At 42.7% G+C, this 122,757-nt stretch overlaps 3 protein-coding genes and 1 long non-coding RNA gene across 8 annotated transcripts in view; 1 reads left to right on the forward strand and 3 right to left on the reverse strand.

The window, feature by feature from the left end:
• akt3a (v-akt murine thymoma viral oncogene homolog 3a) overlaps positions 1–34,152 on the reverse strand; it is a 133,780-nt gene extending 99,628 nt beyond the window's left edge. Inside the window, exons 1-2 of the mRNA XM_064950288.1 lie at positions 33,953–34,152; positions 16,889–17,153 (exon numbers count right to left, since the gene is read on the reverse strand). Coding sequence (XP_064806360.1) covers positions 16,889–16,934 — 46 coding nt within the window. The 5' untranslated portion in view covers positions 16,935–17,153; positions 33,953–34,152. The remainder of the gene's footprint in view (positions 1–16,888; positions 17,154–33,952) is intronic.
• A 31,530-nt stretch (positions 34,153–65,682) lies between these two features.
• LOC135523539 (uncharacterized) lies at positions 65,683–68,861 on the reverse strand. The gene is made up of 3 exons (XR_010452836.1): positions 68,371–68,861; positions 66,536–66,582; positions 65,683–66,227 (listed from the first exon to the last, which is right to left on the reverse strand). It is a non-coding gene; the product is annotated as an uncharacterized LOC135523539 (long non-coding RNA).
• On the forward strand, positions 68,859–78,847 carry zbtb18 (zinc finger and BTB domain containing 18). 5 transcript variants are annotated; one of them, XM_064950292.1, is made up of 2 exons: positions 68,859–68,941; positions 73,047–78,847. In XM_064950292.1, exon 2 carries the CDS (start codon positions 73,061–73,063, stop codon positions 74,705–74,707), a length of 1,647 nt encoding a protein of 548 aa, XP_064806364.1. In that variant the 5' UTR covers positions 68,859–68,941; positions 73,047–73,060; the 3' UTR covers positions 74,708–78,847. The 5 variants fall into 5 exon arrangements, with proteins under 5 accessions (XP_064806364.1, XP_064806363.1, XP_064806366.1 ...); XM_064950291.1 differs by lacking the exon at positions 68,859–68,941 and adding an exon at positions 70,817–71,010; XM_064950294.1 differs by lacking the exon at positions 68,859–68,941 and adding an exon at positions 71,049–71,834.
• A 10,284-nt stretch (positions 78,848–89,131) lies between these two features.
• Positions 89,132–119,289, reverse strand: adss2 (adenylosuccinate synthase 2). The gene is made up of 13 exons (XM_064950295.1): positions 119,032–119,289; positions 99,681–99,783; positions 98,794–98,862; positions 98,624–98,674; positions 96,877–96,943; positions 95,390–95,497; positions 95,201–95,282; positions 94,951–95,077; positions 94,076–94,230; positions 93,495–93,619; positions 92,431–92,528; positions 92,071–92,220; positions 89,132–91,919 (listed from the first exon to the last, which is right to left on the reverse strand). Exons 1-13 carry the CDS (start codon positions 119,227–119,229, stop codon positions 91,867–91,869), a joined length of 1,386 nt encoding a protein of 461 aa, XP_064806367.1. The 5' UTR covers positions 119,230–119,289; the 3' UTR covers positions 89,132–91,866.
• Positions 119,290–122,757: the final 3,468 nt, after the last annotated feature.

The raw sequence follows: 122,757 nt of genomic DNA on the forward strand, positions 1-122,757 counted from the left end.
GTAATAACATGAAACATTTCCTGGGATAATAATGTAAGAAATAACACATAAAAAAAAACTAAATAATGCAAAGTTTCCTAAGAGCTAGAAGCACAGCAGCCCTGTCTGTCGGGCCCTTTTTTTAAGCCGCCTCCAATGTTGTTTTAGAGAATTTGGCAATACGTCCAACCGGCCTCACAACCGCAGACCATATGTAACTAGGGATATTACAGTGACCATATTACCACAAAACACCGGTGGTCACGAGTCATGAAGGCAGTCAAGTTCCACGTGATCAATTAGGGTTCTCCAAGCTCTGACGCTGCTGTTGGTCATTAGTAGCCTACCAAATGTGCTAACTGCCTGGTACTCAGCATTCTATTGTCCCTCTAACCACTCTGACATCAATGCAAACGTAATCGAAAATGTCATGAAACACTTCATGAGAGCCCATAAACTCATGTTGGGCAACATTTCTATAGGCTAGGCAATTGCGTGAGAAAACAATGGTGGCCTCTATTAAAAAGAGAAGGATCCCATCAGCTTTCTATGAGCTAGGCCTACAATATTTATTTCTCAACTTTCCTAAAATTAAGCACATTGCTTCTCTTTACAACAGGAGTAAAGCCTATCTGGCTGGCATTGAAAAATTTATCATGGAAAAAGCATCCTCCATTCGCTATTTACGTGCATAGATGACCTGTATTTTTTCCCATAAACCTGTTGAGACAGGTGCCTGATAATGGTCCATTCTAAATCAAAACAAATTTCGCACATATACTAAATAGTACATGTAAAGACAAGATTAAATAAAGAATAGTCTGATGGGTGACAATATTAGCCTATCGCTTGTGAATTATATATTATCACTGAATGATGCCCAGCGTAAGGAAAGAAACGATGCCTTTTTTGAGACTTTTTCAAATCATAGTTGCACACCTCATGTAGTCTAGCCCATAGGCCTATATGTTTTGATAAGGTTTGTATCACAACTAACGTTCTGATCTGGTGCGTCAGACTCATTGCGTAAATTAGGGTTTTTGATGCTAGTGGTTGTATTAATTTGGGATCTATCGCATTCCACAACTGTCCCAGATTATGTTTGAAATATTTATTTCTTGCACACAATAGGTCAACTTTTATACTATGGGGATAGTAGATTAATGTTGGCTAGTGCTTTTGCTGTTCATTAGGCCTACTCATCTTGTTGGCTGACGAAAAGTAAATGTGGACGGTTCTTCCAATATCTTCAATATGCACCTCAGAATTGGATAAGGATGCGTGCAGTTGCGTCCCCAATGTGTCGGTCTCCACTTGTAGCCTGTGAGAAAGACCCGATCACGTGATGGAGAGCCATATGAGTGAGAGGTGCTTTGGAGCACACAGCACTCAGGGAGAAGTGAATTATAATTATTACATTCAGCCCAAGCGCACAACAGCCACTGGCAGCAAAAGACATGGATTTTTTTTAAGGGGCATTATGGCCACACAAAGGGGATGACGCCAGAAAGTTTGAGGCATTATCAAGTGCTTGTCAAATTGTGAATGAGAGGCTGATGAAGTGTGTAAAGCCTGCACAAAAAAACAGTGCTCACGCCTTTCATGCAACTTTTTTCAAATCATTGTTAGAGTCGTATCATGCAGAATTAGAATGTATTAAAAAATCAAAACATATAGCCCAAAATTTGTAGAACAACTAAAGTTACATTAATAACTCTAAATTAAGCGTATAGAAGGACCTGTTTCTTTGTTAACCATTCAACACAGAATAGCAGTGTGTGCTCACTCCCTCAAATCGTTAGGAGAAAACATCCTATTTTATTCAGCTTTGTTCAATTGTATTCTTCATACCATAAAATGACATCAAATAATGCAGGGGAATTGCAAGCAAATCTTGTCTGGTAAATGAACTAGCGTAGCCAACAGCCAGATGAGGACCTAACCTAAGGACAACTCAAGAGTATGCTATTCTGTTCTTCTGAAATAGACTCCATTTACTTCATATCATGCTTCTTTAGACCGGTCTAAATTCTGGATTTATTGTGAAGGTGTAGGCTATATTACATTATTATTAGACTTTTGAAAATGTAGATGTTCCAAAGGTCTGCGTCAGTGGCTTGAGATGCTGAATGTGTTTATGTTAATTAACGGTAAATTACAGTGAGAGCGGCAGTTATTTGCTTGGCAATCACTGGCTGACGAAACTCCATGAACGCCACAGCCCTACGTGTAAACACGCCAGCCCAGGACCTCAACATCCGGCTTCTTAACCTGCGGGATCGTCTGAGACCAGCCACCTGGATAGTACTTCTGTCTATAATAAAGCCCTTTTTCTGGGGGAAAACTCAATCTGATTGGCTGGGCCTGGCTCCCCAGTGGGTGGACCTATGCCCTCCCAGGCCCACCTATGGCTGTGCCCCTGCCCAGTCATATGAAATCCATAGATTTGGGCCTAATGCATTTATTTCAATTGACTGATTAATTTATATGAACTTCAACACAGTAAAATAATTGAAATTGTTGCATGTTGTGTTTATATTTTTGTTCAGTATATAGATCCCAACCAACTGCTCCTCACAGAACAGCGTGCACACGTCTGACTCTTCCATACTAATGCCGGAGTGGGACACTTTCCCATGAAAGATTCATTGAACACTTAATGAAAAGTGAGCGTATAGTTTGGATGTTCCACTGCTGAAGGCAAACGCGTCATCACCACGACAGATCAGTATCTGTTGCCTAAACTGATAGTTCAGGTCAGCAGATACGGCATGCGTGTGTGGCATCAACCATGAAGACTTCTGGTATGGTATCCCAATGTTCCTAATGGCTCACAGCTGATTACATATTTATGAGCATGGCCACTATATCCTCGGATGAAAAACAAAGGAGGTCCTACACACCCACACACTCACAACACCGAGTGAGTCTACAACACAACAGCTCTGATTGGCTAGGTAGGGATAGGCTTATGGAAGACACCATACGTATGTCAATGCAGCATAGACCGGCAGAGTCCAAATGCTCTACAACCCAGCTAGCACAAAATGTTCTAAGAACCATATGTTTCTTAGAGGTTGGTGAGAGTGTTGTTGTCCTATGAGTATTTAAAGCACTTCTATGTTGTACTTACTATGACTGTGATATATGGTTGTCTTACCTAGGTACCTTAAGATGAATGCACTAACTGCACATTGCTCTGGATAAGAGTGTCTGCTAAATGACTACAATGTAAAATGTTACATGTTGCATGGAACCTTCCCACAACTTTCTGGGAATGGTGCAGGATATTTGCATAGCTTTGGAATACTCTCACCACATTTAAAGAACTTGACAAAAAAACATTTCATTACTTTAACAGAATGTTTCCCACATGGTTACATTTAATTACAATATTCTAGGAATGTTCTCCAATTGGTTTGACATTGGGAAAGTTCTGAGAACTTTAAGAACCAACATTCATTTTGGGAAATGTCAGTACTTCTATACTGTATGGTTCTATAGTTGCCATGGTGCCTAGTGGCAGCATCAATGTATCAAGGGAAATATCATTTTATTTCTGACAAAGATCTACATATATTTCAGGATGCTGTGTATCCCTGGAAATAATACAAATTCATGTAAACATCGCAGTTTTGAACACATACAGTGCCTTGCGGAAGTATTCGGCCCCCTTGAACTTTGCTACCTTTTGCCACATTTCAGGCTTCAAACATAAAGATCTAAAACTGTATTTTTTTGTGAAGAATCAACAACAAGTGGGACACAATCATGAAGTGGAACGACGTTTATTGGATATTTCAAACTTATTTAACAAATCAAAAACAGAAAAATTGGGCGTGCAAAATTATTCAGCCCCTTTACTTTCAGTGCAGCAAATTCTCTCCAGAAGTTCAGTGAGGATCTCTGAACGATCCAATGTTGACCTAAATGACTAATGATGATATAAATACAATCCACCTGTGTGTAATCAAGTCTCCATATAAATGCACCTGCACTGTAATAGTCTCAGAGGTCCGTTAAAAGCGCAGAGAGCATCATGAAGAACAAGGAACACACCAGGCAGGTCCGAGATACTGTTGTGAAGAAGTTTAAAGCCGGATTTGGATACAAAAAGATTTCCCAAGCTTTAAACATCACAAGGAGCACTGTGCAAGCGATAATATTGAAATGGAAGGAGTATCAGACCACTGCAAATCTACCAAGACCTGGCCGTCCCTCTAAACTTTCAGCTCATACAAGGAGAAGACTGATCAGAGATGCAGCCAAGAGGCCCATGATCACTCTGGATGAACTGCAGAGAGCTACAGCTGAGGTGGGAGACTCTGTCCATAGGACAACAATCAGTCGTATATTGCACAAATCTGGCCTTTATGGAAGAGGGGCAAGAAGAAAGCCATTTCTTAAAGATATCCATAAAAAGTGTTGTTTAAAGTTTGCCACAAGCCACCTGGGAGACACACCAAACATGTGGAAGAAGGTGCTCTGGTCAGATGAAACCAAAATTGAACTTTTTGGCAACAATGCAAAACGTTATGTTTGGCGTAAAAGCAACACAGCTCATCACTCTGAACACACTATCCCAACTGTCAAACGTGGTAGTGGCAGCATCACTGTTTGGGCCTGCTTTTCTTCAGCAGGGACAGGGAAGATGGTTAAAATTGATGGGAAGATGGATGGAGCCAAATACAGGATCATTCTGGAAGAAAACCTGATGGAGTCTGCAAAAGACCTGAGACTGGGACGGAGATTTGTCTTCCAACAAGACAATGATCCAAAACATAAAGCAAAATCTACAATGGAATGGTTCAAAAATAAACATATCCAGGTGTTAGAATGGCCAAGTCAAAGTCCAGACCTGAATCCAATCGAGAATCTGTGGAAAGAACTGAAAACTGCTGTTCACAAATGCTCTCCATCCAACCTCACTGAGCTCGAGCTGTTTTGCAAGGAGGAATGGGAAAAAATGTCAGTCTCTCGATGTGCAAAATTGATAGACATACCCCAAGCGACTTACAGCTGTAATCGCAGAAAAAGGTGGCGCTACAAAGTATTAACTTAAGGGGGCTGAATAATTTTGCACGCCCAATTTTTCAGTTTTTGATTTGTTAAAAAAGTTTGAAATATCCAATAAATGTCGTTCCACTTCATGATTGTGTCCCACTTGTTGTTGATTCTTCACAAAAAAATACAGTTTTATATCTTTATGTTTGAAGCCTGAAATGTGGCAAAAGGTCGCAAAGTTCAAGGGGGCCGAATACTTTCGCAAGGCACTGTAGCTTCTGCAAAAAAGTATCTTGGCACAACCCGGGTATGGGGTAACTTGAGCCGCAGGACAGGGTAAGTTGAGCCGCAGGACAGGGTAAGTTAAGTTGAGCCGCTGGACAGGGTAAGTTATTAAGTTGAGCCGCAGGACAGGGTAAGTTTTTAAGTTGAGCCGCAGGACAGGGTAAGTTATTAAGTTGAGCCGCAGGACAGGGTAAGTTAAGTTGAGCCGCAGGACAGGGTAAGTTAAGTTGAGCCGCAGGACAGGGTAAGTTTTTAAGTTGAGCAGCAGGACAGCGTAAGTTATGAAGTTGAGCCGCAGGACAGGGTAAGTTTTTAAGTTGAGCCGCAGGACAGGGTAAATTTTTAAGTTGAGCAGCAGGACAGCGTAAGTTATGAAGTTGAGCCGCAGGACAGGGTAAGTTTTTAAGTTGAGCCGCAGGACAGGGTAAGTTTTTAAGTTGAGCAGCAGGACAGCGTAAGTTTTTAAGTTGAGCCTCAGGACAGGGTAAGTTATGAAGTTGAGCCGCAGGACAGGGTAAGTTATTAAGTTGAGCCGCAGGACAGGGTAAGTTATTAAGTTGAGCCGCAGGACAGGGTAAGTTTTTAAGTTGAGCAGCAGGACAGCGTAAGTTATGAAGTTGAGCCGCAGGACAGCGTAAGTTTTTAAGTTGAGCCGCAGGACAGGGTAAGTTATTAAGTTGAGCAGCAGGACAGCGTAAGTTTTTAAGTTGAGCCGCAGGACAGGGTAAGTTTTTAAGTTGAGCAGCAGGACAGCGTAAGTTTTTAAGTTGAGCCGCAGGACAGGGTAAGTTATGAAGTTGAGCCGCAGGACAGGGTAAGTTATTAAGTTGAGCCGCAGGACAGGGTAAGTTTTTAAGTTGAGCCGCAGGACAGGGTAAGTTTTTAAGTTGAGCCGCAGGACAGGGTAAGTTATTAAGTTGAGCCGCTGGACAGGGTAAGTTTTTAAGTTGAGCCGCAGGACAGGGTAAGTTTTTAAGTTGAGCAGCAGGACAGCGTAAGTTATGAAGTTGAGCCGCAGGACAGCGTAAGTTTTTAAGTTGAGCCGCAGGACAGGGTAAGTTTTTAAGTTGAGCAGCAGGACAGCGTAAGTTTTTAAGTTGAGCCGCAGGACAGGGTAAGTTATGAAGTTGAGCCGCAGGACAGGGTAAGTTATTAAGTTGAGCCGCAGGACAGGGTAAGTTAATAAGTTGAACCGCAGGACAGGGTAAGTTATTAAGTTGAGCCGCAGGACAGGGTAAGTTTTTAAGTTGAGCAGCAGGACAGCGTAAGTTATGAAGTTGAGCCGCAGGACAGCGTAAGTTTTTAAGTTGAGCCGCAGGACAGGGTAAGTTTTTAAGTTGAGCCGCAGGACAGCGTAAGTTTTTAAGTTGAGCCGCAGGACAGGGTAAGTTATTAAGTTGAGCAGCAGGACAGCGTAAGTTTTTAAGTTGAGCCGCAGGACAGGGTAAGTTTTTAAGTTGAGCAGCAGGACAGCGTAAGTTTTTAAGTTGAGCCGCAGGACAGGGTAAGTTATGAAGTTGAGCCGCAGGACAGGGTAAGTTATTAAGTTGAGCCGCAGGACAGGGTAAGTTTTTAAGTTGAGCCGCAGGACAGGGTAAGTTTTTAAGTTGAGCCGCTGGACAGGGTAAGTTTTTAAGTTGAGCCGCAGGACAGGGTAAGTTTTTAAGTTGAGCAGCAGGACAGCGTAAGTTATGAAGTTGAGCCGCAGGACAGCGTAAGTTTTTAAGTTGAGCCGCAGGACAGGGTAAGTTATTAAGTTGAGCAGCAGGACAGCGTAAGTTTTTAAGTTGAGCCGCAGGACAGGGTAAGTTTTTAAGTTGAGCAGCAGGACAGCGTAAGTTTTTAAGTTGAGCCGCAGGACAGGGTAAGTTATGAAGTTGAGCCGCAGGACAGGGTAAGTTATTAAGTTGAGCCGCAGGACAGGGTAAGTTAATAAGTTGAGCCGCAGGACAGGGTAAGTTATTAAGTTGAGCCGCAGGACAGGGTAAGTTATTAAGTTGAGCCGCAGGACAGGGTAAGTTATTAAGTTGAGCCGCAGGACAGGGTAAGTTAAGTTGAGCCACAGGACAGGGTCAGTTAAGACGCTTACAAATTTCGGAACTGAATTTAATATTACCACTAACTTTTTAAAACCATGTCTATGTTATTTTCCCAAAAACAACAACGCAATCACTTGTTTGCCTATGAATCATTTTAAGCATATGTTAACACAGTTGACAGTTGTACGTTGTTGAACAGTAAAAAACATTCCCTCTCTGATTCAGTAAAACATTTCCTACAGGTTTACTCATGGTTCCATTTGAAGTCATTGAGCTTTGTGTAAAAGGCAGTTTCAAGCAAGAGACCCGTTCCGGGGGAAAACGTGTTCTCTCAGATCGACACCCATGAGTTTAACCAAAGCCAATCAATACCAAGACTGTTCCTCAGAGGTTGAACCAAAAAAGTAATAACATCTTGAGTCAAACTAGCCTCCATTCCTACAGCTCGCCTCTAAGCCTTGCCCCCCAGACCGAGGATCAGCCTAACAGTGCCATAGGTATCTACCACCCCCTGCTCCTTTCCCCCTTCAATGGCAACATAAAAGCGGGTGGCAGCTGACACGGTCACACTAGCCAAGATGTCCGTCCCTGATAAGACCCTGAACAGAGGTCCTGTCCTGTCTGCCCTGAAACCTGAGCACTGGACGGGGAAAGAGCACAGACAGACATGGCTGAGTGGTCTCTTTCCCCACTCACTCCTTCTCTTTCCTCCTGACTCTTGAGTCATCAGACTCTTGACATTGAGCTCATCATTACAGGAGTGAACTGTATGATCCTGCAACTCTTCACACCAAACACCAAGTTTGAGCCAGCATGTGAGCAGGGAAACAAGGGCCTGGTAATACGTACCAATGGAACCCTATAGAACAGGGCTGTCCAACCCTCTTCCTGGAGATCTACTTTCCTGTAGGTTTTCAGTCCAACCCTAATTTAGCATATCTGATTCAGCTAGTTAAGATCTTGTTGAGCAGCTAATTAGTAGAATCAGGTGTGTTAAATTAGGGTTGGACTGAAAACCCACAGAACGGTAGATCTCCAGGAAGACGGTTGGGCAGCCCTGCTATAGAACATCCCTGCTGAAAAAAACAGCATAGACCAGAATAGGCTGATTATGCTGGTCACCTGCCTTCGCTGGGTTTTCGCTGGTGCCTTGTGTTTTTGCTGGTGCCTTTGCTGGTGACTTCGATGGGTTTTGGACATTGGTGACCAGCATCAAAGTGCTTTATTATTTAAAGACAGTACATGACATAAGGCCTTCATTTGAGGGCTTTGTTTTTCCCTAATACAGTGGCCAAAACAGGCCTGCAAGTCACATTCTGCTGGCTTGCAAAGTGATGTTTTATTCCTATTAAAATGTTGGTATTTTATTCGCCCACAATCTGCATTCAGAATGACTGCCAGGGTTAGAAAGAGGAGTAAATAAGACTACCTAAACCATCAAAATGGGAACAACCATTTCAGTACCGTGTGCAATAAGTCCAACTAATAAGTCCACCAAAATGTTATTTATCTTTGTGTAGAATAAGATGAATTCATCAAATCAATGTACATGCAAAAACACAACAAACCAAAAAGATATTGAAACAAACAATTTAAAAAATCTAACTGCAATAGAGCATGCTGGGAAATATGATAATAGGTGTGGTTTTGCCAGACCAGCTTGACCAGCTCGACCTGGGATGGGTAACTGGCAGCCCCCCTTTTGTAGGCCCACGGAACAAAAGGAAACTCAGTCTTGCTCTCAACTGACTGTTTAGAGTTAGAATAGTAGGATACACAAGGCACAATTTCGAAATTTGTTTGTGCATCAGCAGTTACGTTATGTCAGTCACTGACTGTCACTCAATTAGCCCATTAAAGCAAAACATTTTTAGATTGGTATGTTAGCTGGCCACTAGACCATATCCATTTGTAGTAATCATGGTCAAATGGGGGGGACAACAAAACTTTGCTTAGGGCCCCCAAAAGGCTAGGGCCGGTTCTGACTGCATGTGTGGGTATGGATGCGGGTTTTCAGACACGTGAGCCACTGCGGCCCCTCATGAGTTCACTTTTTTGTGGCCCCACTCCCATCAAAGTTGCACATCCCTGAGCTAGACCATGTTGGACCAGTGTAGACCAGCTTGGTCAACAGCATACCAGCATAAACTGGTCAATAGCATACTAGCATCAACAGCATCCAGTACCAGCATGAGCTGGTCACAAGCATACCAGCATGAGCTGGTCACCAGCATCACCAGCTGGTCAGCCAGCATAACTAGCTAGGCCATGTTGGTCACACCAGCATGACCAGCATAGACCAGCATGTACCATCTTGAAATGTAAGCTGGTCTATGCTGTGGATGTTAGCCTTGCAGGGGGATACTGGATCTAGAGAATGAGTGAGAAGACTCTCTGGATGGTATGACGGAAGGCGGAAGATGATTGAGTGCCAGTGATGATAGCAAGCAGACAGAACATTCCAGGAATGTTTAATGAGGGAGAGGAATGTTCTAATGAAGTAATTTTAGCTGCTCGATGCGTCCCTGTTGTTGTTCTGACTACTTTGATAAATGTGTTGACCGCAGACAGTGAAATATGTCTTCAGTGAGAGTTACAGTCACATTCAAAGAGGAGAGAAAGGAGATAATTGGAAATTATGTTGACTATCTAGATGAAAACAACCATTTGCTAATTAAAAAGTAGAGAGTGTTTCTCTGAAAACACTAACTTTGAGGCTCCTTTTGGGAGGAATGCTCTGTTACTTATCTAGTGTATGGCCAGTAATAACTCTTCCATTATCATTAGACTGTTACAACTAATAAAGCCAACTTTATCTAAGCAAGCTTTTCATTCAGTAAGCCTTAATCAATCAAATCAAACATCTCATTTTATTTGTCACGTGCCGAATACAACAACAAGTGTAGACCTTACCTTGAAATGCTTACTTACAAGCCCTTAACCAACAATGCAGTTCAAGAAATAGAGTTAAGAAGAATATCTACTTAATAACCTAAAGTGATTTCTTTTTTTAAAGTAACATAAGAAAATTACATAACAATAACGAGGCTATATACAAGGAGTACCGGTACCGAGTCAATGTGCGGGGGTACAGGTTAGTCGAGGTAAAGTGACTATGCATAGATATAAAACAGCGAGTAGCAGCAGTGTACAAACAAAGGGGTGGGGTGAGGGGGCAATGTATGGCTTTCAGCAGTCTTATGGCTTGGGGGTAGAAGCGTTAAGGAGCCTTTTGGTCCTAGACTTGGTGCTCCGGTACCGCTTGCCGTGCGGTAGCAGAGACAACAGTCTATGACTTGGGTGATTGTGGAGTCTTTGACAATTTTTTGGGCATTCCTCTGACACCGCCTAGTACATCACTGGGGCCAAGCTTCCTGACATCCAGGATATAGGTCCTGGATGTCAGGAAGCTTGGCCCCAGTGATGTACTGGGCCATACACACTACCCTCTGTAGTGCCCTACGGTCAGATGCCGAGCAGTTGCCATACCAGGCGGTGATGCAACCAGTCAAGATGCTCTCGATGGTGCAACTTTTTGAGGATCTGGGTAACCCATGCCAAATCTTTTTAGTCTCCTGAGGGGGAAAAGGTGTTGTCGTGCCCTCTTCACAACTGGCTTGGTGTGTTTGGACCATGATAGTTTGTTGGTGATGTGGACACCAAGGAACTTGAAACTCTCAACCCAGTCCACTACAGCCCTGTCGATGTGAATGGGGGCCTGTCCAGCCCTCCTTTTCCTGTAGTCCACGATCAGATCCTTTGTCTTACTCACATTGAGGGAGAGGTTGTTGGTGTGGCCACACTTCCAGTTCTCCGACCTCCTCCCTATAGGCTGTCTCGCCGTTGTCGGTGATCAGGCCGACCACTGTTGTGTCGTCAGCAAACTTAATAATGGTGTTGGAGTCGTGCTTGGTCATGCAGTCATGGGTGAACAGGGAGTACAGGAGGGGACTAAGCACACACCCCTGAGGGGCCCCAGTGTTTAGGATCAGCGTGGCAGCTGTGTTGTTGCCTACCCTTACCACTTGGGGGCGGCCCATCAAGAATTCCAGGATCCAGTCGCAGAGGGAGAGGTTTAGTCCCAGGATCCTTAGCTTAGTGATGTGTTTGTGGGCACTCTGGTGTTGAACGCTGTGCTGTAGTCAATGAACAGCATTCTCACATAGCTGTTCCTTATGCCCAGCTGGAAAAGGGCAGTGTGGAGTGCGATTGAGATCGGGTCCTCTGTGGATCTGTTGGGGCGGTATCTGAAGCGGAGTGGGTCTAGGGTTTCCCGCATGATGGTGTTGATCTGAGCCATGACAAGGCTTTCAAAGCACTTCATGGCTACCGACGTGAGTGCAATCATTTAGGCAGGTTACCTTTGCTTTCTTGGGCACAGGGACTATGGTGGTCTGTTTGAAACATGTAGCCTACAGACATTAAATTACATGTCATATTGATATTGATCCTGTCCTATACATTTCCTGCTACAGGTTACAAGTACAAAGTAAGAGTAAGCGCATGCTGGGCATTTTCATCACATTTGGTAAAGATCAAGCACTTCAACCCTCAACACAGACATGGCAATAGCATTTAGAGTCTAAATGCATCACACCCCAACCTCCCTAGTCCTCCTCTCTCCTGCTCAGACTGGGCTCAACACACAGACAAGACACGCAGCAGACGTTTACACACACAGAGTGCAGTTTGGACTGAGGGATGGATGAGGGTAGAGCAACATGAAAGCACTGAGTCTAGTACTATGTGATCCACTATCTGAGGATCAGAACACATGGACCACATCAGTCAGCAGGCTGATGACTAATAATAATGCAGCACAATCATTAGAGAAGGCCGGCCCTGGGCCATCCAGACACACACACACACACACACACACACACACACACACACACTGCAGTCATGGTTCTGGATTGGGCCGTGAGTCAGCAGCACCCTAACCCTGTTCCTCTGGCCTGCACCCCTCCCTGGACAGCAGCAAACAAGAACTCTCCCAGCCAGTGAAACAGACAGCCAGCAAAACCTCACCCAGTCAGCCAGCTAGTCAGACAGGCAGCCAGCATCAAGACCTCTCCCAGTCAGCCAGCAAGAGAGACCATTCCCAGCCAGCCAGAAAGACAGTGAGCAAGCAAGACCTCTCTCAGCCAGCTAGTCAGACAAGACTGCCAGCCAGCCAGCCAGTCAGCAAGCAAGACCTCTCCCAGCCAGTCACCCAGCTAATCAGAGAAAGCCAGCAAACAACACCTCTCCCAGTCAGCTAGCAAGTAAGACCTCTCCAGACAGCAATCAAGTCAGAACTCTACCAGACAGCCACCCAGACAGCCAACCAGCCAGCCAGAAAGACAGTGAGCAAGCAAGATCTCTCCCAGCCAGCTAGTCACGTACAAGACTGCCAGCAAGCCACCCAGCCAGTCAGCAAGCAAGACCTCTCCCAGACAGACAGCCAGCCAGCTAGAAAGACAGCCAGACAGACAATTTTCTGTATATACAGTAAGTCTGTCTGTGTGCGTGTGTGTCCTTGATGCATCACACAGACACGCACGAAAGGCTGAGTCGTGACTGTGGAGGCTGCACTCCTCCACTTAATATGCGTAGATGGAACGCACTACCAGGCAGGCAGATGCACGCTGGGGCCCATCATGAGGAGAAGACTGGAGGCAGACAGGTCTGATAGTAGTGAAGCCACACTGTATTATCTACTTGTGCTCTTGGAGAGGGGAGGAGCAGCTAGACATGTACCATAAGTGTGATAAGTTGATAGCAAATTATGGAAACAGACCAGACAGGTCACATCACATTGGCTGCTGTCTGTGTCTCACTTTCTTCTGAGTCATGGAGGAGATTTCCATGGAGTTCTCACTAGCAGCCCCCACCGCACCACACCCCACCATGAAGACTGGGCGGAGGGAGAGAGAGGGGAGCCAGAGGAGTGGTGCAATGGCCACTGAAGTGTTGCTCTGTGTGGGGTCAGATGGGTTCTCCCTGCCAGAGGTGACTGAAGGTACAGCACAGTCAGCAGAGCTGGTACCACCAAGGTCAGAGTCAGAGAGAGCGTGAGACAGAGCTTCATTCATGCCTCCGCACAGCTTCCACCCCTCCCACCCCCACTCCCATTTTTCCCCAGTCATAACCCCTGCAGTACACAGTGTTCCATCACTGTTCTGACTGAGACCGCAGCAGAGCAGCCATGTGATCCCAGCAGCCCCAGAGCACTCATTATGCACACACACACACAGGGACAGGGAGGTCTGCTCTTAACCAGAGATGATGACACAGACACGCCATCCAGAACCAATCCAAGGGGGCCATGTGGGATGCTTATCTGAATGGTGCAGATGCCATCCATTTCCCTCTGTGCTTCACCATATGCTAGAAAGAATCCATGTAGATCTGTGAGGGAGATATCTAGGAGATCCACACGGCAAAAGTCATCAAATTATATTAATACATGTCTATAAGTGAGCCCCAGACGCAGTTGGACTTATTCCATCAAACCCAGTGACCGGATTTCAGGAAGTAGCTGAAAACAATTCACTTTGGGTTGCAATAATACACACATGGAAGAATGCTGCTTTTGATTGAACAGGGAAACCCGTTTACAGATTTGGACTGAATAGAGCCTAGTAGTGTATTGTTCTACCTTCGTCTCCGATCTGCTGCTTCCAGGGGATGAGGACATCATTGGCTCAGAGTTCAATCAGCACTTAGTGAATTGAGTGTGAGAGCATGGATGGATGGAGGGATGTAATGCAGGGAGGAGGACAGAGGAGCTGGTCAATCATCCTCTCTTCAGCTGGCCCCCTCTCAGAGAGACCCATTCAGCTGGTCCGTAAACAGGAAATTATGTCACCGCCAGACGCCCCCCTTTCCCCTTGTATCACAGCTCTGTTTTCACAAACTCACCCAGTAGACACAGCCTGTGTCAGGCCAGGGACAAAATAACTTTACTGCAGCAAGGGAAACACAAGCAGGAAGGCAGGCGGTTAGAATGGAGTGGGACAGAGCGCGGAGGGAAAATAGATGAGCGAAGGATGGAGAGAGGAGAGGGAGGGGCAGAGAAAGAGAGGGTGAACAAGGTCATGTTGGCCGGAGTCCAAGCCCAACAAAACGTGCTCTGTTTCCCAGGCAGCTTAGGGCCGAGGCTCCTCTCGTCTCCCCATCTGCAGGCTGCATGGCTGGAGGAAGGCGTGGCCCCTCCCCTCCTAGGGAGGGAGGGAGGGAAGTTTGAACGGATCCCCCAGGTTCCCACATGGCTTTATATGGGATGGAATGGACAGCGCTGAAGCATGTGCACATCTGGGAGGCTCCGAGAAGTTGACTCACACACACACACACACACGGTGTGATTATGCTTAATCTTACTAGTGTGCTCAAACGGTGTTGTGTCATACACTGCATTATTTTTCACTCACCTACCCGTGTGATTTGCATTGAAACCGATGCAACGGCTGCACACTCACATGACCTCTGCAGAGCTAGCATTATAAGGCTCTAAGGTTCAGACATTTCCCAGATAACTCAACAGCACTCTCGCTCCCACCCGTTCCTCTGGATGCCGTTCCTCTGGATGCCCCCCCCCCCCCCCCCCCCCAATGCATTTCACTGGAATCCCTTGCAGAGCTTAAAGCCTTGATTCAATCATGTCTGATGAAAAACAAGCTTTGTCCTTAAGCTAATTTCTTGGTTTAGGCTAATTCTGCTTTGAGTGGATCAATACTTCAATACCATCAAATAGCACTTAAACTGCAAGCCTTGACACTGTGTAAGACCACAAAAGCATTGGAAGAATGGTTCTGTACTATGGTCTGGAAAATTGCATGCAGACGCCTCCTAAAAAGCTGCATTCCATTTTGATAGACAGACATGAGCTCTGGGAGCTTTAGAGACAGAACACAATGTGACTGTGCTGCAGGCCTAAAATCCCAGAACAGACTGTGGCTCATCAAATCTAGAATAGATGCCATTTAACAGACGCTTTTATCCAAAGTGACTTACAGTCATGTGTGTATACATTTTACATACAGGTGGTCCCGGGAATCGAACTCACTATCCTTGCGTTGCAAGCGCCATGCTCTACCAACTAAGCTACAGAGGACCGAGACAGCTAGAGATCCTATTATAATAAGTCTGTAGTCTGTAGCAGAAGCCCTCGGGGTTAGAAACCCCACAAATCACATCAGACATTAAGGTCCACTGACCATCCACTTCACCACTTGTATTTTGTCCATAAAAATCTATTTAGGCAGCAGCTCAATGAGAGAGCAGGAGCTGGAGGAGTGTACCTGGAGTCTTCTAAATCAACTCAAGTGTGTCAGACATGGACTAGGGGCTCATAATTCAACCAAATGGGGTGGCAAGAGTGACTGGAGCCAGCCAGTGCCATTGCTGCTCACATGCTTGGATAGACACACACACACACAAACTAAGGATGTAAGGCAAACTAAGGCTGTCTCTAATTCAGTATAGCACTGAGAATGTTTAGGTGGTTCGAGAAAAATGTTGAACACTCACAATCTGTCAGAGAGGGCACCCACTCAGGGCACCCACTCAGGGCACCCACTCAGGGCACCCACTCAGGCCACAGACTGAGGGGAAATAGAAGGCCATCAAACAGACAGAGACCGAGACAGAGAGTGAGCAAGGCACCAAGACCAGTGTTGACCAGGGGTGATGTCTTGTCCATCTTCATCAAAAGATCTCAACAGAGAAACCGGCCAGTGACCCATGACCCTGAGATGACATGCTCCTCACATGTCAGAGCTGTTGTGCAACAGGCCAAGTGCATAACATCAAATCAAGCTTTATTTATACAGCACATTTCAGACATGGAATACAATGCAATGTGCTTTACAGGAAAAAGATAATAAAAAAACAATGAAAATAAAAGCTGAAATATTTAAAAACTAAATCTAACACAAACTTTATTAAATTAACTGATTAATTAATTAACTGAATTAAATTAAATCTCTCTCCTCTCCTCAGGGTTTATGTCAGATTCAGCACAGCACCCCTGAAGGACTAGGACCAGAAAGGGACACCAGCATTGAGTCAGGGACAAGGGAGGTTGTTTCATGTCTAGTAGAAGCAGAAGCCGGCAGCAGACAACAGCTTAAGGCAAATACTATTTTGCCTCTATTCCACACTCAGTAGGGGAGACCAAGTCAAATCGGAGTAAAACAGCCTTGCAACATCAACACTGGGGCACTCCTTCCCTTTCATTTAACAACAGCAGCCAAACACACACACGCACGCAACCACAGCAAGCTAAGCTCAGACAGACACTCAGAAAACCATGTACATACTACAGGCACATGCTGTGTGCTCCCACTTCCCCTCCTCTCATACACCCACACACACTGTTCTCTTCAGACACAATCAGACTGAAGCCATGCCCTGGCGTAATGCAGCCAGCCAACCATAATAAAGAGACTTGTCTCTGGGGAGACACACAGAATAATCATCCATCCATTTGTTTACTCATTTTCTCTCTCTCTCTCAAACACACATCTCCATGTTCTCTCTCACTCTCACTCATCCCAGTCGGTTACAAAACAGCCCATAAGAGGAGAGGTACTACTTACCCCTTTTTTGCACCCAGCCTTCTTTGACGATGGTGACATCGCTCATGGTGCCTCCCAGCCTCGATGCCGGCGGTGTTTCTCGCCCTCCCTTACTCGCGCTCTCCCGGCAGCTCGCTCAGTTGCTCTCGCTCTCTCTCACACACTCACATACAAGTGGTGTGTCGCGTCTTCTCTTCCTCTCGTGGTTGTTTCTTCTCTCCCTCCCCTCCCCTCTCTCTCTCGTTCTCTCTCTCCAGACCTTCCCACTCTCCAGTGGTGACTCAGCCTGGAAGGAAGTAACAGGGGGGAATAATACATGGATTATTCTCTCTCTCTCTCTCTCTCTCTCCTTGTCGTTCCCCCTTCATTCTTACACAATCTGACATGACAAACAGCAGTCATTGTGAAGCCAAATAACATCCCTCCATCCCACCAAAGCTGCTTTTCCCTTGTTGCATTGTTTTCCCCTCAGCAGTTGGACTCTCCTGTTGATACTTCCTATTCTTCCCTGGACCACATTCCTATGCTGTTTATTATTAAATAGCTATATTGCAATGTTCCTGTCTTTATTGGTATTTTTATATCCGTATGTTCTTTCAAAACAGGATAAAAGAAAGTGACAAACATCTAACCTAAATGTTCCCTCTAGACTAAATGGCCAATAAGATAAAACAAAGTCAATCAAGCATCAAAAAAGGTATTGATTATGCTATTAACCCCATAGAGTCGATGTCCGCGCCCCTGCAGAAATATAATTGGTATAATAAAAAAATTCCCATCAAAATCCATCAGTTTAAGCTGATCAGTTGTTTTGCCTGGGCTGCATCTCAATCCACCGTGTTTGTCCGACCATGATAACATTTAAAAAAAGGTATTCTCAAGGAAACATCTGTAGCAAACAAACGGTTTTGGCCTGGGCTGCATCTCAATCTGTGTTTGTCCGACCATGATAACATTTAAAAAAAGGTATTCTCAAGGAAACATCTGTAGCAAACAAACGGTTTTGGCCTGGGCTGCATCTCAATCTACCGTGTTTGTCCGACCATGATAACATTTAAAAAAAGGTATTCTCAAGGAAACATCTGTAGCAAACAAACGGTTTTGGCCTGGGCTGCATCTCAATCTACCGTGTTTGTCCGACCATGATAACATTTAAAATAAGGTATTCTCAAGGAAACATCTGTAGCAAACGAACGGTTTTGGCCTGGGCTGCATCTCAATCTACCGTGTTTGTCCGACCATGCTAACATTTTAAAAAAGGTATTCTCAAGGAAACATCTGTAGCAAACAAACGGTTTTGGCCTGGGCTGCATCTCAATCTACCGTGTTTGTCCGACCATGATAACATTTTAAAAAAGGTATTCTCAAGGAAACATCTGTAGCAAACAAACGGTTTTGGCCTGGGCTGCATCTCAATCTACCGTGTTTGTCCGACCATGATAACATTTAAAAAAAGGTATTCTCAAGGAAACATCTGTAGCAAACAAACGGTTTTGGCCTGGGCTGCATCTCAATCTACCGTGTTTGTCTGACCATGATAACATTTAAAAAAAGGTATTCTCAAGGAAACATCTGTAGCAAACGAACGGTTTTGCCTACAAACTATTATGACCCCTCTAATGAAAGATGAGACTCTCACGAACACAATCTGAAGGTAGCCAAGTACCAGTTAAAAAGATGTATGGAAGTACAAGGGGTTAAATACATGTAATAAATACATTTTAAAAAATTCTGATCTTTCTTATCTCTCAGGTATATGACAGACACTTCAGAACAAACTTACTTTTGATCCTTTTTTGGTCTATCCATTTATCCATATAGGAAGCTGTTATTCGATGCGTTTCTATGGGCAAATAGCAGTAAGGCCAAATTCAATATGTTTCCTCCCCCCAAAAAAAATATATAAATGTTTTATACCTTAAGGGGGTCCTACAATTCAAAATCAAATAGCTAAATGATCCTTGGTATGACCATCTTAAAACAACCCCCCTCACCCGGCTTAGACTCTCAAGGATTAACAGGGTGAAGATCAAGCTGACCCCGGATTTGATGAAACAGACAAACAGGAAAGACAAACAAAGTGTCTCTTCTCACCTATGCTATCTAATCTAATACCTTGCTGACTTTACTCCACTAATTACTAGACTAGTAAGCACACTCAGAGGAAACATTCTTCCTTATTAGAGTTCAAACCCCCCAGCACCTTAACTAGAGGGCTAAATTAAAACCTGAGTAAAACAGTATGACACTCAGTTACTTCATCTCTCATCTGATCTGAGCTAAGGCCTGAGGATTCATTCATAAACGGTGGTAGTATTGGAGGGGGTGGTGGGTGGGCAGCTGGAGCCTCTGGTGAGAAGCCAGTAGAACAGGATGGAGGCTGTAGTGGCCGGGGAGAGGCTTGTGTGGGCTGTGGGGGCACATCACTGACCTGAAACTCTAGGATACGATACGCCATTCCTAAAAATAACACTGTTGTCAATGACCCTATGCTACCTTTCAAAACTTCCATCGAATAGGCTGTTGAGTGAGCCTCTTCTTCAAGTCTCCAGCTGGAGACTCAAGTCTGATTTATCTAAGCTATCATCTTATCGAAAAGGAACTTCAATTCGTAAGCCCAATGCTAACTAGGGTTAGCAGAATGACTGGAAGTCTAGCATGCTAACAGTTACCATAGACCTCCAGTCATTGTGCTAACACTAGTTAGCAATTGCACTAATGCTAGTGAGCAACTTCCTTCAAACTGCATGTAGAGACATATACATTATATCCATGAGTTCATCTGACTCTGGAGAAGTAAAGGGCTTCATTGCCAAATTCCTGAAGTATCCCTTTAACTAGGTTATGTGTTTAATGTTCAACAGCAGGGGTTGATTTTCCAAGACCACTAGAGCAGTATTGATTTTGCCAGAGTGGTTACTTACTTACTACTTCTGAAAACAGCATGTTCTCAAAACATTACAGGCCCACTAAATTGTTCAATCAAATTTGTTCGACACCGAGGAGTTCAAAGCGCCAGTTAACCTATCGACCTAATGACCAGCTACAACAGAAGCCTCAGAGAGTCATGTGACGATCTCTAGTACTGCTACAGTAGTGTGCCTGGTCTTCACTGGAGACGCAACATAACCATTGTTCCAAACAGTATTAGAAGCAGTGGTCACTCTGACGTTCACCAATTCAGAAGTGTCAGTAGACAATATTCATTCATTGGATTACAAACCTGTAAACGTAGGCTACATAATATACAGGACAGTATGTCATAGCCTTAAACTATACACAAATGCTATTTTATGTGTGTGTCATAACTAGGGTTGCAAAGGGTCGGAAACTTTCTGGTAAATTCGCGGAATCCTTCTGGAAATTTTGCATTTTTTTTATTTTATTTTTATTTTACCTTTATTTCACTAGGCAAGTCAGTTAAGAACAATGGGACATTAAGCCAGGGAATATGGGGAATTTTGCTTAAATTCATCAAAAAAGCTTATAACACAAACTTTTTTTGTGGGAAACACACAAGGCAATTCTAGGTCTTGCGGCATATTTTTGTTAAACTATCCCCAATTCAATGGAATTACAACGCTCTGCATGCACAGTGCATTCTTCCATCACATGTACAGCTGATTCTCAAGATCTTGCACACTAATGAGATGCTATTGAGCCCACACTACTACACTGTCTGAGCCAAGGATTACATGCTTTATGGTAAATTTTCATTACAATACTGGGTGGGGTGAATATATTTTTCATGACATGATTTTTTGTAAATAGTAGCCTACAGCAAAGTGTGTTTAAATCATTTTGAACTTGTTAACAATTTCTGCTAGTTAGTTTTTGCTACCATGTGGGTTTTAGCATTCCTTAGCCTGCTAACTGGTGAGTATTAATTCACCTGTTTCGATACATGTTTCATTTTAAAACATTTATCTTACAAAGGAGTTGTTTAATCTAACTGCTTGACTATTTATCTGTACATATAATTGTTTTTGGGGATTTTTACGATTTTTTTCCTAATCTTTCCAGGAAAATGCCACGGGCACTATCTGATGTGTGGAGACATTTCACTGCAGCTAATGTAGACGTTAAGGCTGTGTACATTTGAAAATACTGTGCCAAATCATATGTGAAGAATGCAACAAAGATGCAGAATCATCTGGCCAAGTGCATAAAGTTCCCTCAGCGCTCACAACAAGCAACCTCTGACAAAAGTCCCTCTACTACTATTCAGGGTGAAAATTATGAATCAGACACCTAAAGGCAGTCATCAATGACCTTGGACCACAGAAGGTATTTGCACTGGTGACAGACAAAGCAACAGTTCATGGTCCTTCTGAAATCAGACGATTTTTTGACACAATGGTGGAACGTAGTCAGAGAAATGCTGATGAATGTCTTGCTCGAGCTGTGTATGCAACTGGCTCACCCCTGATGCTCACAGGCAATGTGTATTGGAAGAGATTTCTGAATGTTCTTCACCCAGCATACACCCCTCCAACCAGACATGCTTTATCTACTAATTTGCTGGATGAAGAATTCAACAGAGTTCAAGTGAAGGTCAAGCAAATCATAGAGAAAGCAGACTGTATTGCAATCATCTCTGATGGGTGGTCGAATGTTCGTGGGCAAGGAATAATTAACTAGATCATCTCCACCCCTCAACCAGTATTCTACAAGAGCACAGACACACGGGACAACAGTTACACCGGTCTCTACATTGCAGATGAGCTAAAGGCAGTCATCAATGACCTTGGACCACAGAAGGTATTTGCACTGGTGACAGACAATGCTGTGAACATGAAGGCTGCTTGGTCTAAAGTGGAGGAGTCCTACACTCACTTCACACCAATTGGCTGCATTGAATCTGCTCCTCAAGGACATCATAGCACTGTAAACAATGGATAGACTCTACAAGAGAGCCTAGTAAATGGTTAGGTATGTGAAGGGTCATCAAGTTAAAGCAGCAATCTACCTCACCAAGCAAAGTGAGAAGAATAAGAGCACCACATTGAAGCTGCCCAGCAACACCTGGTGGGGTGGTGTTGTCATCATGTTTGACAGTCTCCTGGAGGGGAAAGTGTCTCTCCAAGAAATGGCCATATCACAGTCTGCCGATATGGACAGCCCCATCAAGAGGATCCTCCCGGATTATGTATTTTGTTCAGACTCTGCTTGCAGATGTAAGTGAAGAAATCCGTACAGCCCTGCCCACTTCACTGTTGCTACAAGCAGAGGAACTGCAGTTCTGAAATATATCAAAACGTGTGAAGACTTTTACCTGAAGCCCATAGACGCCGCAGCGTACATGTTGGACCCCAAGTATGCTGGCAAGAGCATCCTGTCTGGTGCAGAGATCAACAAGGCCTATGGTGTCATAACTACCGTGTCTCGCCACCTTGGCCTGGATGAGGGCAAGGTTCTTGGCAGTCTGGCGAAGGACACTTCCAAGCAAGGGCTTTGGGATGGAGATGCAATATGGCAGTCATGCCAACATATCTCATCAGCCACCTGCTGGAAGGGACTTTGTGGATCTGAGGCTCTGTCCCCTGTTGCCTCCATCATCCTCCAAATCCCAACAACATCAGCCAACTCAGAGCGCAACTGGTCCTTGTTTGGGAACATACACACATCAAAGCACACAACAGGCTGACCAATACAAGGGTTGAAAAATTGGTGGCCAACCGGGCAAATTTGAGGCTTTTTGAGCCTGACCACGAGCCATCCTCAACAAGGTTGGAAAGTGACAGTGAAGATGTGTCCTCAGAGTCTGATGTTCAAGAGGTGGACATTGAGGAGGTCCAGGGAGAAGACATGGAAGCCTGAAAGGAAAACAACCAAAGCTTTAGTTTCTAGACATCATTTTACAGATGTATGTTGAAAACGTTTTTGGGAGATGCGGTGGATCATTGGGAATCATTCAATATTCCCTTTCTTTTGTTGTTCAGTGAAATCATCCCATTTGAAGAGTCAAATTGTTTTTTGATTTCTATTATGTCTACTTATGATAAGGTAAAGGGTTCATGTTTCTGTCTCCATATGATATGGTAAATGTATCCAATATAAAAAAAACATCTCAATTTAAATTGTATTAATATTAATATATCTATATCTATATCTAGATAGATAGATAGATATATAGATATAGATATCTATATATATATATATTTCAGTTAATTTCCATGTATTCCCGTTAATTCCCACGGAAAGTTTCCACCTCTGAATATTCCCCAAAATGTGCAACAATGCATCAATGTATCATGGTCGCCTGTTACTTCCTGTTTACTTAATTTGCAAAGAAAGGATTTGACAGACAATAGTTTTTGAATGTCTATGTTACATCAAGGACCAGAAGAGTACTGTGAAATGTACAAGGAATTCAACCAAATCCGATAGCCAGTCCAGAATCAAACCTGCAAGCATTTCAATTGTGGTGCCATAGAACCTTGCCTTGCCACATTGACTGTGTAAAGACTCACCATAGGCTAGCTTAATAAATCAAAGTTAGTGTATTCCACTGTAGAGCTCTGCCTAGCATCAGTATTCAGATCAGACCTGCTGACACATCTAAGAAAAGCCTTGTCATATCAGGCTGGGGAATAAATGACACTGCCAAAAGTGGCAGTTATCAGCAGTGCTTGACTTAGGTAGGAGCTCACCCAATCTGAGTAACAGCACCTAAAAATGTTCTACTGCTTGAGCTCCTGTTCCTCTTGTAGAAAATTAGCTCAAAAAGTATTGTGGAGTTCCTGCACCTATATATTAACAGTACCGGCACCCAAAATGAGCACCGGAACCGATTTCAATCCAAGTCAAGCAATGGTTTTTAGAGCAAATCTCCTGACGGCAGTTTGTGGTGAACACTCGGAAGACCCACAGTCATTTATTAAGCTAGAGCCGCATCAACATGATCCACCGAGTGTCTACCACAGAGCCGGTGTATGCACAATCCACACAATACTCTCTCTCCCACACCTGACTGTCTGTCACAGTAGAGTAACTCACACCTTCACTACATCGCAAAATCACACAGGATTACTGACAAATGCTACAGGAAACAGTAGAGCTAAACTGTTTGGCAGAATTCCTCTGCAGATGCATTTGCTATTTGTTTTGGCTCTCGTTTTCTTCAGTGACATTTTTAGATGTACAGTCACACAACAGGTCTTTAGGTATCTAGTTAAGTCAATTTGACCAAAGATGCCCATTGAGAGAGCTACCGTGGTATTGGCAGTGCAAATGATGCTAACTTAATGAAATGTCACCCTGGTTTCCAAGGTTCTGTAGCCTATATAACGCGATACACATTTACAGTGGGGCAATTTACAGCAGGGTATGGAAAACAAACCAACAAATGACCAACAGTAGGCTATATATACAGTGGGGCAAAAAAGTATTTAGTCAGCCACCAATTGTGCAAGTTCTCCCACTTAAAAAGATGAGAGAGGCCTGTAATTTTCATCATAGGTACACTTTAACTGTGACAGACAAAATGAGAAGAAAAAAATCCAGAAAATCACATTGTAGGATTTTTAATGAATTTATTTGCAAATTATGGTGGAAAATAAGTATTTGGTCAATAATAAAAGTTTATCTCAATACTTTGTTATATACCTTTTGTTGGCAATGACAGAGGTCAAACGTTTTCTGTAATTCTTCACAAGGTTTTCACACACTGTTGCTGGTATTTTGGCCCATTCCTCCATGCAGATCTCCTCTAGAGCAGCGATGTTTTGGTGCTGTTGCTGGACAACACGGACTTTCAACTCCCTCCAAAGATTTTCTATGGGGTTGAGATCTGGAGACTGGCTGGGCCACTCCAGGACCTTGAAATGCTTCTTACGAAGCCACTCCTTCGTTGCCCGGGCAGTGTGTTTGGGATCATTGTCATGCTGAAAGACCCAGCCACGTTTCATCTTCAATGCCCTTGCTGATGGAAGGAGGTTTTCACTCAAAATCTCACAATACATTGCCCCATTCATTCTTTCCTTTACACAGATCAGTCGTCCTGGTCCCTTTGCAGAAAAACAGCCCCAAAGCATGATGTTTCCACCCCCATGCTTCACAGTAGGTATGGTGTTCTTTGGATGCAACTCAGCATTCTTTGTCCTCCAAACACGACGAGTTGAGCATTTACCAAAAAGTTATATTTTGGTTTCATCTGACCATATGACATTCTCCCAATCTTCGTCTGGATCATCCAAATGCTCTCTAGCAAACTTCAGACGGGCCTGGACATGTACTGGCTTAAGCAGGGGGACACGTCTAGCACTGCAGGATTTGAGTCCCTGGCGGCATAGTGTGTTACTGATGGTAGGCTTTGTTACTTTGGTCCCAGCTCTCTGCAGGTCATTCACCAGGTCATTCATGAGGTCCCCCAGTGTGGTTCTGGGATTTTTGCTCACCGTTCTTGTGATCATTTTGACCCCACGGGGGTGAGATCTTGTGTGGAGCCCCAGATCGAGGGAGATTATCAGTGGTCTTGTATGTCTTCCATTTCCTAATAATTGCTCCCACAGTTGATTTCTTCAAACCAAGCTGCTTACCTATTGCAGATTCAGTCTTCCCAACCTGGTGCATGTCTACAATTTTGTTTCTGGTGTCCTTTGACAGCTCTTTGGTCTTAGTGGAGTTTGGAGTGTGACTATTTGAGGTTGTGGACAGATGTCTTTTATACTGATAACAAGTTCAAACAGGTGCCATTATTACAGGTAACGAGTGGAGGACAGAGGAGCCTCTTAAAGAAGGAGTTACAGGTCTGTGAGAGCCAGATATCTTGCTTGTTTGTAGGTGACCAAATACTTATTTTCCACCATAATTTGCAAATAAATACATTAAAAATCCTACAATGTGATTTTCTGGATTTTTTATTCTCATTTTGTCTGTCATAGTTGAAGTGTACCTATGATGAAAATTACAGGCCTCTCTCATCTTTTTAAGTGGGAGAACTTGCACAATTGGTGGCTGACTAAATACTTGGTGGCTGACTAGCCACCAATTGTGCAAGTTCTCCCACTTAAAACGATGAGAGGCCTGTCCCCCTGCGTCCAGATATTTACGTTATTATCCTGTTGATATGGTCCAGATTCTGGCTGAGTGTTGAAGGGACAGGCAAGGGAGGGGAGGCATCAATGAAGATAACCTTTAAAATGTCAGTCATTTGTAAAGACACTGTGTACTAGGCTAACAGGGTGCGCGCAGTACTAACGTTAGCCGCTTGGCAGTAGCTGTTGGTTGACAGAATCTCTTACAGGTGAAAATCCCACAGGTAACTTTATACTTCATATTGTACAGATGGTGATAGTGCGAGAAAAATGTGAGAGACTCTGAACTGAAACCTTGTGATCAGAGTTTTAGAATCCTACTGTAGCACCATACTGTAACACCATACTGTAACACCATACTGTAGCACCATACTGTAGCACCATGCAACCAGAGTACTGTATCCTTAGAGTACTTTACAACTGCCAACATCCTCCACCAAAATATATCATAAGAAAATGTTCAGTGAGGGGCAGCAAGGCATGCATGCCTCATTTCAAATTCCTAGGTGGTATAACAGAATCTATTATCCTGAGATCAATATCAAATAATGCCTCCTTATAATAATCAAAGGGGCCTTAGAGGCTCTTTAATCCATGAAAATGTATAGATTGCATTTCAAGACAATAGATCATATTTCAATTTCATTGTCTCCGAATTGCTGTGCTGAACACTTGAAGTAATAGCCTATTGCTTAGGGAACGTTTGTTAGCATCGTAATGAGTGAGGTTAGAATTCTAAATGTATTTTGGACTGAGCTGTGAAAGCAGCATACCAGATAACAGCAGTCTTATAGGGAGAAAAACATTTAAAATTGTGTGCCATGTTTTATAAAAGATGAACCCACCCTGGCATCACCCAAACATAAAAGTGAACTTGGAGATGGAGCCTCCCAGAAAGATCTGTTATTGGCTGGCTGTGTAGCACATTGAAGCCTATAAAATCACTGGGGTGTACACAATGGGTATATGATGGGGCTGGAGGGGGTTTCAGCCACAGCCTTTTGGGTTACGGAGCTTCCCAATCATTGCATTGCACAGAACGGTGCTGGATTTCATATGACTGTCAATGAATGACTATAGTATAAAGGACAGAGCACATAAAATAATAAAAGGAGTCATAGAGAATGTGGTGACTCAGCCTGTCTGTGTAGTACTAGTCTATAGTAGTAGAGAGAGGCGGAAGAAGGACCGAGAGCTGACTGTCGATATCATGCCTGGCTCTTCATGTGTGGCAGAGGCAGCAGTGTGTGCTGCTGGCCACCATTCCACTATGTTCCCCTGCACCCTCCCTCCGCCTCAGACAGATTGAGTGACAGACACGGTGGCGAGCTGAGATCCAGTGTGACGAAGCCCCAGCCCTGCTGTTGTAAGCCTGTCACCGCAGAACAGTCTTCAGCTGTGCTAAAACCAACAGTGCTGAATTCAATGTCTTGATATAGTCAGAGGGAGAACGTTGAGATAGTAATTTCATTTCACACACGGGGATGGAGAGTAGTGATGGTGTACCTATACCAAAACTCCAGTATTTTTCCTTCATAGCTTGTTCTCCATCTTCTTTGTAAATAGTGAACCAACATCTTTTCAGCACTTTTATTTCCATGACTGATCAAAACTCGTTTTCTCATGGTTCTTGTCTCTCTGCAGCAGACATATAGAGAGCAATATATTTGGAACGTCGAATCGCAATAAAATCTCAGTATCGAATCACAATATCTATAGAATCGTGATTATATTGTATTGTGAGGTCCCTGCCAATTCGCAGCCCTGGTGGAGAGGGGAGCGGATGGAGGGTCCAGAAAGAGCCAGCCAAATCAACTCAAATCCAATTGCATTTGTCATATGTGCCGAATACGAGTGTAGACTTTACTGTGAAATGCTCGCTTACAAGCCCTTCCCAACAATGCAGAGTAAAAAATATAAAAATAAAATAGTAACAACAGGAATAAAATACGTAAGAATGGCAGTACATCAAATAGTTTTTGAAGGGAGTATCAGTACTTGATCAATGTGCAGTTGTATGAGGTACCAGCCAGCCATACACCATTAATCAATCTCGCCATGTCAGGGAACAGCCCTGAATCAAAATGAACAGCACACCAATATATAAGGGAAATTCACTGAACTCCAGTTGATTGTGATCACTCTCCAATGGGCAATACTGTACTGTCACCCACTAGACTAATCCATACCTAGCCTATCTTTATAGGCAACACTCACACTATAGATCCTATCCACTAAAGAAAACAAAGGAATCAGCCAATGAGTGAGATGAAAGCAAAATCAACTCATGAAGCACATGCCTGCAGAGCATGCAGTGAGCATCAGATAAAGCCAGTGTGAACTACTAGACACACTTGCCACAAGGGAATCAAACAGACATTATACACCATGAATAACTATCAATGCTTATCCAGAGGAACAGGCCAGTTTGCAGACATGGTGATAGCAGACAGAATACATTTGATTTCCTAGAGATTCTGTAGACATATAGGCCCAGAACCTCTAGAAGTACAGTATATTATTATTAGGCTGCAGGTTGCCCTGTACTAGTAAAAAAATAACTTGAATTATCTTCACAAGGCACTGAATACATGGAGCCATACACATGGAGCCATACACATGGAGCCATACACATGGAGCCATACACATGGAGCCATACACATGGAGCCATACACATGGAGCCAATAGTGACTATGTAACCTCCAACACTGGGTTGTACTTAGTTCCCATAGCAATATGAAAGGCCAATTAGTGCCCACTGCCCATCAACACATTTACAAATAAAACACTTTCAAATCAGAACTACTAAGTAAACTATAGAGTGAGAGGCTGACCTGACTCTCACTGTGGGGGTGGACCTAGAGGATACAAGCAGAAAAAGAATCTGAAACGCCTCATTCCATTCAAAAATACACCATGAAGCATTTACAATTCCCTCAGCCCTGGAGGCTGGAGCATACAGGAGCAAGAATATAGGCTAGGTACACATAAATTAATTCACAGCTGCTGAAATTTAGGAAATAAAGAATACATAGAATGATACAAGCACCCAAGCATTTCTGGACAAAAAACACTTATTTGGCTAATGCCTGGCTTGATTCCGTTTTGGGGGATTTACAACAACATTGAATTTACTCAAATGTTTTCTTTCTCTAAACTGGATAGATAGTGTGCAAAAACATAATACTTAATCATGCAAACACTGTGACTAGTGTTGCAAAATTCTGGGAATTCCCTGGTTTTCACGAAATCCTGGCTGGGGATTTCCTGCCTACTCCCTCCTGATTCCGGGAATCCTCCAACCGGGATTTTGGGAAAACCAGGGAATGTATTGAACATTCCCAGAATTTTGCAACCCTAACTATGTCAGACCTTGTTCCCCCAAGAATCACTACAGAAGGATTAAGTAGCCTAAATCTATTTCAGGAGCCAAATGGGCAATTCCACAGTAACAGAGTGATGCTGAGACTCACTTTTTCACTTTAAAATATATGTCAAACAAAAAACAATGATTGCAAAGTTCAACTTTAGTCACAAGGACTACTTTTAACAATTTCCACAGAAAATTTTACAAAAACACATTTAGCCTACCTGAAGAGCAGTGCAAATGCAAAGTTGGGTAATAGAATGATGGTTTGTACAGTCATTCTGTTACCAAATTTTGCATCTGCACTGTCTCAGCATCACTCTGTTACAGTGGAATTGCCCGCAGCCTCCTCCCATTGAGAGCCTATTAAGGAAATAGCCTACTATACCAGACAGACCATCCACATTCCCATAGCCTACATAAGAGAAAAGTCATGGTGTTATATAGGGCTGGGAATTGCCAGTGACCTCACGATACAATAATATCACAATACTTTGGTGCCGATACAATATGTATTGCGCTTCGATGTTCCAAACATATTGCTCACCATATGTCTGCTGCAGAGGGACAAGAGAGAGCCAGGAGAAAAATGTTTTAATCAGTCGTGGAAATAAAAGACCTGAAAACAAATTGGCTCCATATCTAAAAATTAGATGGAGAACAAACTATGAAGGAGAAATACTGGAGTTTTGGTGTAGGTACAGCTAACTAGCGCACAAATAATATTGTGATATTGTCAAAACTAAAGGTCGACCAATTTTTCAACGCCGATACCGATTATTGGAGGACCATAAAAGCCGATACCGATTAATCCGACGATTTTTTATTTTTTTATTTGTAATAATGACAATTACAACAATACTGAATGAACACTTATTTTAACTTAATATAATACATCAATAAAATCAATTTAGCCTCAAGTAAATAATGAAACATGTTCAATTTGGTTTAAATAATGCAAAAACAAAGTGTTGGAGAAGAAAGTAAAAGTCCAATATGTTCCATGTAAAATATGTGCCATGTAAGAAACGTTTCAGTTCCTTGCTCAGAACATGAGAATATATGAAAGCTGGTGGTTCCTTTTAACATGAGTCTTCAATATTCCCAGGTAAGAAGTTTTAGGTTGTAGTTATTATAGGAATTATAGGACTATTTCCCTCTATACCATTTGTATTTCATTAACCTTTGACTATTGGATGTTCTTATAGGCACTTTAGTATTGACAGTGTAACAGTATAGCTTCCGTCCCTCTCCTCGCTCCTCCCTGGGCTCGAACCAGCAACACAACGACAATTAACGCGCTCTAACTAGCTAGCCATTCCACTTCGGTTACACGAGCCTCATCTCGGGAGTTGATAGGCTTGCAGTCATAAACAGCGCAATGTTTGACGCACAGCGAAGAGCTGCTGGCAAAACGCACAAAAGTGCTGTTTGAATGAATGTTTACGCGCCTGCTTCTGCCTACCATAGCTCAGTCAGATACTTGTATGCTCAGTCAGATTATATGCAACGCAGGACACGCTAGATAATATCTAGTAATATCATCAACCATGTGTAGTTAACTAGTGATTATGATTGATTGTTTTTTCTAAGATAAATTTAATGCTAGCTAGCAACTTACCTTGGCTTACTGCATTTGCGTAACAGGCAGTCTCCTTGTGGAGTGCAACGAGAGCGAGACAGGTCGTTATTGCGTTGGACTAGTTAAGGTTGCAAGATTGGATCTCCCGAGCTGACAATTTGAAAATCTGTCGATCTGCCCCTGAACAAAGCAGTTAACCCACTGTTCCTAGGCCGTCATTGAAAATAAGAATGTGTTCTTAACTGACTTGCCTAGTTAAATAAAGATTAAATAAAGGTGTAAAATATATATATATAAATAAATAAAAATCTGCAAATCGGGCGCCCAAAAATACAGATTTCCGATTGTTATGAAAACTTGATCTGTCGACCTCTAGTCAAAACTATAGGATATATCGTCCCCAACAATATCCCGATATGTAACCGTATACATTTTTCCCCATCACTAATGTAATACAGAACATGACAGACAGCTGAAATTATAGAAAGATGCAAATTGCTGACCTATGTCTTAAAGCCTTGATTAGAATTATTGTATTCTGTAGACAGTATAGCCTAAACAAACAGTATGCACATGCCCTGGCTGGCATGTTTTTCATTTGTTTATCAACAGACTGCATAAGCTCCTTAAGATGCATCAAATAGTTTTTGAAGTGGTTCTGAAATGCATTTAAATGATGCTCCCATTTGTGCCTAATGAACAAGACCCTGGTCAAGACTACAAGTGATTCCTTAGCGGAGGGATATCATGTTGCTCTACACGACTCCTGCAGCGCACTTAAGAATTCAGATAAAAACTAGGCCTACTGCTCTGTAACCCAAGATGGCTTCTGGAAGCACTTAGTACATTAAGCCGAGCCACACACTTCCTAACTTCCACTTCCTTTAGCATCAAACATCTTAGAACAGACCCAGGACAGCAGCTGTTGTCCAAAGGCATTTACCCTCCTAATGGAAGTAAAGCCAAGTCAAAATGAGTTGTCTATCAAATACAAATCTATTGCCATTATCATCTGCACAGACTAGCCCACAAGACTAAACATACTATTGTATTTGTGCCTTTTGAATTAGGATAATACCAAAGGAGCAGAACAGTGCCTGAACGGAGAATGAAAATTCATAAGGATCACACAGAGAGTAACAAGAGAGAGCGAGACCGGTGTTTTGGTTTGAAATGAAGGAAATGAAAAGGTGTGATTGAACGCTGGCGGATGCTGATGTCTGATGGATTCCAGGAGTTCCTCTTATCTTGTCAGATACTGAATTACCTCAGTATCACTTGTCAACTCTTATAGCCTACTGTATGATTTACATGGAGGCTGCATTAGAATCCTAGTTGTCATAAAACGACAAACGCCTATCACTGTACCAGTGGTTATGGGCAGTGGTAGGGGTATATGAGGCTCTAGGAGAAGCCATCTTCACTCCAAATGTTTATGTAAAAAGAGGAGCAGGCAGCAGTGTTAGTCCTCATTATAAAGAGACAGTGTCACATAGTTGAGTGGGTCAAGACTTCCTGAATTATATCTGTCTGAATTATTATAGAGTGCTGCAGAAATGCAGACATAAACAAACAAAAGCTTTAGTAAACATTGTTGGCACACAAAGTATCAAATTGACATAGGGTTCAAAGGGTTTATGGAAACAATGTGGCTGCTTTTTGAAAATTAGCATGTTCCAGTTGTTAGGCTGATGCAGCCCACTGTAGACGAAAGTCGATCAGTGAGGTCGGGGGAGGTGCATCTGCGACAGTGGAAAGTCGATCAGTGAGGTCGGGGGGAGGTGCATCTGCGACAGTGGAAAGTCGATCAGTGAGGTCGGGGGAGGTGCATCTGCGACAGTGGAAAGTCGATCAGTGAGGTGGGGGGAGGTGCATCTGCGACAGTGGAAAGTCGATCAGTGAGGTCGGGGGAGGTGCATCTGCGACAGTGGAAAGTCGGACACTGTTGTGGTTTTCCAACAGCAAGGCTCAGATGCATGGCAGTGTCAACGTAGTTCTCAAAATAAACATGTCTCTAACCCCCATATCACACACTCAAACTGAAATCATGTCTGTACAATAAATTGATGAGAGTTCTTAAATATTATTTATTTATATATGTCCACTGTATATATGGATCACATAAAAGTTTGTTCCCGTTTCGTCGCTGGCTCAAACAAAAACACCATAAGGATTGGTTGAAAATAGATCCTCCTACAACGCAGGCGATTGCTCCAGGTTGAAGTTGGTGAGGAGCAACTGCAATGCAGTCAACATGTAGGCGCAAGTCAGACAATTTGTATCCCCATAATGCAACACACTTTGAAAGGCGGTGACACCAACTTCACAAAATCTCCTTGAACGCGCCCAATGATAGCCTGCCAGCACAACAGTAGCAACTACATCATCTCACCTCAAGAGCTGTCAAGCAAACGCATGACGCCAATAGCTTGCTAGCAGATGAGCTAAAGAATTAAGAATCGACTTTACAGGCATGCATACATTATTCCAAACTATTCAGATACTTGACTGTATATAATATTTAATGGCTGACGTAAACAATTTATTCCCTCGAGATTTATAGTTAGTTTTTTTTTAATTGGAGGGGGGGGGGGGGGGGCAGAAAGCAATGCTGAGAAAAAGCACACACTCTAGGCCAGATCCCGACCCAGACCACTCCACCTCCCTCCTGTCTACTGTCTCGCGCTCCCAGCCTCGTTGCAGCATCAGCATCATCTTCACGTAGCAAGCACTACAAACACTCTCTGGCTAACGTTAGCTGTCAGTGGACATAGCTTCCACCATTCTTGAATACTACTAACTTCACATAAACACAGTATCAGAAGTATATTTTCAACCGTTTTGTAGCATAACTATGGTTGTTGTCATAATGATATTACCTGACTGGCGCGGGAAGTCGTGGGGAGAGCAATGGGTTCCCCTATCGTGCCTGTACTTTTTTAAGCTCGCGCTTTTCTTGTGCGCGTGTGAATAAATGAGAGAAAAGCCGCTTTGGCCGGAAACACAACGAGAGGATGAACTGTGTCGCTGCTGGAATGGCTTCAAACAATACAGAGAGGTTGTGGTGGCAGAAAAAAAGCGACAGCAACTCCTCTTACCCCAAGAACCGCCTACTGGGAACCGCCGCTAGCAGGTTCTGATGCTGCAGGTTGTTGTTGACGTTCCGAAAACTCGTGACGTCACGCCCAGCCACTTCTCGGACGGCTTTCCTGGCTCTGTCTATCTCTGTCCCCGTCTGCTCTGTACACCAGGCTGGGTGGTTGGCTGTTCCTTATTTTGCTCACTCTCATCCGTGTTTCTCTCTGCTAAGCCAACCCTCGCGAGAATCAGGTACTTCGATAAGAGGCGCATCCCTCTGTATATTTCCAACACAGCCCATATCACACACACATACTGAGTTATTTATTTTCCTTTTACTATGCTGCAGTGTAATCCCCAACATTTCATACAGGATTATGCAATTCTATCATTATGTAATGTGTCGTGTAGCCTAAGGTACATAGGGTAAGTGAAAGAATATGTGAAATCATGAATGATGATCAATTGCTTTGCCTGAAATATAATGTAATGTTAATATGCATTGTTAATATGCATCTGATACTCACTTGTTGGACGTAGTTAGAAAGTTGGACACATAGTTTTCACAAAGTGCAACAAAATCTACAACAACGTTTTTGCAATTGCCATAAGTAATATAATAATATAATAGAGAATGTTACTATAGAGCTATTAAATTATATTATATTTATCTCTGCTGTTTCTGTAGTGGAGGTTTCCGTGCCTGCATGTGAGGAGACATCATAGAGGAAGTGAAAACAACATAAACGGATCTGATTCACATTAACAGATGATCAATCTGTTTCACCTTAACATCTGGAAATAGCTCTGTTAAAGTTCTACATTGTGTTGCACCGACAGCTGAAAACTGCTGTGTGTTTGTTTCTTCTGGTATATTTTGCTATAGTTTACCATTGTAGCTTGAGGGGGTATTTCTAAGGTTAGAAGAGTAGTAACTATAGCTTATAGCTGATTCATTCATTCATTCATTTATATCCCAGTTTTTTATTTATTATTATTTTCTTCAAGAAGTACATTGGTTTTTGTTTTCTGTCTTTTTGTTTCATATTTAACATGTACAAATAACATATTTTTCATTTGGATGTAATCACTATTGCTGTTCTGTCTCAGTTTCATCATGATATTATAACCTTAGCTGCCTGTAGTTCATATCGGATTTCTCTCTAATACAATTCTATTCAGATTAGTGCAAACTAGTACACCAGCCACCCATGTGGTGAAAGATTGAACTGCACCCTGCTTAGAGTTAAAGTGCTAATATGTAACTTTTTGTGTGGCCCCACTAAATTCACATAGAAATGTGGGTTATAGATCTATCACTCTACTAGAAAGCAAGTTTAATGTGTAATCACATATTACCATGTCATTACATAGTACTACTATATTGTTATTACAGTTACTACTGTGTACAAAGTGATACCGAGTTTCATGATGTGTCATGCCTAAATTAGTGCCTATTATTCTGTAATATTATGAAGGCTTGATTTCATTCATAGAGGGGATGTATAGAAAACTAAGTTAACTTAGATGATATGGTAGGTGCTTAATCTCTCATTCAATGTTTTATCAGTCTGTAATTATTTTCTCTCCTGACATATTTCACCCATTAATAGCAATGATTCATAGATGAATAGATACGGTCAAAAAATGTAATATATTTATATTTACAATCCACACTTGCTTGTCTTATTAGTATATTCTAAATATTTTTATTCAAACAAAGTTTCTGCTCAATCTCATACGTAGATGAGACAGTGTAAGTTGAATGATTTGGTCCAACAATTTTGTTTTCAGGTGGTGATGATGAGCTTGATATAGGCTACAGACAGCAGCTGCTCTAGAACTGCCCCAGTCAGGTACGCGAGAGGAAGCCTTGTGGGCATTGGGTCCCAGAGGCTGACTCCATCCCCTCACAACTCCACGTGAGGCCTGGGGTGTGGGGGGTCAGACTGTGGCTTAGGCCCAGGCTCCCTGACTGACCCAGATGGCAGAGGGAAGGACACAGAGGTAGTATAGGGGGCAGAGGCCTGCTGGGGCTCTGCTGTTACACAGGTGGAGCTGGAGGCGAGCGTGCCACACTGTATTGTGTGTTCACAGGGCTATGGGCTCAACAGACGCCCTCCCTCTGCCATCCGTCTGCTCAGGGGGGAGCTCAACCTGACCACCACACAGGGGCTAAGGGTGTTCCTCCCTGCACACACTTACACACAAACAGACATGTGATGTGAACACATTCTCACACTAACACGCACACACACAGACGTGCACACACAAGAACGTGCACACACATGAAAATGCTGACACACACACACACATACACAAACATGTATACACACATAAATTCATAATACCTCATCCACTCAAAAGGGAATCTTTTTCACACAAACACACAAATTACACCAAATTGTAAATTCTTGTTGACCCGAGATAAGTGTGCGTAAATGAAACATAATTCTGTTTTTATACACTTTTCTCTCTGTGCATATAGAGAGACGTTGTGCAATATTTTGGGACATGTAGCATATTTGACATGGAGTAGATTTATAGTATTATTGTTAAACCCTATTTGTACACTTTTTTTACACCTTCCAATATTTTATGGATTGAACTTGAGTATGAAAACTTTCAGGAAGAATCAAACCAGTGTAACTTTTTTCATCAATATGTTTTGTGCAAAATGGCTCTCCGAACCATTTTGTTTTCATACATACTTTCCTAACACTAAAATGTGCTTAAATAATCGACAAGATCAGAGTATTTTTAAATCTACTAGTTGGTGCTGAAACTGAGAGGAATATACATAGATGGCTTTCTTTCATTGTTTCCTATATTCTGACCCTGTTCTCTTAATCTATTCTATTGTGTCTGTCAACAAAATTCTAATTAAAGGTACACTATATTTAAAGGGATAAATGTACTGAAGATAAATGTACTAAAAAACTCCACGAGAAAATCTGTTGGCCAGCAAGTGGGAGGGTTTTCAGGGGTTGAATGACATTTATTTAGAGCGCTCAAGGTAACCACACCTGCAGAGCGTGTTATGCGACTGAAAAATGTAAACCTGAATACCAAATACTGAGAACAGAGTGCGTAAGAAAAGGAATACATTCCTAAATCAGGGATTAGGCCCATTGTGATTAATCTGGAGTTAGAATATGTAGGCTGGAAAAGGGCATTTCCATGCACAACATCAACATGTGAAGTTCATAGGAGCATATCAAATGGTGTGTCAAATGAATGCTAAGACTCTGTTTTTGAATTTTTTATTAAGACAAATGTTTCAACCATTTTCTATCCTAAATATTAGGAATAAGCAAATACTTTGATTTCTAGTCAAACAGATGGAAATCTATGAGAAAAAGTCTTAAGGTTTTAGAAAAACATCAGAACACTAAAATGTAAAGATCCCTGCCAACTAATTCTGTATCTTTAAGACATTTTCTAATTTCTCTCCCACATGAGAAGGGAGGATAACTTCACAGAAGTAACAAGTTGTATTGGTTTTCGTCCGTTGAAGGAGAGGAGGACCAAAATGCAGCGTGGTTAGTGTTCAACATGCTTAATAAGGACAATAAACGTGAACACTGCAAAATACAAAACAACAAGTGGTTGGTTGGTTGGTTGGTTGGTTGGTTGGTTGGTTGGTTGGTTGGGTGGGTGGGTGGGTGGGTGGGTGGGTGGGTGGGTGGGTGGGTGGGTGGGAAACAAAACAGTCCTATCTGGTGCATAGACACAAAGACAGAAGACAACCACCCACAAAACCCAACACAAAACAGGCTACCTAAATATGGTTCCCAATCAGAAACAATGACTAACACCTGCCTCTGAGTGAGAACCATATCAGGCCAAACATAGAAATAGACAAACTAGACATACAACATAGAATGCCCACTCAGCTCACGTCCTGACCAACACTAAAACAAAGAAAACACAAAAGAACTATGGTCAGATCGTGACACAAGTAAAGGTAGACATACCAATTAGTTCTAGTTTTTTGGCTGGTATCTATTTAATTTTATGAGTTAATAAGTGATTCCAACATGAATTATGTTACGATATTGGTAATAGAATTTCAGAAAAATCATTAATGGAATTATTCAAATTAAATTGGATACAATAGGATATCACAGTAGTCACAAAACACAGTTGGGTCACCTGCTAAAGTCCTCCCTTCCTCTGACAAACTGTTATGTTCAGCTCTTAGGGTCACCTGCTACTGTCCTCCCTGGCATGTTCTGCTCATAACTGTTTTCTTTGTCTTTTTGTCATCTGGTGGTCAAAGCAAGTCTGGACAAGCCCTCCCTCTCTCTCTATGCCTCTCTTCTCTCTCTCCAGTAAATGTCACCTTTCCAGGCTCTTATTGACCGGCCCATGAGCTCCCTCACTTTCCATTTCCTGTAAACAGCATACTTACCCACTGAGCACCGACCGACACCGGACGTCCATGGACGTTGAAAAGTAGTTGGAAAATGGTAATTTCGTCCTGGCCTTGACTTCAACGTCCCACAGACATCGTTTTTTGGTACAGTCCGGACTTAATTTCAATGTCCACATATGTTTGGGCCGGACCGAATCTGAACCAATCATAGACGTCTATGTTTCACAAGTTTGGAGAGCATGGTACAGATCAGTAGAGCACAGTACAGCAAAGTAAAGTTTTAAAAAGTTGCGTAGAGTGTTGCTCAGTACAGTAATGTACAGTAAAGTACAGTCCTGTACTGTACTGTAGACAGTGGTGTAAATTACTTGAGTAAAAATACTTGAAAGTACTACTTAATGAGCGTTGCTCATTAAAATAATAGCCAGGGTGTAGAATAATACCCGAATATGAAAAGGAGGATATTGCATATTTCTACCTTTGTGCACCTTTTTAGGATACATCACCATGAAGAGAATGACATTCATATCCATAATTATGCATTTCTGTGTAGTTCAGATCAGGGACCCATGATGAAATCTGTAACCGCAATTCAGTTACCGGGTGTAAATCCACTTCACTTATTGTAATTCAATAACCAAAATAGATGTTTTCAAAGTCAAGGTGTCATGTCATAGCTGACAGCCAATTATTTCAGCAGACATCTTAGAATTTTAGAGCAGATATTTTTGGAAAACGTGGTCACATAAAAAACTGAGGGAGATTTTACTAAAATTCTGTCACCAAATTTTGCATTGGCAAAAGTTCTTCCAGTAAATGTGTTTTTGTCAAATAAAAAAATGTTAAAAGTAGTCCTTGTGCATAGAGTTGCATGGTTTGTTAAACTTTGAAATCAGTGTTTTTTGTTTGGGATACAGTACATATTAAAGTGAACATTTTTAGTCTCAGCGCAATTCCATTTTCGTAGAATTGCCCAACACTTTATTTAGATTTTCATCTTGTCCTCTATCACTCTGGGGCCACATTTATCACTTGAATGCTGTTGTTCGCTGACCCAGAATTGACAATTCTGACCATATTTTCTCCCCTCTGAGAAAGTTCTCCTGCTGCACACCTTTAACTGTGGCTACAGCTGCTCTGCTCCCTCTGCCTGTCTGTCTGCAGCTGTCCCCCTTCTCACCGGGTCCCTCCCTCCCTCTATCCAGGGCCACATGGGCCCCAGTGACCCCTCTCTTGGACAGACATGAAAGGGCAGAGAGATAAAGCTTCCCTGGGCATGGCTGGACTGGGGCCCCTTGGCTGGCAGACCGCCTGAGCTCTAGCTCTGCTGTTGTTGTGGAATGTTGAGGGGTTCAGCTGGCAGAGTGCCCTCCCACCCACAGGGAAACGGGGGTCCAGGTTGGTGAGAGCAAAGTGGGCACAGTGGGCCATAGGTCGAAGTTGGGCATCGTCCCGGTGGGCCACGGCACGGCATTGGCGTGGTAATGGGACAGCAGAGTGTGTGTGTTAGAGTTTCATATTTTCCCGAGAGTCTACCAATTTTGCTTCCTGAGAAAATTGCATGAAATTACCGGGCATCCCGGTATTCCTGTTCAAACCAGAAGTGCTATTTAAAAGCATATAATACCAGCAAAAAAAATTGGACATTATAATATTGTAAGTGGAGAAATATACACATTAATCTATCTTTTTATTTTTGTATTCATTGCAATTTAATCAACTCAAAGTTCTCTCAAATTCACCGCACTATTTTGTTGTTGCCCAAAGGCCGGCAGATGGTGATGTTGAGCTGTTTAATCTTACCGTCCAAAGGGAACGTATGGAGCCAGCTATGCACTCGTATCCCCCCTGGACCGGTTCATACATAAAACATTCTCCATTCAGACTGCAAAGGCGTCGATTACCTCCTTAACTCGATTTATTGTCAATAAAGTGGGAAAAAACTGGAAAATATGCGTACTTTCTTTATGGAACATCATTTTCCACCACCTAATTGCTAGTCACGGAGGTGGCTGTTCGCGTTCAGCCAATCAGGTTGCAGCAGTCTGTTGTTTACCCTTGGTCTGAACTAGGGTAGCATTAGAATGCTAGGGTAGCATTAGCCACCCTACCATGGCGGTGGAACATTTGGGTTTTTCCCTCCTTTTCAACATTAAATCGAGTTAAGGAGGAAAGAAGCAGCGCAGCTTGGTTGGGTTGTGTATCGAAGGATACATGACTTTCAACCTTCGTCTCTCCCGAGCCCGTACGGGAGTTGTAGCGATGAGACAAGATAGTAGCTACTAAAACAATTGGATACCACGAAATTGGGGAGAAAAAGAGGGGTAAAATTAAAAAACAATTAAAAAAACAGGTTTTTGGATGTTTAGCAAATGTATTAAAAACAAATAAAAAAACTGAAATACCTTATTTACATAAGTATTCAGACCCTTCGCTATGAGACTCGAAATTGAGCTCAGGTGCATCCTGTTTCCATTGATCCTCCTTGAAATATTTCTGCAACTTGATTGGAGTCCATCTGTGGTAAATTGAATTGATTGGACATGATTTGGAAAGGCACACACCTGTCTACATAAGGTCCCACAGTTGACAGTGCATGTCAGAAAATATACCAAGCCATGAGGTCGAACGATTTGTCCGTAGAGCTCTGAGACAGGATTATGTTGAGGCACAGATCTGGGGAAGGGTACCAAAACATTTCTGCAGCTTTGAAGGTCCCCAAGAACACATTGGCTTCCATCATTCTTAAATGGATGAAGTTTGGAATCACCAAGACCCTTCCTAGAGCTGGCCGCCCGGCCAAAATGAGCAATCGGGGGAGAAGGTCCTTGGTCAGGAAGGTGACCATGAACTCGATGGTCACTCTGACAGAGCTCCAGAGTGCCTCTGTAGAGATGGGAGAACCTTCCAGAAGGACAACCATCTCTGCAGCACTCCACCAATCAGGCCTTTATGGTACTGTGGCCAGACAGAAGCCCCTCCTCAGTAAAAGGCACATGACAGCCCTCTTGGAGCATGAGACCATGAGAAACAAGATTCTCTAGTCTGATGAAACCAAGATTGAACTCTTCAGCCTGAATGCCAAGCTTCACGTCTGGAGGAAACCTGGCACCATCCCTACGGTGAAGCATGGTGGTGGCAGCATCATGCTGTGGGGATGTTTTTCAGGACTAGGGACTGGGAGACTAGTCAGGATTGAGGGAAAGATTTGTATTTGTGTTTGTATTTATTATGGATCCCCATAGCTACTCTTCCTGGGATACAGCAAAATTAAGGCAGTTGTTCAATTTTAAAAACATTACAATATATTCACTGTGTGCCCTCAGACCCTTACTCCACCACTACCACATATCTACAATACAAAATTAATGTGTTCACGTGTGTATAGTGCGTATGTTGTTGTGTGTGTATATGTATGTCTCTGTGCCTATGTTTGTGTTGCTTCACTGTCCCGCTGTTCAATGAGGTGTAATTTTATCTGTTTTTTTAAATCAAATTTTACTGCTTGCATCAGTTTCTTGATATGGAATAGAGTAGTAGTTCAGACAGCTCGGTGCATTCAACATGTCAATTCCTCTCATAAATACAAGTAATGAGGAAGTCAATCTCTCCTCCACTTTAAGGCAGGAGAGATTGACATGCATATTATACATTTTAGTTCTCTGTGTACATCCAAGGGCCAGCCGGGCTGCTCTGTTCTGAGCCAATTACAATTTTCCTAAGTCCCTTTTTATGGAACCTGACCACATGACTGAACAGTAGTCCAGGTGTGACAAAACTAGGGCTTGTAGGACCTGCCTTGTTGATAGTGCTGTTAAAAAGGTAGAGCAGTACGTTATTATGGACAGACTTCTCCCCATCTTACCTACTGTATCAATATGTTTTGACCATGACAACTTGCTCAATTTCCACATTATTTATTACAATATTTAGGTGAGGTTTAGGGTTTAGTGAATGATTTGTCCCATATAAAATGCTTTTAGTTTTAGAAATATTTAGGACAAGTGGCGACCCATCATTCAGGGCAGGTGGGGCAGTTGCCTGTTTTGCATATTATTTTGGCATGGTGAACACCACATCACCGCCAAGTCTAAGGGTAGAGCTAGAAAGTTCTAGCCCCTTGGGTGCTGCCATACAGTTACATTAGAAGTGCCCATCCAAGAAGGATCAGGGTGTCACGAACGTCGTCAGGGAAATGACTGGACCAAGGTGCAGCATGGTGAGCGTACATTTCTTTTTTATTATGAATGTCGCCAACAAAAACAAGAAGCAACAGAAACGACCGTGAAGCTTACTAGGGCTATACAGGACACAAACAAAGTCAACTACCAAATCAAATCGAATTTATTTTATATAGCCCTTCGTACATCAGCTGATATCTCAAAGTGCTGTACAGAAACCCAGCCTAAAACCCCAAACAGCAAGCACAACTAAGGTAGATAAACAGGCTGCCTAAGTATGATTCCCAATCAGAGACAACGATAAACAGCTGTCCCTGATTGAGAACCGTACCCGGCCTAAACATAGAAACAGAAAACATAGAAATAAAGAAACTAGAAAACTAGAATGCCCACCCTAGTCACACCCTGGCCTAACCAAAACAGAGAATAAAAGCCTCTCTATGGCCAGAGCGTGACACAAGGTCATTGGCCACAGATAAAATTATGTTGAATCACGTTATACAGTATGTACAGTAGCTTTGATTGTCAACATCATACTTTCAAAATCTTAGCTAGCAGTGATCATTATGAATCAAGTCGACAATCTACTGGCATATCCTTTTTAATCCTTGTCATATGAAGAGAAATAATGAAGAGAAATTATAGATAAAACCTATCGGTGCTCATCGTCCATTGGACATAAACTTTACACAACAAGTTGGAAATCGCAAATTCAACAATGAGTGGTTTGGAAGGAATCAGTGACAGTGGCAACTGCAATGCAAGCATTGCAAAGTAATCACTAGCCTGCTATTCAGTGGAGTGGCTGTGTGGTCCCAAATCTGGGATTAAGGGGCTCTTTTCCAAGTTTAAAATTATAAACATTCAACTGATAACTCGGAACTGCAAAAACTTGACATCAGTGAGTTCAAGACAACTGGGAAGTTGGGAATAAATGAGCTCCGACTTGGAAAATACATTTTGAATGGTCATTCAAATTGGAATTGTAAATCCGTCCATCTTTCTAGAGCTACGACCTGAAGATCAATGAAGTCATCATGATTCAACCTTGTTTTTTCTGAGTTCTCAGTTGTATTGAAAGCACCATAAATCCAGTGAATGCCAAACTTTGATGACAAAAGTTGCCCACGAAGGACCGACGTGCCACCTTCCTGTTCAAGTGAGCACAGCACAACAAGGTGAGTCCAAAAATGTATTGTATGCTGCTGCATAAATTATGTAATATGCCAGGGAGATGTGTATACTGTAGCTAAGAAAGTAATACTAAGTGTATGCTGTGTAGTAAGATGTTAGTAGCCCATATGCCTCACCCTAATAATTTGGTCTATTTACCCCTCTTAATTTTTTCCTACTGTTCTGACTTGGTGCTGCACATGTAGCCTATAACCTGTTTTAGAGAAATATAATCATCAAATATTGTCAGAGCTTTCATTGTCTGCTTATATGCCCCCTTTATTTATCCTAAGCTTCTGACTTCTTGAACAGGGAAAACACTGTAAGAACGGCCTATGTTCTGAATTCTGTCGCTGTACATTTCAAAAGTGCTAAACAAATAGTTGTATTGACTACGTCCGTCCTAGCTTGCTCATTAATGTCTTAATCGAAATTACAGATTGCCTCTTATCTGCTTGTTTTCCCCTTATGCCATAGTTGTTCATCTCAATTGTCATTAGACACCACATTTGTATAAGCAAGTCAGCCGTATCAGCTATGTTTTTTTTAAAGGCAGTAAATGAGGCTGAATTAACTGTTTCGCTGCCAGACAAGGCTCCGCTGATAGCCAGGTGTAGCAGTTGTAAGATTGGGACTGGTGTTGGGACAGCTTTATGCAGGCCCTAACAGTTTGTGGGCACCGTTTGTCACTTTTATAGTGCAATTAATGTATTGTTTTGTGTTGTTTTGTGTATTGGCTCTGCCGACATGCATCCCACTAAACAGTCCCACTAAACAGTCCCAATCGGCACTGTTTAGGACTAACTTATTCCTTGCTACCCACTCTGAAACTAACTGTAGCTCTTTGTTAAGTGTTGCAGTCATTTCAGTCACTGTAGTAGCTGACGTTTATAGTGTTGAGTCATCCGCAAACATAGACACACTGGCTTTACTCAAAGCCAGTTGCATGTTGTTAGTAAAGATTGTTGAAAGTAAGGGGCTTAGACAGCTGCCCTGGGGAATACCAGATTCTACCTGGATTATGTTGGAGAGGCTTCCATTAAAGAACACCCTCTGTGTTCTGCTAGACAGGTAACTCTTTATTCACAATATAGCAGGGGGTGTAGAGCCATAACACATATGTTTTTCCAGCAGCAGACTATGATCGATAATGTCAAAAGCCACACTGAACTCTAACAAAACAGCTCCCCTAATCTTTTTATCATCAATTTCTCTCAGCCAATCATCAGTCATTTGTGTAAGTGCTGTGCTTGTTGAATGTCCCTCCCTATAAGCGTAATGAAAGTCTGTTGTCAATTTGTTGACTGTAAAATAGCATTGTATCTGGTCAAACACAATTATTTCCAAAAGTTTACTAAGTATTGGTAACAGGCTGATTGGTCAGCTATTTGAGCCAGTAAAGAGGGCTTTACTATTCTTAGGTAGCGGAATTAATTTTTCTTCCCTCCAGGCCTGGTTGCACACACTTTCTAGTAGGCTTATATTGAAAATATGGCAAATAGGAATGGCAATATTGTTTGCTATTATCCTCAGTAATTTCCCATCAAAGTTGTCAGACCGCGGTGGCTTGTCATTGTAGATAGACAATAATATTTGTTTCACCTCTTCCAAACTCACTTTACGGAATTCAAAATTACAATGCTTGTCTTTCATAATTTGGTCAGATATACTTGGATATGTAGTGTCAGCGTTTGTTGCTGGCATGTCATGCCAAAGTTTGCTCATCTTGTCAATGAAAAAGTCATTAAAGTAGTAGGCAATGTCAGTCAGTTTTGTTATGAATGAGCCATCTGATTAAATTAATGATGGGGCTGAGTTAGCCTTTTTTCCCAAAATACAATTTAAGGTGCTACAAAGCTTTTTTTACCATCATTCTTTATGTTATTTATCTTTGTTTCATAGTGTAGATTTGTATTTATTTTTATTCCGTTTAGTCACATGATTTCTCAATTTGCAATATGTTTGCCAATCGGTTGTGCAGCCAGACTTATTTGCCAATCCTTTTGCCTCATCGATCTCAACCACACAATTTTTAAATTCCTCATCAATCCACAAGGATTTAACAGTTTTTACAGTCATGTTCTTAATGGGTGCATGCTTAATAGTAACTGGAAAAGCAATTTCTTTAATGTGTCAAGTAAAGTGTCTGTTTGCTCCTCATTTACATACCAACAAATATCATTTAAGTCAGCTACATAGGAATCACTAAAAAACCTTTAGTTTTCCTAGATATGGCTGCTATATTGTGATCACTCCATCCGATGGATCTGGATACTGCTTTCAAGCTAAATTCTGCACCATTAGTAAATACATGATCAATACATGTTGATGATTTCCTTCATGTGCTGTTTGTAACTACCCTGGAAGGTTGACTGATAACCTGAACCAGGTTGCAAGCACTGGTTACAGTTTAACGCTTTTTCATGAGTGGGCAGATTTATGAAAGCCAGTCAATATTTAAAGCATCCAGAAAATGTACCTCTCGGTTGATATCACATACATTATCAAGCATTTCACACATTTCACACATATTATCCAGATACTGATTGTTAGCACTTGGTGGTCTATAGTGGAGAAAAGTACAGATAGAAAAAATATTTTGCTCCAGAGCGCTCAGGACCTCAGACTGAAGCGAAGGTTCACCTTCCAACAGGACAACAACCCTAAGCCAAGACAATGCAGCAGTGGCTTTGGTACAAGTCTCTGAATGTCCTTAAGTGGCCCAGCCAGAGCCCGGACTTGAACCCGATCAAACATCTCTAGAGAGACCTGAAAATATCTGTGCAGCAACGCTTCCTATCCAACCTGACAGAGCTTGAGAGGATCTGCAGAGAAGAATGGGAGAAACTCCCAAAATACAGGTGTGAAAAGCTTGTGGCATCATACCCAAGAAGACTTGAGGCTGTAATCGCTGCCAAAGGTGCTTCAATAAAGTACTGAGTAAAGGGTCTGAACACATAAGTAAGTGTGATATGTATTAATTATTTTTTGAACGCACTTGCAAACATTTCTGAAAATCTGTTTGTCATTATGGGGTATTGTGTGTAGATTGATGAGGGAAAAAAACTATTAAATCCATTTTAGAATAAGGCTGGAAAAAGTCAGGGGGTCTGAACACTTTCCGAATGCACTGTATAGTAAGCAATTATATTTCTAGAAGCCATGCACGTAGCCGAAGGGATGTTTTCTATAGGGGACATTATGTTGAATAAATGGTTTACTGCTAGCGCTGTGATGACTGCTCTAACATTTGAATCTATAACTAGAGGACTCCTGATATCTCCAGGAGTAATAAGAATCATTTTTGTCTTATTCTGTTGTTGTCTAGTACTGCCTTTTTGCTAGCTAGGGCCAGCTACTTGAATTGCTGTCTGTCTTCCTGGTCCTGGTGTGTGAATTTCTGAGTGCTCATAACTTGCAGTTGATTGTTGGGACATCAACCAGGCATAAGGGGCAGGGCAATTTGTGACTGTTGTTGTTTTAGTAATCATTGGCTGTTTTGGAGGGAGAGTATGGAAGGTGTGCTCTCAACCTTTGCTAGGAAATGAGCAATTAGTATTCGTACTTCAGTCTCCCCTGTTTTCTCAGCGGCAGCAGTGTCAGCAGCAGTTTCGTCTTCAAAATTAAGACTATCGCCAAAACAAAGACGGTTCTGCTGAGTTGTTCTGCGGAGTTATTAAAGGAAGCAAAGAGAGGAAGGCTCAACACCACTCTCTCCCTTGAGTATCTTACCTAGTAATTTTCAGATAATCTCGTTTTGCTCTTTTGTAGCTTTGTCAACTATGTGTTTTCTATACCTGTTCGCTCCTCACCCTGTAAGCTTTACAGACACTCAACATCCCTTGGCTGCAACCCTTCTAATTTAGTGTGTCCTGCTCGTACAACCCATGTGGAATTCCTGGTCTCTGTCAGCGTTTGGAACTGCCAATACGTGGTCAAGAGCGCCAAGTTCATCTCAGCCTATGCTGTCCTTCAGTCCCTATACTTTTTGGCCCTGGAGGAGAAAGTTGTGCTGGACTATGGTAGATGAAGAATCAATCTATCTTTTTAGACTGTTAAAGTATTTATCTGGTCAGTATGTCAGTGAATTATGTATGTTTGTAACTGTGTGTTTTATGTGAAAATGTGATCGTATTATAAATTATATTTTAATGTTTAAGGACTCTTGGAAGATGAGTCCAAATGAGGACTAAAAGAGATCCTAATAAAATCAAATCAAATCTCACTCCTCAACCCTCCACCCCCTCCCTCCCTCCTCCCTCTCTCAGACGACTTTGTCAACTACTTTGAAAAGAAGGTTGACAACATCCACTTCTAATTCACTCAACCTAATGAGCCGACTGGTCCCACTCACACAGAACTACCCTACACCTTGACCTTTTTCTCCCCTCTCTCTCCAGATTAAATCCTGTGACTAGTAAAGTCCGGCCACCCGACAACCTGCCCGCTCGACCCCATACCCTCCTCCAGTCCATTTCTAGAAACATTCTCCCATTCCTTACTTCCCTCATAACCTCATCCCTGACCACTAGCTGCATCCTCACTGACTACAAAATGGCCAGAGTTGCTCCCCTCCTCAATAAAACAACACGACCCCTCTGACATCAAAAACTACAGACCGATATCCCTTCTTTCTTTTCTTTCCAAAACACTTGAGAGTGCTGTCTGACCAACTCTCGCTATCTCTCTCAGAACGATCTTCTTGACCCTAACCAGTCAGGCTTTAAGACGGGTCACTCAACTGAGACTGCTCTTCTCTGTGTCACAGAGGCTCTCCTCACTGCCAGAGCTGACTCTCTCTCCTCTGTGTCACGGAGGCTCACCACACTGCTAGAGCTGACTCTCTCTCCTCTGTGTCACGGAGGCTCTCCTCACTGCCAGAGCTGTCTCTCTCTTCTCTGTGTCACGGAGGCTCTCCTCACTGCCAGAGCTGACTCTCTCTCCTCTGTGTCACAGAGGCTCTCCACACTGCCAGAGCTGACTCTCTCTCCTCTGTGTGACGGAGGCTCTCCACACTGCCAGAGCTGTCTCTCTCTTCTCTGTGTCACGGAGGCTCTCCACACTGCCAGAGCTGACTCTCTCTCCGCTGTGTCACGGAAGCTCTCCACACTGCCAGAGCTGACTCTCTCTCTCCTCTGTGTCACGGAGGCTCTCCACACTGCCAGAGCTGACTCTCTCTCCTCTGTGTCACGGAGGCTCTCCACACTGCCAGAGCTGACTCTCTCTCTCCTCTGTGTCACGGAGGCTCTCCACACTGCCAGAGCTGACTCTCTCTCCTCTGTTCTCATCCTCCTAAATCTAACCACTGCATTTGAAAACTGTGGACCATTAGATCCTCCTCTCCACCCTCTCAGGGCTGGGCGTATCAGGCTCTACACATTCTTGGATTGCATCCTACCTGGCAAGCTGCTCCTACCAGGTGACGTAGAAAGGAGCTGGTTCTGCACCACGTACTCTCACTACTGGTGTCCACCAGGGCTCTCTATACACCAATGCACTCGGCTCTGTCATATCCTCATATCCTATATGGTCTCTCCTTTCATTGCTATGCAGATGACACTCACTACCTTTCTCCTTCCCCCTTCTGACACCCAGGTGGCGACATGCATCTCTGTGTGCCTGGCAGATATCTCAGTTTGGATGTCGATCCACCACCTCAAGCTCAACCTCAACAAGATGGAGCTGCTCTTCCTCCCTCCCAAGACCTCTTCACCACATTTGACAACGCCACGGTGTCCCCGTCCCAGAGTGCAAAGAACCTTGGCGTGACACTGGTTAACACCCTGTAGTTCTCTGCAAACATTGCAGTGACTCACTCATGCAGGTTCATGATCTACAACAACCGTAGAATACGACCCTACCTCACACAGGAAACAGCGCAGGTCCTTCAAAGAGTATCTTAAATAACCTCACAGCACCCCCCTCGCACCTCCTCCTCACCCCTCACCCTATAAAAAAAGAAGCTCGTTGTGAACTAACACTTTTTCCCCCTTACTAGCACTGGCTTTGTTGATAGCTACTTTGAGGTAAAATGTACTTACTATGACAGAGATGTGGTTGTTCCACCTAGCAATCTTAAGATGAATTCACTAACTGTAAGTTGTTCTGGAGAAGAGCTTCTGCTAAATGACTAAAATGTCAAGGTAAATGAATGAAGCCAGAGAGTTGATATGTTGCACGTGTATATTTTGTATTTTTGCATCTTGGCTAATTTACTCTTCTCTTTCTCGGCATATCCTCTCACCAGTTGTGATATGTTCAAGGGATTGTTGAGAAGGGTAGGCTATGGCCATCTTTCTGAGCACTGATCTGTATAGACAGTTCCATTTCCCGTCATGCTGTTCATTGAAATAATTTATCAGCCTATAATTTACCAGTTTCTCGCCATTATTTATCCCGGGAAACGAGAATGGGTTTGGGCAGGAAATCTCTGTATATCTCAGTAATCCAGTTCCCGCTATTAAACCCTACCCAGCTAGCACATAACGTTCTGAGAACCATGTGCTTCTTGGGGGGAATTTCAGTACTTTCAGTTTCAGTTTCCTCATGGTTCTATTTAAAGTCATATTTCCAGAACGTTCAGAGAACTTTAAGATACAACATTCTGTGGAATTTCAGTACTTCATCATAACGTTTTCTGCAGGCTTCTTCATGATTATATTTAGTCATGTTCTCAGAACATTAAGAAACAATGTTGTGCTGTAGGAATTTCAGTACTTTAGCAAAACGTTTTCTGCAGGTTTCCTCATTGTTCTATTTAAAGTTGTCACGTTCTGACTTTAGTTCTTTTGTTATGTCTTTGTTTTTGTATGGTCAGGGTGTGAGTTGGGTGGGTTGTCTATGTTAGTTTTTCTATGATTTGCTATTTCTGTGTTTGGCCTGGTATGGTTCTCAATCAGAGGCAGCTGTCAATCGTTGTCCCTGATTGAGAACCATATATAGGTAGCCTGTTTTTTTTGTGTTTCATGGGTGATTATTTTCTGTTTTTTGTTGTGTGTCTGCACCAGCCAGAACTGTTTTCGGTTGTCGTTTTTTGGTTCAGTGTTCAAGTTCTTTATTAAAAGATATGGACACATACCACGCTGCACCTTGGTCCTCTTCTCCTTCATACGACGACCGTTACAAAAGCCATGTTCTCAGAACATTAAGAATAAAACTTTCCATAAAAACCATAAGAAAACACTTGTAACGTTCAAAGAACAGCATCAACAAAACTCTGTCACACCCTGACCATAGTTTGCTTTGTATGTTTCTATGTTTTGTTTGGTCCGGGTGTGATCTGAGTGGGAATTCTATGTTGTGTGTCTAGTTTGTCTGTTTCTGTGTTTGGCCTGATATCGTTCTCAATCAGAGGCAGGTGTTAGTCATTGTCTCTGATTGGGAACCATATTTAGGTAGCCTGTTTGGTGTTGGGTTTTGTAGGTGATTGTTCCTGTCTGTGTTTGTTTGCACCAGATAGGGCTGTTTTGGTTTTTCACGTTACGTTTATTGTTTTTGCAATTGTTCATTATTATCTTGATTAAAGATGTATAAAGATAACCACGCTGCCTTTTGGTCCGCCTCTCCTTCCCAGGAAGAATCCCGTTACACTATATCCTCTATCTTGTGTTCGGGTGTGTTGGCTGTGCCTTAATTAGTGCTTGTTTCCTTTGAAATGGGGTCTGTTTGAAGACAAAAATGAACAGCTTTCTATGAGTAAAAAAAATGACATGGCATGCTTGCTCCATCCTGGAGGCGCAGTGGACTAATTGTAATGATCGTTGGTGGAAGAAGGTGAGGACCAAAGCGCAGCGTGGTACGTGTTTGTCATTTATTAAATAGAACTGAACACTAAATACAAAGTAACAAAAAGAACAACCGAAACAGCTCCGTCAGGTGCAAAAACAGAAAGCAGCTACCCACCAAACCCATGTGGGCAAGAGCTACCTAACTATGGTTCTCAATCAGAGACAACAGCTGTCCCTGATTGAGAACCACACCCGGCCAAAAACAAAGAAATACAAAAACATAGAAAAAGGAACAGAATGCCCACCCTAGTCACACTCTGGCCTAACCAAAATAGAGAATAAAAGCCTCTATGGCCAGGGTGTGACACTCCATGTATAGAGAAAACAACATCATCTGTTTTACCAGTCAGGAAACTTATGGCTTCGTTCCCAGAACCAATGGGAAACCAAAAACAGTTCTCACAACTTCCAAGGAACCAAATGTGCTAGCTGGGTAGTGTGTGTGTATGTTTGTGTCATGGCTGGGTTGGAGGTAGAGATATAAGGACCATGTGGGACACATTTGACAGCATGCTTTAATGAACAGACCACACCAGGAGAATTCCACTTGTTTTCCTAACATGTTTTCTCTCATAGAATATGGAATGTAGCTTATAGCTTTAATTTCTTTAAAATGGTCAACTAGTTGGTTATTTCCTGAAACATGAAGTACTTCTCTCAGAATACCAGCCCTTGAGGTTCTTTAGAGGTGTTTTGATACCGACCTATGATGCAAATACATACAGTATAGGTAAAGAGGGGATGTGATACTTTCCACTTGTGACAATTCAAGTACACGTTGTAATTAACTCTTGTATATTGTTTTGAAATGCAGTAGCTGCCCAGGGTTGTTTATTGGCACAGGTAAGAACAAGCCAACCTCCTTAGACATTAACTCCCCCTTGGACGTCAGACCTGAGTATTCAGGCCGTGAGATCACTTTTAAAGGCATTAATTAAGACTAATGATTGTCCAAGATACTCATTAATCAGAAAGCTCAGATCTAGCTAGATGACAAGAGAGAAAAGAGATGGAGAGATGGACATCTCAGGAAGGTAACTCCAGTGTGTGTGTGTGTGTGTGTGTGTGCGCACGCTGTACATGACAGGGACACTTCTGGCCAGAGCCAGAGAAACAGAAGGGTTCAGGTCTCCACTGCAGAGAGTCTCTATTCCTTTTCAAGCTGTCCCTGTCCTCCTGCATCCCCCTGCTCTCCCCAAGGCCAGCACAATCTGGCCTTCACAGGTTGGGTCTGACTGCAGCTGCAGCCCCCTCTCCTCTGTTCTGCCCTCAATTTAGTTCCATGTTGGAACGGTTCAAATACTTTCAGATGGCAAACGTTCAAACGTCCTATCTTTTGGATGATCATAAATGAGAGTAATGATTTAGTTACATCCTTTAGGTTTGAGATTAAACCCATACATACAGTAAGTACTTGTCTAAAACATCTAAACATATGTTTGTGTCTGTTATTACTTCGTCACCACAGATTGCTCTGCTCTATATGTTTGTGTCTGTTATTACTTCGTCACCACAGATTGCTCTGCTCTATATGTTTGTGTCTGTTATTACTTCGTCACAACAGATTGCTCTGCTCTATATGTTTATGTCTGTTATTACTTCGTCACCACAGATTGCTCTGCTCTATATGTTTGTGTCTGTTATTACTTCGTCACCACAGATTGCTCTGCTCTATATGTTTGTGTCTGTTATTACTTCGTCACCACAGATTGCTCTGCTCTATATGTTTGTGTCTGTTATTACTTCGTCACCACAGATTGCTCTGCTCTATATGTTTGCAATGACGTGAGCTTTACAATGTAAGGCAGCGTCTGTTAGTAAGCCTGGCATATTACATACTCGTTATTTCTCACATGGCACACTGACACATCAAATCAAACATAACAAATCATATAGCTACTGCATATGGTGCATATCGGCACAATATGATTGTGGGGAGTCACCAATCAATGAAAGATAGATGTATTGCTAAACTACACCAAACTTGACATATCATAAATGTTACCTAACTTCCATTAACGGAGTTGTTTCCAGACAAAGTGGCCCGCGGCAGGTCTTCTGGACAAACCAGAGGGTCGACGTCTCCGTGTCTGCCTCTGGCCAATGCAGCTGTTACATGAAGGAGGCATTTGGAGTGTCATCTTGCCAGTGGTGCCACAAAGATCCTGAGGCAGCGGGCTGCTGTATGCTCTCCCCATGACTCCCGTTTTCATTGCTTTCAGCTGCATGCTGTCGTGCCACTGGGTGCCATCAAATCTCATCACACATTGGTCCTCTAGTCAATGGTGCAACGTCTGGGAACCAAGCCATGTGTCAAGGTTATACTTGGGTGATGGCGGGCACAGGCAGGCATACCTTCTTCTTTGGAAGAGAATGAAGATAAATTAACTGTATTGCACATCCTCACCATGAGGGCTTGATCCAGAGCTAAAGACTCCATAATGCTATGATAATGACAACAGAGGAAAACATAAGACTCCATAATGCTATGATAATGACAACAGAGGAAAACATAAGACTCCATAATGCTATGATAATGACAACAGAGGAAAACATAAGACTCCATAATGCTATGATAATGACAACAGAGGAAAACATAAGACTCCATAATGCTATGATAATGACAACAGAGGAAAACATAAGACTCCATAATGCTATGATAATGACAACAGAGGAAAACATAAGACTCCATAATGCTATGATAATGACAACAGAGGAAAACATAAGACTCCATAATGCTATGATAATGACAACAGAGGAAAACTTAAGGCCACCCGAGTGAGTGAGATTTTTGAAAGATGGTATGTCCACATCGCTGCTTTTTATAATGACACTGGCTCTGACCTTTCCATCTTTCATGGACACTTTAAAGGGCATGTGTCCTCCACAGCCACCCCTGGCAGAGCAAAATGAACAGTTTCCACTCTTTAGGGACATGTGGGGGGTCACTGGGGGTCACTAGGGAGAACTGTGCTGTCCCGACTCCCAGTCCCATGGGTCTCCCAGCTGCCTCGGCACCGCTGTGGGACCTCCGTCAGTCTCCTGAGTCAACACGTCTGGATAAGACTCCCTATACACTAACACACAGCTGGAACGCCCCAGAGTCCCTCACATCCTCAATACTTTATTATCATGTGTTGTTTTTTGGGAACATTGTTGACTTTGCGGTTCCGGTGGGGCCATCATGACCTCTCACTGGGGAATAGTGGCTGTGGTGCACACATCTGGACATCCAGACCGTGTTTAGTTTTCAACAACTGGATAACATCCGTTCCTCCCACCACCACCACCACTCGCCTCTGTGGTGGTTCTGTCTCTGTCTTGAAGCCTGCATTGTTTGTCTTTGGTCCCCCTCAAGGCATTCTTCCTATGGCCCACAGTGTCCTTAGGGAAGCTAGGGGAATCTTCCCAAAGTCTTACTGCAAACTTGGAAACAAATATCTGTTTTCCTATGCATGAGGCGTGAGGGAGCACAGTTGCCAGACAACAATTTGTCTGTGTTATAACCTCTCTTGAGTCAAATAAAACATTAATCAAAATGTTGATTTCCCAAATAACAATATTGACAATAGTGGCACTACCTTTTACACTGTGATTGTGGTATAGAGAGAGACAAGAGAAAAGATGTAGGCCATCCATTGGTTGATGTAGATGGACGATATGACCGCGACGCAAAGCCACAAAATACTGTTGTAGATTCAACATATTTAAACACTATATATTTAGTGCATTCCGAAAGTATTCAGACCCCTTCCATTTTTCCACATTTTTTTATGCTACAACCTTATTTTAAAATGGATTAATGTCCCTCTTCAATCTACACACAATAAATAATGACACATAATGACAAAGCAAAAACAGGTTTCAGAATGTTTAGCAAATGTATTACAAATAAAAAACAGAAACACCTTATTTACATAAGTATTCACACCCTTTGCTATGAGAATTTAAAATGAGCTCAGGTGCATCCTGTTTCCATTGATCTAGTAGAATGCCCAGATGGAAGCCACACCTCATTAAAAGATACATGACTGCCTGATTGGAGTTTGCCAAAAGGCACCTAAAGTACTCTCAGACATGAGAAACAAGATTCTCTGGTCTGATGAAACCAAGATTGAACTCTTTGGCCTGAATGCCAAGCGTTACATCTGGAGGAAGCCTGACACGATCCCTGCGGTGAAGCATGGTGGTGACATCATCATGCTGTGGGGATATTTATCAACGGCAGGGACTGGGAGAATAGTCAGGATTGAGGGAAAGATGAACGGAGCAAAGTACAGAGAGATCCTTGTTGAAAACCTGCTCCATAGCGCTCAGGACCTCAGACTGGGGCGAAGATTCACCTTCCAACAGGACAACTACCCTAAGCACAAAGCCAAGACAACGCAGGAGTGGCTTCAGGACAAGCCTCTGAATGTCCTTGAGTGACCCAGCAAGAACCCGGACATAAACCCGATTTAACATATCTGGAGAGACCTGGAAATAGCTGTGCAGCGACACTCCCTATCCAACCTGACAGAGCTTGAGAGCATCTGCATAGAATAATAGGTGAAACTCCCCAAATACAGGTGTGCCAAGCCATACCCAAGAAGACTCAAGGCTGTAATCGCTGCCAAAGGTGCTTCAACAAAGTACTGAGTAAAGGGTCTAAATACTTATGTAAATGTGATATTTCAGTTTTTCTTTTTTATTACATTTGCAAACATTTCTAAAACCCTGTTTTTGCATCATCATTATTGGGGTATTGTGTGTAGACTGATGGGGGGGGGAAACGATTTAATCAATTTCAGAGCAAGGCTGTAACGTAACAAAATGTGGAAAAAGTCAAGGGGTCTGAATACTTCCCGAAAGCATTGTATCCAAGTATTTATATGGAAAACTTTCTTCATGTTGCACATTAGTTGAAGAATCACTATGTTTTTTTGAGAACATGTCTACGGGTATTCTTTTTTTGAGCCAGTTTACTTCAGCAGCAACAGGAAATGTGAATAATTATGTGGATTATAATTAATGGACATTTTCGTAGGGGTTGATACATTTTTCGTAAGGAAAATCAAGTCTGAAATTTTCAAGTGGAAATTACAAACTTCAGAAGCCTTTTAAAACTCAAACTAGTGTTTTATTTCTCCTCTAAAAGGGTGATCAATTTAAGATCCTGTAGAGGAGGTATGTTTAATGCTGCAGGTGTGGTTAGAAAGCAGAGGGTATATGCCCTCCATATGGTCATCAGCTTTCATGGAATTAGCACACTGTTGAGGTCTGAACTCTCTGGAGGTACCTTGGGAAGAGCCTTCACAGTATAACCCACTGAGAGGGTATTTACAGTAAGTTCCACCAGTGTCACAGAAAAATGCCATGTGGAATCGACAGCGTGATTGAGAGCATGTCTCTTGGCAATTCTCTCAGAAATATGCTTGGAAATGGAACAGTGGATTATATATTTTTTAATGTTTTTATTATTCTCATTCAAATGTAGGTTTAGAAATTAGACACATTTTAGTGTCATTGTTTTGTAATCATTTGCAAATGACCTGAATTTGCAAATTATCATTATTTTTTATCATATCACTAACCCACGCCACATTTTGGATAATCAAAAACAACCCATGTCCAGTTGTTGTTTACGTTGGTGTCATTGGACAGTGGACAATGGTTGCCATGCAGTAGAAGATAGTCCCATGCAGGATGTCCAGACCAGGAGGTTCTCACCATCTGTCAGGAGGCTCTAAGCCGCATGCAGCCCTGCACATGGAGGCCATGCTGATAAACCCTGGCAGATGCCATCTTAGGGGGCACCACAGCAAAACATACCCCAATCCGCCCAATACCTAAACGATGCAGATGATGAAGCTCATTTTCGGACTCTGTTTATGCCATTAACATGTTTTTCCACAAATGGCCATGTCTCATGTTTACTAAATGTTTATTATATAAGTTTCATATATTTGTCCTTGCAAACCCACTCTAACACATCTGAGGTTGAAATCTAAGGCCTCCTGAAAGCCACATCTGCCTCCCACCCCCTTCCTAAATGCCTTCAACCACTAGCATAAACTGAAGTCTTCCCACTGATGGATGGTTTGTTGGGGAGAAACCTACAAACAGGGGCACTTGCAATTTACCTGTCCTGAATAATGAGCAGAGAACTACATTCATTTAGCCTGGGGCTTACAGCTCGAACATCTGGCACAGTTGGCAGGCTAGCCATGGCCAGCAATGTTGGAAGGCTTTCTATAGAAGGTCCAGATGCAGAGAGGGTAGAATTGGTACAAATGATACAGATGGAAGTGCTGGAACTGATGATCCAGTGGGCAGAGCCGGCACTGTTGGCAAAGGTAGCTTGTCTCCAACAGCTGGCGCAGGTTAGGCATTCCTGGGAATTCATTCCACAAGGCAAATGTTCACACACACTGGCTGAGGTTGTGATTGTGGCTATGACACACACATCCATCCACCCACCCACCCACACACACACACACACACAAACAGCATAGGTAGGCCTTTCATCAATCAGTGTAGGAGGAGACAGATTGGTAAGAGCATAAAATACTCCTACACAGCCTCCCCTCTTATTTGGCACTCCCCACATGGAGCCACCATTACTGTATGACTACTACTGGAAAGCTGTTTTTATTTGGGATTCATCTTGTGGCACCATACAGAAGCTACTCAATGTGATATGATTAGATACAGTAATCATGAGTGAGTGAGTGCTTGAGTGAGTGCTTGAGTGAGTGCTTGAGTGAGTGAGTGAGTGAGTGAGTGAGTGAGTGAGTGAGTGAGTGAGTGAGTGAGTGAGTGAGTGAGTGAGTCAGTGAGTCAGTGAGTCAGTGAGTCAGTGAGTCGGTGAGTGACTACCTGACTGAACTAAAAGAAGCTGGACCAGATGTATGGTGTTCTCGTGGCAAGGCAGCTCAGACAGACAGAGCTGTGCAGTACTGGCCCCTGCCCACTGATGGACATCTGGAAGGCAAATTGGTTAATGGCGCCTCCAAGCCAAGAGGTAGTCAGCCATTTCCTCCTCCAGCAATGTGAGGGCTGCCGCCGCATCTGTCCTCTGCCTACCCCTGGAAAACATCCCCCCTGAAGGCCATACTGGGCAGGGAGATGAGAGGGGAGTGCTGGCTTATCCATAGCCACATTTCCAGAGGGGACATAGTCGGGACTGCTGTGTCAATGGAAATTTCCATGCCATGTGGCAGTGAGGATAGAGGACACAGATCTTGAACATCGGTTGGTCAACTCCCTCAGAGTAAGGCAGTGTCTGACGTTATAACTCTGAAGTAAACTATTCTCTCCTCCAATACAACTTTTGAAGATATAGACAGCTAGAAATGAATTGGGTACCTTTGCGATTTTAAGTAAGGACTGTGAAATTTTTAACCTTTTAACAACATTCTTGCTGCGCTATGTCAATCTTGGCTAGAATTTGCAAACACCTGGTTGTATTGCACTGTCACATAATGAAGCACTGTTGCCACTTCAAAGTGTTAAAGTTTCTAAAGGGCCCACAGGGCCTACATTTGGCATGGGACACTGCACCCTGTCCAGATGTCGGAATTAGACAACAGCTGTGTGAGGAAATTAGCTCGGAGGCTAACATTTGTAATACCTTCATATTAAAGAGAAAGAGAATCCAAAACACACATCACAAATGCATGATTAGATGGGGTTTATCCACTAGACCCATCTAATCTTACAATAAATCAAACCACAAAGCCGCCGTCCATTACAGAGTTAAACGTTGCTGTAAATTTCACCAGCACCATGCTGTCATCATGAGAGATGCTTGATTGACAAAAGTTAATCCAAAACAGATATGTCTAAAAAATGGGCCCCGCCATCTGTTGATAAACAAGTTAAGCACACAGTTGTGTCTCCTGATGCCTACACCCCAGAGAGCCCCCCCTTCCCTAAACAGATGCTGCACCTCAAGAGGCTTTCTCTGGGCTCTGGGAGACAGCAGCTGTTCCCCTGGCCCAATGAGATGGGTGCCTTCGAAATGGATAATAAATGAATTATTTACAATCTGCAATATTGTCTTTAGTGGGTGCTAATCAACTCCCCAAGCCCAGCTCTTCTTCCCAAGCTCCCCCAGCTCAACATGATTGGTTACCTGAACATTCTTTTTAGGTTATTTTAAGGCTATATTTTCTCTTTCTATAAGCTTCCCATCATGATTCAACCATCCCTGTACTTTTACCAGCACATCCATCCATTATACAAAACTTCATATGCATTGTATTAACTCTTCGTTTCACAGGTGACACAAGTCCACTTTCCTCTCTCCTCTGGTGGTTTTCCTGATCTTGTTTCATTCCAGACACACTCACCCTCAACCGCGAAGGAAGGGCTCTATGTTGGTGCAATATGGAAGGTGGCTTGGGGAATCTTTCACCTCCCAGTGTATACGGTAGTACCATTCATCATCCCTATGGAGAAAGAGGCAGGAGTATCCATCACATTCAAACAAGTGATCCTCTTATCCACTAACACAAGAGAAAATGGTTTGGCCTGCGTGGCTCTGAGGCTTCACACAGACTGTGGCCAGTGGCATAGCAATATATTAGAAAGCATGGTGGCTGTATGACTGCCATTATGTTGGGAAGCAGTGGGGCAGGCAGCCAGGTGTTTTTCAGGGCAGGTCACTTTATGCTCAGCACAGTCTATTCATCTGAAGCTCAGCTCTGGGGCTCAGTGTGAAATGAAATGACACTAAAATATGGAAATAAAATATTCTGTGTATTTTCTATGTACTTAGACCAAGTCGAAATCAAATCTAGCTTTCTTGTAAGGACATTAAACATCGCAAGACACTTCAGAGAAAAACAACCATAATTAAAGATTGAATGCTATTGTACAGGCAGACATTAAAATAGACATCAAAGTTAGTCGAAGTATTCAGACACAAGACCTCAGTAATGTGCTGCCCGCATGTATTCTCCTGTTCTCCATCATTGAGTTGTAAACCTTAATTTATGGCCCTGTACTTCCAGGGTAAAAGTGGATCACACCATATGGCCTGGTGCTTAATGTTAATTGTTATGAACGTTGATTGTTGAAATTGGCATTGATCGGTCCTCTCAGAAGAGGCTTGTCATGAGAAAAACAACTCTGCTCTCTACTGTCCTTTGAGGGATAGCTTTCTCTGAAGAGCTCCTCTTTCTCTCTCAACACAGCCTTCAATTTTCTTATAGTGAACTGCTATTAAGTAATACTTTTACTATTAAATGCCCTTTTTCATTCCAATTTACTACATGTTTTCTATTGAAGGAATATAGATTTAATATTATCTCTTTTTCCTAGCTGCCTCTCCAGTCTGTAGATGTAATACATATTTGACTCTCCAGTGGCATCCATGGCCTGATGCTTGGTTCTATCCTGGGCTTGGTAGTGAGGATCCACTGGCTCTCTGAAAGAGCTTCCTGGTTGTGAGAGAGAGACTGGCCAGCTGTGTTGGTGGATGCAACCAAAGCTAATCTCATCAAAGGCGGCTGTGTATCAACATCTGCCTAATCCTATCCAAAGGCAGGCAGGCAGGCGCCACCCATAACATTCTTACCTCCAAGCTATATCTATTAGCATAATTATCATGGGCGCCCTGCCCTGCCCTGGGCAAATGGGATGTTGAGTGGAGGCCTACTAGGTTAAGCAACCTGGTCTCAGAGCATTTCGTATTATTCTGTACGTACATCCGAGACACTCCATTTATGATGATATGTTAAGTTTCATATGGTAAAGGGAGAACACTTTCTGGTTCCAGGAAGAACCTTTTTGGGTTCCATGTTAGAACCCTCTCTGGAAAGTGTTCTGGAGGTCTGAAGGACATTGAGGAGGATGTTGTGCACTCATGTGAAGAGACCCTCTGACAGACTGTCCTTGCTTAAAATGTGATTTTCGTTTTGTGCTCTTGGGTCTTTTTTGAATTGTGGTGGCATTTGCGTCCCTCGCCATGAATAACAACTTAAAAAGGCAAATAGTTACACATAATACGTGTTTTTGTTTATATTAAACTGTTTAGCAATGATAAAACATATTGCAAGTCCTTCATACTGCAAAACTTTGTTTATGCACTGTTTAAAGTACATAAGGCAATTAAATTGGCTTGTCCCAATAGTGATGAGTGGAGTTGTCGTGAAATATTTTGGGGATTTAGAGATATTTGAATCCTAGAAAGACAAGTATATAATATATTGTATAATTCAATAAAAAAAAGGCTATTAAAATAATTTTTCTGTTACTAATATGTGTCCTTGAGCTATATGTAATTGATGTTAGAGCCTTGAGAATCGCTTACTACAAATCAAATCAAATATTTGTCATATGCTTCATAAACAATGGGTGTAGACTAACAGGGAAATGCTTACTTCCGGGTCCTTTTCTGACAATGAGGAGTTAAAGATAAAAAATCAGTACTGAGTCAATGTGCAAGGGTACAAGATAATTGAGATAGCTATGTACTGTATATAACACAGGGATATAACCCAAACAAGAGTGAGGTGTAAACCTATGAATAATACACGAGAAGAGACCCATTGATCAAGTGCACAAAAACAGACCAACGGACATGTGACAATAATTGACAAGGACAATGGGGATCAGAGGGTACATATATACACATATAAATTAGGAGAAATGGGGAACCAGGTGTGCGTAATGAGACAAGACAGTCCGGGGTTGGTGGTAATGAATCCAGTTCAGTGACGCCTAGAAGGCCGGTGGCGTAGACCTCCGGAGCTGGTGAACGGAATGAGCAGAAGTACCGGGGGGATCCGTGACAGAGACACTCAATATGTGGTCTCGAGACCTGTCTCGAGTACCACAACACTGGGACTTACCATGCTCATGCCAGAATACATGTATGTAATGCACCCAGAAATGGGTTTCATTTTTGCTTTGGAGATGCAAAAAAACAAAAAGGAGTCCTATTACATATGCTGTGGCCCTGTGACAAACTGACACCATTTTGGGATTACGTCTGTGCTATCATATCATTGTGTCTAGTAATTTATACCCATCCATCTCCATGATTATGTCTGTTGGGAAATGTTAATATTGGTGACCAATATCAAAGAAAGTTTTGTAATGTAGGTCTAATTGCTGCAGAAACAAATTAGCTATTAATTGGAAAGTATCATACTCACCATCAATAACGAACTGGAGGACCATCAATAACGATCTGGAGGGCTAAAGTATGTACAGTAGTTATATTCCATTAGATTCTGTGTTTTATCAATTTGGGCAGAGAAGGGATGTGTTCTATAAGGTCTGGAAGTCTTATATTGACCATCTTGAGGATTGTGACATGTCCATGTGAGGGGAATTTGATGTATGTATGTGTATGGATAGGGGAAGCTAGTGTGTATTTTTGTGTGTTCGTGGGCAGGTGTGGGCAGGCATGGGCATGTGTGGGTAGGTGTGGTGTATATCAAGTGTGGTGGTTGTATTGTTTTTGTGTTGTGTTTCTGTTTCTGTTTCTATGGGTTTCATTATTGCTTTGTTGTTTGTACTTATATTTCCCCCCAAAAAAGATATTTAAAAATTTAAAAAATGCTCTCAATTGTGCAGCTGTAGATCTTTTGGAGGATCTGAGGGCCCATGCCAAATCTTTTCAGCCTCCTGAGGGGAAAGAGGCTCTGTCATGCCCTCTTTACAACTGTATGGGTGTGTGTGGACCATGTTAATTACTTAGTGATGTGGACCCCAAGGAACTTGAAGCTCTCGACCCGCTCCACTACCGCCACATCGATGTCGATGGGGTCCTGCTCACCCCTCCGTTTCCTGTAGTCCACGATCAGCTCCTTTGTCTTGTTGACGTTGAGGGAAAGGTTGTTGTCCCTGGCACCACACTGCCACATCTCTGACTTCCTCCATATAGGCTGCTTCATTCATCGTTGGTGATCAGTCCTACCACCGCCGTGTCGTCAGCAAACTTGATGATGATGTTGGAGTTGTGCGTGGCCATGCAGTCGTGGGTGAAAAGGGAGTACAGGAGGGGACTAAGCACAAAAGCCTCGAGGGGCCCTCGTGATAATGTTCTGCGTTGCGGATGTGTTGTTTCCTACCCTGATAGCTTGGTGGAGGCCCATCAGGAAGTCCAGGATCCAGTTGTAGAGGGAGCTATTCAGTTCCAGGGTCCTGAGCTTGGTGATGAGCTTGGAGGGGACTATGGTATTGAAAACTGAGTTGTAGTCAACAGCATTCTTACATAGGTATTCCATTTGTCCAGGTGGGTGAGGGCAGTGTGGAGTGCAATAGAGATTGCGTCATCTGTGGATCTGTTGGGGCGATAAGCGAATTGGAGTGTGTCCAAGGTGTCTGGGATGATGGTGTTGATGTGAGCCGTGACCAGCCTTTCAAAGCATTTCATGGCTATAGATGTGAGTGCTACGGGGCGATAGTCATTTAGGCAGGTTACCTTGGTGTTCTTAGGCACAGAGGGACTATGGTGTCTGCTTAAAACAAGTTGGCATTACAGACCGGGTCAGGGATAGGTTGAAAATGTCAGTGAAGACACTCTTAGCTCTTAGTACCTGTACTGGTATTCCATCTGGCCCTGCAGCCCTGCAAATTTGGACATGTTTAAAGGTCTTACTCACATTGGCTACGGAAAGCGAGATCATACAGTCGTCTGGAACAGCTGCTGCTCTCATGCATGGCTCAGTGTTGCTCGCCGCGAAGCAAGAATAGAAGGCATTTAGCGCTATTTAGGTCTCCCTTTGTAATCCGTGATAGTTTGCAAGCCCTGCCACATCCATCGCGTAGTAGGATTTGATCTTAGTCCTGTATTGACACCTTGCCTGTTTGATGGCTGGTCGGAGGTCATAGCGGGATTTCTTAAAAGCATCTGGATTAGTGTCTTGCTCCTTAAAAGCGGCAGCTCTACCCTTTAGCTCAATGCAGATGTTGCATGTAATCCATGGCCTCTGGTTGTGGTATGAATGTACGGTCACTGTGGGGGCAACGTCTTCGATGCACTTGTTAATGAAGCCGGTGACTGATGTGGTAAACTCCTCAATGTTATTGGATTAATCTGTTTGAGTTTTAGCTTGTAAGCAGGAAGCAAGAGGATAGACTTATGGTCACCGGCGAAGAGAAACGCTGCCTCTGAAAATGCATTTTTTGTTTGATTATGGTCCTCTACAGCTTGTTGAGTGTGGTCTTAGTGCCAGCAATGGTTTGTGGTGGTTAATAGAGCTACGAAAAATACAGATGAAAACTATCTTTGTAAATAGTATGGTCTGCAGTTTATCATGAGCTATTCTAACTCAGGCAAGCAAAAACTCTAAACATCCTTAACATTAGAGATTGCGCACCAATTGTTGTTAACAAAGGGACACACCCCTCCTCCCTTTGTCTTACCCAAGTCTGCTGTCCGGTTTTGACAATGCATAGAAAAACCAGTGAGATGTATATCTATGTCCTCGTTCAGCCACGACTCTAAGAAACGTAGAATATTACAGTTTTTCAGATCTCGTTGATAGGATAGTCTCGAGTGGAGCTCATTCAACTTGCTCTCCAGTGATTGCACGTTCGGCCAATAGATCAGAGGGCAATGGCGGTCTATTTGCTCGCCTACACAATCTTGTCAGGGTACCGGTTCACTTGCCTCTCTTTCACTGCCGCTTCCTGTTTCGAGTCCCTGAGATTAGGGCCTGGTCCGGAGTAAGCAAAACATCCAGAGCTGCCAACTCATTGAAGTAGAAATATTTGTCTAAATCTAGGTTAGTGATCGCTGTTCTGAAGTCCAGAAGCTGTTTTTAGTCATAGGAAATTATGTTGGAGACATTATGTATAAAAAAAGTTAAGATCAGCGTGAAACCCCCCACAAAATAGCAGAATTGGTAAGGATTCTGTAAGACAGCTGCTGTCCATTGCAGCGCCAACTTGCTATCAAAGATATGCATGGACCACACCCTTTTAGTATGTCAATAATTTAAAGATTCTATTGATCATGTGATGTGTAAATAAAAAGTGTCATTGGTGTTACTCAATTTAAATTAAATGATTAATCATATCATAAATGATTTCTAAAGTTTAATGACCATCGATTTGAGCATCTGTGGCCTTCATTGAAGAAAATCCTAAATTACCTACATTTTGTCATTGGTGTTACCATCATTGGTGTTGCTAGGCCTACTCAATTGGGTGGCACAATGTTATCATAATGGTAAAAAAGTATTTAAAGTCATTAAGCTATCATATTAGCTGATAAAATGGGAAGATGTTTGTTGTCTGTATTATGGTACATCTAGAAAGTACATTTTTTTCCAAAATGCCATGACCAAATGACACCACAATTCATGAACAAGTTGCCTCTTCTTTTAGCTTGAAATCTCTAATAGAACTACATAACAAAATCCTAACATAACTTTTGTGAGAGTATATAAAAGCCATTGCCTTTTGGCATCGACGTCATTCAAACAAAGTGCAACAACGAAACAAATGAATCAACACCTTATAAGGAACATTGACAAATCACTATGTCATCTGCAGTAAAAGGTATACATTTTGGAATAAATCAATAATTGATTTATCATGATGCACTATTTATTAATTTATCATTATTAACAAAATGTATGTTGAATATTTGACTGCAATAGCGAGTGTCGATCATTATCAATTATGTTCTGCCTGTACTTTGACGATCAGAGAGCAGTGGAGTCCAAACATGGAATCCACAGTGACCCCAAGAGGAAGGAATGCAGAAGGCTGTAGTATAATAACTGTAGATAGAGACGGGCCTTTTCTCACTGAGCTCTCGCTCGCTCTTTTCCTGAAATGAAAAATAGCAGAGAAATGAATTTGCTGCTATATGTCAATATCCAACCTTATATTAAAGACACCTATAGGAAGGTAATAAATGCTTTATTATCAATACTAGTTGCAAAGAAATACAACGCATTTGTGAAATGCTTAATATTCACATACATCAAGTTGCTCAAAATTAAACTTTATATTTTTAGGTGTGAAAAGGACGTTTCTGAAAATCCTTCACTGCTCAATGCAAAGTCATCTTTGAATGGGCAACAGAGTTATCTTTTGACATAGGTTTTGAACAGGGAATTGCAGAAAGTATTATACCGTATCAAACATCTCTGTTTTTGGCACAACACTGTTCCAGCCAGCATCTGTTGACTCAAAAAGAATGTTGGGATCAAAAGGACTTGTAAAGTTAAAAGGTTTATGTAAATCACATGGGATTGTAAATGATGGAGGAGCACACAACTGGCTTCAGGTTTACACTACAGACAGTTATTTTGAGAGCATCTGGTTTGTACTGTACCTCTATTAATGATACACATTTCAGTTGTGAAAAAAGTGAAACCGAATTATCCATACAGATCATTCATGTCAAGCCATCCACAAATAGAGTCTTTATCAAAAGAAAGAGCACGTTTTTTAAAAACATTGTTCAAATATGATTTTTTTTTTAAATTGGTATTTTCTCTATCTGCTTGTTATCTAAAATCTTTAGAAGATAAATAAGTAGTTATTAAAATAGGGTATACATTGACATATCATCACATCATTTTATGTGATAATTACTCAGAACTTTCCTACAATAATAGCAAAACTCAGAATTGTGTATGTTCCAGAGAGAACAACGACTAGATTGTAATCTGTTACAAACAATGCTGGTAACATTCACTAATGGGTCACATAATGAGGTCATTACTTGCATTTAAAGATGTGATTTAGTTGATTCAACACTGTGAATACATTAGGCTACATGTAGTATTAGGACTGTGTGGTTGGTTTTGAACTGTATTAGTAACGCCAATTAGTTTACTGGGACGAATTTAGGAATCTAAATGTCCAGACTGGATTTCCACTAAGCCTCAACACAAACAACCTGCTATTTGTATTTTTAAACATATGGAACATACATAATACATGTCATCACACCACTTTGAACATTAATGAAATACCTGTCAATACATCAACTTTTTGGACACATCTTTATTCGATCTGATTCTAGTCCCAAGCTGATTCTCTTGTGCCCCAGATTTACGGTCCTGCATGGGTGATTACTGCTCTGGCACTCAGTGCAACTTTTCACGTTGCTTACAAAACTGGATGCACTAATTAAAAGGCTAGAAATAGACTGAAGTTTGAACCTCCTTAATAACACAGTGTATAATGTTTTATAACGTGTTTATTACTTATCATATTTTCACAAGTCTCAGAATATAGCCCAAGGCTCACATCAAAGGAGACACCCATGTTAAACATAGTGTTGCCCCTCTCTTAGTGAAGTTATAGGGTTATAGGCTACAAGATAACATACAATATAGCCTACTACAAATAAAAATACAAAGTAGCCTATTCGTTTTTAAATGCTTTAGGCTAAATATTGACGTGAGAGTGGACATATTCGACATAAATCAAGACATGGTTATATGTCCCTGAGACACACTATCACTATCGAACGAAACTGATGATGGTTTAGTATTGCCTAAATCAAGGGTTCTCAAAGTGATCTCATATAAATATATATATGTATATTTTTCTATTTTTTTATCTTGACATTACATTTTTTTAAATGAATATAACAACATATTAAACGAATTTCTCAGGGCCCAAGACTTGGTTCGTCCGGTGTCGATATATAATTTCTTGTATACATTTTTTCTTATCTCACTCGAGTTGTGAGGGAATTTGCTATAACAAAAGGGGTCCCAGGCCCCAAAAAGTGTGAGAACCCCTGGCCTAAATTATACTATATAGCCCAGAATTACTAGGGCAGGCTACTATATTCATCATGACGTTATGTATGTATTGACTAACTAAGTTACTATTCTTGCAAAACCTATAAGCTACACCATGGCGATAGAAACATTACTATAGTCTGAAATAATAGCCTAGAAAGAAAATCACTTTATTCAAATAAATTAATGAACAATTGATTGTGATACCTTGATTTACTTTGCATGCTTCCACAACGCGTCAACTGCCTTATATTCGCAGACCTTGTCGTTGCAGTCCTAGTTGTGTTACCGGTGACAAAAGTTTTTCTTTCAAGAATATGAATAACATAATGCACCTGTTCCACGCGCCACTAGTCGAAGCCTGACTACAGTACCCACGACACCTTGCGCTCACTCTGTGCTCTGCGCCAGTCTGTTCAGGGAACCAGTTCGCTTAGCCTTTTTTCTGCCTTCTCACTGTTGCCTGGTGTCAACCTACGCCGAGAAGATATCCCTCCCTCTTCCCCCTTCAGCGGCTGCTTCCAATTTGCCTTCATTTTTCTTATCACGAGCACTATTGGCTTTTGTGCTGCCAGTCAGACGCCTCTCCCGTAGCTGGAGTTGAGTAGCAACAGCTCGGAAACATCTGGCTGCCGCAGCCCTTCTCTCTCCGCTCGCTCGCTCCGTCTTTTTTGCCACTGCAGGTTGTTATGGAAATTTGTTGAAAGTCAATCTAGTTATTTTTCAACCCCAAGAGGATTTGACGAAGGAAGCAGGAAGACATTGGAGCTTGTTGTCTGTAAGTGCCTTTAATAGCAGAGTCCGATTAAGGGTGATGAAAGGGGGTTAAAGAATGGAAGGGGAAAAAGTAACAATCCTTTGTAGCGTGTGTTGCGTTCATATAATAGTTGCTATATTAGCTCCTTCGAGACCCTGTCGTGCCATGGTCTGCATAGCATCGGGGCCTGCTACAGAACTGCAATACTACTGATCGAACGTTTACTTTCTGCCACCATGGCTAGCTAGCTTGATTGCTTGGGTCAGTGTGTGTGTGCGCGCGCGAGATATTGTAGTCTTGCGAATGTTCTGTTGTGTTGCTGGCGACGGTCTTACATTCTGTAACCAGCAGCACAGATGCATGTTGGTAGCCAGCCTATAGTCACCCTCGAGGACTAAGTTGTCTACAGAGCTTGACAGACACATTGATCAGATAGTTGCTCGTATCGAGAGTAACGTGTCATGTCCGGTTTCATTAAGTTTATAGAAGTAATGGCTAATTTCTGACAGTTGTTTCTTGGCTTTGGATATTTTTTTGTAGACAGCTATTACGATAAAAGGCAATGGTAAAATACCCTAATGAAAATGCTATGCTGAAATGAATGATGTATCATTGGATAGTCTAGACTAGAGTGATGTGTGTGTGTGTGTTGCAAGTTGTAATATTAATGTTGCAACATTGTTACCAACGTTCACTAGGGCTATTTAATGATGCATTCTACCATTTTCTGTGAAAGGAATATTTTCTGTGAAAAGTTATCAAATCCGGAATCAGTAATATCGTAGGCTAATTATTTAGTTGCAACTCTAATTTTACAATTTTGCATGCAGAGTCGTTGAAACTTTGAAGGTTATGTATGAATAACATAATAAGATATCTGGCCAGAGATTTGTTCTTGTAGCCTATATATTCGTGTTTCTCCTCCTCTTTCCTGAGTATAGGCTACACTCAGCATATATAGCAATTGATTCCTAAAGGTTTTGATCTTGTAAATATTCATAATAAACGTGTGGATTTTAATACCCTTATGTCAACAGGAACATGTTGAATATCTATAGCTATTAAGTTCATATCTATAAAGCCTACACAATAATGTGAATATGTTATATAGCCTACTGTTATTGTTTGATATGAATAATAATGGACTGTATATAGATGCGTTGTTGTGATCCACTCGCATAGCAGAGAAATAAATTAATTCCTTGTGGAATAAAAAGACCACCTGAAAAATTCACACGGAAGAGTGAAATACTTTCACCAAAGAAAGCCGAGGCTGTAGTCAGTTTTAGCCGGCCCAACAAGGAATAGTGTAGCTTTTGTTTAGAATCTCACTCATGAGGTCTATACTATTGTTCCCATTGTTACTTTTTCATTTTTTTCTGTCAATTGTATGAAGGGTTAGGGAAATGAATGATGGTAATGGTGAGGGCAGTGAACTGTAAAGAAGTCGAAAACAATATCAGCTGCGTGGGTCTGTCAGTTGCAAATGTGCTGTGCTGGCCTTTGTTTATGGTTACTGGAAGTTGAGCAGGCAGCAAAAAAACTTGATGGTATTTAAATTCACTGAGCAGGAAACTAGTCTGGGAAACTAGGTTAGAAAAAGTGTTGGATTTCACATAGACCTATTTTCTAAAGTTCTCCTTTACTTTAGAGTAAAGAGGTAGGGGGAAGTTGGCTAGTTTTCCACACAAGCACCTCACTACATTTACCTCCTTTTTTTGAGAGAGGAGAGAAAAAGAAACAAAGTTGTATAAAGGAGAGGCTGGTGGCAAGAGTGTAGAGGAGTAGCATATGGCTGTAAAAGGAGCACAGCTGGAGGTAGCATTTCCATCTGAACATGATGTCAGAGCAGCTGACAGGCTGCCATCCCCCAGTCTTTTATTCTAACGCACAGACTGGGAGTTAGTGTGTGTGCGGATCTGTGTGCAGGAGGAGGTATCTCATTCCCCTCCAACATCTCCTCCACTTTGCATCTGTCTCTCACAGTTAGCTTTTTTTCTCTCCTACCCCCTCATTGATTCTGCAAAAGAGCTGCAGCCGGCCCAGCTTTTCTACTACAGCGGACTTAATCAAGTTGATGCATACTGCAGGTACTGTCTATGGGAAAGGGTCCGGGGCACTGGGATGCTTTTGTTTTGTACGGGAAGCTCTGGCTTTTCCCAGTGTCTGGCTACTTTTAGTCAGAGCTCTATGGAAAGGGAAGTGAAATATTTGTATGTGTACAGTAGTTGTGTACTGTAGCTAAGCAGGAGCCTGGTGTTTTTGTTGTCAAGAAGAGGTTTCCAAGTGAGATTTTAACTGATCCATTTGTTTGTGGGTATAGTTTTTCTCTGGTTTGTTGTGAGCAGGTTGGGCTTGGGGTTGATTGTTGGTCCTTTGATTGTTGAATATATGTTGAAATTATCTGTTTTTGGGGAAATTGTTCTTATTTGTTTCAACCAAAATATATTTCTTAATTTGTGTAAACTAAAAAAGCAATTGAACATGTTTTTATTGTCTGGTCAACACTTACTTTCTGCTACTATCAACATGTTTGATATTTTTCCTCAAAGTTATTCCGGATAAACATCCCAGAACCATGTTAAAAAAATTTTTTTTTTAAATCAATATGGTCATTTTTACTAAGAAGAAGTCAATGTCTTAAATCTAAATGGCTGTGAAATTACTTGAAAGCCCAATGTCCTCTTTCCCAGGCTTGTGTTCATTTTTTCTGTTGGTGGTGACTAATTTAGAACTTGCAGATTTGAGCTGCCTGAATTGGCTAGACAGCTGTAATCGCACTCCTTCTAGTCTTAATCTCTTTATCTGGGCAGCAGCTGCCATATGGCCCCAGTCAGCTGGATCAGATGTTTGTAAGCCTCCTTGTCCGTCCCTCTCTGTCCTCGCAGACCCCTAATTTGATCGCTGCTACCTTGTGAGTTGTCCTGCTATCTTTATTTTTAGACATTTTAAGGATTAGGATTGATGTAGACTTCAGGGCACTTAGAGTGATTGTATTCTAAATCTTCAGTGCTGGTCTCTTTGAGAAGGATGTGCAGTTTCTTGAAAGATTTGGGGAGGGGGAGCGTGGGGTGGTGGGGGGTTTGCTGGGGGTTGGACATCCTTGTCCCTGTAAGCCTCTCATTAAAGAAAATCTGAACTCCGCTCCAATGAGGGGGATCGCACACTTGTTCACTCACATTGAAATGGGTTTATTTAACTGCTTTGGTTGATATTCAGGCTCATGCATTATTTCAGACAAGAAAAAGCTATTTGGTTAACAGGTGTGTGTGTGTGGGGGGGGGGGGGGGTTCTCATTCAAATTTCTGAATCTGCTATTATGAAAGTTTATTTAGAAAAACTTCAGAGAAATATTAATAAAATATTTTATGAATAGGATTCTCCTTTTTTTAATTGGATCTAACGAACAGTGGGAGTTAATAATAAATGCCCTTTTGTAATTTACCAACAAGGCAACTTGTTTTTCAAACCCTTAAATTCCGTGTCTACAGTCATCATTCTCAGTGTACTTAGGCCTCTGGAATAGGTAGCTTGTGTATGTGAGGACTGTTTGTGTACCTGAAAGCCTGTTACCTAAAGAGGCTGGCCAGGCCAGTCCAAAGTGGGTTATTAAAAATAACCACACTAGGAGCTGAGTAAAAGCGTGGAAGCAGTTCAGTTAGCAGGCAGGCGGGCATCTGTGTGACCAGGAGGAGCTCAGCTGTTGAAGCCTCTGTGATCATGTGGAACGGCCATAGATCGCAGTCCAGAGCAACACCTCTCCCAAATATAATCTGGAAACATTTAGGTTTATGGCACAATTAGACTTTATCCGTTTTTTATTTGGTGTTTGTGTCTGAAAGTTTGAATTTATTGATGGTAAAACATGTTAGACTTTAAAAGGAAAATGTCTCTGGTGATATTTTAGAGACATTTAGTTTTGTAGATATAGTTTAAAATGCCAAGGATTTTATGTGTAGGCTAACTTGTTTTAATCTGTTCCTTTTTGAATGCGAGTGAGTGCAATTGTGTGTGCATGAGGTGAGAGAGTAAGATATGAGTGGATCCAGACAGGTTGTCTCCAAGCTGAAACAAAACAGTAGCTGTTCTAAAATAATGTGCCTCTAACATCTTCTGTCTGTTCTAGGTTATGAAGACAGCATGGAGTTCCCAGACCACAGCAGACATTTGCTACAGTGTCTGAGTGAGCAGAGGCATCAGGGTTTCCTTTGTGATTCCACTGTGCTGGTCGGCGATGCCCAGTTCCGAGCCCATCGAGCAGTGCTGGCTTCATGCAGCATGTACTTCCATCTCTTTTACAAGGACCAGCTCGACAAAAGGGACATTGTTCATCTGAACAGCGACATTGTTACAGCCCCGGCGTTCGCTCTCCTGCTGGAGTTCATGTACGAGGGGAAGCTCCAGTTCAAAGCCCTGCCCGTGGAGGACGTGCTGGCTGCAGCCAGTTTCCTACATATGTACGACATAGTCAAGGTCTGCAAGAAGAAGCTGAAGTACAAAGCCACTGCGGAGGCAGACAGCACCAAGAAGGAGGAAGACGCCTCCAGCTGCTCTGACAAAGTAGAGAGCTTCTCTGAAGGCAGCACAGGCCACCCCGCAACGGCCGACCTACTGCCCAGTGATGATGAGGACCTGGAGGCCAAGCAGGACCCCAGTAACCTGTGGATGAGGCTGCCCTCTGACTGCCCGGGCACCCCAGCCACCGCCACCAGCCCAAGGGAGGCTGACACCCATGTCAGTCCCCCCAAACTGCAGTCCCCTGCCGGCAGCCCCAGCAGCTCTACTGGCTCCCTGTCCCGGAGATCCCTGGGCTCCCGTGGCTCCCGAAGCTCCCGTAGCTCTCGCAGAGTGTCGGCGGATGCAGACTGTGTCCTGGACTTGTCTGTGAAGTCCAGCCTGACGGGGCCCAGCGAGGCCTTGTCCAACAACCCCTATTTCTGTGGCCGGGTGACGCCCGACAGCCTGCAGGGCACCCTGGTCCAGGTGAAGCAGGAGAAGAACACAGGCTCAGATGATGAGGGCCTGGTGAGTGGCGACTATGAGATGGACCACAGTGGGCCCAAAGCAACCCCTCCCAGAACCAACGGAGGACTGAACCACCACGGGGTCGGCAGCCATGCTCACAGACGCCTGGGCCTGGAGGCCCACCTCTCGGCCCTGCGTGATGCCTCCCTGGCCAGCGAGCTGGAGCGTGACGACAAGGTCAGCGATGATGACATGCTGGGGGGAGAGAGTGAGCGGGCCCAGGTCGAGGCGGCCAGCATCGACAGCGCCCTGCTGCCCTACGTGTCCAACATGCTGAACGCTCCTCACACTCAGATCTTCATGTGCCCCCTGTGCAACAAGGTGTTTCCCAGTCCGCACATCCTCCAGATCCACCTCAGCACACACTTTCGCGAGCAGGAGGGTGTGCGCGCCAAGCCCGCCAGCGATGTCAATGTGCCCACCTGCTCCATCTGCGGCAAGACGTTCTCCTGCATGTACACCCTGAAGCGCCACGAACGGACTCACTCCGGGGAGAAGCCGTACACGTGCACCACGTGCGGTAAGAGCTTCCAGTACTCCCACAACCTGAGCCGGCACGCTGTGGTGCACACCCGAGAGAAGCCGCACGCCTGCAAGTGGTGCGAGCGGCGCTTCACCCAGTCTGGGGACCTGTACCGCCACATCCGCAAGTTCCACTGCGAACTGGTCAACTCGCTCTCTGTCAAGAGCGAAGGCCTCAACCTCCCCAACCTCCACAGGGACTGGGCCATAGAGGACAGTTCTCAAGAACTGTGGAAGTGAAGCCTGCTGAAATGATCAGGACTTTGTTTTTAAGCTAAATGAGACAGGTGTCAGTGAAGGTTGGGCAGAGAGGTAAGGGGAGTTGGAGCAGGGTATGGGTGGGAGAGGGGTCTGAATCAGTCATGTTTCTTGTACGTAACATTGCAAAATCTTGTTAAATGGCACTTTAATAGCACATGAACATGTTACTACTGTTTTCTGTTCCAGTCCTTTGTTTTATTATATTTTATTTGTTCTGATTTTGTTTAAAAAAATGTATGTAAACATGGCCGCTGGTATCAGTAGCCAGTGTTTAGTTATTTTTAGATTTCTTGTGTATATACACAAATGTCTATACACTCCTTAATCTAAGGCACACCTTCAATGACAACCATATGAAGTGTTCAGGTAATACACACTGAAGTTAGACTATTAGAATACACTAAACGGGTACTGTGATCATGAATATATACCAGTACACATACGTGTGTATGCATACGTGTGTATAGTGCACTACTCTAATTTCATTTTCAAATTTAATCTGTGTGAATGTGTGTGCGTTTAAATTGTTTTACTCTGCAAAGAGGTCTGATTTAAATATAGCTACAAGCTTCTGTTCCTTAAGCTCTTGTACATTTCGACTTGTGATAGGAAACTTGACTGATGAAAGACAAATGGCACTCATGCAATGTACAGCTTCATTTTTCACATTAATTGAAGTATTTTCTAAAACCCTTTATAAATGATTATTTTAGAATTTCTTAAATCTCTATCTGCAGCTTTAAAACATCCTTTGTTGAACAGAATTTAATTTAAGTTGGCTGTATTCTATCGGTTTCTGTAGTGATTATATGGATTTATTTTTGGAAAATGGGATCTGTTATTGCATGAAGTCCAACCTGTATATTTGAAATGTGAATTGCTGTATTACTGTATACTGTAATTGAACAAATATAGAACAGACTATGTGAATACTCCAAGGGTGCAGTCTGTTAAAAAAAAAGTGAATTTTACAGCTATGGAAAATGCATGAATATGATTTATTGACCTTTTGTTGTAGTTTTTTTTTTTTTGCATTTGAGGAGTGTATTTTAAATTATCTAATTATATTCTTAAGTAGTTTTTCTTTTCTCTGCTCCTTTTGAGTCTGTTAGGACTCCTTTAAAATGTTCTGCTGGGCTGTGAAGATTTTTTTGTCAATGCACTGGTCTTGGGTTTGAGTTTGTGTAACGGTATGTGAGGTGAAGCTTGTCGTCAGACAGACAGAGGTGGGCAGTGTGGGCAGAATGCCAGCAGTGACCTAACTAACAAACTAATCTACAGAAGATCTCCACTAGTGTGTTTGCCTCCCGTCCACACAGCACTTCGTCACCGTCTACTCTGCTGCATGGTGGTCAGGGAGTTAAGGTTCCCAACTGCTGTATCTATCCAGTTAACGTTCTTTGGTATTTTCTGCTCTCTCATTGACATCAAGTAAGCATTGTTGGTAATTCATTTATTTATATTTTCATTTGGCACTTGTTTCTAACTGTGTGGCCAATGAAAATGTGTCACTTTTCTATCAGAGAGAGACTCACCTGCTCATATCTGAGTACTCCTGAAGGTTTATTCTGTTTCAAAACAAAGCTGAAGAATCGGAGAGCAGCACTATGCTTAACATCACTCTCCTAATTTGTATGTCTGTGTGTATCTGTTTGGATGCTCCTATGTACGTACTGTATGTACGCACGCGTGCGTGTTTTGTACTGAAAGCGCAATCCTTACTTTTGAAGGGGGAGAATTGGCATGCTTGACTGCACCTTTTAAAGCTTATTTAACTGAGATTTATGCTGAAAGATGCCTTTATGAAAATTATAGTTAAATTATAGATTCAAGAAATCATGGATACTATTACATTCAAGAGGTGAAATTATTGAATTAACTTTAAATTATAATTTATCATTTTTTAAATTAAATTTGAACTGTTCTTTATTTTAATATTTTATTTAGAACTTATTTTTTATTTCTTTTTAATAAATGAACATTCTGGGAAAAAAATCTGCACTCAAAATATTTTTGTGTAGAAAGATTACGGAATCAAGTAAATGCCCATTCTTGAGAACTGTCAAACAAAACCTTAACTATACCCAAACTCAGATGATAGTAAGTAGAGCTATGAATGTCTGCACTCGTGGGGAGATACTGGCATGCCCACACTGGCCCGGGGGTTTGGTTTGCTCTTCAGTGGATGTGGTGGCAGCATCAGCTGGTGACATGGGTGCTCCTTGCCAACTGCACACAGTGTCATGGCATTTTGCACAGTGGTAATTGATCTGTTTGCAACCACAAATATATCATGGAAAATATCACATGTGGATTAACTCTATTTGAAGACTTATTTACAATTATTGATGGCTTTTCTTATTGTACTTGACCGCCTTAAACTACTGTAAACAGCTTCTTTTTTTCTCCACGTTGTTAACACTGTACGTTTGTAACTGGACTGTTTATTGACATTTTTAAAATAGAAGAAAGTAAGCTGTGAAATGACCTGATAAGCATCTCATTATCATCAATCCAACTTTGGTTACTTGAAAACAGGAAAGGTCCAGTGGGGAAAAACAAACGTAGAAGACAATATACGAAGAGATAGGAGGGTGAATAGAAATACATCTGTTGAAAAGGACAATCACTGTCTGAAAAAGAAGCAGATTTTGATTCAAATATATTTGCTTCCCTGCGAGATTTTGTTTCTTTGACATTGTTCTTTTTCTGGATTTAGACATTTTAGCTTTGACAATCATAGTATGTTTTATGTTCTCAAGGGGAGTAAATTCTAAGGCTGTTTAGTTTTGTACTTTTTTGGTGTGCTGTTGTTGAAATTTTCAAATTGTGTGCAAACTGCAATAAATTATAAGATCCTTAACTCAATTCCAATGTGAATTTGTGTATTTAATTTGTCACCGAGTAAATAACACGGGTACCATTCAGTTGGTGTTGCATTAACAGGCACAAAACTACAGCACATTTGGAAGATTACTTAAATGCTTATTAATATAGCTTAGAGCCACAGTCATATTTGAACACAAGGAAGATGTGATCTGTAGAAATTGATTTTTTTTCTTCTCCCATTTAGTCTGTGTTATAACAGACTAGAATCCACAGAGGCCTGCCTATATGTATTAGATACAAGCTCAATCAAATGTTACAATTACACACAACCCTAAGTGTATCATGTAATGGGTTATCTAAGATATACCTACATGAGTTATTCAACATATTCTAGCATTGCTCTTCATAACAGTATCTATAGTGGCTGATTCTGTATAATGCATTTCTATATACTATATTTTTCAGCAATGAAAGTAAGAAGCGTTGGCATCATTTCTTTTTCTATGCCATGTTGTGTGGGTGGGTGTGTGGGTGGGTGGGGAGGCTGTGGATCTAGATTGGGCCCAGGTTGGGCACAGTGTGGTGCCCTGCATGGCCAGTGCGTGTGTGTGGTGTTGATATATCTAGCTGTTGCACTGGGTAAGGCGTGGGCTGGACCTGAGAAAAAGTGCAGCAGCTTGTCGAGAACCACCCCCCTCAACACATACAGCCTCCTGCCAAAGCTCCTCAAGTACAGTTTTCCAAGAAACAAATCAGCTTTATCTAATGTCTTGCTGCTCTGCAAACCTGGCCTTACAGATGCATTAAAGACTGACCACTTTGAAGTACGTGAGTGTTATTCATTAGGGCATCGCTACAGATGGTCATATGCTGTAAGCCCCCCCACCCCCACCAAGACTAACACCCTCATCTCCTAATTACTGGAAGATTGTCTTCTGTTTTCACAGGCATGATATTGTTTAAGAAACATGTGTTTGTAACTCTTTAAATTATTCATGTTGACTATAAAGAACTATTTCAAGGCATAACATTCTTTCTAAAATGGTTTAACTATTCATTACGCCTTTATTTATTTTTACTTGTCCATGTAGTATTACCCCACACATTGACTTGGTGCCCCCTGTATATAGACTCTTTTGTTATTGTGTTATTTTTTATTATGTTTGACTTTAGTTTATTTGGTAAATGTTTTCTTAACTGCATTATTGGTTAAGGGCTTGTAAGTAAGCATTTCATGATAACCTGTTGTACTTGGAGCATGTGACAAATAAAGTTGATTTGATGATCGCATTTGCCCCCTTTTCATTATTTAATTAATTGAATGTTACTCCTTAGACAGGAGCAATGACGTCACGCTGACACTCAATTCCCCATAATAGTAATTAGAAATACAAAAATATAACCCCTATTAATTAATGGCCCTAAGTAACTATGTATTGTTTTAAAAGTGTCATGAAAAATAATGAACCTGTAACATACTTCATTATTGCTTCCTACACTGTTCCTGAACATCTGCTTGAAGAAGACAATTTGCTCTCAGATGGGGCTGAGTGTTTTGCTCTGAATTTAGGTCATTAATTTGTATCTGTCCTTTGTTTACTTAAGGAACGGGGACAAAAGGGCAGCTGCAGAAACATTTGGCTGTGCCGAAGGGTAGTGGCTCAACATGTTGGAATCGGCGACCAGCTTGGGCGACTGTCTGTAGCAGCTAAAACACAGAAGTTTGTGTGAGCCAGCCCTCTTCCAAGCTGTGAGCGCCTGGGCTGGGGAGAGACAAGCACATGCTTCCACAAGGCCAGCTATGGCTGTGAAGTTACAAACATCAGAACAAACTCGGACTGTACTAAGTGTCTCACTGTACTAAGCAAAAATGGATGGATGTAAAAAAGTTTAGGACACCTTTTCACCATAAAAGGCTGATTTGCTTGAGATGAATGTTTGGCACCACTGTTGAGGTTAAATAATTAGAAGTCTTGCAATAAATAGATTGTAATGAAGCTACAGGGGATACTGTTGCATCAGTATACTTGAGAAAACCTTCAATTGTGATGACAACCTTAACCTTTGCAGAAGGATTTTAATTGAGGTAAAATATCTAGAGAGCAAATATTGTACATAGAGGGAATAAAAATGATCTAACCAATAACCATACAAATCTAAAACTTAGATTTTTCAATGCCATGAAATGTTTGCAGTTGTGCCGTGGAATTCAAACAGATTGAGTGACACATTAAGTCTTAAGAAAAAAGAAGTGTACAAGGGCAGAGCTTTTGTAAGGTTACAATAACAGACAGGAGGGAGGAATGTGTCTTTCTATCGATTGTCTGCGTATTTAAAAAGCAGCCATTGTCAAGCACTCAGCATAGAGACAGAAGGCTAGCAACAAGCGCCGTCTCCACCCAGACAATGCAGTTGTGCTCCGAGCCAGCAGGCTGGCAGAGAGAAGTGCAAGGGGGTTAGTTTTGGTGGGGAAAGAGGGAGGGGGGGGGGTGTGGTCCCAGAGAGCTATCTGCTCTGACTGCACCCATGAACAAAAGAAGACGCAATTCGAACTTGAATGTCAGTGTCTCTGTTAGAGGGGCCCAGACCATACCCCTCCCCCTCCACAAACACGCACAAACACACAACGGCCCCCACTAACTCTTTCGCAGGCTCATATGGGATGAGATTAAACTCCCTACATCTCTTGTGTGTGAGACTTTCAAGGAGTGGGAAAAATTGTCGTGCCACAACTAAGGCATTGGATGGAAAGAGGAAAGAGTGGACTGCGTGGGAATGCAGTTAATTGTGTGTCATTAGTATTTGTTTTGACACATGTATTTGTATGTTTTGAAACATGTTTATTTGTGTGTGTTGAAACATGTTTCATCTGTAGAAATTGTGTGATATACATGATACTCATATTGTAATATGTAACACAATCCTAGAATGCATGGTTATTGTTTGTCTCAGGCATGGTAACACTAAGTTAGCGACTAAGTAAGATACTAATAAATAAATCTTATTCTATGAAAATGGGGCAGACTATGTGCAGAGTGCAGACATTATTATTGTGGCATTGCGGGCTGTGTGCTCTCTCGACTTTACCAGCTGTTGGTAGCAGTTCTGTCCAGTGCAGATAACTGGGTAGGAGGGCGTGTGATGTTGATAGGGGTCTTGGCAGGATTTTGATGTGTGCAACTCAGCACTTTTCTGGGCACATCGCTTGGTGCGACCTTAAGGGTCCACAGGCAGGGGAGGGGGGGGGGGGGTGTATGGGAACCTGCTGTACCGATGGCTATGACAGGCAGGAGGAGGGTGAGCATGGGAACCTGCTGTACAGATGGCTATGACAGGCAGGAGGAGGGTGAGCATGGGAACCTGCTGTACAGATGGCTATGACAGGCAGGAGGAGGGTGAGCATGGGAACCTGCTGTACAGATGGCTATGACAGGCAGGAGGAGGGTGAGTATGGGAACCTGCTGTACAGATGGCTATGACAGGAGGAGGGTGAGCATGGGAACCTGCTGTACAGATGACTATGACAGGAGGAGGGTGAGCATGGGAACCTGCTGTACAGATGGCTATGACAGGCAGGAGGAGGGTGAGCATGGGAACCTGCTGTACAGATGGCTATGACAGGCAGGAGGAGGGTGAGCATGGGAACCTGCTGTACAGATGGCTATGACAGGCAGGAGGAGGGTGAGCATGGGAACCTGCTGTACAGATGGCTATGACAGGCAGGAGGAGGGTGAGCATGGGAACCTGCTGTACAGATGGCTATGACAGGCAGGAGGAGGGTGAGCATGGGAACCTGCTGTACAGATGGCTATGACAGGCAGGAGGAGGGTGAGCATGGGAACCTGCTGTACAGATGGCTATGACAGGCAGGAGGAGGGTGAGCATGGGAACCTGCTGTACAGATGGCTATGAAAGGCAGGAGGAGGGTGAGCATGGGAACCTGCTGTACAGATGACTATGACAGGAGGACGGTGAGCATGGGAACCTGCTGTACAGATGGCTATGACAGGCAGGAGGAGGGTGAGTATGGGAACCTGCTGTACAGATGACTATGACAGGAGGACGGTGAGCATGGGAACCTGCTGTACAGATGGCTATGACAGGCAGGAGGAGGGTGAGTATGGGAACCTGCTGTACAGATGACTATGACAGGAGGAAGGTGAGCATGGGAACCTGCTGTACTGATGACAGGCAGGAGGAGGTGAGCATGGGAACCTGCTGTACAGATGGCTATGACAGGTAGGAGGGTGAGCATGGGAACCTGCTGTACAGATGGCTATGACATGCAGGAGGGTGAGCATGGGAACCTGCTGTACCGATGGCTTTGACATGCAGGAGGGTGAGCATGGGAACCTGCTGTACTGATGGCTATGACAGGCAGCAGGAGGGTGAGCATGGGAACCTGCTGTACAGATGGCTATGACAGGCAGGAGGAGGGTGAGCATGGGAACCTGCTGTACAGATGGCTATGACAGGAGGAGGGTGAGCATGGGAACCTGCTGTACTGATGACTATGACAGGCAGGAGGGTGAGCATGGGAACCTGCTGTACAGTTGGCAATGACAGGCCGGAGGGTGAGCATGGGAACCTGCTGTACCGATGGCTATGACAGGCAGGAGGAGGGTGAGCATGGGAACCTGCTGTACAGATGGCTATGACAGGCAGGAGGGTGAGCATGGGAACCTGCTGTACCGATGGCTATGACATGCAGGAGGGTGAGCATGGGAACCTGCTGTACCGATGGCTTTGACATGCAGGAGGGTGAGCATGGGCACCTGCTGTACAGATGGCTATGACAAGCAGGAGGGTGAGCATGGGAACATGCTGTACAGATGACTATGAGAGGCAGGAGGAGGGTGAGCATGGGAATCTGCTGTACCGATGACTATGACAGGCAGGAGGAGGGTGAGCATGGGAACCTGCTGTACAGATGGCTATGACAAGCAGGAGGGTGAGCATGGGAACCTGCTGTACAGATGGCTATGACAGCCAGGAGGAGGGTGAGCATGGGAACCTGCTGTACAGATGGCTATGACAGGCAGGAGGGTGAGCATGGGAACATGCTGTACTGATGACTATGACAGGAAGGAGGGTGAGCATGGGAACATGCTGTACCGATGACTATGAAAGACAGGAGGAGGGTGAGCATGGGAACCTGCTGTACAGATGACTATGACAGGAGGAGGGTGAGCATGGGAACCTGCTGTACAGATGGCTATGACAGGAGGAGGGTGAGCATGGGAACCTGCTGTACAGATGGCTATGACAGGTAGGAGGGTGAGCATGGGAACCTGCTGTACAGATGACTATGACAGGAGGAGGGTGAGCATGGGAACCTGCTGTACAGATGACTGACAGGAGGAGGGTGAGCATGGGAACCTGCTGCACAGATGACTATGACAGGCAGGAGGGTGAGCATGGGAACCTGCTGTACAGATGACTATAACAGGAGGAGGGTGAGCATGGGAACCTGCTGTACAGATGACTATAACAGGAGGAGGGTGAGCATGGGAACCTGCTGTACAGATGACTATAACAGGAGGAGGGTGAGCATGGGAACCTGCTGTACAGATGACTATAACAGGAGGAGGGTGAGCATGGGAACCTGCTGTACAGATGACTATGACAGAGAGGTCACTATCCTTTTCCAGGGAGAACTTTGTACTGTACCTCATCTGTAACAACAGCTTGACATGGCAGAGCAACTTCTTGTCAATATATTCCATGTATTTCCCCTCAACACCAACTGAAGTTACAGTACGTATTTTGACAGAGTACTGAATATCTTTACAGTAAACGATACAATATTTGTTAACCTAAATATGTAGCTTTTACACTTGAATACCCAATTAAATGCTTCACAGCCTCCTGCAATTCATCTGTTGAGCACTTTGTCAGTATGGTCGAGGCTTTATTATGTTGATATTTTTTGCTTATTGCAGAATTTTCTTTGTAACCAATATGTCAAAAATAGCTAAATTTTGTACCAACATTTAGTACTGTTAGTATATGTTAGTACAAAACGAAGTAAACAGTACGTAGTTGACTATTCAGACTCCACAACATATTGACGTGTCTCTTCCCTAAGCCTATCCCTACCTAACCAATCAGAGCTGTTGTGTTGTAGATGCCCTTGGTGTTGTGGCACTGATTACTGATCGGCTCAGTGTTGAGAGAGAGAGAGAGTGTGTGTGTGTGTGTGTGTGTGTGTGTGTGTGTGTGTGTGTGAGAGAAAGGTTTGGACAGACTGAAATGAGAGCCCCCCTGCACACGTCAGTCTGCTCCAGACCTCTCCTGCTGCAAAGGTGTGACTCAGCAGGCAACACACACACACACACACACACACACACACACACACACACACACACACACACACACACACACACACACACGAGCCAAGAGAGAGGGCGTCTCCAGGGAGCAGGCAGGCAGCTGTGGGAGATGAGGAATCCAGCTTTCCTCCCAGTCTAATATTGTTCATCATAACTTTACAAATCACTGCTAAACAAAGGTAGTGACAGTTACAGTACACAGGGAGGAGGACAGGTGTATCAAAATGATGCCCTTCCATGTACAGTAGAGGCTAGTGGGAGGAGCTATAAGAGTACGCGATTTTTGTAATGGCTGAAATGGAATCAATGGAATGGTACCAAACACATGGAAACAGTGTTTGACTTCACTCCATTTATTCCAGTCCAGCCATCAAAATGAGTCATTCCTCCTATAGCTCCTCCCACCAGCACCTCTGATGTACAGTGACATGTGGGAGCTACCACCATTGTATATGAGCTACCACCATTGTATGTGAGCCATGTGTCATCTGAAAGTACCCATTACCTGTATTGTTTAATCTGCTTGTTGTAGATCGTTTCATTCCACTACTTTTCTATGACAGGTACAGTGTACTCAGACTGTAGCACTGTAATAAGCAGAGCAGTGATAAGGTGTTTGTGTGTGAGAGTAGTAAGCCCTTAATTCCTGTAACCTATGGATCCTTGCATAGTGTTTGAGCGTGTGTGGATGCTGCCTGTGTGGTTCAGGCCTGGTTCAGTGCAGGAACAGGAGTGTCACTATGTTCTCTCACCCCAAGATGCCAACCTCTCCGCTCCCTCCCAGCTCTGGCAAAGCAGGCCCCATCTGTCGCCCCCCCTCCCCTTCCCCCCCTCCCAACCTGCAGCAGTGCTGGGGTGGCCCCAGGCCCACTCCCAGGATTAATGCTTGCATCCTGATCTGGGTTAGAGAGGGAGAGACGTGGGCCCAGCCTGTAGGACCTGGCACAGCCAACGCAACACATTCTGCTGTATTATTTAAGGCAACATAATACCATCAGTCGGATATCAAAGGGAACTGTTGAAATGTGACATGGGGAGATTTGTCCAATATCGGGTTGCAAGTGCATTGTGCAACACAGGTACTGTATGCATGCTGTCCATAAGGAAAATGCCTTATACGTGCTTTGTACATTCCTAGACAACATCTGACAGGAGCAAATGGAAGTGGAAGATATTGTGATAATATAAGCATGATTCTGTTGCTGGAATTGTGTAAAATAAGACATCAGCTCTCAAACTTCACCCTCCTCTAGTTGTGTTATATTCAGACTTATTTAATTGACTATGCACTAGTGTCCACCGCTTGGGGCAATTAGCATATCTAACAAGATTCTTCTGGAACCATGTATACAGAGTCCTCCCAGGGAGACCATTATCTCACACCTCTGGTAATTCCTCTCAGACCATAACTTAATAAAAGGCCAATACTAACTCAGATCAGAAAGGCTTGAAATCTAATGCTTCAGTTTCAGTCTGTCTCCTAACCGGTCTCCATTACACCTGTACAGCTGTGATGTGGAAGCCTCAGAGAAGTGTTTGTTCCTACAGGTCAGCTCTGAGCAGGCTGGACAGCATCTGTCATAATGTAAAGAGGAGTGGGCCTCTGTAGACGGTTGTGTGAGTTAACGACGGCGTCCTCTCCCCGACCACATCTGCACATTGCATTATCATTAGAGCTCCTACATCTCCCAGGATTGCTGACAAAGTGAACAATACCAACAATCACCCCCATCAGCTGCAACCATATGGACACCATACTTAGATTGCAGGGGGGGAAGCAATTGTACTAGCATCTGTTTGGCAGTCTTCAGAAGTTACGTTTCAAGATGAATTTCACTGTGCGAAGAAAGTTTCTCCCTCCACCGCTCTCTCTCTCAGACAGTAAAATGTATTGCTAGGTGCACTCCTGTCTGCTGTATCTTGAAACTACCAGCAGCCCCTTAATGTGGTATCTTAATGGGGCTGAGGGTTTGTCTGCTGTCCCAGATGGTGGAACAAGGTGCTTTCCACAACTCCCTCAGAGACTTTGAATCCAGCTGGATTACATTTTTCCCCAAGATCAGCACCGGATTTCTACCCTTTTGACTGTAATTAGCTCTAACCACAGCCTACACGGTGTCTTTAAAATAAGGATATAGAAACATGTTCTACCTTTCCTCTAATGGTATAATCTACAGAGTAAATTAAGAGACTTCAATAATGCCTTTAAAAACAACCTGAAGGTTAGATGTCACCTTCATAGGCGTTTAGGATGTTTATGAGTCAAGACTCATGGAAGGAGGATTTGCACACTATAAAATGATTTTAAAAAATGATTATTGAATGGCAGTAGAATTCAGGCCTTGTAGAACATTTAACTCCGGTGGTACTGTACATCCACTCTGCTGTCGTCATTCATGAAGTGTGAGGCTACTTTTTCCCCTCTCTCTTATTTTTTTCTTTACAATACTAAACTATTTTAACAGAATAATCATTGCACTAAATGTGATGACATTAGATGGTAAATGTCACTTCTGTGTAATTGTCATTTTGACTAGTGGGCTCCATCTTCCTCTGTTCCACAATATCAAATTGTTCTTCAAGCCTGTTAACATTCCAAAATGGACTTGCAAAGACTTGGGAATTTGTGTTTTCCCCAAACACACTTGCGTGGTGTCAAATCAACTGTCTAAGTATCTTCTGTAGGTTTTATTTCCGTGACGCTGAGAAGCCACCCAGCTCTTTTCAACCCCTTGCTCAAACAGGGCTGTCCCTCCTGGGCAAATATTTAAAGTCAAAACAGCCCAGGGTCCATAAAGTTGCCGGGTGGTGTGGCTACATCTGTCAGAGGGGGGAGGGGGTTGTGGCCGCAGCAGCTGCCGGAACGAGTCTGGACACTGCTGACGCCAACACCTGTCCGTTCTGGAGACACAGGGCCGGCAAATGTCCAGCCACATGCAGCCACAGCCTCATGCTGCTGCTGTTACTCAAGACAGAATGTTGTTTCTGTTTCTGGCCGATGACGACCACCAGAGTCGCACTATATGGAGATTAGAGGGGAAAGGCACTAATTGTAAGTCACACTGGATAAGGGCATCTGCTAAATGACTAAAATTTAAATGTAAGGCTGTGAAAGTTTTGGAAATCCTGATTTTGTAATGTTCCTTTGTTGTACAGTTTGTTTTATTTACCATCAAATAAAACCATTGACATAGTATATATTGACAGGAGAGATTGTATCAGGCAGGATTTCAAAGCTACTGTGCACAACAACCCCTGCTGTAGACATGTAATGGTGATTGGTAGAAAGTCTCATTATCATCCACAGAAAACAAATAGATACACATGTGCAATGACTAATGGACGCTTCCAGTCACTCAAACTCAACAAGAAGGCTTTTTCACCCCCAGGCCTTTTGCCCTTGTGTTGACTGTCAGAGACCCTGGCTGCGTTGAACAACCCCCCCCCCCCCCAAACCCCTACTCCCCCATCATACGTCCAATCAACTCAAACCCTTTCAACCCAGTCAGAGCAACAGCCACCACTACTACTCCCTCATGAATTCCCCCTTTCCACCCAGCCTCACTCTACCCAAGGCAGGCCCACCCCTCCTCCGACCCACCCCCATCTGCTGCCTCCCTACCCCCATTAGGGGGTGAGGGTCAGGGATCAGGCAGGCGTTGGCCTAGGCTGCCCCGCAGTAAACAGCTGCTGGGCTTCTCAGGCCAATAGAAGCAGCAGAGGAAGGGGAGGGCAGAGACAACCACAGCAGCACAGCAGACGGCCACAGCCTCACATCTGCTCTAATGAGACCGTTATGGGCCACCTGGCCTGGCCTGTTTGGCCCAGGCCACAGGCCTACCACACTTGGATCGGGAAGATGGCCCATTCGCCCACTGCCTGGTGATGGCTCATTCGTGACCCTAGCACTTATACTGACCAGACCATCAGGTCAGAGAGAGAGAGAGAGCGAGAGACCCCTTTGTGTGTATTCTAAACAGGGGGGGGGCATGCTTTTGGGCGTGTGCTTTTTTCTGTCAATGGGATGTGGCGAGAACGGATGCAGTGCGAAGTGTGAACCTCGTAACCTCAAACCACTTTCAAGTAGGACCTGTATAATCTAGGTTGTGGATAGTGACCATAGAGAACGTACAATTAAGCAATGCAATACACATACTGTATTATGGCTGTGAGGAACGCTTAGACATTTAGATGAAGCCATAAACTGTAAATTCTGTCCAAACTGCAGAGCGAGTGACCATAAGACCTTAAGCTAAACACAGGTTTTATTTGGTGGTGTAACTGCACATCCCCAGGCCTCTATAGCATTCTTTGGGTCTAGGCCACAGGTGAAAGGCAAACAAACTGTCTTGGTTCCCGCAGCACTAATTTGGATGTCTGTAGGATCTGCTTAACCCTCTAGTATAATACAGTGGTGGCTGGCAAACAGAGGCCTTACTCAAGGATTCAAATATGAAGGGCAAACAGAGTAGAGTGCCCTGGGATGTATTCATTAGTCAGACTTGGTTGCAAAACCTTATGCAACAGAAAGCTTACAGCAAATGGAAATAGTTTTGCAACTTAAAACAAGTTTCTATTAGACAAATTCAGGTGGAACCCTCCCTGTTTCGTTTACCGTTACCTTTCGTTTTGTTCCTAGTGTAAACCGTAAACTTGCTTCGCTTTCCGGTTTAAAGGAACAGCCTGCTGTGTGATATGGTCTATCCGTGACTTGTCACACAATGGAGATGAGCTGAAGGCTGGCTGGCCTAAACTTGACACCAATGCTCTGTGTTGTGTCGTAGCTCGAGCTGCTTGTTTTATGAAGGTGATACATACCTGTTTGTATGGGCAATGATCAGCTGTTCTTATCCATGTCCTATCCCTGGTTGAGGTTTCACCCTCCATCTCCCACCATGACTGGAATAACGGCTTTTATTTAGATGTAGTAAAATTAGAGTGACCACTACTGATAACTAGAAGACAATGAAATTGAATAAAATACTTGAGGAAGGAGTTGGTACTGTCTATCTTATAGGCATTATTAATCCTCATTGAGAGTTTTATATTAATCATTGTAGTTCGCACTATCCGTTATTCTCAGCGAGCAGTGCGTATTGCAATTTAACAAATGAAATACTATTCCAAGGTAAATGTCTCCCCCTGGTGGACATGTAATGAGGTACACAGGCGATTGTGATGGATTATGCAGCAACCGTTAAGACAATATTTCCCTCAAAGAAATACGCGGATGAATTTGATATAGATATATAAAACTGACATTTACAATGTTTTTATTAGTTTGAATCTTGTTCTAGATTTGTATTGGCAGTTTGTCATTGATATTACTTTATTTTATTATTACTAAGAGTCAGACCAGTACTGTACAAATTACATTTGATAAACATGCACAACTCCCCAGCCAGCACCACCATCTCCAAAAGCATATGCAACAAGCTACAACAAAACCAAGATAATGGTACTGAAGTGCTACACACAGACTTAATACAGCAGCGATACAACGCAGAACTGAAAGTAGGTAAATATTCTCAAAACGGAGAAAACCAACATGTGTGCAAATATGCGTTTACCTGTGTGTTCAAATGAAAAAAATATTCAAAAATTGGAGTTAGATTTAAAGCCTAGTAGTCATCATGCCAATTAAATGGTTCTCTTTTAAACATGACCCACTGATTAAAATGCTGGAACCAGTTTAAACCCTATGGTTACTTTACTGAGATGAGTAACTTTGGAAGGCAGTACTGGGAAGGGATAAACAGTAAAGCAAACTATTAACATTGATTTATCGCCAAGATCAGGATATACTGTATACATTTCCCTCTTCATTTAAAGATATCCTGCCTTTGTCTCACCTTAACGAGCCAGTTAAGGACTATTCACATCAAAAACTCATTTTGCACCCTACATGCTTGTTTTTGGCTAAAGCTTAAGCTTGTGAACTAATTTTACATGTTGCTCATCAAAGCCGAATTAACAGACAACATTTTTGTGTTTGAATGGGAGCCAATGTTGAGCATAGGAGCCAAACATTCTTCCAACATGTTGAGCTGATGTGGTGGGATAGAGAAAGCAAAATACCAAGCTGCCTTGAAGAGCAGGACCGTTTGACCATTTAAATATACGCTTCTTTCCTTGAGGACATCACTGTAACATAAGTGAAAGCAATGGTCTAACCATCTTTTCACCTATCCACTCACTTACAGATGAGCCTCAAGGTAGAAATATACATTTTAGAGGTATCCAAACCCAAATCAAAATGTGTAATTATCACATCAAATAAAATCTTATTGGTCACACACACACACACCTTTAGCAGATGTTATTGCGGGTATAGTGAACAGGTGTAGTAGACCAACAGTGAAATGCTTAGTTACGGGCCATTCCCAAGGTCCCAGGTTAAGATTTATGGTAAATAAAACATGAAAGTCTTGAACGGGAGCCCAAGGCACAGTTAGTCCTGAAAAAACATGTCATAGGGGTGGGTGTCCGGAGGCATATAGTTTAGGATTAGCAGACAGAATGCCTTCACCTTGTATGGGGAGTTTCAGGTGGGTGTTGACACTACTGACAGGGTAAGTATCTCAACTGATTAGTTGCTGCTATATGTAAAGCAGAAAATGTTCACCACATTGTGTGGCCTATGGGCAGGTCATTGGATAATCTATGGAAACAAGGATAAGCAGCATTTAAAGACATCCCATAACTCCGGTGTTAATGTATGGATCGAGTACATAAACAGAAGAGGTCCTTTCATGTCTTTAAAAATCTTAATTTGAAATATTTAGATTGTATATCAGTGATGGGAAAACCCATGATTCAATTCCATTTCACTTAAACAGCTCCAGTTTATAAAAGCAAAAGTTCTATATAGTTGTTACCGAGTCAGGAAGCGATCTGCTGTCTAATACGCTACATCTGCAGAAAACCCACACATCCAGCAGTTGCAGAAAATAATCCATCATACCTAGTCCTAAAATCATTAAAATAGAAGTAAAATATATACACTGTTGTGATTGTGTAGAAGTCCTGAGACTAGAGTTTAGCATATCAACATCATGTGTTTGCGTTGGAGTTTAAACTTAGAATAGCATTGAAATACATTCTTGCGTCATTTCAATGTGGAGTTTGATAGAAGATCACCTATCAAAATGTTAACTGACCCCTTTTTTAATGTCCAGTAGTAACACAGCTTTCTACTGCATTGAAATAAAAACTAATTTCTAGTCAGCTGGGGAAATTACTAAGAGGTTGTTTGATTGTGAAGCCTCTAAAATGCCCATTTAAGATTGTATCTCTAGTAATGGCAACTATGTTGCGTGGAACAAGGTCATTATAACAGTAGCAACATATTCGACATTTCCTGCCATTATTACAATTGTATACAGAGACATTGACAGTTGTCCATACAGAATCTTTGTATCTTAAGTTGCTCGTGTGGGTCGTTTCATGGCCACGGGCTCCTTGGCCCATGCTGGGCATAAGAACACATTTACACAAACGGTTTTCATCACAGAACAGGCACAGAAAATGGATTTGAGTGTGTGTGGTGTGTGTGTGTGTGTGTGTGTGGTGTGGTGTGTGTGTGCAAGGATGTCAGGATAACAGATCCATAAAGAAAGGCCAGAGGCGGCTCTGAGGGCTTTCTGACAAACCAAACATGGGGAGTAACAGGCGTAGGCTGGCAAGCAACTGAAGTGTACTTCCCTGTTAACGCCTGAGGAGGCCATTTTGAAGAGTCCCACACAGGTCTTCAGAGACAGAAGGAATAAGGAGAGAGCGGGATCATGGATAGGATGATAAGATCATCCCCAGGAGCAGCTCCCAGGTTGGTGTCTGTGGTGTGGGAGTGAGTTGGGGACCGAGAGGAGTGGCATGTAGCATAGGACCAGTTTCCCAGGCCACTGGAACCAGGTAACCATCGGAAGAGAGGGGGGACTGAGGGTCTGGTTTGGTGGTGGCTACAGTGTGGAGAAGACCTTAGAAGATCTGGATCATGGACTCCCGAGACTTGCCTACGCCAATCCATTTCACTGTGGGTGAAAAGTACTCATTGAATAGCTTTACCAATAAAACAACAAAATGTCCCCAAATATGGTCCACACCTGTGACCACTACAATGTATTTTCACCCCATCTGAATCAACCTGACATTTCCAGGTGTTTAGGAGAGGGGGGTTCTTACCGGGCACACCGAGGTGCTCCTCAATGTAGCGGACATATTTCTGGGCGTTCTCTGGCAGCTCATCAAATGTTCTGGCGGTGGAGGTGTCACTGTTCCAACCTGGCAGGGTGTCATACTGAACCTCAACGCTCTGTAAGACTTCCTGGTTGGCTGGGGAGAGTTGGGCACAACGTCAGGCCATTGGCTGACCATAAACTTAAGACAACAGACTTGGAATACTGCAATTAAAAATATAGCATAGCTCCCTTATTCAGTTCACTTTATTCTCATTAACAAGTACAGAAGCATCATTGTTATTGTATTTATTGAGGATCCCCATTAGCTGCTGCCAATTGGTTGCTGTTTTGATGAGCAGCCTACCTGGAAAATTAGGTATATTTTCACCGTTCACAGAGTACGACACACCAACTTTGATCTCAGGGAGCACATCCAAGATGTCTAGTTTGGTGAGAGCTAAGCTGAATGGGAGGAGAACAGAACATTGGGAGTTTAACAGGCATGTTCACCAACACCCAAATAGAGAATGTGTACAAAGCTGAAGTCTATTCAAGTATACTACATGGTATGTGGACACTGCTTAAAATGAGTTGGTTCGGCTATTTCAACCACACCCATTACTGACGGGTATATAAAATCTCCATGGACAAACATTGGCAGTAGAATGGCCTTACTGAAGAGCTCAGTGACTTACGTGGCACCTTCATAGTATGACACCTTTACGACAAGTCAGTTTGTCAAATTGATGCCCTGCACCAGGTTATCTGTAAGTGCTGTTATTGTGAAGTGGCAACATTGAGGAGTGACAGAGTTGCCATGAAGTGGTAGGCCACACAAGCTCAGAACCGGACCACTGAGCTCTGAAGCGTGTAAAAATTGTCTGTCCTCAGTTGCAACACTCACTACAGAGTTAAAAACGGACTCTGGAAGCAACGTGAGCACAATAACTATTCGTCAGGAGCTTTATGAAATGGGTTTCCATGGCCAAGCAGTCGATCACAAGCCTAAGATCCCCATACGTCAGCTGGAGTGGTGTAAAGCTCACCACCATTGGAATCTAGAGGAGTGGAAACGTGTTCTCTGGAGTGATGAATCACGAACTTGACTGGCCTGACTGGCTCTGACCTCAACCCCATCGAACACCTTTGGGATGAATTGGAACGCCGACTGACACCCAACCTCACTAATGACCTTGTGGCTGAATGGAAGCAAGTCCCAGCAGCAATGTTCCTCCATCTAGTGGAAAACCTTCCCAGAAGAGTGGAGGCTGTTATAACAGTGAAGGGGGGACCAAAATCATAATGCACATGATTTTAGAATAAGATATTCGACAAGCAGGTGTCCACATACTTATATTGAGACAGTAAGTAAAAAGCGGGAGGTGTGGTGATTGACAGTACAGAGTTGAAGGGGGTGTGGGGACTCACGCAGTGAAGCCGTTGATCATGTGGGCATATTTGATGAGAACCAGGTCCAGCCAACCACATCTCCTTTTACGTCCCGTGGTTACACCCACTTCTTTCCCCCTTGTCTGCAGGAGCTCCCCAATGTCCTTGGAGAAGAAAACAGGCAGACCCTTAAGGCTCAGATTCACTTTAAGACCCTGACAAAGTAAAACATGGACATGTGAAGCTTGAAATGTGTCCATTCTGTCCTGTTCAGGTTGAGGAATTGGTTATTTTGGTTTTGCTGGGATTATTTCACAAGCGCTATCAGAGGGAATGGTTTAGCGACTATCCTTCCCAAAACCATTTGTTGTTTCAATACCCACATGCCTGAGCCTGTAGTGTTCACAGAACACTCACTGGAATTCAGAACACTGATGACTCAATCAGCAGCTATGCCATTCCCCCAACATTAACACTAGTCTACATTCCTCTACTCACACTGGAAACAGAGAGCAGGAAAGAATTTGCACCATGTGAACCAATTTGACTCTAGCCCGTAGCTTTCAAAGGCAAGAAGGCATGGCTTCCCTCAAGTTAGAAAGACAGGCTGACATTCTTACATTGAACTGCTCTGAGGGAAAGGCTCCGATGCCAACCCGGGTGGTGTAGGCCTTGACCACACCATACACCTCACCCACGTTCTGGGGCGGCATGCCTAGCCCCGTACACACCCCGCCCACTGTGCAGTTAGACGAGGTCACGAAAGGGTATGTCCCTGGAAAAAAAACACAACATACCAAAACGATAAACATCTTATTTCCTCCTCGGTCTTCCTCAGATGAAACAGATGACAACAAATGTGTACAACAGAGGATTATCATATCACAATGACTGTATTAACACAGCTTGTAAAAAGAGTAAAGGAAACTAAATGATTCAGTCTTAACATGCCATGCAAACAATCTGTCGGGTCTCTGTGTGGTTAAACAGAGGTGGACTTTCCAGTCCACACTAATGGGCCTTTCAGGTCAGAGTAAGGGAGGGAGAATTTCACCCCTCCCATACATGTCTGCACAGGTGCAAAAACCATTCTCCTTTATGCAAATAGCGTTAGCACAGTCATACGACACCCCCCACTTTGATATACTACCATTGTATCAATGAAAAAGAACATGGTGACCTTCAGTACATAGCAACCCTCTCATTAAGTTGTGTGTGTGATCTCTAGAGTGCTTTATGACTGAACAAATGAGGGAAAGTGACAATGACAAAGCAGCCAGCATTTCTCAGAGTCACGCATGGTGTAGGAGTGCTCTCTGGTGTTCGGCTCAGTGAACATGTTGTTCCAATCCTCTGACAGCTCTGATAACACTCTTTCAGTGGAATTAACTCACCAGTAGAAATTAGCTTGTTTAATTCAAAAGGGGTTAATTGGCCATTTACACAGTGACAGGGGTTAATTGACATTGTCATTGTGTCAATGGGGGATACTCACCGAAGTCAATATCCAAGAGGGCGGCGTTGGCTCCTTCCACCAGGATATTTTTGGGAGGTCCATGTAAGGCCCCGTACATGTAAAAGACCCCGTCTCTCACCATAGGCTTTACCTTCTCCACGTAATCCTGGACAAGAGCACACCACGCAAACACTTGACCCAAGAATCACACTGACATGTAGGACATAACCCCTTTGTTAAACCAGTGATGATAACTTTATTCAGCTGATATGGAGGACCTGAAGCTCACCCTCAACTTCGACAACTCCCCATCGATGTCAATCACCAGGGTTGGATACATAGACTGATACTGCGAGGCTAAGACTTTAAATCTACAAAAAATAGACGTCACAGTTAAATTTTAACCTAACTGGAGATAGTTGTACTCAATAAAAGGATAGTCATTATTGGCCATATGCGGACAAGGCCACACTCTCACCTTTCAGAGAACTGCGTGAAGTCAGACATGAGATCACATATTCGGAGGCCGCTACGGGCTGCTTTGGCTGAGTACACCGGTCCAATCCCCTTTTTCGTTGTTCCGAGGCTGCGTGAGGAATACGAAGTAACAAAGTAAATCATTAACAATACTGAGTCACTGACTGTCCTTCAGCCAGTGTGTGTAGGGTCAGACATGTGACAGTTGTAGGGAAGTAGCTAGGCCAGGGGACTTTTAATGGGGCTGGAACGTCACCTGCTGCTGACTGAAACAATGTTGCTGCAATAAGGGTTGGAGAGCATCACAGTCACATGGTGCTGCGAGGGGATATCTGGTGACGTCAGGTCCCTGGTCTGATGTAAGGTAGGGGATGACTTCATGTGGGAAAAGACTTAGTGGGAAATAAGTGGTCTTCTGGAACTGAGTATCATGAGTACTAACCCCTTCAGTAAAGATACTAAAAGAACGCAGGACAGGTCCACCATGAGACAAGTCACGCTCAAACTACAGATGTAATCCAAGCATGTTTTAACTCGGTTATCTGCCTCTCTCAGAGGTAAGAGTGAAGTTGTAATGCCTTAAGGTGTTGAAATTCCACAACTTGTGATATAATGAATGACTTGCCCTTTTTACTACCCATGGGAGAGAAACGGGCACAATAACTAGCTGTTGAACATGTTCCAACGCTGCAGATTGTTTTACACAAGAATTCTATCAGGGCAGTGGGCTTATTTTGATGCCCAACAAAAGCTTAAAAATGCCCAGCATATCAGAGCGATGTCCTGAGCCTAAGCCTGTGCTTACCACCCTCTTCTCAGAACTAGATTGGGCATCTCCATTACATGACTAACTGGTAACAGTAACCTGCAATAGCTACATTACTAACTGGTAACAGTAACCTCTAACAGCTACAGTGTAGGATTTGTTTGCTTCCTCCAGATGACATTATCAGATAGAACAGGAAAGAAACTATTTCCAAACATGAGTAATACAATGATGTATCACTATATGGGAGATCATGAAGGTTTACCATTGAATTAACACCAGACTACAGTACAAGCACATCATCATCACATTTCCTTCAGGCAGCACTCAAGGCAAAACGTTTAAAATACTGAAAACAGCTCCACAACAATGGACAACAATGGCGCAGAGAGAGAAAAAAGTGATATTTAATATTTGACATCTCTGTGGAGATTTCGCAGTCAGTTGAGGTTGTTTCAGTACTTATGCTACACTTACTAAGCTAAACATGTTTTTACTTGGTATCTGCCATAGGACAGGGGAATCTTGTTTTTCAGCTCTGCTTCAAGCTGGAGTCAGTTGAGGTTGTTTCATCTATGACTAGACGTTTAGAAGGGCTAATATACTACACATTCGCCCATAGGAGAGGGAAATCCTGCTTTTCAGCACTGCTGCAAGCCAAACCATTACTGAGCCATACTCTCTAATCCAGGAGAATGACAGGTGGTAGGTAGGGTTCTTACTTCTTGCCTGCTTGCTCTTGTCTCTGCTGCTCTTGCACACCGTCGACCGCTTGGTGGAAATCAAAAACTGTGGGAGGTAGAGAAGGGCAAACTCACAATCCGGTCACCTCACCCCCTTTTCTGCTCCTTACTAAAACCCTAGCGCCCCAATTATCTCCCCTTTCTCCCGGAAGTGTGCCCTTGTGCAGTTGACTCCTCCCAACACATTTAAAAGCATTGGATTTGTATAAGCTTGGATGAGAAGGAGTTGGAGAACCAACAAACTTAGACCAATACTTTCCTTTTTAATCCATGAAGGGAAGTGAACAGTAGTCTCTCATCCAGTCAGAAATGGCCCCTCTTTCTCACACTAGTCCCTAAAGCGGCCTTGCAAAGGCACTACTACGCAATCTCTGTTTATAAGAAGTGTCCTTTTTTGGCATCTCGCTGCGTTGACTTAACCATTTGGCACTTCTTTGACAATGAGCAGGGAGACAAAATGACTCAAGGCACAACAGGTCTAGTGGAGCAGAGTTCGCCACTCAAAGGGTAAAGAAATCTGTACATACTAAGGACCAATAACAACGCAACAATCAATTCACAGCTAAGGCAGTTTGCCTAATTTCTGTGAGTAAAATTGAATTTTCCCCCTCCACACCTATTCAGATAGCAAAATGGGCCGAGTACACGCTAGTGGAAGGAGAAGACAGAATAACGTAGCCTAACGTAGTCATTCTGATTTTACAAAAAAAAGTGCTATTTAACATTCAGAGCGAACATGACTTATCCTGGAAAACAAAGCCAGTTCACCGATATAAAAACAGGCCTTCGGAGTGCATCTTAGGTCAAATAAGTCCTAATATATGCACAAAATACAAAAGGGCCCCAAAATAGCTAAGATAATTAATTGGCCACTTTCATCCCCCAACCCCCATATAAAAGAAACATGTTCCCCATGAAAGCCATGCAGCACTTTTATTTGCTTGTTTATGAGGAACTCTTCTGGGCACCAGCTTTACACTGACACTGGCATTCACTAGCTAAGAGACCAACTGTTGATACTCAAAACACTAATGGAGTCATGATAAAAAGAAAAACATTGATGATAGAAATTAAGCAGACTCATTATTCCCTTTAACAGCCAAACATGAGCATTGCACATCTGTCTCCAGTCCTACAGCCTTATAAACTATAGAAACGTCCCCTCACTGTCATCTGCGTTTATTTTCAGCAAACTTAACATGAGTAAATATTTGTATGAACATAACAAGTCTCCCTGTAGCGCCGTCTTAGGCGTCTCACAGTACGGACATTGCAATTTATTGCCTTGGCCACATCTGCAGTTCTCATGGCTCCTTGCAGCATGCCTAAGACACGTTCATGCAGATGAGCATGGACACTGGCATCTTTCTTTTTGTGTTTTTCAGAGTCAGTAGAAATGCCTCTCCAGTGTCCTAAGTTTTCATAACTGTGACCTTAATTGTATACCGTCTGTAAGATGTTAGTGTCTTAACAACCGTTCCACAGGAGCATGTTCATTAACTGTTCATGGTTCATTGATCAAGCATGGGAAACAGTGTTAAACCTTTTACATGGAAGATCTGTGAAGTTACTTAGATTTTTACAAATTATCTTTGAAAGACAGGGTCCTGAAAAATGGACGTTTCTTTTTTTGCTGGGTTTATACAGTAAAGAGACTATAGTTGGGCTGAAGTTGTGGATTTAAATGCCCTTTTTGTATAAAGAGGCCCGATGAGGCAGGGCTTACCAATGTGTGCTCTGTCTGAAATGATCAGCCTCTTGTCCCAGCCCTCCAGACCTGAACACACACGGTAGAAAAAACATTTGATGTCACCATTAAGCAACATGGCAATCTTCTAGGCATGGGAGTAAAAAGGGACTTAAACTATTAAAAGAGGATAGCTCCTTTGTACTCACTTTTGCCTTTGCACACATTCTTCTCAGCCTCCTCGAAGAGGCCAGGCAGGTGGATCACTACCCCATTACCTGTGGGATAGACCGACACAGACAACATGGAAGATATGGAGAAACTTATGCATCAGTAAGCAATAAGGAAAGAGCAGTGAAAAACACAAATTGAATTTGATCTCAAGTGTTGTGGGCTATAAAGAGCTAAGTACTCCAGAGAAACAGGTCTGCTGTTCCACTGAGCAGCGACCAATCAACATCAAGGCCAGAAATTAAACTAGTGTGGAGAGGGCCATAACCTGTTCTGCACAATCAGCCTTATTCAAGATGACTTTTTCTCATGGCAAACAGTGCTCAGGATTCTGAAGGGTCCCGAACACTTGTTTGGGCTCTGAAAGCCTGACTGTGGAGCTCAACTAGACGAAAAGGATTGATCCACTTAACATTCTATATGTTGAACTGCTGACGAGCTGTGGGTTAAGAGCCAGAGGACATATTTGTTGTGTTGCCAAAATATGCTAGACCTCAAGACCATTAGCAAAATGAAGTTACTGCAGATAAAATGTGATCTATAGCACTCTACTGCGTTAGCCTGCGAGTTGGCTCCCAGTCAAGTCAATCACTTGTGTGGCATCAGGCAAAGCTGGAGCTATTAGAATATAATAACACAGATTGACTAGATTTAGACGGGAAAAGTAATTAATATTGGCTGCTTGCATACAAAAGTGTGTATGAAAACTGCACAGGAGATATAAACAAACATTTATTTGTTCTTTAAAGACTAGAGATTATAACTGACGTAGTAGTAGACCATGAGGGTTACTTCACAGCTCCATCCTTATTGTGAAATCATCTTTCCTGTTCATTCCGCGGTTCAGCGGCTGTTTTCTACCCACCAATGAAAGCAGTGACCTTGGGGTTGATAATCCCGCTGGGTAGAAGATGGAAGTCATACTCCACAGAGTCCACCACCACCGTGTGTCCTGCATTGTTGCCACCCTGCAGAGAGGGACACAGTCAGTCACCATAGAGACACACGACATTCAAAATTGTGAAACAAAAATCACACCAACAGAAGCAATGTGAAAGGCTACAGCTTTACTTTTCACAATTTAACATTGGACATGGAAGAAACAAACTTGGCCCAATATTTGGAGAGTGTGATGTTCTTTTGAACACACATGGTTTGAGATTTATTTTTATGTATTTTATTTCACCTTTATTTAACCAGGTAGGCAAGTCGAGAACAAGTTCTCATTTACAATTGCGACCTGGCAAAAGCAAAGCAGTTCGACACATATAACAACAGTTACACATGGAGTAAAACAAACATACAGTCAATAATACAGTATAAACAAGTCTATATACGATGCGAGCAAATGAGGTGAGAAGGGAGGTAAAGGCAAAAAAAGGCCATGTTGGCAAAGTAAATACAATATAGCAAGTAAAACACTGGAATGGTAGATTTTCAGTGGAAGAATGTGCAAAGTAGAAATAAAAATAATGGGGTGCAAAGGAGCAAAATAAATAAAATAAATACATTAGGGAAAGAGGTAGTTGTTTGGGCTAAATTATAGGTGGGCTATGTACAGATGCAGTAATCTGTGAGCTGCTCTGACAGTTGGTGCTTAAAGCTAGTGAGGGAGATAAGTGTTTCCAGTTTCAGAGGTTTTGTTGTTCGTTTTAGTCATTGGCAGCAGAGAACTGGAAGGAGAGGCGGCCAAAGAAAGAATTGATTCTTTGATGATTTTGGGGGTGACCAGAGAGATATACCTGCTGGAGCGCGTGCTACTGGTGGGTGATGCTAGGGTGACCAGTGAGCTGAGATAAGGGGGGATTTTTCCTAGCAGGGTCTTGTAGATGACGTGGAGCCAGTGGGTTTGGCGACGAGTATGAAGCGATGGCCAGCCAACGAGAGCGTACAGGTCGCAATAGTAGTATATGGGGCTTTGGTGACAAAACGGATTGCACTGTGATAGACTGCATCCAATTTGTTGAGTAGGGTATTAGAGGCTATTTTGTAAATGACATCTCCGAAGTCGAGGATTGGTAGGATGGTCAGTTTTAAAAGGGTATGTTTGGCAGCATGAGTGAAGGATGCTTTGTTGCAAAATAGGAAGCCAATTCTAGATTTAACTTTGGATTGGAGATGTTTGATGTGGGTCTGGAAGGAGAGTTTACAGTCTAACCAGACACCAAGGTATTTGTAGTTGTCCACGTATTCTAAGTCAGAGCCGTCCAGAGTAGTGATGTTGGACAGGCGGGTAGGTGCAGGTAGCGATCGGTTGAAGAGCATGCATTTAGTTTTATTTGTATTTAAGAGCAATTGGAGGCCACGGAAGGAGAGTTGTATGGCACTGAAGCTTGCCTGGAGGGTTGTTAACACAGTGTCCAAAGGGCCAGAAGTATACAGAATGGTGTCGTCTGCGTAGAGGTGGATCAGAGACTCACCAGCAGCAGAGCGACATCATTGATGTATACAGAGAAGAGAGTCGGTCCAAGAATTGAACCCTGTGGTACCCCCATAGAGACTGCCAGAGGTACGGACAACAGGCCCTCCGATTTGACACACTGAGCTCTATCAGAGAAGTAGTTGGTGAACCAGGCGAGGCAATCATTTGAGAAACCAAGGCTGTCGAGTCTGCCGATGAGGATGTGGTGATTGACAGAGTCGAAAGCCTTGGCCAGATCAATGAATACGGCTGCACAGTAATGTTTCTTATTGATGGCGGTTAAGATATCATTTAGGACCTTGAGCGTGGCTGAGGTGCACCCATGACCAGCTCTGAAACCAGATTGCATAGCAGGGAAGGCATGGGGAGATTCGAAATGGTCGGTAATCTGTTTGTTGACCTGGCTTTCGAAGACCTTAGAAAGGCAGGGTAGGATAGATATAGGTCTGTAGCAGTTTGGGTCAAGAGTGTCCCCCCCCTTTGAAGAGGGGGATGACCGCAGCTGCTTTCCAATCTTTGGGAATCTCAGACAACACGAAAGAGGTTGAACAGGCTAGTAATAGGGGTGGCAACAATTTCAGCAGATAATTTTAGAAAGAAAGGGTCCAGATTGTCTAGCCCGGCTGATTTGTAGGGGTCCGGATTTTGCAGCTCTTTCAGAACATTAGCTGACTGGATTTGGGAGAAGGAGAAATGGGGAAGGCTTGGGCGAGTTGATGTGGGGGGTGCAGAGCTGTTGACCGGGGTAGGAGTAGCCAGGTGGAATTTTTATTTTTTTAATTTCACCTTTATTTAACTAGGCAAGTCAGTTAAGAACAAATTCTTATTTTCAATGACGGCCTAGGAACAGTGGGTTAACTGCCTGTTCAGGGGCAGAACGCCAGATTTGTACCTTGTCAGCTCGGGGGTTTGAACTTGCAACCTTCCGGTTACTAGTCCAACACTCTAACCACTAGGGCTACCCTGCATGTCCAGCCGTAGAAAAATACTGATTGAAATTCTCAATTATGGTGGATTTATCAGTGGTGACAGTGTTTCCTATCTTCAGTGCAGTGGGAAGCTGGGAGGAGGTGTTCTTATTCTCCATGGACTTTACAGTGTTCCAGAACTTTTTTGAGTTAGTGTTGCAGGAAACAAATTTCTGCTTGAAAAATCTAGCCTTGGCTTTTCTAACTGCCTGTGTATAATGGTTTCTAGCTTCCCTGAACAGCTGCATATCACGGGGTATGGTAGGATGTGAATACAGTGGAGGTAAACCTAGGTATTGAGTGATGAGAGATATTGTCACTAGAAACATCATTGAAACCAGATGTTATTGCATGTGTGGGTGGTGGAACTAATAGGTTGGATAGGGTATAGTGAGCAGGACTAGAGGCTCTACAGTGAAATAAGCCAATAAACACTAACCAGAACAGCAATGGACAAGGCATATTGACATTAAGGAGAGGCATGCTTAGTTGAATAATCAAAAGGGTCCAGTGAGTAGTGAAGTTGGTTGGGGTCACGGCGATTTAGACAGCTAGCCGGGCCATTGGTAGCAAGCTAGCATAGGATGGAGGTCTGTTATTAGCCACCTCGTGCGTTTTTGTCGGTAGGATTAGTGGGGTTCCGTGTGGTAGAGGAAAAAACAGATGTAGTTATAGAGGCCCCCCAAAAAATAAAAAAAGAATAATTGTCCGATAGGTCTATTCAGAAAGCAGCCGATAAGACAGCTAACGGTTAGAGCACATATGTCAGAGTCAAGGCCCGCGGGCCACATCCGGCCCGCGAGAAGGTTTTTTACGGCCCCTGGGATGATCTTGATTTATTATTAGAACCGGCCCGCAGACCGCAGCAAGCCGGCAGCCCGCAGATCTTTTACACGCACCAATACTACATTTCCCACAATGCAACGGTGACGCACCGAGCAGTAGGCTGCTTCATTTCAATATTTATTGGCACAGCAGTCGTCAGCATCACAGTAAAATTAACTTTCAGATACCCATCAAAAATGGCAAAACGGAAGGTGGACACTGAGAACCGGGGTTTCAAACAAGGTGGGAGTCGGAGTATATGTTCACGGAGGTAGCTGGAAAACCTGTGTGTCTTCTGTGTGGAGAAAGTGTGGCGGTACTGAAAGAGTATAATCTGAGACGACATTATGAAACGAAACACGCGGACAAAAACCAGAATATGGACATGGAACAAAGGCTACAAAAGGCAGAGGAATTAAAACGAGGCCTCAAATCTCGACAGGCTCTGTTCAAAAAAGCCAAATCACAAGGCCAGGCTGCTGTCAAGGCCAGTTTTATTTTGGCAGAAGAGATCGCTAAATCAGCCCGGCCATTTACGGAGGGGATTTCATCAAAAACTGCATGATTAAAGTTTGTGACGAAGTTTGCCCAGAAAAAAGGCAACTCTTTTTAAATGTGAGTCTGAGCAGAAACACCATTGCCGAGAGAGTAGACCAGTTGTCCATCAATCTAAAAGAGCAGCTTGTGAAAAAGGGAAAAGATTTCATTGCATATTCCTTGGCTGTGGATGAGAGCACCGACATTTCTGACATTGCCCAGTTGTCAATTTTCATCCGCGGAGTGGACTCCAGCCTAAGCGTGACAGAGGAGTTTTTGGCTTTACGTCCTATGCATGGCACAACTACGGGGCATGATTTGTATGAAGAGGTGTCAAGATGTGTAAATGAGATGGAGCTGCCTTGGGAAAAACTCGTGGGTTTGACAACCGACGGAGCACCTGCGATGTGTGGACACAGGAGCGGACTGGTGGCGAAGATACGGGAAAAGATGCAAGAGGAAAACGCGACAGGTGAGCTGACAGCTTATCATTGTATCATACACCAGGAAGCGTTGTGCGGTAAAGCCTTGAAAATGGAGCATGTAATGAGCATCATCACGCGCACAGTTAACTTTATCAGAGCCAAAGGTTTGAATCACCGCCAGTTCAAGGCATTTCTGACGGAGTTAGAAACGGAGCATGGTGATTTGCCTTATCACACAGAGGTGCGATGGCTAAGCCAGGGAAAGGTGCTTCAAAGATGTTTCGAGCTTCGTGAGGAGATTTGTCTGTTCTTGGACAGCAAAGGGAAAGACACAACACAACTCCGAGACGAAATGTTTCTGTGTGAAATGGCTTTTCTGTGTGACATTACGAGTCATCTGAATGCAATGAACTTGCAGCTGCAGGGTCGGGATCATGTCATCTCTGATATGTACAGTACAGTGAAGGCATTTAAAACCAAACTGACTCTGTGGGAGACGCAGATGCGGAAAGAAAATTTGAGCCACTTTCCCAGCTGCCAGACCATGAAAGAGAAGCTCTCTACCAGTGCGTTCCCGAGCGCACAGTTGGCTGATAAAATAGGTATGCTTGCCGCTGACTTTCGACGCCGATTTGCTGACTTTGAAGCACAAAAAGCAGGTTGGAACTGCTCGGTAACCCATTTGCTGTTGACGTGGAAAGCTCACCACCAAACCTCCAAATGGAGTTGATTGACCTCCAATGCAATGATGCACTGAGGGCAAAATATGCGGCAGTGGGTGCTGCGGAGTTCGCCCGTTTCCTCCCCGACACAATGCCCCAGCTGCGCATCCAGGCTGCTCAAACGTTGTCTATGTTTGGCAGCACATACCTGTGTGAACAACTTTTTTCTTTGATGAACCTGAACAAAACATCACACAGAAGTCGACTTACTGCTGAACACCTCCACTCAATTCTGAGGATTTCCTCAGCTCAGAGCCTTACCCCGAACATTGATGAACTTGTGGAAAAGATGGGACACCACCAAGTATCACCCTCAACCTCAAACAAGTGAACATTACTGTGCAATCACATATTTAGAGTTTTTACTCAGTTCAAGTTTAAAAGTTAAAGTTTAATATTTGTTTTCACTGCATGTTACTTCTCCTTAAACAAAGTGTTGTTTTTGATTAATAGATTTTTGCACTTTATTTTATTGTATTTCAATCCAATTATATTTTAAAAATATTTCAGTTGAGTGGATGATAGAAAATTGCTATTATTGTTTTTTTCTTTGAAGTAAATTTAGCCCACTTTTGCTAAAATAGAAAATATAGGCTACTGATGGTGCCTTGAATACCGGTTTCTTTCATTTAATGTTCATGTTATGGGGATTTTTATATAAAGGAAATTTGTCTTTTGTGTCTGTTGAAAATTAAAGATTACTGACAGAGCCATAAGAAAATATTGCTTTATTTATCTGATCATATTGGAATATATTTGTTAGGTTTTCAGTAGGTTCAATTAGGTTCACTAGACTATATGCGTCATTTAAAAAATTTTCAATGAACATTCGAACAGTCCGGCCCTCGGCTTGTAGCTAAATTTTTTATTTGGCCCTCCGTCCATTTGACTTTGACACCCCTGGGTTAGAGGATCGCAGATCGGCGTTCAGGTAACGTCGCGACGAAGGAGCCAGCCGGATAACTCCCTCGGGTAGATAACGTCGGTAGTCCAGGTGTAAAGGCACGGTGGGGCTCCGCGTTGGCAGTAAAACGGGTCCGGATAGGTGATTGTAGCACAGGAGTGACTGATGGAACTCCTCAGCTGGCTAGCTCCGTAATAATTGATGTTTGCTCCGGAATCGACGAAAGACAATAGTCACGCGGATATCAGCTAGCTAGCTGCGAGATCCAGGTATAAATGTCCAGAGTTAGCGGTTGAAATCCGGGGACATGGAGAGAAAAATAGGTCTGGTATGTTCCGGTCCGAGACGCGCCGTAGAAAACTGCCGATAGATTGGAGCTAAAGGATAGCTGAAGACCACAGACCGTAGTTAGCTGAATACTAACGATTAGCCAGTAAAGAAGCTAACTAGCTTCTGATTAGCTTCAGGCTAGCTTCTGGATTAGCTTCTGATTAGCTTCTATGGAGGATTACAGATTTGAGGTAAAAATATATATATATATATATTTAAATATAAATTGGTGAGGCAGGTTGCAGGAGAGTGATTTGAAGATGAGTTTATGGGGAAAATTAAAAAAAATATATATATTAAAAAGGTATGCATATATATATTTTTCCCATAAACTCATATATATATATATATATATGGGACAAGACGAGGACAAAAGACGTCTTAACTGCTATGCCATCTTGGAGCAACGTCTCTGACCCTGGAACACTGACACTGAGACCAAACATTACACCATGGTACAGATTGCTCAGTCATAGCTGAGGGACACTTGACACAGGATCTACAGCCATTTTAGCAGACAGTCTGAGGAGATACAAATCAACCACTAAAGGGTTGGGTGATTCTAGCGTCTTGTCTTCATATTAGTTTACCACACAAAAGTCCATCCGAGTCTAACCAGGAGTGCTTACAAAATAACATTAAACCATTTTTAAATCTAAGATGACATGAGATAAAATTGCTTGTACCCAGAGAAAGAACATCCAGTGCCTTCGGCATGAACTCTACAACTGGAGGAGTCTCCTTGTGCTGGTCTGGGAGGGGTTGCGTGTGATACATCAGTCTGGTTTTGCCCCATGCCTTCACCCAGCAACGAGCAGGCCTGGGCCCAGTTGTGGTATTTTAAGGCTAAGTTCATCGCTAGAACCTTCGCAGGAGCATAGTTACATCTCCGAGCTGTTTCCCAAAACCATCAGCAATAAAGTTGCACTTGAAAACGCTCGTTATTTACCAACTGCCTCAGACCACTCAAGCAGACCACTAGAAACAGCTAAGTGTGTTGTTAAAAAAATAAAGAAATTGGCCTGCATGCGTACCTTTATTCACAGAAGATCTTCATTAAACATAGAATCATGTTAATTTCCATGTAAAAGGACCCATGAGCACCAACATGTTAAGTTATTTGGCTGAGTTTCCTGTTTCCTTTTGTGAGGGTGGATACTTAGTTTTTGTCGGAACTCTAAATTTGTAACACTTATGAACTCAGAAGTTAATCAAGCAGCTGACCGAACTACGCAATATTTTACTTCTGGGTTAGCCTTCCAGAAATTAGCTATAGAATAAGCCACCTCAATATTTGCAGCCATATAAAGTGGTCATCTTTCTAGGAGCTGATCTGTCATCAGTACTGTGGAATAATTCTAATGTAATGGTAAGATTTGAATGGATCTGAGAGCAGAACTGACTTTTGATAATACACATGCTCCAACGACGCACTTAGTGAACGCTCTTTTGAGGTGGTGTTTTGGAAAACGCATGTAACATTTTTTGCCATTATAGGAAGAACGCATCGTTAAAATACTTGTAAGCTTATGTTCCATCGCTATCGGGAAAGTGTACCCTGGGCTATTCCTGGCCATGGCAGTGCTTGGACGAGTGAAGGGGTGTGTGTAGATGTCTCTCCTTTTTTGTTGCTTTTATGACGTGCCCCCAGCTGCCTGACCTGCAACAGGAGGCTGCACCAGACGTGTATCGTTACTGCCGCTCGGCTGCTTTCAATGAATGGGACCCACCTGGTTCGTGTGAGGTTTCAACACGTGAACATAGGCGGACCAAAAAACCTGACCTGCAAATCTGAGAATGTGGATAGATTTAAATTCTGCCTATACCATGGCTTCTACCCTTTTATCAGTTTGAGATATGGCCTCATCTCCCACTGCTGCATACTTCCCATTTGTCACTTAAGGCTTGCTTTACCCACTTGGCAGCCATTTCCATAAAGGCATTTTTTTTTTATATGCGGCAATAGTTCACTCAAAGAGACACTTGCTGAGATGAACCAAGTCATAATTCCCAACAATAACCTGGAACATTCTCTAATGTGATATGTATCCGTTCGCCTCCCGTGACTGTCACAGGACTGCTAGTCTCCCTTGGACGACGTCCAATGTTCTCCACCTAAAATTGGCTGGTGCGATTAATCCCATTGGGTCTGAAGGGGTGAGGGGGGCACAGGGAAGAGCAGCCTCTGTGTGGCAGGATTTGCAGGTGGTAGGATTAGTCCATGGCTTGCCACTTTAGCACCTCAGTTGAAATAGTCAGAATACCATCAATTTAGTGTTTTCATAAATAGCATGCCTGTGAGAGCATAATTACCTATGAACTGATATAATTAGAAAACTGTATTAATTTGACCATCTACAGTTCTGAGCCTGGTGAGTAATGCAGCCACATTGACTTACAGCACATTCTGAAAGTATTCAGACCCCCTAGACTTTTTCCACATTGTTACGTTACAGCCTTATTCTACATTTCCCCCACTCAATCTACACACAATACCACATAACAGGCTAAGAAATCTTTGCATATTTATACATATAAAAAAATGAAATATCACATTTACATAAGTATTCAGACTAGGTTCAGTACATTGTTGAAGCACCTTTGGCAGTGATTAAAGCCTCAAGTCTTCTTGGGTATGACACTACAAGCTAGGCACACAGGTATTTGGGGAGTTTCTCCCATTCTTCTCTGCAGAGCCTCAAGCTCTGTCAGGTTGGATGGGGAGCATCGTTGCACAGCTATTTTCAGGTCTCTCCAGAGATGTTTGATCAGGTTCAAGTCTGGGCTATGGCTGGGTCACTCAAGGACATTGAGACTTGTCCCAAAGCCACACCTGCATTGTCTTGGCTGTGTGCTTAGGGTCATTGTCCTGTTGAAAGGTAAACAACGCCGCAGTCTGAGGTCCTGAGTGCTCTGGAACATGTTTTCTTCAAGGCTCGCTGTACATTGCTCCATTCATCTTACCCTTGATCCTGACTAGTCTCCCAGTCCCTGCCGCTGACAAACATGCCCACGGCATGGTGTCAGGTTCCCTCCAGATGTGACACTTGGCATTCAAGCTAAAGAGTTCCATCTCTGATTCATCAGACCAGAGAATCTTCTATTCTTTAGGTGCCTTTTGGAAAACTCCAAGTGGGCTGTCATGTGCCTTTTACTGAGTAGTGATTTCGTCCTGGCCACTCTACCATAAAGGCCTGATTGAGGGAGTGCTGTAGAGATGGGAGAACCTTCCTGAAGGACAACCATCTCCACAGAGGAATTATAGAGCGCTGTCAGAGTGACCATCGGGTTCTTGGTCACTTCTCTGAGCAAGGCCTCCACAGAGGAACTCCACAGAGGAACTCTAGAGCTCTGTCAGAGTGACCATCGGGTTCTTGGTCATCTGATCAAGGCCCTTCTCCCCCGAATGCTCAGTTTGGCCAGGTGGCCAGCTCTAGGAAGAGTCTTGTTGGTTTCAAACGTCATCAATTTAAGAACAATGGAGGCAAATGTGTTCTTGGGGACCTTCAATACTGCCGAAATGTTTTAGTACCCTTCACCAGATATAGGACTCCACAATTCTGTCTTGGAGCTCTACGGACACTTGGCATTCAAGCTAAAGAGTTCCATCTCGGATTCATCAGACCAGAGAATCTTCTATTCTTTAGGTGCCTTTTGGAAAACTCCAAGTGGGCTGTCATGTGCCTTTTACTGAGTAGTGATTTCGTCCTGGCCACTCTACCATAAAGGCCTGATTGGGTGAGTGCTGTAGAGATGGGAGAACCTTCCAGAAGGACAACCATCTCCACAGAGGAATTATAGAGCGCTGTCAGAGTGACCATCGGGTTCTTGGTCACTTCCCTGAGCAAGGCCTTTCTCCCCCGAATGCTCAGTTTGGCCAGGTGGCCAGCTCTAGGAAGAGTCTTGTTGGTTTCAAACGTCATCAATTTAAGAACAATGGAGGCAAATGTGTTCTTGGGGACCTTCAATACTGCCGAAATGTTTTAGTACCCTTCCCCAGATATAGGACTCCACAATTCTGTCTTGGAGCTCTACGGACAATTCCTTCAACCACATGGCTTGGTTTTTACTCTGACATGCACTGTCAACTGTGGGACCTTATATAGACAGGTGTGAGCCTTTCCAAATCATGTCCAATAAATGTAATTTACCACAGGTGCTCCAATCAAGTCGTAGAAACATCTTAAGGATGATCAATGGAAACAGGATGCACCAGAGCTCAATTTCAAATCTCATAGCAAAGGGTCTGAACAATTACGTAAATTATATTTCCGTTTGTATTTGTCGTTATTTTTATTACATTGACAAACCTTATAAAATCCTGTTTTTGCATTGTCACTATGGGGTAGTGTGTGTAGATTGGATTAAAATGTCCCCCCCCCCTCATTTTACAATAAGACTGTAACCTAACAAAACGTAGAAAAAGTCAAGGGGTCTGAACACTATCTGAATGCACTATATACACATGGCATAATGAATCTTTCTAATACCCTCTTGTTTCTCTGATTTGTCAGTGTTTTTGGGTTATGCCAATAGCTTGGACATGATCCTCCAACATAAACATTTAAATAATTGAGATCACTAGAGGTGTTCTGAACAACCTGCAATTACTAGATTAGAGAACTCAAAAAGAACATAAACCCAGAACTAGAAATCTCCATAGCAACGATGTGCCAAACAGTGGCCCCATGTAAAGCATTAGGCCTAGCTATGTAAAGAGATCTGTTACCTATTACTAGCCAGTGGGGCGTTTCCTGACAGACCAAAAGGCTCAATAAATGGAAAAAGGGTACAATAACTGAGGTCGAGGTAGTAAAATGAGAGTAAAGGTTCTTTCAAGAATAATACAGCCACACAAACATTCCTTGGATAACCCTGATAACTTGTTTTACCTCCACAGGCAATGGATGGCCTGAAACAGGACACTAAGACAGCAGGTGGCAGGACTAACATGCTGACCACACCGGTTGTGTGCGCGAGGGTTGCAAAATAAATTGACACATACATTTTATTCAATCATTGCACCCACACTGCTCACGAGCATCTGCATGGCCAGGAGCTAAAATAGAAATAGGTTCTATTTGTGACGCTCAACACGCTGCAGGTCTGGCCTCTCCCATCTCCTCTTTGGTTTTAAGAGCATATACCCACGTGCCATCTCATTGGTGTTGAGGAACATATACCCACGTGGGTGATTGAAAGATGAACTGACCCAGTTGTAGTACTGCACCGTAAAGTTGGTTGCCAGCCACAATATAAAGCCCAAATAAGTAAAAAAGAAGCCTGAGGAAGGATTAGAGATGAGAAATGAATTTGGTTTACCGTTTTATCCGTGGATTAAAAGTCAGATTCGAGGACCTTGTGCATTTCAGGTAACAGCCCAATGTTTATAGCTAGCTAAATTGCCATAAACGTTTATTGCTTTTCGACACATCCCCAAACTAAGATAACAAAATCAACACGCGCATGTACGGTTTGGTCAGCATGTAAGAACCCTGCTCTAAGGACAGGCTCGCTCTAAGGACAGGCTCGTTCTCACACCTTGGAGATATCTGTGGACCAGGGAACAAACCCAAATTGCTCTCTATAACTAGGTTTCGATCCAACCTTTTTATGAGTGTAAAGTACATGACAGATAAAAAAAATAAAAAAACGTGTCACGACAGGCCTGATGGAAACAGCACGTCAGTAAACTTTCCAAATAACTTCTCCATAACAATGTAGGTAGCCTAGCCGCACTGTATCTGCTAGTTGTTGGCTAGAGCGCTAGTGCCAAGACCAGAGCAGACAGTCGCTATACAAAACAACATTTGTTTCTGACAGAGTTGAAAATGTGATAGAAACTCAACCATAAAAGTTTCTTATATGTGCACTGTGTCATCACACATCCTTTTGTCCACAACAAGTCAATTTGATGGAAACATCTCTGGTGGGAAAATGCACAGAAAATGTACATATTGTTTTTATGTCAATTTTAGAATATTGGCATGAAAATATGTCGCCAAATGGATGGAAAGCTCATGAGAAATGTCTGTCTTTGTGAAAGACATGTCCAGAATCAAGCCAAAGGCTGAAAGAGGTGTCAGGTAAAACGCAGCAATCCAAATTCCTGCCTTCCTTGTCTCATCATTGCTTTACAGAGAATGACTTTGACAGCATTAATTCTCAGAACTCTGGTAGTTGAATAAGAAATTAATCCCCATGATAGCCTAGCAACATGTTGCATTTAATAGAGTTGGAATGCATTCCCAAGTCCTGGATTTTATTTTTTACACAAAAAGCATCTGATTTTATACTCCATTTTGAGCTTTTTAAATCAGGAACTCTGTTTCACCTCCTCTGGCCATCATACAACTTGATGGTGATCATAAATATCACAATCACTTTGGTGTGATCCCCAAAGACAACAATTCACTCATGGTCACTTGGGCAGCCACTGGAGAGCAGCAGAATAGAGTATCAGAACTGATACTTAATTAGTAAGACATGGAAATGTGCTCTTTGTTGTCCTTTCAACCTTGTGTTGCAAGTAAGAAAAACTTCAGATCTCTGCCACAGCTTCTTTTGTTTTTAATAAAAAGAGGAACACTATATTCTCACTCTTACACACATGCCATTGTGTAACATAGCATTCCGTTAAATGATAATCAGCGAAAAGCATTGCAGATATTGAGATGAGCGCAATGCAAAACTTCTCTCACACAGTATCTACAACATGGTAACTCCAGGACTCAAACAGCAGACCCAATGATGTGTTTCAGCAAGGGATGCACGATAAATATGTGAACATATCAGAATCGGACGATATTAGCTAAAAATGCCAACAGTGGTATCGGCCCGATGTCTAGTTGAACGCAGATGTTAAAAACCAGTGTCAAAGCTATCGTGCATACCTATATAACGTAGGTACTGGACGTAACGACACCACGTAAAATTTTGCGCTACACAGTGCAACACAGCCCACAATGTCTGCTGTGTGGATGGAGCAGTCCACTGTAGCAGTCATTTGAAAGAGTAAGAACATTTCAGCGAGACAACTCAAAGGTGAAATCCATTAAACCAAGATAATGGAATTCATGGCACTTGACAATCAACCGTTCTCTATCGTGGGTGATGTTGGCTTTTGCAGACTGGTCGAGCACCCGTAAACTCTACCAAAAGCGCTATTTTTAAGATGTTGCCCTACCGGAGTTACACTTCAATTGCGTCACCGCTATTAGCTTCACGACATACATACTATGGAACACCGTTTGGGTCTTTGCGTGTCAAAAAGGATAGAGTAGCACTGTCAAAAAAATCTGCAAACACCAGCCACGAACAATGTGTTTACAATACCGCGTTGGTAATAAAGCATCATTTGTTTCGACCGCAACTTCTGGGGTAGTGAGCTTTAACTTGGTACCTAGCTAGCACCAATACAAGCAGCCTGAAAACAATGACCAGTAGAAACTGCATTCATTTTCATTTTTCTTAGCAATGATTTAGGAATCCTTGTGAGGAAGTATTTGCTAAGTTGCCACTTGTTGTTCGCCTACTGAAATTGAACTTCAGTTCATGAAAATAAATAGCCAGCTACTTAACCGTGTCGCCCAAAGCTAACGTTATAAGCAGCCAGCTAGCTTCCTATGGCTAGTGAGCTCAACCGGAACGGGTTGTGTGTTGTGAAGCTAGCCACAATAAGGACAGGGCACAAGTGGAGTTGACAGTTTGCCTTCAAAATAAAAATGTCATTGACAGTGATGCAAATTAATACAAATAGTAGAATTATGCCATACTTTTTTTAAAGGCTTTCCACAAAATCCACGATTGTGGCTAATCCTTATTGTGGCTAGCTTCACATAGATGGGTCCAACCACCAACAAGAACGGTCTTATAAATTAGGGTTATTTTAGATGACACCTAGCTATATAGTTAGCCAGGTAACTATAGCTACTGAAAAAGATGTGGTTTTGCTATGTTTTCGGGAAACACCTACATTGTTTGCATCCAATTTATGACCAGCACTGTAGGTACGAGACATCTTTACCAGCATCATAGCATACGTAACGATGAATTGTTGTGACACATGAAATACGAGTGATAGTGTAATACCTACGTAAAAAAAACATGAACGCGTTAAAGTATTATTTGACGTGCAGTCATATTCAGGTCCTGATTAGTCAACAAGTTGATTTGAAATGTCAAAAAGTGTTATTTGACATCTCTTTTTTTGGCACGCGAAGACAAAATGCATTCCATAGACATCCTGGTTGAGAATGAAACGACTGAACAAATGAACAACAAAACAGCACAAGCAAGTGAAGGAAATAGGTTGAGATTATGCTTTACTGGTAATGGGGACATACGTAAATGCCAACAAACTAACTTTTGGGTCAGTGTGGTGTGTGTGTCACCTTTATTTAACTAGGCAAGTCAGTTAAATACAAATTCTTATTTACAATGACGGCCCGGACGACGCTGGGCCAATTGTGCGCCGCCCTATCACTGCCAGATGTGATACAGCCTGGATTTGAACCAAGGACTGTAGTGACTCCTCTTGCACTGAGATGCAGTGCCTTAGACTGCTGTGTGTGTTGTAACTATTTAACTGTACTAGAATGCTTAAAAGTCCACTAAAATGTAAAATAAAATCGGTATCGGTTTATTTGGCAAGGGAAAAAAATGGATATCGGTATCGGCCAGAAATGTCATATCAGTGCATCACTAATTTCAGCGCATGAGCTTAACTAGCTGATGTAGGCGATGTCATGACGACAAGCGAGATCAAGGAGTTCTATTCGAGAAGCAGTTTGAGCCTCCATGCTTCAACGCTTAGTTGTTGCGGAAATTGACCCAAAATTGTGTTAACTTCGTGCATGCAACGTCATCTCGCCAAGTCTACCTTTAATTGGTTTATTTTTACATGCCTATAGCCTTGGCAGTGTACCAGCTGGAGTGGAGAATTATTGCTATGCCAACCTGTTATCAATTCATAGTGACGGAAGGGGCGCATAAATCAGGGTTTAAAGTTCACGGTCACAGCGACGGATTTCCATCATATGGATTCTGGAGAGGATGTTTTTGAGATCAGTGTAGATCCACTGATCTGGTTTGGGGGGGTCTGGTTTGGAGATGACATAGCCTAATACAGAAGCATGTCTGTTCTATGAAATATATTCCCAATTATTTTTTATTTCTCTCTGTTGGAACTACACCTCACTGGTGTAGGGGACAGTATTTTCACGTCCAGATGAAAAGCGTGCCCAGAGTTAACTGCCTGCTAGCTAGGATTTGCATAGTATTCGTAGATTTGGATAGAAAACACTGAAGTTTCTAAACATGTTTGAATGATGTCTGTGAGTATAACAGAACTCATATGGCAGGTGAAAACCTGAGAAAAATCCAACCGGGAAGTGGGAAATCTGAGGTTTGTAGTTTTTCAAGTGATTGCCAATCCAATATACTGTGTCTATTGGGTTAAATTGCACTTCTTAAGGCTTCCACTAGATGCCAAGTCTTTAGAACGTTGTTTCAGGCTTCTACTGTGAAGGGGGAGCGAATAAGAGCTTTTGAATCAGGGGTCTGGCAGAAAGCCTGGAGTTTAATCATGAGTGCGAGCGCCGTTCCTTTTAATTTCTAAACAAAGGAATTGTCCGGTTGGAATATTATTGAAGATTTCTGATAAAAACACCCTAAAGATGGATTAAATACATCGTTTGACATGTTTCTTCAAACTGTAATGGATGTTTTTTTTTATTACTTTGACTGGTCCAGTAATCCAAAATGCACAAGGCTAAAACTCGAACAAAAAGGAGGTATTTGGACATAAATATGAACTTTATGGAACAAAACTAACATTTGTCTAACATGGAGAACTGGGAGTGCCATCAGATGAAGATCAAAGGTTGGTGATTAATTTTAACGCAATTTCTGTATGGTTTTCTGTTGCTTGGCGCTGACCTAACATAATCGGAAGGTGTGCTTTCACAGTAAAGCCTTTTTGAAATCAGTCACTGTGGCTGGATTAACAATAAGTTTATATTTAAAATGGTGTACAGTACTTGTATGTTTGAGGAATGTTAATTATGAGATTTCTGTTGTTTTGAATTTGGCGCCCTGCAATTTCACTGGCTGTTGGCGAGGTGGGACGCTAGCGTCACTTGTACCAGACAGGTTAAGCTGTTTGCACTGAACTCACATGCATGCTGCTGACACTCCAATGTATTGATTTTTGAGCTCCGGACATTGATTATCTGAAGAAAAATTATAAACACTCTCTGAAGATGGTATTCCTCAGCGCAGGAACAATATAGCGAGGACAGAGACTGGTCTGCGCACATTTTTTTGTGCGTTTTTCTTTTGTTGCAGGCCATCTAATAATTCAGTCAGGTAATAGTTGTTTAACCAATTTCACTTTCTGACAATAGTAGGCTTTAATTTACATTGACGGTGCTCCTGGTTTTCCATTTCTAAGCCTTACTGAACGAAGAGCTGTTTGGGAGCAAAATTAATGTCTCTTTTAGGTTAACGGAATCAAATAATTGCATTAAAAATCGATGGCAATTCGAATGCACAGAGATACCATGACGCGCTCCCGAGGCCCAATCGTGTGCAATTTATCCACTGCCAGCACCTCATGTTACAGACACAATTGTACACAATTCCTGGAAGATGAAAATGTCCCAGTTCTTCTATGGCCTGCATACTCACCAGACATATCATCCATTGAGCATGTTTGGGATGCTCTGGATTAACGTGTACGACAGCATGTTCCAGTTCCCGCCAAAATCTAGCAACTTCACACAGATTAGGGCCTAATGAATTTATTTCAATTGACTGATTTCCTTATATTAACTGTAATTGAGTAATATCCTTCATTTTTGCATGGTGAACTTATAATTAAGTGGTATGTGTAAAAATAATTTCTGGGCTCATTTCTGGAAGTGGAAATGACTTTTTAGATGGTGTCAGCATAACTTTATTTTTCATTCATTTTGGAGTTGAATGCCCTTTAAAAAGGTCACCAGAACTGAGCTTCAGTCCAATATAAAAATGATCCTGAGGACCTAGTCTTTTGTGTCATCGTGGAGCTCACAGTAGAGGCTGGAAAATGTGTATGCTTCAGGTTTTTAGAATATCACATTTGCATAAGTATTCAGACCCTTTATTCAACCTCTAAGCAGGCTGTCATGTGCCTTTTACTGAGGAGTGGCTTCCTTCTGGCCACAACCATAAAGGTCTGCTTGGTGGAGTGCTGTAGATATGGTTGTACTTCTGGAAGGTTCTCGCATCTCCACAGAGGAACTCTAGAGCTCTGTCAGTGACCATCGGGTTCTTGGTCACCTGATCAAGGCCCTTCTCCCCCGATTGCTCAGTTTGGCTGGGCGGCCAGCTCTCGGAAGAGTCTTTGTGGTGCCAACTTCTTCCATTTTAGAATGATGGAGGGCACTGTGTTCTTGGGGACCTTCAATGCTGCAGAAATGTTTTGGTACCATTCCCCAGATCTGTGCCTCAACAATTATGTCTCAAGAGCTCTAAGGACAATTCCTTGGACCTCGTGGCTTGGTTTTTGGTCTGACATGCACTGTCAACTGCGGGACCTTATATAGACAGGTGTGCGCCTTTCCAAATAATGTCCAATTAATTTTATTTACCACAGGTGGCCTCCAATCAAGTTGTTGAAACATCTTAAGAAATATCAATGGAAACAGAATGCACCTGAGCTCAATTTAGTGTCTCATAGCAAAGGGTCAGAATACATATGCAAAATATGCAAAAAAATGTTTGTGTTTTTGCTTTGTCATTATGGGGCAGTGTCTAGACTGATTAGGGGAAAACAAATAATAAAATCAATTTTATAATAAGTCTAACTTAACAAAATGTTGGAAAAGTCAAGGTGTCAGAATACTTTCAGAAGACACTATGTGCAACAGTATTAGTCTGAATCACCTTGCAACGCAAGACTGAACTAAAATGAAAATACAAAACTAGGCCATCTTATCTGGTGTTAAGTCGTGCAATATGAATGTAGCTTGCTCTGGCTAGCTATAGATGCGATATAATTCAAGGTGACATTAGCAATGCAGTCCTCGACGTTCATCATTGACAATTTATTTGGTTGCTCAAGTAGCTAACGTTAGCTAGGTTTCTGGCTTAGTTAGATAGCTAGTAACCGACTGCAAATGAATGCGCTAGTTAACAAGTACAAGTCTGACCAGGACCCACATCTTCCATACATAGATAACTACAACATTTTTACCAAAGTTAGTTTACTAATTACAACAAATCCAGCTTTAATTATTTAGTTAACTTAATATTCTGGCTACGTCGGGGCTAGTTCTCCTTTTAGTACAGCCAGTACACAACGGTGGCTAACTTGTTAGCTTAGAGATAGATAATATACAAGTAGACCAATATTGGACAAAATGAGTTACTCCTTACTCCAAGAACCTCACATGTTCGGTTTAAAGGGCAAATTGGCTCTGGAAATACTACATCTAACGTTAAACGTGAATCGATTCGCAATTGCGGTACGGTTATAGAAACAAATCCCTCTAACATCAGGTCAAAATATTTACAGTGTCAAATAAAACACTTCACACCGTTTTCATCGTCTAAAAGTTGCAAGACGACAATAGTTTTTAGTGACAAAACATTTGTGGCGTCTGTACCGTTTATACAGCAGTAACAGTTACAGGGGTTCGGGGACGCAGATACTAAGCTAATTACTAAAGGTACTGTAACATTAGCCCACTGTCTTCCGTAAACAAGTGCTGTGACCTGGACATATGGCCGTGTAGGAACCCTATAAAAAGGTGTATCAATTTAACCTTTTTTTTTTTTTAAATGATTTGTCGCCGATATGAAAGATAGTCCTAATTTGGTTCCAAAATGTGTACCTTCGTCGAGCATCACGGCTCTGACTTAAAAATACTCCCCCCTACAGAAGACCCCTTAGACATTTGACTTTGTGTATGGAACTGAGAGTCATGATCAGAGGCTAGGTAGTTAGCTACACGTTATTTGTAACCGCAACCACATGTTTCGAATGTCCTCCAGCTAGCTTGCTTGCTAGCTAGCAAGCATACATACATTATAATTTACCTGGCATCTGCAAACGATATCAGCGTCCTGAGCGAGCAGGTCCACAACCTTCCCTTTGCCCTCGTCGCCCCATTGAGCCCCAAGCACTACAGTCACTCTGTTGCCAATATTTGGTCTAGCCACGTGTGGCTCTGTACTAGTGCTATGGGCTGCACCGTTCGGTACCGCATCTTTGCTCCAACTCTCCGACATGACCATCTGTGTCTCTCTCCACGGCAATCTGGTTTTGGTAGTCGTGGTGGCAAACTAGCTAGCTCTGCACGCGCTGTGAAAGACGTCAGCAAAAAAAATGGACCCCGTGTCACGGAATTTCGAAATGTTTCAAAATAAAAGTCTCCTCATAATAATAAAATAAGTGTTATTAAAGGAAAAATCCACCAAAAACCACTCATTCCTATAATTTACAGTGTTAATACTAATATGTGAGAACAATATTGTTTATGATTAAATGTTTCTGATTGGCATAATAATAAAGTAGGCTGATAGTCCCTGTGCCCAAGAACACCAAGGTAACCTGCCTAAATGACTACCAACCTGTATCACTCACGTCTGTAGCCATGAAGTGCTTTGAAAGGCTGGTCATGGCACACATCAACACCATCATCCCAGAAACCCTAGACCCATTCCAATTTGCATACCGCCCCAACAAATCTCTGTTGCACTCCAAAATTTCCTTTCCCACCTCAACAAAAGGAACACCTACGTGAGAAGACTGTTCATTGACTACAGCTCAGCATTCAACACCATAGTGTCCTCAAAGCTCATCACTAAGCTAAGGACCCTGGGACTAAACACCTCCCTCTGAAACTGGATCCTGGACTTCCTGACGGGCCTCCCCCAGGTGGTAAGGGTAGGCAACAACACATCTGCCACGCTGATCCTCATCACAGGGGCCCCTCAAGGGTGCGTGCTTAGTCCCATCCTGTGCTCCCTGTTCACTTATGACTGTGTGGCCAAGCATGACTCCAACACCATCATTAAGTTTGCAGAAGACACAAGGGTGATAGCCCTGATCACCGACAATGATGAGACAGACTATAGGGTGGGGGTCAGAGACCTGGCAGTGTGGCAGGTCGCATGCCTATTCCCCCTTAGGAGACTGATAAAGATTTGGCATGGGTCCTCAGATCCTCAAAAAGTTCTACAGCTGCACCATCGAAAACATCCTGACTGGTTACATCACCGCCTGATATGGCAACTGCTCGGCCTCCGACCGCAAGACGCTACAGAGGGTAGTGCATTTGGCTTCTTGCCATCCAGGACCTATATACCAGGCGGTGTCAGAGGAAGGCCCTAAAAATTGCCAAAGACTCCAGCCACTCTAGTCATAGACTGTTCTCTCTGCTGCCACACAGCAAGCAGTACAGGAGCTCCAAGCCAAGGTCCATAAGGCTTCTTAACAGCATCTACCCCCAAGCCATAGGATTGTGGAACAGCTAATCAAAAACTGCATTGCTGGTTAAGGGTTTGTAAGTACACATTTTACGGTAAGGTCTACACCTGTTGTATTCGGCGCATGTGACATATACAATTGTATTTTATGTGAAAATCGTTGTGGAAGTCTGTTGCAGTTTATGTCGACTACAAAGTCCACAATGCAATGCTCTCTCTATGGTCGGGCTGGCTGGCTTGCAAACGTAGCTACTGTACACACAATAATACCAAAGAGGAGAGAGAGATTGAGAGAGAAAGAAAGTATCCCACCACAGAAGTTAAAGAACAAAAAATAAATAACAATGAATCTAAGAACCTTTTGTAAGCATCTGAGTTGTTTGGATTTAAAAAATGGTTGACCAATAGTATTACTGTAAAGTTAATCTCCAATCAGATATCAGACCAACAGGATGTTCTGCTTCTCAGAGGTGAGACAATGGGGGTTGGAGAGATCAACACAGAAAATGCTGAATTCCTAAGACAACACAGAGGAAAATCTTGCATACAGTTAAAAAAAAGAGTCAATTCAGAGGCTGGACTGCCCTACAACAGCTTAAAATGGGGTGCCTGGACAATATATGGTACGAATATAACACTGGAAGTAATAGAGACCCACACACTGTCCAAAACTGAGGTTTGAATGCATATAAAACAAAACAAACGTTTCAGCCTCAGGCCATCATCAGTGCAAATTGTTGGCACACACACCTGGTTTCTATTTTAATGAAGCTTGCATATGTCACATGATCGTGCAAGAAAATACATCAAAATCAGTAGAGGCTGCTGAGGGGAGGACGGCTCATAGTAATGGCTGGAACGGAGTCAATGTAATGTTATCAACCAACGTGATTGATACCAATCCATTGACTCCAATTCAGCCGTCCTCCCCTCAGTAGCCTCCACTGATCAGAATATACATACAGTATACCATGCGAACATTTCATCAAAATAAATGACACAGGATTGTAAAAGTAGAGCTCTAGAGACACCTCTAGATTGGGTATCAAACACAAATAAGAAGCAATATATCAGTTACAGAAAACACTTCAATAACAATTTTTCATTCATGACTGATGGGTGGATAGTTTTTAAATAAAACATCCCCCTGCATTCTGTCTGGAGAAGACTTAATTCAAGATTACCATCCCTATGTGAACATTTTATTTGCAGTATAGCACAGAAGGATATGGAAGAGACTGGGTGAAGAGTTGCATGTGAGGAACTGTTTTATAGTGTATTGTTTGCAGTGGCTATTTTAGCATGTAAATCTTGGTGGGGCAATTTTTTTTACTTTTTTAGATGCATGCCAGCAAAGCCACTACACTACACAACACAACACTAAACAATACATTAATTGCACTATAACGGTGACAAACGATGCCCACAAACTGTTAGGGCCTACATAAAGCTGTCCCAACAGCAGAGCTTCCTTTTCAGCACCATGGAGTGAACCCTTACACCTGGCTATCAGTGGAGCCTTGTCTGTCAGCAAAACATTTAATTCAGCCTCATTTACTGTCTTTAAAAAAATGTAGGTGATATAGCTGACTTGCTTAAACAAACGTGGTTTCTACTAACAATTGAGATGTATGAACTACGGCATAAGGGAAGGTAGCACGGCGGTCCTTTTTGTGGGCAACTTTTGTCATCAAAGTCTAGCATTCTCTGGATTTATGATGCTTTCAAGACAACTGGGAACTCTGAATAAAACAAGGCCGAATCATGACATCAGTGATCTTCAGGTCGGAGCTTTAGAAAGAGGCCCGAGTTCCCGACTTGGAATTCTGAGTTGGATGACTGTTCAAAACGTATTTTCCCAGTTGGAACTAGTTTTTTCAGAGTTCCCAGGTGTCTTGAACTCACGGAAGTCTGAGATTTACAAGTTCTGAGTTTCCAGTTGTTTTGAACACAGCAGAAGTCATGCTGGTTTGACAGCATGGCCAATGTATTCAACCTTGTCTGGCCCATGGTGTTGCATGTGAATGTTTATCCTTGGAAAAGAGACCCTTAAACCCAGACTTGGACCACACACCCTCTCCACTGAGTAGCAGGCTAGTGATTGCTTTGCAAGCACTTGTAGTTCCAAACCACTCATTGTTTGATTTGTGATTTCCAACTTTTTGTGTAATGTTTATGTCCAATGGCCGATGAACACCGATACGTTTTATCTATAATTTCTCTTCACATGACAAGGATTGAAAAGGATTTTCCAGTAGATTGTCGACTTGATTCTTGAAGATGACTGCTTGTCTAGCTTGCTAGCTAAGATTTTGACATAATCAGTCCAATCAA

This window comes from Oncorhynchus masou, chromosome 31 (genome assembly GCF_036934945.1).
Source record: "Oncorhynchus masou masou isolate Uvic2021 chromosome 31, UVic_Omas_1.1, whole genome shotgun sequence".
NCBI classification, from domain to species: Eukaryota; Metazoa; Chordata; class Actinopteri; order Salmoniformes; family Salmonidae; genus Oncorhynchus; species Oncorhynchus masou.

Bases quoted from the DNA above. Each gene is read 5' to 3' on its own strand.
- zbtb18 (XM_064950289.1), top strand. From the start codon at position 72,641: ATGTGGAACGGCCATAGATCGCAGTCCAGAGCAACACCTCTCCCAAAT. The intron at 72,708-73,046 runs GTTTATGGCACA...TGTCTGTTCTAG, and splicing joins TATAATCTGGAAACATTTAG to GTTATGAAGACAGCATGGAG.
- adss2 (XM_064950295.1), bottom strand. From the start codon at position 119,229: ATGGTCATGTCGGAGAGTTGGAGCAAAGATGCGGTACCGAACGGTGCA. The intron at 98,675-98,793 runs GTGAGTACAAAG...GTGTGTGTTCAG, and splicing joins GAATGTGTGCAAAGGCAAAA to GTCTGGAGGGCTGGGACAAG. The intron at 94,231-94,950 runs GTGAGTATCCCC...TTTTTTTTCCAG, and splicing joins CCTCTTGGATATTGACTTCG to GGACATACCCTTTCGTGACC.